Source organism: Coenobita brevimanus, chromosome 1 (assembly GCF_032717465.1).
Source record: "Coenobita brevimanus isolate Jiangsu-jjx chromosome 1, ASM3271746v2, whole genome shotgun sequence".
NCBI classification, from domain to species: Eukaryota; Metazoa; Arthropoda; class Malacostraca; order Decapoda; family Coenobitidae; genus Coenobita; species Coenobita brevimanus.
The window spans coordinates 60,002,660-60,132,462 of NC_136954.1; the positions used below are offsets into that span (position 1 = coordinate 60,002,660).

The 129,803-nt window shown below is 41.1% G+C and overlaps 3 protein-coding genes and 1 non-coding gene across 6 annotated transcripts; 2 read left to right on the top strand and 2 right to left on the bottom strand.

The window, feature by feature from the left end:
- Positions 1–6,027: 6,027 nt before the first annotated feature.
- On the top strand, positions 6,028–13,750 carry SNRPG (small nuclear ribonucleoprotein G). 2 transcript variants are annotated; one of them, XR_013897987.1, is made up of 4 exons: positions 6,028–6,176; positions 8,094–8,241; positions 10,677–13,434; positions 13,469–13,750. XR_013897987.1 is itself a non-coding variant. In XM_080274694.1 (3 exons), exons 1-3 carry the CDS (start codon positions 6,145–6,147, stop codon positions 10,728–10,730), a joined length of 234 nt encoding a protein of 77 aa, XP_080130820.1. In that variant the 5' UTR covers positions 6,028–6,144; the 3' UTR covers positions 10,731–13,750. The 2 variants fall into 2 exon arrangements, 1 of the variants encoding a protein (XP_080130820.1); XM_080274694.1 differs by having other exon boundaries at positions 10,677–13,750.
- A 102-nt stretch (positions 13,751–13,852) lies between these two features.
- On the bottom strand, positions 13,853–32,234 carry LOC145401370 (failed axon connections homolog). The gene is made up of 7 exons (XM_080273910.1): positions 32,219–32,234; positions 31,013–31,168; positions 29,914–30,046; positions 28,451–28,647; positions 23,649–23,854; positions 17,062–17,178; positions 13,853–15,770 (listed from the first exon to the last, which is right to left on the bottom strand). The coding sequence occupies exons 2-7, from the start codon at positions 31,165–31,167 to the stop codon at positions 15,682–15,684; spliced, it is 897 nt and encodes a 298-aa protein (XP_080130036.1). The 5' UTR covers position 31,168; positions 32,219–32,234; the 3' UTR covers positions 13,853–15,681.
- LOC145390378 (5S ribosomal RNA) lies at positions 25,702–25,820 on the bottom strand. The gene has a single exon (XR_013895616.1). It is a non-coding gene; the product is annotated as a 5S ribosomal RNA (ribosomal RNA).
- A 2,788-nt stretch (positions 32,235–35,022) lies between the features above and the next one.
- Positions 35,023–71,427, top strand: pths (probable ATP-dependent RNA helicase DDX47). Of its 2 annotated transcripts, XM_080276889.1 has the most exons (11): positions 35,030–35,115; positions 35,291–35,357; positions 40,011–40,104; positions 42,870–43,034; positions 46,352–46,518; positions 52,329–52,448; positions 57,949–58,065; positions 58,458–58,681; positions 59,467–59,599; positions 64,804–64,932; positions 70,006–71,427. In XM_080276889.1, the coding sequence occupies exons 2-11, from the start codon at positions 35,319–35,321 to the stop codon at positions 70,144–70,146; spliced, it is 1,329 nt and encodes a 442-aa protein (XP_080133015.1). In that variant the 5' UTR covers positions 35,030–35,115; positions 35,291–35,318; the 3' UTR covers positions 70,147–71,427. The 2 variants fall into 2 exon arrangements, with proteins under 2 accessions (XP_080133049.1, XP_080133015.1); XM_080276923.1 differs by lacking the exon at positions 42,870–43,034 and having other exon boundaries at positions 35,023–35,115.
- Positions 71,428–129,803: the final 58,376 nt, after the last annotated feature.

Here is a 129,803-nt window from a genome sequence, read left to right on the forward strand (position 1 = left end):
TTACCTAATTGTTCTTACCTAATTGTATCTTTACAGGAATGAGTCAAGCTCGTATTGTCCCGTGTCTTAGACCATATTTATCGTACATATCCTTAAATTTGTGAATTGTTTTGGCACACACTATTTCATTCGGTAGTGCATTCCATTGATCAATTGCTCTGTTTGGGAAACTGAATTTCCTTACGTCTTTATCACCTCTCTTCTTATGCAGTTTTTTGCAGTGTCCTCTTGCTGATGCTTCTCCATATGTTAAGTAATCATTTATGTCTATTTTCTCCTTTCCTGATATGCACTTATATAGCATTATCATGTCACCTCTTTTCCTTCTCTCCTGTAGTGTTGGTAGATTCAGTTTATTTAGTCTTTCTTCATAGCTTAGGTCCCTTAAGCTTGGTATCCATCTTGTAGCGGCCCTTTGAACTTTTTCAATCTTGTCTATATGCTTTTTGAGATGAGGACTCCAGACTACTGATGCATATTCCAGGGTTGGTCTGATGAATGATGTTATTATCCTTTTTAGCATGTCTTCATTTATGTATGTGAATGCTATTCTCATATTTGCAAGCAGTGTATACATGTTCCGTACCTTCTCGCTGATGTGGTCAGCCGGAGATAGTCTGTTATTGATAATCACACCTAGGTCTTTCTCTCTTTCTGATGTGTATAGGGTTTTATTTCCTAACTTATAATCCCAATCAGGTCTTTTTCCACTTTTACCAAACTTGATTACATGACACTTGTCCACATTGAATTCCATTTGCCATGTACTACTCCATTCATGAAGTTTATTTAATTCTTCTTGTAGCTCCCTACAAGAGTCTGTGCTAGTAATTCTCCTTTGTATTTTTGCATCATCTGCAAACATATTCAGATAGCTCTCATTTCCAGTGTTACTGTTTATATCATTTATGTACACTAAAAACATGATTGGTGCCAGCACCGAACCCTGTGGTACTCCACTAGTCACTTCTTTCCATGATGAGTAGTTTCCTCTTAGTACTGTCCTCATTTCTCTTTTTATGAGAAAGTCTTGCATCCAACAAAACAGTTTGCCTCGAATTCCTCCTTGATGGTACAGCTTCCATAAAAGTCTTTGGTGTGGTACTGTGTCAAAAGCTTTCTTGAAATCTAAATATATACTGTCCACCCATCCTTCCCTTTCCTGTATTGTGTTTGTTACTCTGTCATAGTAGCTCAACAGATTAGTAACACATGATTTTCCTTTTCTGAAACCAAACTGTCTTTCTGTTATCATACTGTGTTTTTCTAGATGATTTACCCAAGCTTTTCTTATAAGTTTTTCTAATACCTTGCTTACAACACTAGTCAGTGATACTGGTCGGTAGTTGAGAGGATTTTGTCTATTTCCTTTCTTGAAGAAAGAGAATTGAAATATTAATTGCTGTAAAAAGGTACAGAGTGCTAATACAACAAAAGAAGGTGGTGGGTTGGTTTGATTCTTGACATTTCACTCTTCTGTCACAACTTCACGACTGTATAGCACAAAAAATTGGTCAAAATGTGTCATATTTTATTTATGGAATTATATCAGTATTTGTCTGTCTGTTTATGTATATCTATCTGGTTATATATGAATCTAACTGTCTATCTATCTGCCTCTGTATCTACCTGTCTGTATTTAGCTACCTGTCTATCTTTCTACCTACCTTCTTATCTATCTATATTTGTCTGTCTATCAGTGTCTGTCTATCTATCTACCTCTCTGTCTGTCTATCAACTTACCTACCTACATAACTTTCTATCAAGGAAGTTAGACCGTCCCCAGTAACCCCCCTCCTCCTCCTCCTCCTCCTACCCACGTAAATAGGCTCCTGATGGTGTGAGGGCAGACTCAGCCAAGCAACTGATACGACGTGCTGAGTGAGAGGAACTGCGGTGATGGGGAGGGGGGAGTTCTCAGCAGTCACACGCTAGGAGAGGTGAAGCAAAGGAGGGAAGACGAGAAAAAAGAGAAAATATAGGTGCAAAAGTAAGGAGGATAGAAAGTGAGATGTGAGAGGATGGAAAAAGAGAGAAGTGAGGAGGACAGAAAGGAAGAGAAGCGAAAAAGGAGAGGAGTGAGGAGAAGGATAGGAAATGAGAGAAGTGGACAAGAGAAGACAGAAGTGAGAAAAGAGACGGAAAGGGAGAGAAGAGACAAGGAGAGAAAATGTGGGTACAGAAGTAAGGAGGATAGAAAGGGAGAAGTGAGTGGATGGAAAAAGAGAGAAGTGAGGAGGACACAAAGCAAGAGAAGCGAAAAAGAGAGGAGTGAGGAGAAGGATAGAAAATGAGAGAAGTGGAGAAGAGAAGAGAGAAGTGAAGAAAAGGGAGAGAAGTGGGGAGAAAAATAAGGGAAAGGAAGAACAGAAAGGGTGAGAAGTGAGTAGGAAAGAAAATGAGAAAAGCGAGGAGAAAAAAGACTACAAGAAAGGTCATAAAGGAGCGACGAATGTTAAAGAAAATAAGAAGTGAGAAAAGAAAATATGGAGAAAAATGAAGGGAAGAGTAGAAAAACAGGAGAGAAGTGAGGGGAAGGATAAGAAAGCAAGGAGGGAAGTGAAAAGAAGATAATAGAAAAAAAAAAAAAACTAAGGCTGAAGGGGGTAAGAGAAGGAAAGACAAAAAAAAGTGAACAGAAGGAAACAAAGAAAGTGAGAACTAGGCTACCTGCGAGATCAGAGGGTGAAAGGTGAAAAAAAAAAAAAAAAAGTAATCGAATAAGATAAACTGATGCTAAAAAAAAAAAAAATAAATAAATAAAACAGAATATGAAGATGTTTGAAGAAGTGTTCAAATCCTATCAAAGATAGAAAAAAATAATTTGTGGCAAATTACTTTACCCTTTCAACCCAAGGATCTCGTCTAAGCTTAATTAAATCATTTGGCGTTAACTAGAACAAAACAGAAAGCGATACCTGTGGGCCGTTTTTCGATTTCGGTTCTTTACATGATCTTCATGCAATTAGAGAGTTCTGCCACAGAGAGCAAATTACCTAAGTTTTTCGAACTTATTAACAGTAGACCTATGTATGCCGCTGGTCCTGTAATCCTAGGCTGGCAGAGGACATTGGTGATTTACAGAGGTGCTGGCAAATCAATCCTTGTGATAAAGAACTTCGTGATAGCATGGTGGCTGTTGCACATTACCTGACTGAAATCCACCAGATCAAAAAACGACGGTGGGATAACGTCTTCACGTCCATTGGGAGGACGAAGTCCCTTCAAGGAGTGTAGTTCCGTGTAAACAGGATCAGAAGAAAAAGAAATAAACGTATAGACTGTACCAAACATAGTTGCTTACTCAGTGTGTCAACACACCTCCGTTCAGTCATGTTTAATTGCCAGCAACAGAACTGATCACTAGAGATCTTTTAGGAATTTTCTCGCTGATGTAAATACAGCATTAACATGAGAGATGAGACCTGTCTTCCCATATGATGAATTAGTTTGTTCTGTAAAGAATGGAGAGTCGACTATACTGATCTAGATGGTTTAACTTATATTATGGATATCCTCCATGCCACTAATGAAACTCCCCTTTTGGCCCTGTTAATTTTGTCTTTTGCGAAATTACGCTCTGGGTGAATGGGTTACTGGCTTGTTTCTAGCTACCTGCAGTCAACGGGTCTCTCCTGACCTAAATTTTGCATAGTGATAACCATGCAGACCAATAGCGGAAGACAACCTCAGACTGAAGAGGTTAGTCTACAGAGCAACGTACTTTCCAAGCGGTGACTGTTGACCGAAAATATTTTCACTGGAAAACACCCGAAATATTAACGCAACCGGTATCTTCACGAGTACATGTTTCGTACAGTGCGTGGAGTGTAGTTCCGTGCAAGGCCCATAAAACCTTGGTTCCGTGTTCCGTGTAAACAGGATCAGAAGAAATATATATGCAGTTTTAGAAAGTTTGCAGAAAAGTACAACTTAAAAAAAAAAAAAAAAAAAAGCGGAGGACTACAAGTGTAAAATGGAGTCGCATGTAAACAAACAGTTAGCCCAGAAATTTAACAAATGTGTAAATGTATCCGACATGGAAGACGATGGTGACTGTGGTGGAAGTGGTGGTGGTGCTGATGCTGAGGGAAGGGCTGGTCGTGGTGATGGTGAAGGGAGGGATGACGGTAGGAATGGCGCTGGCAATGATTGTGGTAGTGGTAATGTTGGCAGAAGGAATGGCGGTAGCATCTCTTTAGCAGAGGAGACATCAGTTAGTGTGAAGGGGATGTGTCAGCAAGTTCCCCTCCCTCGTCCCTCCACTTCCCTCCCTCATCCTTCCCCTTCCTCCCAGGTTGCATCTCCTCCTACCTCCCTCCCTCCATCCTCGTCTCTCTCTCCCTCCCTCCCTCCAACATTTTCTCTTCCTTCCGTTCTCTACTCATCCTCTTCTCCCCCTTCCTTCCCATCATCCTCTCTTTCTCTTCCATCTGCTGTCTCTCTATCTTCTCTCGCTTCCTCCCTCCCTTCATCCTCTTCTTCTCTCGCGTCCTCCCTTCCTTCACGCAAACGTCCATGCCCACACCCTCACAATGCACGCTCCACCCGCCCTCCGCCCACCTTCTTCACTGGCACTGCATACCACACCCACAAACGCCTACGCCGCCTAACAACCCGCTTCCCCGTTTACTTCAAAGAGTGAGTGGATGGATAGCTTGTGTTTTTCTCTTTCATGTTGCTTTGATTGCTGCCTCTTTTCCCGATTCTGATTCTGTTTCTGTCTCTGTCTGTCTGTTAGAATCTCTCTCTCTCTCTCTCTCTCTCTCTCTGTCAACGATAGTTCATCACTAGAAGATGGTGTTAGTCATGCAGAAGTAATACAAAAAAGTTGTTGAGCCGTTGCATTAGCTTTTTCTGCAGATTGCCACTAGAATATGATGCTAGTCATGAAGAAGTGATATGGAAAAGACGCTGAGCCTTAGCAGTGCCTTTTTCTGCCTGTGAACTACGTGAAATAAGCTGAAAAGGACGAATATCTGGACCAAGTTAAGATTAAACAACTATAGAGGTTCTTCCTAAGCTGAATCAAAATCTTCTAACGGTATCCTGATTCATTCCGACGACGATTTTTTCACTTTATTTCTGCCTGCCATCTCCGGACGATTTTCTGGGTGTGGGGAACTATATACTGGAGGGGTGGGGTACCGTATAGCCTCCACTCTAGGTCTGGCGGTCATTTTGGTCCTTGTTTAGCCTTTCTTGTAGCTCAGTGCCAGAAAAAAAAAAAAATACCGTTCTATAGTGGGTGTTGGAAGTACGTTATTTTGATTTATTCTGTTATATTCGAGCTCTGTCTGTTCATACCGATAGTATATGCGAATTCTTGATGCGTAGATTCATAATAATTACAACACTTACTTTCACGTGTAAGTTATTGTTCTCACCACAAAGAAACACTCCTTTGATTCAGAACTGCGTTTCATTATAATGCAGGAACTTTGTTTCCGACTCTCATTGTCCTTGGACATGTGGACTGAAGCAGACAGCCCACCAATAGGTTTTCAAAGGCAATGATTGGGTGTACTTCAGACCTGAATATTCCAACCCCTAATACCAATACACATTCTGAAATAATATAATTCTGGGCTATCCTTTTACTACCCTTGACAAAAGAAGTAATCATAGCACTAGTCACAGTCCTATATGCATATGGTAATCATGGTAATGTAGTGGCGGAGTGGTGCCTCAGTTTGTAAAATCAAAAGTCCCGCGGCGACAACCATATTGGCTCGTGTCGGAACACTTTCGAACTCGTATATTTATATGTATATTGTAATTTGTTAGATTATCGTTTTTCAAATAAAATAAAATCAACGATAAATGTAGGTCTTCATTACTAAATAATTAGCTTGAGGTAGTATACGAAATTAACGCATGATCGGGACGCATGTTTAGGAAGTTCCATCTTGAGAAAAGGGATTTTAACCCGTTCAATGGGATTTGCTTTCTTAATCAAACTGTCCACACACACATACTTTAGAGTTACTAAATACATATATATTTTTAAAATTTCACCTATAAAAAATGGTAAAGAAGGGTGCACCACGTGAATCTCCCTTGAGGGAGTCTGTCGGTAAGTGAAGCACGCCGCTGCGGAACGTTTGAGAGTTTCACTAGTCCAACTTTTTATTTACTTTCACAATGAGCAAGGCACATCCTCCCGAGTTGAAAAAGTGAGTGAACATGTTCTTGTACATCTTGGAAAGTGATACTGCTACCTGTTAGCTGTAAAAGAAAAAAAAAAGTCATGACTAAATTTTTGTTTTCATTTGTTGGTGGACCTTTGGGATATGCTGTAATAAAGTGTGTAAACAACGTCATAGATTAGTGACTTCTGGTTGAATTTAGGGTAAATTTTTACGAGTTGCCAATACACTTCCCAGGTTGTGCAGTATATTTTTCTGGTAGTTTTTGATGAGATTTGAGTGATTGCCTTCATTTTTGTCGGAAATGCTTCATTTTGCCTCTTTTCCAATCCTGAACTTTGACTGGATGAGGAGGTGAAATGAAGCTTTTTCGACAGAAAACGAAGGCAAAAATCACTCAGATCGCAACAAAAACCACCAGAAAAATATACTGCAAAAACCAGTTAACGAAACCAAATAGACCTAAACTAACCTAACCAAACCAAACCTACCTAACCTAACCAAACCAAACAGACCTAACCTAACCGACAGAAAATGAAGGCAAGTCACTCAAATTGCATCAAAAACCACCAGAAAAATATACTGCATAGCAAGTTAACGAAGCCAAACAGACCTAAACTAACCTAACCAAACCAAACCTTCCTAACCTAACCTAACCAAACAGACCTAACCTAACTGACAGAAAACGAAGGCAAAAATCACTCAAATCACATCAAAAACCACCAGAAAAATATACTGCACAACCGGTTAAGCTAACCAAAAAGACCTAAACTAACCAAACCTAACCTAACTGACAACACGAAGGCAAAAGTCAATGAAATTGCATTTAAAAAAAGCATCTGAAAAATATACTGCACAATCAGTTAATCAAATCGAACAGACCTAAACTAACGAAACCTAATCTAACCTAACCTAACGTGCTGCAGAGGAATGCTTACCTTAGAGATATGATTGTCCAGGTTGTGCAGTATATTTTTCTGGTGGTTTTTGATGCAATTTGAGTGATTTTTGCCTTCGTTTTCTATCGAGAATGCTTCATTTCACCTCCATCCAAAGTTCATGATTGGAAAAAAGAAGCAAAATGAAGCATTTCCAACAGAAATGAAGGTTGAAATCACTCAAATGTCATCAAAAACTATCAGAAAAAATACACCGTGTTTTCTCAATAACTCAAAGGCTTCCTCCGGTTCCGAGTGGAAACGCTTAATAACACGTGAATAATCAATATTACACCCGGTGCTCAGATTACGTTCTACCTCATCGGATTTGAACTTTCCACCCAGAAAGAATCAAAGACCGTGCTTCAAATTGCTTTCGTTTTCGTTTTTGTTTTTGAAGGTTCCAACATGCTTGCATGCGTTGGTCTTGGACACCTAATGGCGGCTCTCCATGCTGCATGGTCTATTGCAGCCCCTCTTTCTCCTTTCCTCTAGGGAAGTCAAATCCAGCTTTTCCAGCCTCTCTCTGTACGACATATGCCAGACTGGGGACAATCTTAGTTGCTGTTCTTTGTATTCTTTCGATCTTGTTTATATCTTTCTTTTTGTGTGGGGACCACAGTACTGCTGCATATTTTAACCTGGGGTGGATCATGGCCACTATTAATTTTGTCATCATCTCCTCATCCATGTAATGAAATGCTACTCTTATGTTAGTCAGAAGTGTGTGTGTGTGTGTGTGTGTACTGCAGGTTGCTGGAAATATATTTTTAGTTATTTCTGTAAACTAACCTCATTTACCACACCAAATGAAAGTGTACAGTATTTCAGATTTCTTGTGTGGTATTTATATCCATTTATTTGCACATTGGGTACATAAATAATGTACAAAAATGTACTGTATTAACTTACAAGATACAGAAATAAACTAGTAAGGAAGAGGCCTTAGAGACTTTAGCCAGTAAGAATATGGTCCTAAATTACTTACATTTCTTGATGCTGGCAGGTACATGGACAAGCGTGTGCAGACCAAGCTGAATGGTGGCCGTGTGGTGGAGGGGACATTGCGAGGCTTTGATCCCTTCATGAACCTGGTGGTGGATGATGGAGTGGAGATACGCAAGACTGGTGAGCGTGTCAGAATTGGAGTCTCGGTATGTTTTTCATGAGTTTCATTTTTGTGAGTTTGCATTGTGACTATGTTTAGATATATGCTGTAAACAGTTACACCAGTACTCATGAATGTTAGAGTTGCAGTCTTATGGTATGAACTTTTTATATACTGTACATATTTATTTATTTAAAACCATAAATTATTGGTATTTTGTTAAAATAATGTAAGGTACTGTTGTAAAGTACATTACTAGAGATTTTAAATTTATTGTAATGATTTGCTTGAAGCATTTGCTACCACATTGGTATTTCAGTTTGTACTAGATTTTGAAATGTTCACCCATGTTATGTGCATATTTGGCATATATTGTTAGTGAATTTTGACATGAACTTTTCAAGTTCTGAACCAGTAAGTTTGTAGGGGAGCAGCTGTACTGTATACAGTAGAGTCTTCATACAACACGAGATAGGTTATTCAGAACCTCGTGCAAAATCAAATGCACGCCAAAACGTGACATATATTTACATGTAAAATAGGGGGTTAGGTTCTAGGAGCCTTATATTTTTCGTTAAAAATATAGATAGATTATTACAGATGGGTCTGCCTTAAGCCACCCAAGACAGTGTGTTTAGATACGATCTCACCAGCTGGACACATCAGTGCATACTGCATTATTACCTAACCTAACCGATTAGTTTTGCCCCCAATACTCCCCATAAAAATTTCAGTCACCAAGGATTGCCACTAAGCCTCTTGAAAGTCCTCATTACCAATCAAGCAAAAAATTTTCGACAAAAACAACACGTGAATAATGGCCACCCAGCATCAGGCATATTTCACCAGAAAATCACTTTTGGCACTCATTTAAAAAAAAAAAAAAAAAAAAAAAAAAAAAAGTCAGTGTGACACTATTTTTGAAAGCCATTAGTTATCAACAGTAAAAAAAAAAATGCTATAAAGAAGTCATCAGCATGGAATGATTGCTTATATCTCACTTCTCAGATACACACGAATGCAGTAATCATGAATAATAAGCAAGTCAGCCAGGCAGTATAATTTATATGACGGTATAATTCAGAAGAACTGAACTCACATCATTATCTAACCTAACTATGCATGTCAGCACGTAGTGTCTTTACATATCATAAGATCCAAATTTTCTCGACCAAAGACCGTCATTTCATAACAAACATCGGGCACAAAGCCCCCCCCCCCCCCTTTTTTTTTCCCCCCATACTTGTTGCACTAAAGGCAAAAACATTAATTTTACTGCCTCTTCATCATTAACTATTTTTTCAACAAAGAAAACTATCCACATCATAAACACATCTGACTCACATCAGTCTGATCATATGTATATGAGTCCCACACCACACTTCGTCCAGCAGTTTTACATTTTCATTTAGAATAAATGCTTTTCTTGTGTTCATAGCACTTTCAGGATGTTTAGGCATAACTACAGTTACTTTGGAACCACAAGGTCAGAGTTCTGAGAGGAAATGAGGAGCAAGGCAATGAGCAAATAAACTCATCACAGCGACCATCTACACAACACTGAAGGAGGGTGTGTCAGGTGGTATGGGGCATGGGTCACGTGGGTTGGGTCGGGTCGAGGAAGCCAATCAGTGACCGACAAAAGCATAACATACGAGTTACATCTGGAAATCGAATACCTAAACACACCCATTTCCAACAGTTTCTCTTGCGCATTTGAGTGGTATTACCATGCTATTAAATAATTATGGGAGAAATTAAATGCCCATGTTATTGTAAGATCATTATTCCATTTTGTCTTAAATTGCAACTCTGCTGTATTATTCGTCTTTCCTCCTCAAGTGGCTGCACATTGAGTGACAAGCCTAATGGTTTCCTGTAAGTGAGGAAACCACTTACAACACTTGGTAGTAACCATATAATCAACTCATACATGTTCCCTACATGTTAGCGTGGGTTGGCGGAGGGTTAGTGCCCCTCCCCGTAAAACCACTAACGCAAAAACAAACAACCACCCCCTTACGGGATTATGGCAACTGGCTGTAGACAGATAGATAAATTAGGTGAGTTGAAAACTTTTTAGAATTATTTTTGGTGGGGAGTGCAAGTGCAGTCAAATAAAATAACTACCAGCTTAGGTGAGTCAGAAGCTTGTTTTTAGACTTGGGCAAGTTACCTGTGTCTAAGAATGTCCCCATTGAATCCTTGTTAAAATTTACTCAGTATATGGTATATCATTATGCAGTGGATTTTTCAAACTTATCATCATAAAACCAGGGCTTGCTGTACTGAATGGAGGTTCAGTAAGGTGATTAAGTAATTGTGTAAAAACTGTGATACCAAACAGCAGTTATTGTGTTGGTTATGACTCAGAAACTTTCTTTGTAGAACTCCATTTCCAAAATTAGGTTTTTTCATGATGCAGCATCTTTCAAGATACGAAATGTGGCACATGGATCTAACATTTACTTCTTCCCACAGGTGATCCGAGGTAGCAGTATCATTATGTTGGAAGCTCTCGACCGAATATCTTAACGCCCCTCTCATACATGTCCCGTAACCCAACAGTCTAGACTTTTAGGCTAACTTCTTTAACCTTCAGCTTATGCAGCACCTAAGTTGAAGTGAGTGAATGTTCACATTTCATTGAGACAAAATATTTGCTGCTGTTTATGTCCATTGCTTGTTTGCAATCATGTATGTGCTTGGTTGCTCATGAACCATTAATGATTGATGCAGTAATTTTGTATGTCTGTCAAGTTATGAATATGTAAGACTACTTTGTTTTGTGGGTAAAGTCAGTATACCTTACCAGTGGTGTTCAGAATGTGATGAATAATGCAGAAGTGTTACTTATGCTCCTCATTTTTAAAATCAATTTTAGTATCCTTATCTCAGTGAGTTTACTATTCTGTAATAAATGACCAGTGTCTGAGGGCGTTTATCTCAGCCACCACACTATAGGTTAATTTGGTACCAAGTGACAGTATGTATCTGAATAATATGGCTTGCAAAAATACCTCAGAGGAATACATTGGTTTTCTGAGATTATAAAACAGGATCTCTGTACCATTGTGAGTGAGTAAGAATACTGTAGAGGGTGGGGAATACTGAAATTTGGCACTGTTCCATTTTACCATCAGGTATACAATATGGGGAGTACTATTCTTTCTTCCATACCTGAGGACCTGAGGGATTGGTTATAAGATTGCTGCCCAACGTAGTGAATGATTTCCCAGGTTTCAAAACCATTTGGAATATCACTCACTCAGTATGGGATGCCCATAGGTAGCACTACATTGAGTGACTGGTGGGAGGTGCATCTGTGAGGTACAGTCAGAATTCCAGGGGCTTGACTAGTGAGTGAATGTATGTAGATTATTTTGGTGGGTGTGCTGTTGATTAGACTTCATCATCATCATCCGAACCTCCTTTCCCACCCTAGGGCAGCCCAAGTTTGCCCACTCCATTGGGCCATGCTTTCATTCACTCGTCATTCAAGCCTCACTGTAATGTTTTTTTTTTACCCTGCTTTCTAACCCAAGCCACCCCACGTGTGAGTGGGAAAAAAATACATTGATGATGATATAGTAAAACAGGCCGAGATATTAATTTTAGTTACATTAGGTCCCATGTCTTAACATATAGTAATTCTTGTTACAAGAAATTGTAACTGCACTACATGGCTGCAAGGACTTAAAACATACAAATGATTAAATGTATACTGTACTTTTATTTGGAAAGAAAACTACAAAATATTACAGGACAGTACTTCATAATAATCCAGATTTTTTTTTTGTACAATCATAGAACCCGTACCAACAATTAACCCTTTGGGATTCCGATGACAATTTTGACAGTCATTTCAAATCCAATCTCTGAAATTCCAATGATGCTTTTAATTTTCATTTTAAGAAACTTTAGTAAAATATTCATCATAAATTGAATTTACACGTCATAACAAAAAGGCTCGAGCGTGATGTCACAGAACGGTTGTTCTATGCATGGCGGGTACTGCACAGTTGGTTAGACTCATGGCTTTGTTTCTTTATCACTTTATTCTTGGTGAATATTATTCTACAGCAAGGTATAAAATTTTTGGTTTTTGCCTGACTTCAACTCATTGCTTTGACTTCATTTTCTTTCCTTTCCTTTTTTGAACTCACTGCAATGAAGTACAACTATTCAGCTTCAAAATAACGCCACAACCAGCATCCTATCATAAAAAGTGTATTTACACTGACCGATCAAAGAAAAAGAGTGTGAAACAAATATACGGCTGAGACTAAAATAAAATTGTGCATCTCTTTCCTTTCTTTCTACTGCACAATAAAATGCAAAAATTACCATAATCTATATATTACTGGAAAGGCAATTTATTGTAGTTTTGCATGGTTTAAACTAGATTTACATATCTTTATTATTATTATTTTTTTTTTTTCTGAATATTTTTCTACAGCAAGGTATAAAATTTATTTTTGCCTAACTTCAACTCGTCATTTGACATTTTATTTTCTTTGTTCTCCATTTTTTAACATACTGTGATAAAGTACAACTATTCAGCTTTAAAATGACACCACAACCAACATTCTGTCATGAAAAGTTTATTTACACAGAGGGATCAAGGAAAAATATCATGCCGCAAAGATGTGGGCCAGCGTGAGAGTGGCAGACTCTAACACAGACATAATGTGCCCAGCCCAGAAACCTGACATGGTTAAAGTGAATTTACCAAATATATATAGTTATACAATCATACAATCTCAATACAGTCACTACTTGTTATACGTTGATTCTGTATACAATATTTCGCTACAACGATAACAGAAAAATTCCACCCCAAAATCCGATTTGTGATGAATATGCTATAGCGATATTGCCCTTGGAAAATTTCGTGCAAAACGCCAGGCACACGCAAGGTGACAGTGGCTCGTCTCAGGCAAGATGGCGGCCCCAGCGTGCAGAGCATTGTTTTGGTTCAGTTGCGGTCCAGCCACCCCTTCAAAGCCCTGTCTTTTCCACTTGTTCATGTGTGTGCCTCCCTGCTATTGTCACCCCTCAGCCAAGCATCGTGCTACAGTAGGCCTATACATCGTGTAGGACCAGGCCAATGTTACGCAAGAGTGATTGTTGTGTTGTTGCAACAATTTACTGTACGTGAGTAACGCCGCCTGTATTGGTGTGATGGTGTTTGTTTTGGTCTTAGAGACGACTTGAACCGACACAGGAAGTGATTAAGGTGGGTTTTCATTTTTGTTTCAGTCTTAAGTAAGGTGGGTTTTCATTTTTGTTTCAGTCTTAAGTAGGTGACTTTGGGAAGTTGAGTTGACATAACCCCCCTTTTATACTGTGTTTCAATCTCCCGATTTACGATAAAATCGTTATATGTTAAGGTATGACCTGACGTAACCCCAGCGTATAACAAGTAGTGACTACCAGTCCCATCAACTGGGGTGAATTCAGACACTTTTCATTTATTTACTTGTTTACTCCCTGCTCTTGTTATATGGTTCAAGGGATTTGTTAAGTATCCTATGGAAACTTAATAAGATACTACCATGGTGGTATGAAAAAATCATCAGAAATTAACCTTTGCAAACAAATTTCTGCTTGGTTATATTGTATGAGATATTCAGTAGTATATATTTTTATATAACTATAGAATGTTCAAACTTGCACTGCATCTGAATTCACCCAAGTTTACAGTAGCTACCTTTCCTGTTATGTAATTATTAATAGTACTCTATATGCAGGTATGTTCAGCTTTAAAAAGCCAAGTTTTAAGTCACAGCTTAATATCACACCTGGCTGTCCTTCCTCCAGTAAAGCTGGCAGAGAAAATCATCCAAACAACTACATACAAAGGGTATAAGAATCCGCATTATGAAACCTTGCTATGCATGGTTGAGGACATGTAAAAAAAAAAAAAAAAAAAAAAAAAAAAAAAAAAAAAGACTTCCTATACGATTTAGTTACTGGCAAATATTTACATTACTCTCTCTCTCTCTTCCTCTACTTGATTTCTGTAGGTTTTCATAATGGAACTCTCCATCTTACAATATTCATTTTCTCCTAAGACCTCTCTCTCTTTTCTTTACTCTGCTAAAGTCTAAAATAACCATAGTGATGTCCTTAATTTATTTTAGCTTAACTTTTGAACATTCATAATCATAGCTCAGGGCCATCCCTGAAATTTCTTTTTAATATTATCTTATTTGTGGTAGGTGGGGGCACTCATCATCCACTCACTTGATGTAGTGCTGCCCTCAGGTGACTGCCCTTTCCTCTCTTCCTTCCAGGGTTGGGTCCAAGTACAGTACTTGTACTTGGTACTTGGACTTAAGTACAGTACAGTTTTTCATGTACAGTACTTGTAATTGGAGTTTTAAATTTTGGTTGTACTTGTATTTAGACCCTAAGTACTTGAAAAAATACCAAGTACAATCAAGTACATTATATTTAACAAAAATTTATATATTCAATTGGACTTATAAAGGTATTATTAAGCAGACTTAATATTCTGTCATACAAGAAATGGTTTGATTAATAAAGTGTACGTATATTCTAATACGCTACTTTCTACCATTAAAAACTTAACCTTTAGAATGTGACGATCATATAATTTCCATCTTCAGAATAGGAGCACTTTTGTATGGTATAAAGTACTTGTACTTAAGTACAATGACATGGACTTAAGTAAATTGAAAAAAGGCTGTACTTGTTCTTGAAAAATATCCAGGTATTTGGACTTGGACTTAAGTACAGTAGCCTGTACTTGGACCCAACCCTGCTTCCTTCCTCTTCTGTCTTTACTTCCTTCATTCCTTCCTCTTCCGTCTGCCTATGGGTGACTTTACACTCTCTTTTCTGTCTTTCTTTCCTTCATTATTTCATCTTCTGCCTATGGGTGACTCTACACTAAGTGACAAGCCAAATGGTTTCCTGTACACCGTGAAACCATTTACTATGCTGAGTGGTAACCATATAACCAAATTATGGTGCCTGGTGGCTTAGTGGGCAATTAAAGAGTTCCAATTGGATTGAGCCTGTGCAGGTTTATATCCAAAGGGTGGCTGGGGTTTATTGTTCACGTAATGCCACTCAGGGATGAGTGAAGGTGGTCACTCTCATCTTGAACGTCAGGACCAACTTGCCTAGCCCTGGGCTCCTACACTCCTCATGGGGCAACACAGGATTAGATGATGATGATAATCATAAATTGGTTGTAACAACTGTTTCTGTCAATCTGTATCACTATTCACCTGACGATCATATCCAGATGAGCCTGAGACTTCAGTATGATGTGATAATTCTTATCAAGTTTCCTTTATTCTCTATTTTTTCTTCTTAATTTCAGCTTTAGCACATTATCTTTACCTTATTTGGATCTCATACCTTTTCTTAGCTTTCCTTCCTCCATTTTTGCACTGCTTCTTTGGCATCATTTTTCTTCCCTTTTCCCTCCATTCTTGCTCCCCCCACACCTTCACTGGGGTGGGTTGAGGCACTTGTTCCAGTCTGGCCAGAACCTCTCCTTCACACGCTGGCAGTACTTGTGCAGATTCGGGAATTCTGCTGTTGAAGGATGTTTGCTTTAAGTACAGTACAGTATAAGTGAAAAATGAGGAAAAAAGAATGTGAATGAGGTATAATGCAATTACAGTATCGGTAGAAATGTCATATGCAGTAAAATGATTTTTTCATTGTACCGTACTGTTTATCATGGGTTCATAAGATCTTAAATTTATGTGGCATTTACAATTCTTCTAATACACAGAATATGCATGGCTTTTTCAGAGATAATACAATTATCATGCACATTACTGTCTAATCACCAGAATGATTATGTAGACTATGGAAAAATGTTATACAGTACTTGAAATCAACTGGCTCACTGCATAAAACACTAACTGAAAGTACTATATCGTAAGAAGGGCATCTACAATGCGTGTAATGACACTGTCTAACTATGTCATCTGCTATTTGCATCACTACCCCCACCTCCTGGGGTGCAGTGTTGCCAGAGTGCATGGGAGCCCGGCACCACCTTCAGTACAAGAAGTTAACCCTCATGATGGTGAAGTAAAAAAGACATACACGAATGATGCTTATTCATAATCAGCAACATTTGTTAAAGTTTCCGTAAATGAGGTGCATCAACGAAAATCTACCCTCGAAGACAACATATTTCATCATATACAGTGTGAGGTTATTCAAAAATTATTTGTGTGCAATCACAGAATTTTCACCTTTGTCTTGCCATTAGGTACAGTACAATAACTTTCAGATGTGGTGGCTCCATTCATGAGACAATCACTGTGCCTTCTGAGTGTACCTCATTTGCCACTCACTGTCTGGGGCACAGTATGGCAGTGAAACAAGATGATAAGTAATTTGGGTCATCATTTTTCTCAAGAGCTCCTGCACCTCAAATTTGCCACCCTGCACCCCTGCCAATTCAGTATCATTGGGTACAAACCAGCACAACCTGCATTTGTGAAAACTACTGTAGTTCTGTACACTGTATGTTCTTAAGCCATCTCAGGAAGTTGTATACTGATAACTTTGCCAAAAAATACTTAGTGCTGGTAGGATGCTTAAACCTTGTCAAAAGAATGGAAATGGGGAGGTGGGGGGGACTGTAGGCCTGCAAACACTACCCACTTTGCCAACAAGTAAACTTCTGTTTCTGTGAAATCAGGGACAGTGACATCTTTCACAGCCCTTACTGTTACAAATTGGGGATTCTTATTGTACATACCCAGTTCCTTCCTGGTAATTTTGCTTTTCCACCATGTGAATTATCTTGATCAAAGTGGCTGATGATGATGATGATGATACTAAAAATAATAAAAAAATTACTTACTGTCCAGCATCTTGAGGTAGGGGGAATTAGGCGAATTCCAAACAATCTGTGACAGCATTCCAAACACAGTGCAGTCAACCTCTGTGGTCTTGTCACCCATCAGATATGGCTTCTTCCCTGGAAATATGGGATGATAAGCAATGGATGAAAATGGGATACATCATTTCATCATTTCGTTTAATTTATAAAGGCTCCAATGTGCTTGCATGCATCGGCCTTGGTCACCTAATGGCAGCTCTTCATCCTGCTCGATTTTTGGTAGCCTCCCTATTCAGTCCCTTGTCCCGTAGGTCACACACGATGACCTCATTCCAGGTCTTTTTCAGTCTGCCTCTTGCAACCCTACCCCCGACAGTAACACTTCTCACCCTCCTCACCCAACAATCTGTTCCAGTTTGGGACAAAATCAATGACCATGCCAGCAATAACAATACAGTAATGTACAGTACACTGAACATGCACTGTGATCAAACATCACCTGATGAAGTTTACAACTGTGCCATAAACAACAACAACTGTAATAATACCCAACACATTCTGAAGCCTTATAAAATCAAGGTTTACAACCAAAGTAAAAGGAAATACCTACATGAAAAGAACCAATCAGTAATAATTTACAAACAAAACTGAACTACACAGCACCTGCAACACCACATTATCCTAAATCCACTCAGACACGAGAAACTACAGGTATTGTACAGCATGTGATCTAACTACACTAAACAATGTCTAATGAAATAAAAGGCAATAACTGAATTACTGAAGCTAGGATTACCTCTTTACTACAATAAACTGCTCACTATGCACTGCAGTTCTCAACACAACCTTTCTGGTGTTTGACTAATGACCATACTGTTCTTTTTAATTCTGGATACATAACCACTTTTTAGCACCCAGAGATACAAGGACAGCTATAACACATCATATTACACAAGAGTTATTGGTACTGTAGGATTAACATCATTTTACCATTACCATTCTCAACTTGAGTAAAACCCACAACCTTAACAGGTACTGCAATTAAATTAATAAAGCAAATCTTCAACACCAAAAAGGTATAAATGTTCAGCTACAACATAGTCAAACCACAACCTTATCTGCTCCCACCAAGAAAGTCCGATAATGCCTTGAGGTCCTGCCACCCCATTGTCAGTACTTCCGTCTGCGTGTGCCGCCCGACGCCTTGCATGTATGCCTGCCAGCTCAGGAGGCGTGACACAAGTGGTCGGTAGAAATAATGGAATGGCAGGACTGTCCCCCAGTTGGTTAGTTGTGACACTCCGTGGTTGTGGTCGTACACCCAACGCCACATTATGTTGCACCTGACGCATAGGATGACTGATTACACTATCTTGTTCAGTCTGTCTACCAAAGACAAGATTCCTAATCCCAAAGTTCAATCAAGGCAGCTACCACAATAATGCTTCCAAGCTTCTCTAATATCACCCTAGACATAATTCCCCATCATTTTAAGCCTCTCTACATAAGGTGCAGGTGTGGGGAAATAATATGATTCCACATTTTAGACAAACAGTTACAGGACTCTCTGCCCCTTTTCTACCACGGTGTATCATGACATCATTGTATACTTCCACAGCATTGGTGCAGATGCCAACATGAGGGTATCATATAGGTTCAATACCGCACTCCGAGTCACCTCCAACACATCACCTTAATAGTGTGGTACAGTACTGTTCCACGCTCAGTTTCTGTGGCATGCCACGGACATTATTTTTTGCGCAGTACACAGGTACCCTAATACAGTAATGTGGTATAGAAGGGATTAAGCAAAACAGTCATACTCAAGTTATGTGGTTAATGTGTTAACTTACGGTACTTTTTAATTAAAATCTGTTTAATTCCAGTAACTGAAACCCATACTTAGACTTAAAGTTTTAATCTCATCCCAAACCTAACCTCCACTTCCCCCCTAAGAACTGTTACAACCAAACATGCTGACCGATAAGATTTTTAAAGACACCCTACTAATCAAGCCATGAAATTTGGCATAAAACAACAAGCTGTGGCAATCCGATGGCTGGCTTGGTGCTGGGGGTGGGAGAGATCCCAAACTGAGTTGAGGTTGGGACTGGCCTCCAACTCCTCTCCACCTCCATTACGTAGTGATGGTATCAGGAAACCCTTGGTCACTTGTTGTTTTATGCTTTTCTAATGTCACTTTTATATAATATGCCAGTATATACCGTATTTCGTGGCATATTAGATGCTACGGTGTGAAAGACGCACCCTAATTCTGGAAGAACAGTTCTGAGAAAAAAAGTATGTCTCAACCAAGACTGCAGTAAAGTTGCTCGATATGAGTAGTTTTCACTCAAATACACACTCACCTTTCAGAATCTCTTTTCAGTACTGTATACTGTACCTGTATTTGGCATCTCTATTTTTATGTAAACGAGGGGTACATGACAAGAAAACTAACAAACAACCCCTTCCTTACGAAAGTTACCTGTTCCACAATACCATCTTAACACTGTTTATGTTTATGAAGTCCACTTTCAGAATCTCTATTCAGTACTGTATATGTCTTTGGTTTCTTAAATATTTTTATGTAAAAGAAGGGTACGAGACAAGATAACAAACAAACAACCCATTCCTTACAAAAAGTTACTTCCTATCACAATGCCATCTTAACACTATGTTTATGAAGTCCAATCAGTGTTGCCAAGTGGAAATTCTATCAATCCACTGGACCGTATATACAGCGAGCGCTCACATAACATGCGAATTTTGTACCCGGAAGGTCTCACTTTATGAGAATTCCACATTATAGGGCCTTATGTTTACATGTTAAAGCCTACCCCAAGTTCGCCTTTTGGGGCAATTTTTTTTTTTTTTTTTTCCAGAATATAACAATAGTCTCCTCTGTAACAAGCAGCCTCGAAAGAACCATTAGGTCTATTGCTGTTTGCATTCCTTTGTACCCCTTTGTTCCTAATAAAGACTTCATTACATACAAACACTGGAGGATCCCTCACCTCGATTGGATGAGGTTGTGGCCTTGCTGGGGGGAGGTGGAGTGGGGCTCCATGGCCAAAAAAAAGACAAAAGATCACACTGAGCACATGTGGAGCCAGAGCGCGGGGAGAGGGTAGGTTCAACTGGGACAGGAATGCTCAGTGGACCGTGAGGACATGCCACGAAGGCACATGACAACCATACGTCATAGGTTGATAAAACCTGCGCTATGACTATCACAGGCTGCATTATGTCTGTTCTCACCGCATTATGACTGAACCATAATTTGGGGTTTCTGGCTGCATTATGTCTATCATCGCTATGATTCTCAAAAAAATGGGCTGTTACCTCCGCCCACATAATGTATCATTTTCACTGCGAATAAATTTGGCCACCCTTTGCGGGATTAGGGCGTCAGGCTATAGATAGATAGAATAAATTTGGGCATCAAATTTTGCCTTCTGTAGTACCGTATGTGAGTTTTGCACTGTAGGATCACACATTATATGAGCGCTGACTGTGTGTGTATAAAATATATATATATATATTATATATCGGTAGGGATAGGCCAGTCCTGCAGTGGATACTCAAACGGCTGATGATGATGATGATGATGATATATATATTATATATATATATATATATATACAAACACACACACATACATACACACACACACACTTGTGTGTGTATATATATATATATATATATATATATATATATATATACTGTATGTGTGTGTGGGGGGGTAGGTGGGGCACTTACCATCCACTCACTCGCTGTAGTGCTGCTTTGGGTGTCTGCCCTTTCCTCTGCCTATGGGAGACTTTACACTTTTTCTTTCCTTCATTCTTTCCTCATCCTTCTGCCTACAGGTGGCTCTGCACTGAGTGACAAGCCAAATTGTTTCCTGTACACCAGGAAATCATTTACTACGCTGGATGGTATTCATATAACCAAATTATGGCGCCTGGTGCTCCAATCAGATTGAGCCTGTGTAGGTTTATATCCAAGGGGTAGTTGGGGTTTACTGCTCATGTAATGCCACTCAGGGATGTGTGAAGCTGGTCACTCTCATCTTAAATGTCAGGATCAACTTGCTTGTCCCTGGGTTCCTACGCTCCTCATGGGACGACATAGGATTGAATGACCATTTTGAATGCCTGATGAATGGGAATTGAGACTTTAGGGTGTGTGCAGAGAAGGAATGCAGTACCAGGAAATGTGACCCTTGCACAGGTGAAGAACACCAAGAAGTTGCTGAAAAATGGGAAAGCAGCTGGGGATGATGAGGTGTCTGCAGAGAAGATTAAGTGTAGTGGGGAGAGCAGATTGAAGTGCTTGTTGGATATATGTAAGAAGGCAATGGATGAGTGAAACTGCCAGCAGAGTGGTAAAATGCTGTGACTGTACTCCTGTACATAGAAGAAGGTGAGCGAAGCGAGTGCAAGAATTATCATGGCATAAGTTTGCTGAGTGTTGTAAGAAAGGTATATGTAACAATTATTATAAAGTAAGAGAGATATCAGAAGTCCTAGTGAGTGATGAACAGGGTGGCCTTAGGGGTGGCAGAGGCTGTGTGGATCAAATACTGTACTTACACTGAGACATAGTGGAGATGGCTTGTGAGGACTATAAGGTGTTCATAGCATTTATGGTTCTGGAAAAAGCATACAACAGAGTAGACAACGAAAGATTGTGGAAGGTTTTCCGTATGTACAGTGTAAATGGTAAGTTGCCAGGTGCCATCAAGAGTTTTTATGATAGTAGTGAGGCATGTGTAAGGGTAAATGGGCATCTAAGTGAAAGGTTAACGATCAGTGTAGGCGTGCGACATGGTTGTGTGATGTGCCCATGGTGGTTCAATATATATAGGATAGGGTAATGAGAGATGTAAAAACACGAGTAATGGACAGAGGGAAGGCATTGGTAATGAATGGTGGTGGATGGAATATCTCAAATTTGTTGTTGGCTGATGATGCAGTGCTACTTGCAAATACCGGACAAGAGCTTTTTTTTTTTTTTTTTTTTTTTTTTTTTTTTAAATGCTACTCTGGGCAAAGGCTGAGGGCCTATTTCTTGGGGGCAGTTGCCTATCCCAAGGCCCAGTAGTCCTCCTACACCTCCACATGTCACCACTTGGGCGCTAACACCCACCGTCCATATTGAATACAGTGTACATGCTAGGGCTGTCTCATACAGGACTGGTGTATTGGTATTAGCGGGGGTACTTTTATGACATGTCGGCGGGTCATCTGGTAGATCAGGAAAGTCTGCTTTTAGGAAATTCAAATCCTTAAACTGTTCCCTGCCCCAGCCGAGATTCGATCCTGGGTCCATTAGGACTGCAAGCCGCCTCTCTACCGATTCAGCCAGAGTTTTGCTGATGTCTGTGAGTGTCACGCCCTGAGAGTAAATGTTGAAAAGAATAAAATGATGGTAATCGACAGAGAGAAGGTGACTCCCACTGTGATGTTACTGTGAATGGAAAGAGACTGGAGCTGGTGAAAGTGTTCAAATACCTGAGTACAGTGATAGTGACGAGAGGAAAATGTGCAAATGAAGTGGAAAGCAGAGTGACAAGGGAGGAAGGTAGCTGGTGCTATGACGGCCTTGATAAGAAACAGAGGCATGAGTGTTGCAGCTGTGCGAGGCTTACGTGCAGGAATGTTAGTGCCAACTTCAACGTATGCATGTGAGACTATGGTGTCACATGAAAATGAAAAGTCAAGAGTGACAGCAGTGGAGATGGGACTACTGAGGAATGTAGATGGAGTACAGAGAGTGGATAGAATATGAAATAATGTAGTTCATGAAAGATGCAGAGTGAGTAGTCTGTGGACACCAGCACCGAATAGAGTGTACTGACATGGTATGGTCATGCGGAGAGAATGGATAACAACAGAGTGGTGAAAAAGGTATATCTGAGCGAATCTGAAGGAGGGAGGAGGCAAGGTAGCCAAGGAGAAGGTGGAGGGATATGGTGGATGAGTGTGTGAGGAAGAGAGGTAAGGAAGTCAGTGAGGCTAGAGGCTGACAAGAGATCAAGCTGACTGGATGAATGTCGTGAGAAGAGCATGATCAGGGATTTGGCACCCCTCTTTTAAGTGACAGCGTCAGGACTGACTCTATTGGATACGTTTATGTGAAGCTACACAATGTGATGGAAGTTTTGGGTGCATCAAATAGAGCCAGGATTCCAGGGGCTTGAATGATGAGTGAATGGAAGTGTGGCCCACTGGACTGGGCTGTCTGGATGTTGGTACTCCTCACCCTGCCCCAGGGTGGGAAGGGATGTCCAGATAACAATGATGTTATATATGCAGTATATATACATATATAGAGATATATAAAAGCTTTACCTTATGTCTTTTTATGGGATGAGGCTCAAGTGTCATAACACTGCACCTCTTCTCACTGTTTATCAGAGATCTGTGCAACTGGGAGCCTAACTATATTCCTAGATATGAGTTATGTTGGGCTCCACACTTTGCATCATTGGGTTTTTGAAAATTACTACTTCCTCTCATTTTTTAATTATAATGAAGTGGATCAATATGTATGTCCACAACTGTAATTGTGCACTCAATAGCAGACACTGCCACACTTACCTAAATAATGGGACAGAGCCATGAGGTCCTTCCTACCCATCTCCTCGATATCAACAGTCTGGTGCCTCCCCATGCCTTGGAACCACAACACTTGTTTGACTTTCTTGACGTAATGTCCCATAATGAATCTGGACCAGTAGGGAAACTCCATGCAGTTGAGAAGAGGCATACCACGCTCTATGACATACCTCCAGTGAGCTATGGCCCTGCAGGGTGGGAAGGGAAAAGCGAGCTTTATACTTCAAGCTAGCGCTAGTTATACAGGTACTCCTCAGCCTTGTCTTGCTTAAAGATGTTTCGTATCTCTGTTCATTAAAGTCATTCACAGCTCATAAATAGTTGATTAAAAGTCAAAAATTTTATTTTCTTAAAGTTAAGCTTATCATTCATTAACCTAGTGCCAGAAATGTGGGCATAACAAAGGTTCATAAATAGTTGCTTAAAAGTCAAAAATTTTAATTTTTTAAAGTTTAAGCTTACAGCCCATTAACCTACGGCCAGAATGCGGGCATCACAAAGTTATCCTTCACATTCCTTTGTGTTTGCAAGTCTCTTAATGATATGTGAGGAGTAACTGTACTTGACCAACATGTATCATGTAATTGGGAAGGCAGCACAATCTAATACAGTGCAATGTAAGGTACTATTTTTTCAGAAGCAGTGCATACAAGAAAGCTTTTACATACCTGTTCATTCTGAGGACTAACAAAATCATTTACTTTTGATACACATCTGCTTGCTTTATGATGCAGTTGATGTTGCTCTCTGATTATACTGCACATTCCAAGGGACATTCACATGGGTCAAAAGTGGCTGGTTATAGTAAAAGGGTCTACCTAAATCTCTCTCTCTCTCTGTTTCTCAACATACCATGCTTTAAAGATTTAAAAATGAGTGACAATAACAAGTGAAATATGAAAAAGCAGAGGATGAGGGTTGAGGGGAATGCCCCCGCCCAGCCAGTGCACCAATGATGTTACATCAATGTTTGTGCAGGACATGGCTGGGTGGGTCCTCCCGACTGCAATCACTATTTTCTTGTTTTTTACCTCCTGTCGGTTACTGTATTGTTGCAGGGGCACCTCACATGTATGACTCCATCTTGCAGTCCCCATTCTTGTATACTCTACAGTGCCAACTATCAACATCAAACAAAAGCTACTGCTTTTATGCTACAGTAATCCCTCATTTATCCGGACATGCAGTATCCGGACCTGTTCATTACCTGGATACTGGACCTTGGCTCTATTAAACCATCCGAATTTACTTGCCATTATCCGGATGTAAAAGTCCCCAGAAACTTCAGCTGGCCAGCCGACATGTTGGGCTCTAGCCGTGCGCAGGAAATAGGCTGTAACCCACAACCTGAGCTAAGATGTCCATCTGCCCCTGTACTGTGGTCAGAGTTGCACCCTGGTCTGATCACTCCCTACAAACCTCCAGCACCCAAGTAATACCGACTGTAATCCACAAGTGGTGTCAAAATATCCGTACGCATCCCCACTGGATGTCCAAATTCATGAGGCCACCGGTATTAGTCTTTCCCAACTGCCACTGCACATCTAACAGAGACCGCAAGTCAAAAGTCAGGTGAGAGCGCCTGACTGCCTCTACACCAAACGTCCAAAGTCGCCCGAATACTGGGAGTTGTGTTTCCCATTAGCCAATGTGCATGTAAGACAGACCACAAGCCACAAGTCAGGTGAAAACGTCCATCCGCCTAGTGACAAAAGGGTGAAAATCCTGCCCACAGCCTCACTTCTCCCCCTCTCCCATCCCTCCTCCATACCCTCCCATGCTTCCCGCCTTGCTAGCCAGGTCTCCCAGCTCCCCTCTCACTTCCTCAGTCCCTCCCCTCCTTCACGCTGAATGCACAGACCTATGACTTTTTAAAGTTTTTGGCAAGTTATTCAAATACTACTGGTCGTATCATCCATCCATCCATCCATTGCCAGACGCCATGTATCCCAAATGGGGTGGTCAAGGGCTTAGAGTTAATTGTTTTACAGGGAGGGGCACTAATCCTCCACCAACCCCACTTGACACGTAGGGATGCCAACAGCATCTGGTGTTCCCAGGCGGTCACCCATCCAAGTACTAACCAGACCCAACGTTGCTTAACTTCGCTGATCGGACGGGAAACGGTGTACTCAATGTGGCATGGCCGTTGGCTGGTCGTATCATAATTCCATGAAATCCACGAGAAAGCTCATGAAATTCTGCAACTAGACTCTTGCAAGGTGCAGGCAAAATGTTGCACTATGATGGTGGGAATTTATATGAAGCTAAGTTTTACTCTTAAACACTGTTTATTCTCACTGCAGTTTTGTTATTTTACTCATCAGTTTTCTGTATTTTAACTGGCATATCTTATCGTACAAAAACCAGTGAAGATGATGGCATACCATTTCTACCAATAACACCAATTTCCGGTAGCATATTTGGCCGTGGAATTTTTTCCTTATTTTGTGCTCAGGGAGTAGCTATCACTCATGTTGCAAAGATAACTGATTTTCCAACTGTCTTCAGGTTTTTTGTTGATTTTTGTTATTTATGCATTGTTTTCTTGGTGTTTAGCATTAATATGGCTATTCCTATGTGTGTTTTGATGTCTCAATATGGCAAAATGACTCGAAAACTGCCAAAATTTGGAGGGGTACTGCATATTTTTTTTTTTTAATAGTTTTCTTGGTGTTTAGCATTACACTGGATATTTCTGTTTGTCTTTTGATGTCTGCATATGGTAGACTGACCTGAAAACAGGGCAAAAATTGGGAGGAGTACTGTACATACAGCAGTGTATAGCTAGGGTGTTTTTTGGTTTTCAGTGTGATATTTGCGTGGTTTTCTTGGTGTTATAAATTACTTTCGATATTTCTGTGTGTGTTTTGACCTCTAAATATGCCTTAATAACTGGAAAACACTGCCAAAGTAAGCAAAGGTACTTTACAAGTAGGTTAGGTATACAGTACATTGGAGATTGGGTATAGGTAGGGTCCGGGTATAGTACGGGGGGGGGATATTGTTCATTATCCAGAAATTGCCACTACCCGGACATGCCTTTGGCTCTTATTACATCAGATAACTGAGGGACTACTGCATACTGTGCTTTGATAACTATGCACCAGGGGTAAATGCTGATCACCTACCCTGAACCCCATGGATATGACATGCCTTTCAGAGAACATTTTCAGTTGTCTGAAGCAGCGCTCCAAACCTTGTATAATTTTTCAAAATTTCCATATTTCCCTACAACCCAAAGCACGCATCTTGACAAGTGGCCACATATGGGGTGAATCAACCTTTGTCTGCTAACTTGAGCACTTCTTGGCCAAAACATGTTCCTGCAATTAAATGAACGGTGTCTTTAACCCATCACTACACGTGAATGAGTGCACCTTGAGTTTTCCAGTGTTTCACTGAAAGTTGAAAGGGTGATTTGTGAATGGATTTTTATTAACCCTAAAGTCCGTTCATCATTGATCGATGTGTTTTCAATAAGGTACATTCTGTTAGATCCACATCGATTTAGTAGAAGCCACAAAAAACTGGGGAGAGGTTGCCATGCCTATTTGATGACGTATATGGAAGTTAGCAAATGGGAACAACAATATCTGGTGGTGTCTGGCATGACTAGTCCCCCTCGATGTGGTGGGAGGCCCCCCCCCCTTTGGCCATCTCTCTCCACCTCCCTCTGCCCCACTGGATCCTCCTCTCACTGTCTCCTCCCACCCTCTCCATACCATTGTGGGGGTGTGTAGCAGGCATATTCCCTCCCTATTGAGGCCCCCCACCCCCCGTCCACCTCCCTGGGCCCCCCCTACACGCACTCCACTTCCCTCTGCCCAACAGGTTCATCATCTGTCATCTCCCACCCAAATAATGCAAGCCAAACACCACATCATTGCGTCACTTACAGGCTATTACCCTCAACCTGTTTTATGCAATGGAATGTACATTATATCTGTTATTAACTATTTAAGTAAGGTTATTAGCCACAGAATATTAGTTTCTTTGTATACTTAACCCATTTTCCATCATTTTTGATGCACACTCATACAGCTTGTTTCATGCCTAGGCATATGTTGCATATTGATTTTGGTGATTTTTGAAAGGTTATGTGGCAAACAATAGGTATATGCCAAAATTTTCCTATTTTCGTCCAGACACAAGGGGTAACTATTATAATATTTGACGGTTGATTGTGCAGTAACCATTAGGTCTATGGGACTGAGATTGGCATTTCAGGTGTGTAAATTCAAGCTCTTCAAATTGTTATGAGAAAATTTTACCTCAGCGAAAGTTTAAAAACCAATGCTTTTTTGCGGCTGGGGTGACAGTCGGTCCTGAAGATTTGCGGACTCTAGGGGTTAATGTATGGTAAATATATCTATAAAATTCTTTAAGTGAAACAGGTACACTTTCCCCACACTTCCTGCACCAATGATATCCTGTCTGACAGGCATGCCATATCCTAGAGTATAAAATGTACTACATACAGTAGCTAAGCTTTATGTCTACATCACTCAAAGGGTGTTGCAGAAGTGGGTGTTATTGCTTACCTTTTGGCTTGAGGACATTAATTATGTTTGATGCTTGCCCTCTCTACACTTTTATTCAACTGTGCAGAGATTATCTGAACTGGAGGAGGGGTTATATTTAGCTATTAAAAAAAAAAAAAAAAAAAAAAAAAAAAGTGGTAGCAAGAACAGTACTCTATAAAATTCTAGAGGGATGTCTAAGGTTGAAGGGTTTATTTTTATCTGACTACTAAAGTAGGAGGTACTCAATCACTGCCTTACCACAACAAATGCTCATCCACCATGACTCTCATAGCGGTGGCCACAGCTCGTTGCTCGGCAGTGAGGTGACCGCTGAAGTCCTTGCCAAACTGTTGCCCTAGCCTCTCTATGATCAATTGGGAGTCCGCTATGTCCTCACCATTCAGGGTGATCCATGGGGCCTTTCCTTTAGGGCCCATAGGTTCATCATAGTCAATCTGTGACAACCATGGGAAATAAAAGGCAGGTGTGAATACCGTACAATAAGCCCACTATGTATGTTGCCTTTTCTGATATTCTTTTTGTATCAACTCCTTTAGCAGAAATATTTCACAGTTTACTCTTGCAACCTCCAGATGACTATACAGTATTCAGCTTAGACTTTTCAAACTGGTGAGGTACATGTAACTTTAAAATCTTTTCACTAGAGGAGATTCCTCTGAAGTTGCATAAAATCTTCTGGTGGTGGCTTGATAATAACTAAAGATGACAATGTAGCAAGGTCATATGCACAGTAAAGCACAAAAATATTGTTTATGGAATATTGCTGAAGGTCCACTGACACCTATACAGCTAATTTTCCTATTCCTGCAGTTTCACTGCTAGTTTTAAAAGAAAATGTAATTTCACACATAAAGATGGTAAATATTTAAGCTACTGAAGATATAAAGTTTACCATTTAAAAAAGTATTTGTAAACCTATTTTTATTGATATAATACTAAATAAACCTTGAAGATAAAGAAAATACTAAATAAACCTTGAAGATAAAGAAAATACTAAATAAACCTTGAAGATAAAGAAAATACTAAATAAACCTTGAAGATAAAGAAAAGGCTTATCCATCCATCCATCATCTAATCCTATGTTGCCCCATGAGAAGCGCAGGAGCCCAGGGCTAAGAAAGTTGGACCAGGCATTTAAGATGAGAGTGACCTGCCTCACTCATCCCTTGGTGGCATTATGTGAGCAATAAACCCCATCCACCCCTTGGATATAAACCTTCACTGGCTCAATTCGATTGGAGCACCTTTATTTCCCACTAAACCACCAAGAGCCAAAATTTGGTTATATGGTTACAACCCAACGTAGTAAATGGTTTCCTGGTGTACAGGAAACCATTTGGCTTGTCACTCAATGCAGAGTCACCCACAGGCAGAAGGAAGAGGAAAGAATGAAGGAAAGAAAGCCACCAAAGGGAGTGTAAAGTCACCTGCAGCAGAAGAAAGAGGAAAGAATGAAGGAATTACTCATGTAATTCCCCAGCACTCAGTGTCCGCAACCTCAAGGCTCCTATGGCAGCTAAGTAAGAGGGATGGTGAGAGACTATGACCGAGATTTCATTTTTTCCGACTGATGTCTCAAAGATATCAGAGAGCTGTAGTCTTATCTTTAAACCTTTATGAACACATCAAACAGGGTCAGCTTGATGATGAATAGAAAATAAATGTAAAACAAATAAATGATTAGTAAGCAAAAGTCATACCTGGTATGGAATGTCTGCCATTCGTAGGTACATCTCCAGCTTGACAACGAACGGTGACAGGTTGGGACAGAACTTGCCTCGTTTGAACATATGAAGAACCACCACATCCTTCCCAGCACTGTCCCATTTCTTCCTGTAACCACCAGAACATTTTTTCTTTTTTTTTTTACTCCTGTTAGAGTAATAAAATACAGTACACAAAACATCTGTAATATGACTGTAAACTTAAAAACATTTTGTAACACTGGAAACAACACTTCAAAATAACCTAACAATTGCAAATTCTGATATTAAGAAGAGAAAGTGGATTGAGTTGCAGCATAAAAGGAAAATATTTCATGCAGACAAGTACACAATCAATGGATAAGACAATATATTTAATTAGATAACAATTTACTAATTAATTTTCTTGGGTTTGAAGGATGAATGATGGATGTATCATACGTACCATTTACCTGTGTAAATTTTGCTGATAACTCCTGTCTTAAGTTTTCCCTTTATTTCTGGTATTTAACTATTTGCAGTAAGAATCAGCGCTTAGTGAAAATCATTATTTTATTGTTAAATTTCCTTTCTTCAACGCCTAACCACACAGAATACACAAATATGCCACTGGGTTGGTATAACAGACAGAAGCAACATTTTACCATAAACTAAGATGTATGTACTAAAAAATCATTTTATACTAAATCACCTTAGAACACCACAGAAAGACTGAAAATGCTCACAAAACTACGGTAAAATATCTTCTGGTGCTTTGAGGGAAAAATACCGGCCATGCACTTCTTGCCTATCATAAAGTAGATTAGCACATGATTCTCCAAAATTATTGAGTACTGGCAGCATAGTGTCTAGTATGACATAAATAAAAATACTGTACAGTACTGTATTCAGATTTGATCTCAGAGTCTTTGACTGTGTAGTTACAATTCAGGTACAGTACTGTATTTATAATGTATCCTTAAGGAACAATGCAGCTTTCATAGATAATTATTAGCATAATTCACCGGCAATTTAGCATAAGGGCTCAGCTTGGTGGAAAGGATGCTTAAAAAGGAATAACTGTATACACACACCCCAACCACTTATACTGCTGTACCTCAGCTTCTGCCTCCTGATGTAACTGTTGACCTTGATGGCTCCAATGATAACCACAGCAGTGACAGCCAGTGGCTTGTTCTTGCTCCACAGCCACTTGACCCCACGCACCACCAGGCTGCCTGGACCACATTCAGTCAGTGCCACCAGTGCCATTCTGTGTCAACCAAAAGGCACATTTGTATTAATACGGACAAATGTTTGTTGACAATCTCCTGCCACCGCTGTGTCCTTCCCTCCATACTGTACTTATTCTTTTCTGAACATTACAATGTCCTTCCTTCTCATACTCTTCTGTGATGTGCTTTGCATTGCTATTACGAATTTATTTTAGGTAACATCTTCCACTGCCACAGTTGGCTGGCAAATGCCATCGAACTTTTGATTGTGATAGTACATTTGAAAATAAAATGGGCGTAAACTAATCTAAGCTGGTGTAACCAAAGACAAGTGAGGAATAGCATAACTGCTTGGAGCTGGATTGCAGGCTTTTACACTGGTGCCTCTGCTATGCCCAACCTACCCAAAGTCACCTAACTTCTGTCCACTACTTCTACTCCCTAACTGAACTCCAGTCCCTGAGCTGTCCGTTATTGAAAAAATCCTCTCTCGTCCACAGTGTGCAGTTTCACAACACCCTCTCTATTCACTCTCCCAAGCCTGCCCCAGTACCTCTTTTTTTTTTTTCTATCACCTTGTAGTTTTTCCTTCTCACAGCTTCTGTCTTCCTTGTTCCAGACAAGACACGGTCTTTGTCCATTTTCTCTTTCCTGACATGGATACCTTCTGCTAATTTTTCTTTTTTTTAAAGATGATACTGTATTGACAATTCATACATCCTGTGATGCTCCTCTACATCAGTGACCTATATTCAGGATTTCTCCTTCAAAGCTGGACATGTCACAACTTCATAATGTCCTTGGTGCAGAGCTCTGACGTGTCCTAGCTTCTGGCACTGAACTTGTCAGGGTTTCTTAACCTCTTGCTAGTGATCTTTAACAGTACATGGCTTTCCTGTTCCCAAAACACTTTACCTGCCTGGCTGCCCTTTCAAGTATGAGTATGGTACAGTACTGTACAACTGATAATAGATATAAATTCACTCCCACCTTTTATTTTCCTTTATTTTCTCTCCCTCTTTAGCCCCCCCCCCCCCTGGCTCATGCACCTCCAGTGTTGGCATGACATGGCAACAAGTCAAACTCACTCTGTGAACACTGTTGTTTATCTGCAACATGACTCTTCTGGTGCTGAAGGACACTTTCACGTAGTGGAGCCTGAATGACTGGGCGGTGGAGCTGCCCAGTTAGTTACACAAATGTACCCTCAAACCCCCCCCCCCTTCCCCTGAGGTGTGAATGGTGGACTGTGGAAGAAGGACAACGTCTGCCTTCAGTCCACTGGGTTCAATCTCAGATGAGCCTGGGGTCGCAACTACTATTAGTACAGTACTACTACTACTACTACTATTATTATATTTATTATTAATATTACTGAGTCCTCTTCTCCACTCACTAGGCCAAAGGGCCTGCTGATCATCTTGGGAGGCATATACATATACTGTACCTCACTTATTCCAGCTGTCGTACACCTGGCCTTCTTTCAGCCTAATGTTGCTACTCATCCCTGTGCCCCTCATCCCATCAGTTGACATAGTGTGGCTGTTATCAGAATGCACACTAGCCACACAGGCCCAGCAAGCCACCTATACTGTGTGGACTTGTTGCCAATGGTGTGCCAGTACTGAGAAAATCACCAACCACTTACCTAAGGTCCCCATCTCTACTGTGACCTTTTATATTCTTCAGCAGAAAATATAAAACCAGACATAACCTTCCCATTCAAAGTATTACCATTGCCAGTTAGCTGATCTTTCATTTCAGAACAGCCACAGTATTATTCTTGATTAGTCACAACTAGCGATCTAATATTTAAGGGCTTGAGGGATGCAGCACATACAATGACCCTGTGCCCTAGTGATGTAAACTAGAGCTGGCTACATTTCTGGACAAGTCATATATGTATCTCACAACATATTGCTGTAACTGAGGGTCATCATCACTTCCCCCCAACTCCCAAGAAGGTGTGAAGAGACAGACTGAAAACTTCCACAGATGTCAGGCAGTTATGCATGAATGGGTGGTGGAAGTGGAATCTCAAGCACCACAGCACTAAGTGTTTTATGGTATCTTCAACCCAGGGACCCCAATAGCACCAAGGATGTGCTGTCATATCCATCTGGTACAAGTGACTTGCAAAGGCTGTGTGACTCAATCACAACCTTGTGATGGCATCATCAGCATCCCAGCAGGGGTGATGAGTGTGTCTGGGAGGTCAGATACAGTTTGCATTCGAGTACAAGATGCAGGGCACTATGTGCGAAACCAGGAATGCAGGTGGGTCAGGAACCACTGAGGCTGCCATGCCAGAGGTCAATGCCTGTCTTGCTGCTGCATCATCAATCTCAGTACAATGTATGGTATGATAAAGGCTGTGAAGCGCAATCCACTGAAGGTGAAAGTGTCAGAGGAGAGGGAAAGGTAAAGAAATTTACCAAAATGGTGTGGACTAGAATGACATGAGACCCTGGACAGTAGTGAGGTCTGGGAGTCTGTGAGACCACCAGTTGGGCAGAAGAGAATTCTCTTACAAACTTCTGGATGGCAAGAAGTTCTGCAATCAGGACATCAAGCCACTCACAAAATGTCCAGGTCTGGCAGAGGGAGAGGTCCTCAAAGTAGGCTGCCAAGGGGGAATGGAATCCACCAGTATAAATTCAAATAGAGTCCCTATGGAATGAGGAATTTGTGTTGACTAAGAGCTGCCACCCCAAGATCTCATCAGCGAACTTCTGGTCTGGCACCGGGAAGGAGGGGGAGACAGACAGAGACAAATCCAACCTGAGAGGACAGGCAGGATAGGGGTCACTTGGGCAAGCTGGGGAAAGTAGACACAGTATAGCAAGCCTGGATGCTAGATATAATGAGAAGTAACTGCACTCATGGACAGTCTGGGAGCTGGTGAAGTACTGTAACATTAGGAGGGGGGGCATTACTGGGACAAGACTATAATTATATAGGTGACTGGAGAGAAGGGCAGAAGTGCAATGGAGTATCAGAGTCCAAATCAATGTGACTGCTACAGAGGGTCATCTACTTCAACAGACTCCAAAAGAAGGGTTAAAACAAGGGTCAACCTAATTGCACCACGGGCACAACTAGTTTAATGCAGGCTTACAGCATAGGCGCACCCACCCTCTCCCCAAACAATATTACAGAGTTTAGTTACTGTAAATTTACGATACAGTAATAAATAGTTCGACACAATAATATCAGGAAGATACGCATACGTTAATGATATTCCCAAGTGTTAACTGTGACGCATTGTAAAAAAAAAAAAAAAAAATCTATTTCACACCTCGGTTAAATGATCCATCTTGATTTTAATGATGAGCATAGTCATAATGGTATTTCGATCTTACAATATATTAAAGGCGTTCGCACATTATACATGAGTCCAATTGTGTGAAAACAGTGTCAATGGAGAGGTGTTTAAAGCCATATAACTTCAGCCTCGCAACTGCAACCTACCTCTTCCTAGCGACTTGCGAGGGTTAATGTGCCCACCTAGCAAGTTAGCAACTCTTGATTATTGCATCATGTCTGTTTGTAACTTTGGCGTATAGTCAAAGGTAAAATACTAAGTCAGTAACAAATAACATATTACAATCATTTACAAGTGTGAAATCGTTTTTTCTTTTTTTTTTTAATAAGAAAATGAAGCAACCTTGAGGAAAATTATCGCTGATTCATGATGATTCACAGTAAATCCGTGGAACTCACATGCTTCATTTAGGAAAAATTTTACCTTTAAGAAAATGTGGAAATAAAGAACAACCATTAGAGTAAAACATAATATGCATTACTCTGGCTAGATATAGGAAAGATTAACCGAACTGAAGTACTGAAAAAAAAAAAAAAAATAGGTGGCAACCATAACAGACATATATCTGATTGATAATAGTTATGCAAACACAAAATATTTATCGTTGTAAAAGGTACAGAGTGCTAATACAACAGCAAAAGTCAAGAACAAAATTCAGCGGTCAGTCTGCATGGAAAATTATTAAATGCTCCTGCTCATATCAAAAGATTTATTTAAAAAATGGTTAGCTAAATTTGTCCTTCATTTTCAGCATAACGGTTGTTAATATTCATCCATTTCAGTGTAATACGAGCATAGAAAACCACTCCCGAATCTCCGATTTGTTCTTCCGCAGAAAAACCCCGTGTCCGAGGTAAACAAACATGGAAGGGACGGCGGAGGAAATATCGTTTAAGGATTTGGTATGTGTCCCGTGGATATTTAAAGTACTGTTGATTAGCTCAAGTAATAATCAGAGTTCTCAAACAGTGATTTATCACAAAAGGCACCTGGAAGAGGGCAGTTTATATTAAAACGATGTCTGCTCTTACGTGTTTACGTGTTAAATTGGTTTTCCGTATGGTTTAATTGATTTTGTTATTCAGTTCGATAAATCATTTGTTTAAGAAGCAGAGATACGTTACTGATTCACTTCCACTTCACTCTGGATATTTTCTACATTTTCTACGCCGGTAAATGGTTGGGTAAACAACGCTTTATTTTTAGCAGCAGAAGCACCTCACCAAATCACTTCGCCTTGATATATTTTTCTGATTATTTTTTGGGTGGTGAACGTTTCATGTTATTCTTTTCCACTTGTTTTTAGAAAGTTTCTTCCACTGTATCAACTGTTTCTCAAAAGACATTTTTAAAATATGTCGTGGTTACTTTTTAGTATCTCTTAAGTGTACTGGTACATTTCAACCTAACCCAGTAGTTTATCCTAACCTAATCCAGCAGTTTAATCTAACCTAACTTAACCAAGATTCAAGTAAGTTCTAGCAAGTCTACTATTACAGACGTTGGTAAGCGATAAGGAACGTGATGATAACAATGAGAGAAAAAAGTCAACAAAAAACAATTGGTTACCACCATGAAAACAGAAAAATGCAGAAAAGAAACTGGAATAGCAGCAGTTGAGTTGTTAAGATTCTTCTGCCACTTATAATACCAGTGATTGTATTCTGCTGCACTGAGATGGAGGGATGGAGTGAAAGGGTATATGAGGGAGGGGGGTTTGAGCTGGGAGCAGGACAGTAAAATGGCGGTGGACAGAGCGACATGGAGGCGATTTGTTTGTGGCCACCCCTTATGGGATTAAGGCATCTGGCAATAGATAAAAAAATGTTAATTTTGATTTGTGTGTTTTTCTTAAGCATAATATAACATTTTCTAAAACCTACCAATACTCAAATCGGTATTATAGTTTCAGTCAAGAACACAGTTACAAGATTTTGATCTGTTTGGGGAGATTTTAGACTATTCTAAAACACTTTTCTTCTATGGCATTTTCATCGCAAATTATTTTTACTCTAAGGTTAGGTTGGTTATCTTCAAGAGTAAAATAGAAATAATTTGCAATGAAAATCCCGTAGAAGGAAAGTGGGTCAGTTTTTGGTAAATCACATCAGCCATATGAGAGAGGGGGTGTGTGAGTTGGGAGCGTGGCAGTGAAATGGCGGGGGACAGGGCGACGTGGAGGCGATTTGTTTGTGGCCACCCCGAACGAGATTGAGGCGTCTGGCAATACAGTAGATAGATAGATAGACATCAGCGGATCCAGGAAATCTGACACAACCACAATGTAGATCACCTTTTGAATCTATTCCACTATAATTTTGTTTTCTGAAATGTATAACGTGAAAATCCTATAATTCATTATTTTGGATCTCCCATCAATTTTAAACTTGCATGGAGCACTTTCCCCCCTGCCATGAGCCGCTCTCGGGTGTGACATTATGTGACCACTGCACATGCTCTGACCTTATGGCCAGTGAGATTAAAATCGGCCAAAATGGGAACCAGTCAAATAGCTGACATTAATTGCACATTTTCAAATTTCAAATATCCCTTACTTCAGTCAGTTGCATGACAACTTCCTCTTGTAGTTGGTGTACTGAGACGGAATATGAGGATTTCACTCTTTGTTTTTAGAAGTAACATTTCGGTAGTTCATATCACTCGATATCGAAAGAAAAAATATTTTTTTCTGGTCGATTTTCGTGTGATTTGAATGAATTTCAGCTTCATTTTTTGTCAAATCACTCATTTTGAAGATAGGCCTCCCCAAGGCTATCTCTAAAACAAGTGAATTCCAACAGAAGTTGAAGAAAACCACATTTCTAACCTAATCTTATCTTACCTTAAATGTCATCAGAGGATTCAGTATCCCCATTAGTGACATTTAAGGTACCGGTAAGTTTAGTTTAGGTTAGGTTAGGTTAGTTTAAGTTAGAAATGTGATTTTCTCATTTTTAGTGTGATTTGAGTTTTTTTCCCTTAATTTTTTTATTCACTTGTTTTGGAGATAGCCTTGGGTATGCCTGTCTCCGAAACTAATGATTTCTGAGAAAAATGAAGCTCAAATTCATTCATATAACATTAAAATTTACCAGATAAAATGCTTATTGTTTTGAAATTGAGTAATGTGATTTGCAGAAAGTCGACTGGAAAGTGTCATAGAACTGTATAAAATACTGAAAAAACAGATCAGAATTTTACACTTGTGTTTTTGCCAGGAACTATAATTTTACCCTCAAATCTACCAAAATTTATTATTACTAGCCTAGTCTTACATATTCTTAGCCAATTCTTACCCTGCCTAAATTAGATTATCTAACCTGATGAGACATATAAGCTAACCTAACCAGAAATAAGCTATCCTAACCTAACCTAACCCAGTCTAAACTAACTTAACTATAACCTAACCTAATCAAACAAATGTTAACTTAACCAAACATGCTGAAATAGAAACCCAAAAGAGTTTTGGTGTGGTTGAGTAGCTTTTATTAAGTGTCCTCCATTATGCTAAAGAAGCAATATGCATCAGGAAGAAGACAAAACATAGATAAAAACAATAGGGGATAAAAATCACCAATAAGCAATTGTTTACCATTATAAAAATAATAAGAAAAAAAAAAAACTGTAAGAATAAGAAGTGAGCTGGTAAGGTCTTTCTGCTGCTTTAACTCATATATTTACCTTCAATTCTGTTGCAGATTACCTGCTTTTGCATTATTACCAGTACCTAAGTTTATTTATCAGTAGGTCCATACTGGACTTGAATTAGTTTGCCTCTCTCTTTAGATTGATGTCCCTGGGCTGTCTCCATTGAGTAACCACTGCTGCTTTGTAAGGTAGTTGTGCTGCACAGGCTAATTTCTGCAGTGTCAGGTGCCTTGGCAGTATGTGTTGTCCATCCTTGCCAGGAGGAGTACTGTATTTACCTTCTCTCCTGACCCTACCACTTTATCGTTGGGGAGGAGGACCTTTCCAGAAAAGGGTTTGTAGGGTGGGGAGTCAATTTTTTTTTTTTTTTTTTTTTTTTTTTTTTCCCCCAGAGAGAAAGAGAGAGAGAAGATCAATCAAATTACACAGGTTAGCCGTTGAGGAAAAGTAAATTTGAATGTCAGCATAAAGATTTCCTAAGTGAACCTTACCAAACCTAAATGTACAAGTAAATTTTTTACCTGTATAGTGGAAAAGTTTCTAGAGAAGGAAAAGAAGTTGTATGCAGCCTTCATGGATTTGAAGAAAGCATATGACAGGGTGGATAGACAAGGATTGTGGAAAGTATTAAGAATATAATATTATGGAGTGGATGGGAAGTTGTTGAATGCTGTGAAGAGTATGTATGATGGTGCTTGGGCTGCAGTGCGTGTGGATGGTGAACTGAGTGAATTTTTTCTTTGAAGGTTGGGTTGAAACAGGGATGTGTCATGTCTCCATGGTTGTTCAATCTGTACATGGATGGGGTAATAAGAGAGATACAAGGTAGGGCAGTGGATGTTGGAGTGGCCGTGGTGAGAGACGGTAGTGTTTGGAAACTCCCTGTACTGTTGTTTGCAGATGATACTGTGTTGTTAAGTGAAGACGAAGGGGAGCTGCAAAGCTTGGTGGATGAGTTTGGGAGAGTGTGTAAGAAACGGAATCTAAAGGTGAATGTAGGGAAGAGTAAAGTGATGGTCTTTGAGAGAGGTGATCAGTGAATGTACAATGAGGTTGGATGGTGAGGAATTGGAAAATGTGAGTACGCTTAAGTACTTGGGTAGTGTGATGAGAAAGGATGAAGGTTTGGAGGGTGAAGTGCTTGAAAGGGTACAGCAGGGAAGAAAGGTTGCTGGTTCTTTGAAAGCAATGATAAGAAACAGGGAAGTGAGCATGGAAGTGAAAAAGTTACCTACAAGACAGTATTGTGATACCAACTCTAACGTACGGAAGTGAAGTTTGGATGTTGCTGGAAGGACACAAGTCAAGAGTGAGAGCAGTGGAAATGAGTTACTTAAGAGGAGCCTGTGGAGTCACATGGAGAGACAGGCTGATGAATGAGGATATAAAGGAGCATTGTGGTGTGGATGTGGATGTGATAGGAAGCGTTATGAGGAACACACTGAGGTGGTTTGGCCACGTGGAGAGGATGGAGGGTGAAAGACTGACGAAGAGAGTGTATGTGAGTGAGGTGGAGGGGGGAAGAGGGAGGGGGAGGCTGAGGATGAAATGGAGGGATGGGGTGGAGAGGTATATGAGGGAGGGGGGTGTGCGTTGGGAGCAGGGCAGTGAAATGGCGGAGGACAGGGCGACTTGGAGGCGATTTGTTTGTGGCCACCCCAAACGGGATTGAGGCGTCTGGCAATAGATAGATAGAAGAATAAACATGCCCATGAATAGTGAAAATCTGTGATGGTGAAAACCCATCTAAAAGAGCCATACTGTCATAATTTAGTATGTTCATGGGGTTTGATTGATGAACTGTATGAGGCATGTGAGTAGCTGGGATGGGACTGTATAATAGAATATGTTGTCAGGCAGTAATTTCCCGTGATAAATTGCACTGATGATATGTAATTGACCTGCAGGGTGTGATTGATGAACTGTGTGAAGCATGCGAGCGGTTGGGATGGAAGAGCCCGACAGCCATCCAGAGGGAGGCTATACCATTGGCACTGAAAGGTAAGCTTATTGAATATTTTTATGCTAACACTTTTTACTACTTACAGTGGATATATATATATATATATATATATATATATATATATATATATATATATATATATATATATACAGTATATATATGTAGGTGGTGGCAACCATCATCCACCCTTTTGATGTAATGCTTCCTACTTCTTTCACTTTTATCATTCTTTTTGTGTGTCTGCCCTCTCTTCCTGTTTCCCCCATCTTTCCTGTCATTTTCCATTACTCTTCTTTCCTTCTCAGGTGGCTTTACATTGAGTGACATGCCTAATGGTTTCCATTAAGCCAGGAAACCATTTATAATGCTCGGTGGTAACCATATAACCAACCCATATGTGTTCCCTGTGTGTCAACAAGTGGGTTGGCAGAGGGTTAGTGCCTCTCCCTGTAAAATAACTAACTTGAAGACAAATAGCCACCCTTTATGGGATCAGGGCATTTGAATATATACTTAAATGTCAGGACCAACTGCCTAGCCCCGGGCTCCTACACTCCTCATGGGGCAGTGTAGGATTGAATGATAGATGGAGATATATATATATATATATATATATATATATATATATATATATATATATATATATATATATATATATATATATATATATATATATATATATATATATATAATGTATATATATATATATATATATATATATATATATATATATGTATATATATATATATATATATATATATATATATATATATATATATATATATGTATGTATATATATATATATATATATATATATATATATATATATATATATATATACTGTATATTTATATATATATATATATATATATATATATATATATATATATATATATATATATATATATATATATATATATATATATATATATATATATATATATATATATGTACTGTATCAGGGCCCAAAAAGTTTAAGAACCACTGCTCTGTTATATATGTGTACTCCCTCACACTGTTATGCCTACCTCCTTTCAACTCCTCTTCTCTCACAAACCCTAAAGCAACCAACACTATATATATATATATATATATACACATACACAGTACCCTCGCGTCCAGCACGGTAATATTGTCATGCATGGGTCACGTGTTGGACCAAAAACCTGTTGGACTAACAACAGAGCTTATGGGGAAAAATGAATTATGTCAGCAACCTTCGGAAAAGTCACCCTAAATACCTACCATATACCTATACGTATATTGGTACTATTGTAATTATAATAAATGGTGCTGTGCTATGAATGAAAACTAACCTTTTAGGATAATGTTGGTGGGCTTGCTGGGAATGGAAGGTGGTATCCAAGGCTGTAGGTAGTCCTACTGTGTCCCCAGAGGGTGGCTGCTGGCGTCACTAGCGGGTAATGGCTGTTGCTTCTCCTCAACCTCCCTCATAAATCCTTCAAAATCACACTCAGAATCACTATCTTCGTCCACAGCCATGGAAAGTCCTGCTTCTGCCTGTCCTAGCACTCTGTAATCCTTGGCAAACATGCTTCTCACACTGTTGCCAGAGCCCCGTCTCGTGACTGTGGAAAGTGATCGCTGTCGCTGACTTGGTACAGAATAAGGAGAAGCAACTTTGTTTATAAACTGGTACGCACGCCGATGAGAAGGGTTTCAAAACGGTTGATATTTATTCTAAAATATTAATATGTATTCAGTGTCAGGCTAAATGTTCAATGCTGTAGTACGATACATTCTCTGTCGAGTCGCCTGGGTTTTGGTCACACTGTTTTCTCGGCAGGAATCCATCCAGATGAATTCCAAATGCCCGTGGTATCGTAGGCAATTTTACCACGTTACCGTTCCGATTTACCATCGTATCCTCGGCAAACCTGGTATGAAGTGCCATGTGATAGCCTTCGGCTGCCAGGATCTTGTCTTAAGTTTTTTATTATGATCATGTTGGCTTCATTCATGTCGTAGGCCTTGGCAATGTCAACTTTCCTCTCCCCTTTCTTCTTCCTCTCGATGCTTTCTAGCTTGGTGGCCTGAGGGAGGTGCCGACGCTTCTTGGGGTTCTCAGAAGGCTTCCTAGGCATCGTGAGCAGGGTAAAATGCAGTAACAAGGGCAGAAAATGTAGAAAGAAAAAAGCACCTTCCAATGCAATTATGCGACTGAGTGGCGCTGTGGCGGGAGAAATTTAAACAAAACATCACGTGACACCAGAAGCGTTTTTAATTGGGCGGGATCATGATCACGTCACGATAGCGGGCGGGGAAGGCTACTTGATCAGAAGTTTTCATTGGCTATCATCATCATGGGAATGTCCAGTATGACCGTGTTGGACCGGGGGTGATCGTGCTAGAGTGAACTCTGCGGATTTCACCCACTTCTCGGAGTTATGCTAACACACTCGTGTTGCAGTAATTAAATCGTATTAAATAATACTAATTAATTGCTCTCCGTGCTGGACCCGAATCGTGCTGGACTAACACGTGTTGGACGCGAGGGTACTGTATATATATATATATATATATATATATATATATATATAGCTACATATATATATATATATATATATATATATATATATATATATACTGTACTGTATATATATATATAGATTTATAGAGAGAGAGAGAGAGAGAGAGAGAGATTTAGATATAGATATATATATATAGATAGATAGATAGATAGATATATTGATATAGATATAGATATATTGGAGATATATATACTGTATATATATATATATATATATATATGTATGTATGTATGTATGTGATTATTTCCCAGACAAGGATGTGATAGGCCTGGCTGAGACTGGGTCAGGGAAAACTGGTGCATTTGGCCTACCTGTTCTACAGGCTCTCATATCCCGACCACAAAGGCTGTTCGCTCTTGTCCTCACCCCTACACGAGAGTTGGCCTTCCAGATTAAAGAGCAGTTTGAGGCTTTGGGTAAGTTTTGTTACATGGTACATCTCCGGTTGAGTCAAAATATTAGATGCTGTACTGTATTTTATATTTGCAGTTGTTAATGTGTTCCTTGTATTGTTTGGTCTGATGTACGGTGCCGTCTCCTATAACACGGGAGTATTGTACCCAGAAAGCACCATTCAGTAGGATCGCGTGTAGTTCGATCCATATGTTTACATGTTGAAGGGTTTCATGGGACCTAAGCCAGCCCCAGATTCACCATTTTGAGTCATTTTCATGGTTTTTTCAGGACATTTACCTACCTAATAAAGACTTTATAACATACAAACTCTGCAATATTCCTTACATTGAATGCTTCAGCGGCATGGTGGGGGCAGTTTAGGTGGCAAAAAAAAACAAAAAAACAGAAGTCACAACAGAGGACGAGTACAGTCACAGCGTGGGGAGAGGGTGGGCTCAAGTGGAGAAGAAATGCTTAGTGAACTGTAGTGACCACCACCATCATCCACTACAACATTCTCTCCTGCAACCACTTCCCTTAACGGGCTCGGAGACAACACAGGTGCACTCCGGGCAACAACGACACAGGGACCCCTGGCTACTGTGTCTTTTTTGCCTGCAGGAGCAGAGCAAGCCACGGCTCCTGGCAACAACGGTACAGGGGACCCCTGGCCTCTGTGCCCTTTTTGCCCTCAGGAGCAGAGCGAGCCTTGCCAGGGAATTCAGACCAGGTGCTTCTGAGGGCAAAAAGGGCACAGCGGCCAGGGGTCGCCCTTGCCGTTGTTGCCAGGAGTGCATGTGTGTTGTCTCTGAGTCTGCCAAGGGAAATGGTTGCAGGGGAGACCGTAGTAGAGGACACTGATGGTGATCACTATAGGACTGTGACGACATATCGCGCAGACACGTCATGGCAATATGTTATTGCGTGACAATCCGTGTTATATACCTCTTTTTCCATGTAGTAAGAGTTTGAAACAAACGGGTGCCTCCCAAGTTCTATGATTTCCGTGTCGTAGGATTGTGCGTTGAAGGAGAGCTGGCTGTACTCATACCTGTTTTCTGGTTGTTTCAGTCCATATTTTATGGTAAGGGAGAACCAACAGTAAGTTTTTTTTTTTTTCCCCGGCCTGATCATTGAATACCAGATAACTAGATACTTTCAACCATTTTATGAATATGTTTCCTATTCTACAGTACTTCTTAGTGGTTCAGTCCATAACTAGGAGAATGAATATGATTATGGGTGTGGGCGCTCACCATCCATTCACTCGATGTAGTGCTGCTCTCGGGCGACCGCCCTTTCCTTGCTTTCATCCTTCTTTCCTCTTCTGTCGTTCTTTCATTCTTTCTTCTTCCTTCTCTCTGTGGGTTACTTTACACTGAGTGCCAAGCCAAATGGTTTTAGTGGGTTATTAAGGCACTCCAGTTGGTTTGAGCCAGTGCAGGTTTATATCCAAGGGGTAGTTGGGGTTTATTGCTCATGTAATACCACTAATGCCACTCAGGGATGAGTGAGGCTGGTCACTCTCATCTTCAGTGTCAAGACCAACTTGCCTAGCCTCAGGCTCTTAAGCTTATCATGGGGCAACCCAGGATTAGATGATGAATGAATGATATATCAGAGTTTGACGATGGGGTTGGAGATAGTAAGTGGTGCCTGGTGAGCCTTGGGTATTGGCAATATCTCATGTAAGGGGATATCACACTAGTACCTGAAATCAGATTTGTCTGGAAAACGAGAGTACTTTCACCGATGATCATGTCTCAAGTACATGTTCAGGTAGGATAAAGTGCAGGAGACTCGGCCCAGGACTGTTTGGATTCCCACCTATGAAAGCTGGTAAATCAGGTACATTGTTTACATCGGAACATGATATGCTTCTTTTTCTATAGAGTTTGACCAAGTGTCGTCACTCATCTGCTGGTCGGTCGTTGCAGGCCAAATTCACAGCGGAAAACAGTATGGCGAATGATCTCAACAGAGAAGCTTGAGCCTATGCTTTATGTTGTTTTACAGTATTTCAGGCTTTGGTATGGTAGTTCCATCCTGGATTACCTAATAATGTGGTATTAATATTATTAATTATGAATGCTTAAACAAATATATGTTTCATGCACTGTGATGAAATACCGAAAACTGTGATGTTCACTTGTCTGTTGGTTGGCTACAAGTTTGGGGAACTGGGCCGCTCACACAAGTGCATATGGGGAAGCGAAACGATGGACAATCTCAGCAGAGAAAACTTGATACGGTTGTCCCATTTGGGAGTACTTTCCTAAGTTAACCTTTTATGTGGTGCCATCTGAATTGGAGTGGAACTTCATCATGATGTATAGGAACTGCTCAAATTTTTCTTAAATTCAGCCACAGTGAAAAGTGTACAGTTGTCACAGATTTCTTAGATTAAGGAATCTTTATGAGTGTCTGTCTGTGTGTCATGGTGGCCTGTTGTTTTCTGAAAATTCTTCCATAGGGAAAGAGATGATGTTAGTTTCCACATTGCACTGTCGTTCCTTTTGTGTTTTATTCTCCCAGCTGATATACATCTAGTGGTAAATCTTGTCAGTAATATACTTATTGTATCTTACTTAGCTGGCAGTGTTCCTGTCATTCTTCACGTGACCAAGTGTATACCACAAACATTCCCAGTTGACATACAGTAGGCTGTACCGGTATATTGGCTTTATCAGCCTGTCTGTAATACTGTATTATTTCCCTTCATCTTTCTGTTCCATAACACCATACTGCATATTCTTCATTATCATCATCTCTGACATATTGCTTCCTCCATGGAGCCCACCAGCAGGAGATGACCATCACAGAACTGCCTTAAGAAATTCAGACAAAGTTCATTTTGCTTTGGCTGTCAGAAAGTTTTCCATTACTTGTTCATCTTTGTTTTATCATATCAGTGCTTATTCTCTGTCAGTCACTGCCCTTTCTGGTATCATGTTATTGCTTAATTCATATTGTGTTATTGTCATCCCAAGTGCTGATCAAAATACAGTAATCTGTAATATTGTTGAATATGCAGCCAACTAACACTTTGTAAATAATGCTCCCCAGTACTGTAACTTATGCGCTATTAATACCTACCATTTTGATCTTATGTAGTTCCAACATCTTTCATAGAAAAGTTATTGATTAGAGTATATATATTTTGAAGCATAAACAGCAAAATGGAAATAGAAAACCTGACACTTCATTGTACTCCAAAAGTAAAACAGTACAGATTTTTCTTCATTGATTTGACATTCAAATACTTTTTTTGGTTTTATATCCTCTGCTATGAAATCACAGTGAAGTACCTCTAGGTGTAATAATTTCTGCACTTCAGGCAAAGCTGTTGGTGTGATGTGTGTGGTGATAGTAGGAGGGATGGACATGACTCAGCAAGCACTGGAGCTGGGCAAGAGACCACACATCATTGTAGCAACACCTGGACGACTCGTAGACCATCTTGAGAAGACTAAGGGATTTAATCTCAAGGCGCTTAAATATTTGGTGAGATATTGAGAGAGAGAGAGAGTATGTGTGTGTGTGTGTGTGTGTGTGAGAGAGAGAGAGAGAGAGAGAGAGACAGAGGCATCCATGCATGAGAGAGAGAGAGAGAGAGAGAGAGAGATGTATGCTTGTGTGCATGAGCGAGAGAGAGTTGTATGCGTGTGTGCACAAGAGAGAGAGAGAGAGAGTGAGGTTGTTTTTTAAAGGAAGAAGGAAAGGGAGAATAATAATCTTCCACCACTGTCACACTGCTGAATGCAGTCAAATACAGTGTTTTATTGCGACTAACACCAGACTTTTTTTTTTTTTTAATGCAGAGAGTGATTATGCATAGTTATAGGAATAGTAATATAATCTTTTAGTCATGGGCAGAATATAAGAACTGACAGTGTGGTGTACCTTGTGAGGAAGTACATGATAAGTGGTATTAAAGGATTGGATATCAGGCAGTTGATAAATAGCAGCTGTATAACTTACAGTATGAATGATATGTTTTTGTTTTATTCTGGCTACCTCTGGGTAGATTTATTCACCTCATGAAGAACCTATCAGAATATAGATATTAAAAATAGTCTCAGTTTTTGCCATTATTCCAGTGACAATATTTGTGTTTTATTCTTGTCATCCTAGATGATTTTGTGCAGCGTGGGAGTGTCTCTTGGTAGTGGAAAGGCCAAAAGGAAGTGAATATAGACTCTTGTATTACCATATCAGGATTGAATGTATGGCTGTAGAGAATTCAGGTTAAGGAAACACATGTAAATAATGAGCATGATAGGCAGATAGGAATGGCAAGGTTAGAAGTTGTTGGTGTTATGAGAAAGGCAGAAACATTGAGAATAGAATAATTAGGGAATGGAGGAGGGGTTGTGTTTGTTGTTGTTGCTGTCAGTAAGAAATGCAGGTACAGTAATATGAGAAGGGAACAATAATGATATGTAAGAGGGAGTTGTTATCAGTCATGTGAAGAAGAATGGTACAGTTTTTTACAACTTGCTCTATACCGTCATGCAAGATTCAGCCTGTGTGTGTGTGTGTGTGTGTGTGTGTGTGTGTGTGTGTGCGCGCGCGCGCGCCTTAACTGCTCATAGTCTATTTGATGGCTTTGAATGAAATTTCCTGGATGAGGTGAGATTTGTTACTCTGAAGATCTTCCACTATGTACAATTTTCCAACCATGATTTTTAGGGGGGTCAGCCCCTCCCCTTACCTAGTTAAAAATCTCAGAAAGGAGGGCAGATATGGCTTGGATATCTTAGCACATGTTCTACTTTGTGATTTTGGGGGAGCATGAGCCCCCCCAGTGAATGTACAGCGAGGTTGGATGGTGAGGAATTGGAAAATGTGAGTACGTTTAAGTATTTGGGTAGTGTGATGAGTAAGGATGGAGGTTTGGAGGGTGAAGTGCTTGAAAGGGTACAGCAGGGAAGAAAGGTTGCTGGTTCCTTAAAAGCAGTGATAAGAAACAGGGAAGTGAGCATGGAAGTAAAAAAGTTACTACATGACAGTATTGTGATACCAACTCTAACGTACGGAAGTGAAGCTTGGACATTGTTGGAAGGACACAAGTCAAGAGTGAGAGCAGTGGAAATGAGTTATTTAAGAGGAGCCTGTGGAGTCACGTGGAGAGACAGGCTGACGAATGAGGATATAAAGGAGCGTTGTGGTGTGGATGTGGATGTGATAGGAAGCGTTGTGAGGAACACACTGAGGTGGTTTGGCCATGTGGAGAGGATGGAGGGTGAAAGATTGACGAAGAGAGTGTATGTGAGTGAGGTGGAGGGTGGAAGAGGGAGGGGGAGACCGAGGATGAGATGGAGGGATGGGGTGGAGAGGTATATGAGAGAGGGGGGTGTGAGTTGGGAGCAGGGCAGTGAAATGGCGGGGGACAGGGCGACTTGGAGGCGATTTGTTTGTGGCCACCCCAAACGGGATTGAGGCGTCTGGCAATAGATAGATAGATAGATGAGCCCCGTAATGAATCATGGGGGGGTCAGTCCCCCTCCCAAAAATAAAAAATTATCAAAAATTGGGAAAAGTTAGCACTGACAAAGAGAGTGTATGTGAGTGAGGTGGAGGGGGGAAGAGAGAGGGGGAGCTTGATAATATGTTTTACTAAATAGATTTTCCCTCCATTATTTTTAGGGGGATCAGCCTCCCCTCGAAAGCTTGTAAAGGATACAAAATAGATGAAGAAGGGCATATATCACTTTGATATCTTAATACACGTATGATGAGTTCTCATCCACTAACTGCTACAGCTGCAACTGATCACTGAGTGTACCGTTTCACATATGTTACCACCGTGACCATGTGGCTTTTACATCGGGATACAAGCTTCTTTTACGATTCAGTAATGTTATTTTGTATCATTCTTTCAAATTCCTATGCATATCACAGGATTGGGTATGCAGTTTCCATGTTTTCTCGTGATGCACAGGAAGAAACTGCTCGTCTACTTTATTTTGTATTATTTTTTTATTTTTTTATTTTTTTATATGTAGCTGTTAATGTTCTGTGACCTCCAGTCTTGGACAGGGTTAACTGCATATTGATCCTGGACTTTGAAAATGAAGAATACGTAGTGGATCATTATTGTTGTTGTTTGTTAAGGCCCATGACTAATGTAGGGGTAGCCAAAAAGATTCCAGACTTATGGATTATGGAAAGAGCCAACCATGTTGTGAACCTGAACCTTGATGAGGGAATAGAGGGGTGATTGTTCTTGCTTTTGTTTATGTTAATGGCTTTTGGTTCATATAGTGATAGCGAAGAATATTCTTGCCAATTAATATATATACAGTAAAACCTCGATATGACGGACTTCAATAGACCAGAATTCACTTTTATCGGAATTCAGGAGCTACTGGACTATATTCCTGTATATTGGAAAAAGTCCGATAAAGCCAGAAGCAGTCCGGACTGCCTGATCACTTCAGCTAGGTTCACCACAATGAGGTAAATAAAAGACATGTTCATCAGTGTACAGTACAGTTTTATTATATATATTATACTGTTTGATTATTATAGTTAATAAATAATACAATCAGTACTGCAGTGGTAGAGAAAACAGTTTAAAAACCATTGGTGCAATCTGGACTAATGTCTGATATATCGGAAAAAATTCAAGTTAGCAGGGGGAAGTCTGGATGTTGCTTTTATTGGAATTTCACTTTTTTCAGAATGGTTTGGTCCCCAATTAGTTTGTTATAGTGAGGTCTTACTGTATGTCTTTATATATATATATATATATATATATATATATATATATGTGTGTGTGTGTGTGTGTGTGTGTGTGTGTGTGTGTGTGTATGTATGTATGTATATAGTTCACCATCCATTCACTCGATGTAATGCTGCTGTGGGTGTCTGCCCTTGCCTCTTTTCCTTCCTTCCACTTCTGTCTTTTTTTCCTTCATTCTTTCCTCTTCTGCCCATGGATGACTTTACGTTCCCTAGTCTGTCTTTCTTTCCTTCACTCTTTCCTCTTCCTTCTGCCTATGGGTGACTCTACACTGAATGACAAGCCAAACAGTTTCCTGTCCACCAGGAAACTATTAACTACGTTGGGTGATAACCTTATAATCAAATTATGGTGCCTGGTGGTTTAGTAGGTAATTAAGGCGCTCCAATTGGATTGAGCCTGTGTAGGTTTAGATCCGAGGGGGGTAGTTGGGGTATATTGCTCATGTAATGCCACTCAGGGATGAGTGAGGCTGGTCAGTCTCATCTTAAATGTCAGGACCAACTTGCCCAGCCTAGGCCTGCTGTGCTTCTCATGGGGCAGTGCAGGATTAGATGATGGATGGATGGAGTATAAGTGGCTGGGGAGTGGCTGGGAGAAGGAGGGAGGTGAGAAGACAGGAAGAAATCAGTAGGATAGAAGTTGTGGAAGCAATGAAGAAAGTCAAATTGGGGAAACCCCAGGAATTGATGGAGTGTGTGGTGAAATGTTGAAGCATGGGGGAGAGATAGTAGTAGGATGGATGTGGAAGATGTGCAGATTGGCCAGGGAGGAAGGTAGAGTCCCGGAGGATTGGAAGTCAGGTATAATTATTCCCTTGTACAAAGGAAAAGGGGAAAAAGAAGTGTGTGGTAATCATAGGGGCATTTGTCTTCTTAGTATAATAGGAAAGGTGTATGGTAGGATACTTATTGACAGAGTTAGGGAAAGAACAGAGGAATTAGTTGGAGAAGAACAGAGAGGCTTTAGGAAGGGAAGAGGTTGTGTAGATCAGATATTCATTCTTAGATCTTTAGTGGAAAAGTTTCTAGCAAAGGGAAAGAAGTTATATGCAGCTTTCATGGATATGGAGAAAGCATATGACAGGGTGGATGGACAAGGATTGTGGAAAGTATTAAGAATATATGGAGTAGATGGGAAGTTGTTGAATGCTGTGAAGAGTATGTATGGTGGTGCTAAGGCTGCAGTGTGTGTGGATGGTGAACTGAGTGAATTTTTCTCTTTGAAAGTTGGGTTGAAACAGGGATGTGTCATGTCTACATGGTTGTTCAATCTGTATATGGATGGGGTAATAAAAGAAGTACAAGGTAGGGCAGTGGATGTTGGAGTGGCCCTGGTGAGAGAGGGTAGTGTTTGGAAACTCCCTGTACTGTTGTTTGCAGATGATACTATGTTGTTAAGTGAAGATGAAGGGGAGCTGCAAGGCTTGGTGGATGAGTTTGGGAGAGTGTGTAAGAAACGAAAGGTGTATGTAGGGAAGAGTAAAGTGATGGTCTTTGAGAGAGGTGGTCAGTGAATGTACAATGAGGTTGGATGGTGAGGAATTGGAAAATGTGAGTACGTTTAAGTACTTGGGTAGTGTGATGAGTAAGGATGGAGGTTTGGAGGGTGAAGTGCTTGAAAGGGTACAGCAGGGAAGAAAGGTTGCTGGTTCTTTGAAAGCAGGGAAGTGAGCATGGAAGTGAAAAAGTTACTACATGACAGTATTGTGATACCAACTCTAACATACGGAAGTGAAGCTTGGACGTTGTTGGAAGGACACGAGTCAAGAGTGAGAGCATTGGAAATGAGTTATTTAAGAGGAGCCTGTGGAGTCACATGGAGAGACAGGCTGATGAATGAGGATATAAAGGAGCGTTGTGGTGTGGGTGTGGATGTGATAGGAAGCGTTATGAGGAACTCACTGAGGTGGTTTGGCCGTGTGGAGAGGATGGAGGGTGAAAGACTGACGAAGAGAGTATGTGAGTGAGGTGGAGGGGGGAAGAGGGAGGGGGAGACCAAGGATGACATGGAGGGATGGGATGGAGAGGTATATGAGAGAGGGGGGTGTGAATTGGAAGCAGGGCAGTGAAATGGCGGGGGACAGGACGACGTGGAGGCGATTTGTTTGTGGCCACCCCAAACGGGATTGAGGCGTCCGGCAATAGATAGATAGATAGATAGTTATAATAAGCAATTAAAAAGTAATTTAGAGTGAAACAGAAGGTTTTAAGTGTTATCTGAACAGCAGACACTTGTTTAAGACATGTTGTTTTTGTCACAAGGTGGTCCAGTTGGACAAAGCCTCTGTTAACTTGTAGTGTACAGGAAATGGACGGCATGAGGCAGGCTTGACTACTCCTGACTCAATACTTAGTGTCTCAGTTTCTCCATGAGAGGATGTGTATGTATGTAGACCTCATTTATCAGTATGATGTAAACCTACATTTCTGTATGTAAAATTTAACTGTATTAAATTTTAATTTTATTTTTATTTTTATTTTTTTATTTTTTTTATTTATTTATTTTTTATTTTTTTTAATGCCAACTCTGCATACAGGTAGCTAACAATATTCCACACCCGTAGATCATGGACGAGGCTGACCGAATTCTGAACCTAGACTTTGAAGAGGAGGTGGACAGGATCTTGAAAGAGCTTCCAAGGGACCGCCGCACCATGCTCTTTTCTGCCACAATGACCAGCAAGGTGTGGTGCCTAGACAACCATCATCATTATCATTGTCATCATTATAACCCTGTTTCCTGTTGAAAAAAGTAGTGTTGTACTGAGATAAAGCAGTGTTGTGATATTGTCTTTGACCTGGTTGAATGTTGATGCTTGCTTCATTACTTACTTGTTAATACACTACTTACATATCTCTTATGTCTCACTTTTCTCTACTGGCATAATAATTGCTTTTGTAGCTAGGAAGTAATGTTTTACTGTTTTTTATCATGTCTTTATCTGTCTGTCATTCTATCTGTTTAGGCTTTAACCATTGAAAGCCATAACTCCTTCAGTTCCTTTTTTTTTTTTTTTTTTTTTTTTTTTTTTAAGAGGGTAGGAAAGCTGGTGATAGGGAGAGCTAGAGCTTCTGTTTTCTCAGCATTCAGGCCTATCCTGATTATCCCCTTTATTGATCATTTTCCAGTGTGTCACTGACAGGTGGAGTAGGCCAGCCTATTCTCCCATACACCTTTCTCCGATTGTCATGTGTATTATGCTACATGAACTTTACAGAAAGACACATTGTACCCTACTGCACCACAGGGGTTGGTGCCAGCAAGGGTATGTGGCCAGAAAACCATGCCCCCACTACCTAGTGGCAGACTTGGAAGGCATGACACGCACTCCTTCATTGTGGTTTTGGGACTGGAATGGGATGGGATTTAGATCTGTGCCAAAGGGTACAGGGCATCGCATTTCCCAGGCTGCTGCTTCCTTTTAGAGACGGGCCCGAACCCGGGAATAGCACCCCAGAAGGCTGCCCTGTCATTGAGTGTATAATGGCCGGGCAGTTACAGTGCTGAGTCATGCTTGGAGGATATTCCTATAGTAGTTCTAACAGTGTTCTCCAAGGCCACTGCCATAGCCATTGGCCATGGCTGGTCATTATGGGTCCCTGATCCCCTGCCTGGGGGCTGCATGTGGTCCGTCTCTTCCTCTGCTTCTTTGGCATAACTAAATTGAAACCAAGCATTATAAGCAAGCCTGAGGAGACCAAATTGCCCAAGCGGTTCAGAATGGCATCATGGAATGTGGGTAGGTTGAAGAGTAGAAGGGGGGGGAGGGAGTGGTGGAGACCTTGAACAGGTGGGGGGTTGATATCTGCTGCTTGGAGTAAGTTAGGTGTAGAGGAGAGTCAGCAAGGATGATTACTGGGAAGGACTGTAGGTAGCGGTTATTGTGGAAGGGAGGTGTGGATGGATATGGTGATGTGAGCATGCTTATTGAAAAGTGGATGGAGTGTGTAATGAATGTATTGAGAATGAATAATAGGATTGTTGCTCTGAAATTGTTGCATGAAAAATTCCTGGTTACAGTAATATCAGCATATGCTCCACAGGTTGACTGGGATGATAAAGAAAAGGACAGATTTTGGGATAATTTGGTTGGTGGTATGGGGGATGATGACATTGTAATTTTGGGTGGGCATTTAAATGATCATGTGCATCAGCAGCTCAGAGATACTGAAGGGGTGCACGGGGGGATGCGTGTATGGTATGAGGAATGTGGAAGGGGAAAGATGCTGGAGTTCCAGGAAGCAATGAATATAATTGTGTGCATTACACTTTTCAAGAAAAGAGAGAGTAGGCTGATTACATATGAGTCGGAGCAATAGTCAGACTTACCTTCCTGGTCAGGAAGACTGATAGGAGGTTAGTGAAGGATGTTAAAGTTATAAGGGGTGAAGGGTGTGTGCAGCAGCACAGATTACTGATATGTGACATAGTAGTAAGGAGTGGATTGTGAAGAAAAGGACTTATGCATTCTGGATGAAAATGAGGAGCCAAAAGGTTTCCTGCACACCAGGATAACCATATAAAAATTATGGCACCTGGCACCTGATGGTTTACTGGGTAATTAAGGTGCTCCAGTCGGACTGAGCCAGTGCAGGTTTATATCCAAGGGATGATTGGGGGTGGGGTTTATTGCTCACGTAATGCCACTCGGATGAGTGAGGCTGGTCACTCATCTTAAATGTCAGGACCATCTTGCCTAGCCCTGGGCTCTTATGCTCCTCATAGGACAACACTGGTTTAGATGATGAATGAATGAAAAATGAAAAACCTAGCAATTAGAGATGCTGTCAATTGTGAGATGAGTAGAGTGGTGGCTGAGCAGGGAGCTGTAGACAGATGCGTTAATGAGCAGTACAGAAGTCTCGGGAAGAATTACTGATTCTGTGTGTGGATGGACAAGGGGCCTACCAAGGCATAATGTAACTTGGTGGTGGGATGAGGGTGTAGAAGCCGCAGTTAAGGAGAAAAGAAGACTTTTCCAGGAATGGAAAAATGGTTGGTAACGGAGAGGAACATTTGGCTGCCAAGCATAGGGCCAGAAAGGAAGTGTACAGGGCAAAATCTGACTCCAAGAGATTTTTACTGGATAGCTTTAATTGTGCCAAAAGGAAGAATGTGGCATTTAACCCGCCCCATCCCGACCCTTTTTTTTTGTGTGTGTGTGTGTGTGTGTGTGTGTGTGTGTGTGTGTGTGTGTGTGTGGCTCAAACATCCGCTTTTGGTGAGAAACATCGAAAATTTATAGAGAAATCGCTCACCTGAGGTTTAAAATACCGGATTTAGGTGCGAGAACTTCCTTACCTGACTGGGTTTTCTAACAGGCTGGCACCAAAGAAAATGAGTTCTATGGGAGGGTAACTATTTTATCCACTCATAAACAGTATTTATTTATTTACTTGGTACGAATTTATATGTAGTACAAGAGTATATTGGTTTTCAAATAGTAATATAGGCATTATAAGCATTGTTTCACTCACTAACTCATCACCATTCATGACCTTTTTTTTTTCCCACATTACATGATCATCATTTCTGACTGTTTCTTCCTCTAAACTTTGTCCTCCACATTGTCATCGATTGGGGAATCACTCTGGCCCTGAATGTCTTTATTGGCCAGGTCACTGGTAACAGATGAATTGTCGAGACAATGGCGTGCAGGGGGGGGGGGAGAGGTTATGCGGTGTAAGGCATTGTTCCTGCATGGCATCTTGTAGAGGAATAGAGGAAGGTGTCCCGTGTATACGTGCCAAAAATCACTCGCGAAATCACTCACGAAATTGAAAATTGTGCAAATTAGGGACCTTGCAATGTTGCCGCGTTAATTCACGTCGCCGGAACGGTGCGGGTTAAGGTGGCAAAACAGATATCATGGGTGAGCAGTGTGTGAAGACTGATGAAGGAGAGGTAGTGGTGAACTATAAATACTGTATATTAAAGATGCCTGGCGAGAGCATTATAACCAGTTGCTGAATGAGGAGTTTGACTGGAACAGGGGAGGTTTGGAGTCATCATATCTAGTGTTTGGCCCTTAGCCCATGGCATTTAATTGATGCTGTTACTGTGAACAGGGCAGTCATCAGGATGCAGTTGAGGAAGGTGATCATCAGAATGCAGTTGGGAAATGCTCTGGGTTGACTGCTGAAGTGTTGAAGGACTTAGGAGATATAGGGGTTGGATTAGTTACTGATTTGATGAAGTCAGTTATATAGTGAGTGTGCTGTTCCAAATGTTTGGCTGAAGAATGAATTGTATAATGAAATGAACAGTCTTCAAACAGTTTTTTTCAGCTTTGGAAAGATCTTACATAGTGAACAGGCTAATAAGGCTGTATCCAGCCCGTATAGTATGAAGAGCTTCTCTTGAGCTGTTTGGTCTCCCATTTCATCAAACTATATTTATGGCTTCCCATTGCAGTAAGTTTTATATTTTGGCTTCCCACAAAAGTAAACTCCAAATTTTGCCCTTCCATTACAGTGAACTATATATTTTGGCCGTCCATTGCTATAAGTTCTGTTTTGTCATCCCCTTGCAGCAGACTGCTGTATTATGGCCTACCATAACAGAAAATTCATGTTTTCTGGACCTGCATTACAGAAAACACTAATATTTTGACATTGCATTAAACTAGAGTGAACTCCCGGTAGTCATTCTGGCCTTCCATTATAGTAAAATGTTTATTATGGGTGCTGATAACATACTTTGTTATACACTTGTATATGTTTACACCCTATCAGTTGTGCTGATGGCATATACACACTCATACACACACAAACATAGCCATGACCTGACAGTGCTTTGGCTTTAAAATGCATCTCTCAGACAGACACCCCTTCCATCCATCCATCCATCATCCAATCCTACGTTGCCCCATGAGGAGCGTAAGAGCCCGGGGCTAGGCAAGTTGGTCCTGACATTTAAGATGAGAGTGACCAGCCTAACTCATTCCTGAATGGCATTATGTGAGCAATAACCCCAACCACCCCTTGGATATAAACCTTCACCGGCTAAATCTGATTGGAGTGCAGCAATTACCCACTAAACCACCAGTTGCCATAATTTGGTTATATGGTTACCACCCAGTGTAGTAAATGGTTTCCTGGTGAACAGGAAACCATTTGGCTTGTCACTCAGTGTAGAGTCACCCATAGGCAGAAGGAACAGGAAAGAATGAAGGAAAGAAAGACAAAAGAGGGATTGTAAAGTCACCTGTAGGCAGAAGGATGAGGAAAGCATGAAGAAAAGAAAGACAGAAGAGGAAGGAAGAAAAAGAGGGAGGAGAGGAAAGGGCAGACACCTGAGAGCAGCACTACATCGAAGGAGTGGATTGTGAGCGCCCCCACCTCATTCATAATTTGCCAGCATGGTCAAGGGTTAATGCTAGTACTGTTCTCCTTTTGAGAAGGTCTGGCCATGCAGTGGACCTAATGTGGATGGATACAGATACTGTACTGTCAGGCAGGTTTATTCAGCTTATGGTAGACCTTGGTAGTGAAGGGGCTAATTGTTGTATTTTACCATCCACTCACTCAGTGTAGTGCTGCTCTCGGATGTCTTCCCTTTCATCTCCTCCATCCTTCTTTTCTTCCATCCTCTTCTGTCTGTCTTTCCTTCATTCTTTCCTCGGGCTTCTGCCTACGGATGACTTTACGCTTCCTCTTCTGTCTTTCTTTCCTTCATTCTTTCTTCTTCCTTCTGTGTTTGGGTGACTCTACACTGAGTGACAAGCCAAATGGTTTCCTGTACACCAGGAAACTTACTATGCCGGGTGGTAACCATATAACCAAATTTTGGCGCCTGGTGGTTTAGTGGGTAATTATTGTGCTCCAGTCGGATTGAGCCAGTGAAGGTTTATGTCCAAGGGATGGTTGGGGTTGATTGCTCATGTAATTCCACTCAGTAATGAGTGAGGCTGGTCACTCTCATTTTAAATGTCTTGACCAACTGCCTAGCCCTGGGCTCCTACGCTCCTCATGGGGCAATGTAGGATTGGATGATGGATGGATATATTTTCTTGAGTGTAGTCATCCCACCATGGGATGGGAAAGGGAGTATGATGGTGATAGTCAGAAATTTTGATAAAAGGAGATATATAATGGACTTTCTTTAAGGGCATTGTTGGATAGCTACAGTATGTAAATAACTGAATATTAGTACCATTAGTTAACTGTGTCACAATCCCATAGGTAAACAAACTACAGCGAGCACATCTGAAGGATCCAGTTAAGGTGGAAGTGTCATCAAAGTACCAGACTGTCAGTAAACTACAACAGTACATGCTCTTCATCCCCTGTAAACATAAGGTATGGAAAAAAACACTATTTTTCAGCAAACTAGATTAGGTTTAGTCCATCTTTATTCGATTTTCTGTTTCACTAGAAGGAAAAGTAGTTCATTCCAGTATTGGCAATAGATGAAATGCTTACTTGACAGATTAATGGATTTCTTTAAGCTGTGTTGGTGTACTTAGTGTTCAGTGCTGATTCCTTAGCAGTTCAGTTTGGCACTTGAAGCAGTGTTGAGAAAGTGTAGGAATAGACTACCCTGAAGGCTGTATTTTACCCCTCAGTTCAAAAGTCTCTCCTAAATTGAACAGTAGCCCAAACAAAGAAAGCATGTCATCACATGGATGTGGTAATTGTGAAACTACTAAACAAAATACTGTGGTACTAATTTTCTTATTTTTTATTTCCAGCACATTTACCTAGCATATGTCTTAAATGAAATTGGCAACCAATCTGTAATCATCTTCTGTGCCACTCAACTGTCCACCCTGAAGACAGCTCTGATGCTACGTAACCTGGGCTTCACTGCCATCCCATTGTACGGCAAGATGTCTCAGAACAAGCGCTTAGGGGCCCTCAATAAGTTCAAGGGAAAAGAACGTTCCATCCTTCTCGCTACAGATGTTGCTTCTAGGTAAGAAGAAAAAGGTGGTGGACTGTGATTGTAAAAATATAGTAAACTCTCCTTAATTTTGCTATGTCCTCTTTGTTGAGTACATGCATGGATGAGGTTATGGAAGATCAATTGGAGTTGTGGAGATGGGAGGGGAGCTGATATTGAATGGTGGACTGTCTTATTTATACAGATAATGCTGTGCTGTTTACCTAGAGTGAACAGGCTGTTGGCAGAATTGTTTAGAGTTTTATGAATGTGAGTGTCGTAGTTAGAGTAATGTAGATGAGAGTACTGTAAAGTGATGGTTGTTGCATGAGAAGTTAACATGTCATGCTTGTGAATGGAGAGAGATTTGAATTGGTGGAGAAATTTAAATACCTTGGTGTAGTAATTTAAATGAGTGGTATATGTGCAAAGTAAATGAAGAGTAGAATGGCTTGTGGAAGAAAAATGGCTGATGCTGTACAGACCGTGATATGAAACAGTAGATTAAAATATGAAGGCTGCAAGAAGATAACACAAAGGTGTGCTAGCATCCACACTGATGTATGGGTATGAGACTTTGATATGGCATCAGTGTTAAAAGCAGAGTGAGAGTTGTGGAAATGGAACTTTTAAGGACAGTGTTTGGGTTTTAAAGGGTGGAGAAGATATAAAACACAAATTCCTGATCACTGTGGAGTAAAGAAATATGTTAATAAAAAGTTTAGAAGAGAGTGGACAAGCATGAATATAAAATTAAATAAGGTTGATGGTCATTGTCAGTGTGGTATATTTGAGTGAGAGTATATATTTTTTTTCAGAGGTCTAGACATTCCATGTGTGGATTATGTGATCAACTTTGATGTACCTATGCACAGCAAAGACTACATCCATCGTGTTGGGAGGACAGCACGTGCAGGGAAGGCTGGAGTTGCTATCACCTTTGTTTCGCAGGTGAGTTCACTTGATTTGTGTGCTGTTATGTAGCTCTCGATGAGTGCAACTGGAGTGAGTTTGATATTGTGGTTGTTAACCCTTCAACTGATAAAATAATCCCATACCTGATAAAAATTGTGTGGAGATGCTATAATGCAGTGTTGTAAAGTTCAGACAGAGTAACAAAAGTGACACTAGATATAGAAGTAGAGGAGTGTGTGTGTGTGTAGGAAAGTGATTTAGAATGAAAGACTTCAGTTAGATGAAAATAAGGTTATGTTAATGTCTCTTTTGTAGCCTTCTTGAATGAGTATTAGGCTCTGGCATCTGGCAGTTAATTGGCAGGTGAAATGAGGCTATATATAGGTAGGTGGGGGTGGCCACTATCCACTTGCTTGATATGGTGCCACCTCCAGGTAGTTGTACGCTGAGTGACAAGCCAAAAAGTTTTGTGTGACCCAGGAAATCATGTAACCAAATACATATGTGGTCATCTAGTGGGTTTAGGCACTCCAGCCAGATGTAGTCTTTAAGTATTTACATCATGGGGGATGATTGGGTTTTATTGCTCACATAATGCCATTCAGAGAAGAGTGACTGGTCACTTACCTTAAATTTTTTAACCATGTAGCCCAGCCCTGGGTCCCCATGCTCCTGATGGGGCAGTGAAAGAGTAGGTTATGTATGGTTGAATAAGAGAGGGGTATAGAAGAGCAAGAGTGCTATAGTCGTGGTGCACGACTCTGAGGTTGTCATTATCGTACCCTGGCAACCTATCTTTCAACAGTGTGTACGATTTCGTATCGTATTATACACAAATCACATTATTCTACATGAATATATTATACATGAGTATTATAATACACGAACATAATATCCACAGATCACAGGCATATGATATACACAAAATCAGATGCCTTTTGACAAGTAGGTTGCCAGAGCACGTTAATGACAACTTCAGAGTCATGCGCCGCGACTATAGTAACTGATTCCCTAAGTTACAAAATGTGATTTTTAAATAAGGGCAGCAGTGATGAGTTGAAAGTACCACCTTGAAACTACTGATTTAGGGATGGAATAGTCACAGTGATGGTGTTAAGCAGCCTGGTAGCTCCATGCTGTAGGTAGGGAGATGGTACACTGGATTTTTCCATTCTGATTCATGTACTGAAAAATTAAATCTGAATAGAAATACGGTGTATGATTATCATAATCCTGCTTCTTCCCTTCAGTACGACCTTTAGAAAACAATAATACAGTAGACTCTCTCTATAACAGACTAATTGTGGAAAGCCAGATCTGTTTAATCCAATAGTCCGTTATATCTAAAGGGTCCCTTCGGAGGTAGGATTTCAAGTGCATATAGTACAGTAGTTGAAAATAAATGAATACAATAGCATATTCTAGTACTATCTGTCCATAGCCAGGTGCCATAATCCCGTAACGGGTAGCCATTTGTCTTTGAGTTGGTAGTTTTACAGGAAAGGGCACTAACCCTCCACCAACCCACATGTTGCCATGTAGGGAACGTTTGAGTTGGTTATATGGTTCTAGTTCTAAAAATGTAAACTACACCCATTTTACACAAACTTGACCCATGCCCTTTTGTAGCTAATTCCACATTCATGTCATAACACTGCTATATGACTGGTACAGCATTACCATTGTCTGTTATTACAACTCAGCATTCACAATGGGGAGAGGGCAGTTTCAGGCCAGGTTGGAGTAAAAAGGGTAGGAAACACATGTATTGTGCCCCATTTAAGTCATTGCTTGTTATAGCCAATAAAAGTTCAGGTGGCATTGTGGCATCCGTTAAATCTGATATCTGCTATATTGGGGTACATTACAGCAAGCCTACTGTAATAAATCATATAATTTATAAAAATATTAAAGGCTGTTATTACAATGAGGTTAGTGGTAGGTGGGGTCGCTCATCAACCACTCACTCGATGTAGTGCTGCTGTTGGTTGACTGCCCTTTCCTCTCTTCCTTCCTTCTTTCCTTCCCCCCTCTTCTTTCTTTTTTCCTTCATTCTTTCCTCTTCCTTGTGCCTATGGGTGACTCGACACTCCCTCTTGTGTCTTTTTTTTCCTTCACTCTTTCCTCTTCTTTCTGCCTGTGGGTGACTACAGTGAGTGACAACCAAATGGTTTCCTGTACACCAGGAAACCATGTACTATGCTGGGTGGTAACCATATAACCAAATTATGGCAGTCGGTGGTTTAGTGGGTAACTACGGTTCTCCAATTGGATTTAGCCAGTGCAGATTTATATCCAAGGGATGATTGGGGTTTTTATTGTTTATGTAAGGCCACCCAGGAATGAGTGACGCTGGTCACACTCATCTTAACTGTCAGAACCAACTTGCCTAGCTCCGGGCTCCTATGCTCCTCATGGGACAACACAGGATTAGATGATGGTGATGATGATGATGTTACAATGAGCAGTGGTGGGCAGCGCAAATGAAGAGAGACCTTTCACAAGCGCACTGCGCAATCCACAGTTCAATGCGCAAGCCACAGTTCAGTGCGCAAGCGCAAGTGCACAATCTGACAAATATTTAGCTTGCGCAATGTTGCAAAGCGCAAGCGCAAACCACTTGCATATATTTGTGAGAATTACTGTTAAATATTGAGATATTTAAATAAAATAGCATACTTACTTTTATTTATTATTATTATTTTCTATTATTTGTAATTTGTGCAAGTGCGCAATCTAATATTTAGCTTGCGCAATGTCGCTAAGTGCTAGCGCAAACCATTTGCATATACTTGTGGGAAATACTGTAAAAAATGGAGATATTTAAATGAATTAGCATACTTACTTTTATTTATTATTATTCTATCAATCTATCTATTGCCAGACGCCTTAATCCCCTAAGGTGTGGCCATTGGCCACAAACAAGCAACAAATCACCTCCATGCCGCCGTGTCCCCTGACAATTCACTGCCCTGCTCCCAGCTCACACCCCCTGCTCTCATATACTTTACTCCATCCCTCCATCTCATCCTTGACCTCCCCCTCCCTCTTCCCCCTCCACCTCACTCACATACACTCTCCTCATTAGTCTCTCACTCTCCATCCTCTCCATATGACCAAACCACCTCAGTGTGTTTCTCCTAACGCTTCCTATCACATCCATATCCACACCAGAACGATCCTTCACTTCCTCATTTGCCAGTCTGTCTCTCCATGTAACTCCACATGCTCCTCTCAAATAACTCATTTATTTCCAGAGCTCTTACTCTTGACTTCTGTCCCTCCAACAAGGTCAAAGCTTCGCTTCCATACATTAGAGCTGGTATCACAGTACTGTCACGTACTGTAGTAACTTTATCATTCGTGAAGTTCAAACAGAGGAGTGAGCGGGCTGCGAAGTGGAGGGACAGGGAAATGTGATGTTGCCAGTTTTACTTTTATCTGCATTTTCGCAAGACGTTTTATTTAATAATTCAGTATAGATATACAATAGCATGTGTAATTCCTTACAAAATCATTAAAACATATTATTTAAGCCAAATATCCACAGCCTAAGAAATTATTAGGTTGTGGATATTTGATATGGAAGCGAGGCATGAACCTTGCAAGAGGGGAACAAATCAAGAGTGAGAGCAGTGGAAATGAGCTACTTGAGAGGAGTATGTGGAGTGACATGGAGGGACAGGTTGACGAATGAAGAAGTGAAAGAATGTTGTGGGGTGGATGTGGATGTGGTTGAGAAGATTAGAAGTACACTGAGGTGGTTTGGACATGTGGAGAGAATGGAGAATGAAAGACTGACTAAGAGGGTGTATGTAGGTGAGGTGGCGGGAGGGGAAGACCGAGGATGAGGTGGAGAGATGGAGCTGAGAGGTATATGAGGGAGGGGGGAGTGAGTTGGGGGGAGGGTAGTCAAATGGTGGGTGACAGAGCGACTTGGAGGCGATTTGTCTGCGGCCACCCTTTGCTGGATCAGGGCATCAGGCTATACAGTAGATAGATAGATAGTATATATGATTTAAATAATGTTTTAATGATTTTTGTAAGGAATTGCATATGCTACCTTTAATAAATAATGTATTTTTAATTTATTATTATTTACTGCTAATAATAATAATTTAAAAAATATTAAAATACATTGTCCCTGTTGAAGCATTTTAAGAAACGCTACTACCCTCTGTCCCTCCCGCCTCCCACCAGAACCCTCGTGACCTGCCCGAGCCTCCCCCATCCCTTGTCCAGACATACGGGAGGCTCCCAAGACCACATGTCCCTTGGATTGCACAGTGCGCAATCCACAGGGCAGGTGTGCAAGGCAGGTGTGTGAGTGCAAATTTAGTTGTGTAAGCACAACTAAATTTGCACTTGCACACCTGTCTTTTCATGTGCGAAAGTGCAATATTGCGCATGGTCTCATGCGGTGCGCAATGCGCAAACGATATTCACCGGAGCGCAACGGTGCGCAGTTGCGCTTTGCACAAGTGTTTGCGCACCTGCCCAGCACTGACAATGAGGTCACTTTGTGAAGGTGGAAATTGGAGTAGAGCCTGTTTGCTTTATAGAGTGGGGCAAGCCATATTAGTTGCTGGTTGAAAATTTGTATTTTTACAGTTTTTCCAGAGTCAAGTCATGTATCTACTTGATGATACGACATGATCGCAGTGGTTATGATACTTTGTCTTTATTAGTATTGGTACTGCATATGTAAAGTGCATCTGTAAAGAAAATTTTCCCCAGAATAGTGCAGATGATTAGACCTGTGAGGTGAGGCCAGTATTTGTAGGGGTTTGATTTATATGCAAATGGTTGTGTAGCCCATTTCACTGAACATGCTGCTGATAGTTCTTCCACTCTTGCACTTCATCTTTCATTGTTTCTGGATCCTACCGCACTCCATCTGTTGGTGGGAAAAATGGTTAGGATGATGATGATTTGCTATTTCTACGCTTCATGTCTGAGGTGGGAATTAAAGAATTGGAATGATGATGATCATGATCGTCATCATCATCCGGACCTCCTTTCTCATCCTAGGGCAGGGTGAGGTATAGCAATGTCCAGACAGCCCATGTTTGCCCACTCCAATGGGCCATGCTACCATTCACTCATCATTCAAGCCCCTGGAATCCTGGCTGTATCTGATATGTCAAAAACTTTCACCACATTCTGTAACTTGACATAAACATATCCGACAGAGTTAATCAATTGGAAAGATGATGTTTTATTTTCCATTCTCTTTTCAGTATGAGGTTGAGGTGTATCAGAGGATTGAGCAGCTTCTGAACATGAAGTTGGAAGTTTACCCAACTGTGAAGGAGGAGGCCTTGGTTCTAGAGGAAAGAATTGCAGAAGCCGAGAGGTTTGCCAAAATGGTCAGTTTAGTTAGTTCTTTCGTGGTTACCATGTATGGACTAACATAAAACTTAGTGTGCAGAGGTAGTAAGCCCTTAATTTTTGACAGTCATTAATGAAACACATGTTATTGTTACTGTGATCAGCCTGCATCCCACATTGTAAAGTGACCAGCCGTTGGCAGTGATACAGAAATGTCAAATATGTTCTGTTATCAGCACATGCTCCATAAATTATTGTAAAAAATACCAGGGGCTTGTCCACACCTTTCTACATACACTCATCACCCTTACATTGGCCCAGCTCTAGTGTTTCTGCATACACTCATCACCCATGTCCCGTTTCAGCTTCAGTCCACCTTATCTCCCTGCTGTAAACTGCACTTTTCTGTTTATCAAATGTGTGATATTTTATCCTATTACAGTATTATGTCTGAGGTGACCGTGACAAACAGACGTCCACCCAGCTGTTGGCCTGCATTTATGTCAAGCTACCTTCCAAACTATGTGTCTTAACACCTTTAGTCCAGTGACTTACTTTCTTTAGCATTTTACTTATGCTATCCCCAGATTATTATATTTAGCTGTGGGTAGAAGTTTAAAATTTTACTTTTTCTTTTCTAGAGATCTCTCCTAAGCAGAAACCATTTACTACACTGGGTGATACCCATATAACCGGGGGTTTTGGCTGGGTTAAGTGTCCTCATGATTCCCCTATCTAAAAATCATGAAAGTATGCTAGACGTTTTCAGAGAGCCTTGGAGGGCCCAATACCTGCCCAGGGCCCCAGCCAAATGGGCAGGTTTGCATGGCCATGTGGAATGTGAGAGGTTTGAATGAGAAAAGCAAGAGAGTGTAAGTAGTGAATGTGTTCAAGATTGCGAGATATGATGTGATGGCATTGTGTGAAGCAAAGATGAAGGGGTATGAAGCTGAGGAGTGGGAGGGTGTGAAATGTGTAAGGTCAGGCATGAATAGGCGAGGAAGATGCAGGGAAGGAGTTGCTTTTTTGATGAATGAAGTGTGGCAGAGTGGAGTGAGAGATTACAAATGTGTCAGTATGAGATGTATGTATGTCAAGTTCAAGTTTGAGAAGGTGAAAGTGGTGGTGATTGTACTGTATGCACCGTGTGATGACAGGAATGAGACAGAGAAAGACAGGTTTTGAGATGAGTTGAATGTAGTAGTAGGAGACTTGCCCAGGAGTTGTAAAGTGTTTGTAATCGGGCATATGAATGGGAGAGTAGGCACTGGTCCTGTGAATGATATAATGGGTAGTAATAGAGTACCAGGAGAGAATGATAATGGGAAGTGATTGAAGGACTTGTGTCAGGAAAGGAGATTGTGCATTTGTAATTCTTACTTCAAGCATAAAGACGCACATAAATATACATGGTACAGAAGGAATTGAGATTGTGCTGAAAGGAGCCTGATTGATTACGTGCTTGTTGAGAAATCGGTGCCGGGAAGTGTTGCTGATACGAGGACAGTGAGAGGATGATGTGAGGTGTGTCAGATCATATGATTGTGGTATGCAAGATTAAGCTGAGAGGAGTGAGGTGGACCAGGAGAGAGAGGAGCAGTCAGGGAGAAAGACTGAAAATTGAGAAGCTGAGGAACAAAGAAATGGCAGATGAGTACAGAACCTAAGTAGGGGAGGAGTTAGAATCAGTGAATTGGAATGAAATGGATCTGGACAGCCTTTGGAATACATATAGGGATTGCATAGTTAGGAATGCTAAAGCAGTGTGTGATGTGGCAAGAGTAGCAACAAAGAAGAAATGTACGGCATGGTGGGATGAAGAAGTTAAGAGTGCAATGGAGGAAAAGAGGAAGTGGCTAGAGTGGATACAGAACAGGGGTTCTGTTGAAATAAGAAATGAATATATTGAGAGCAAGAAGCATGTAAAGAGACTATTTATCTATTGCCAGACACCATAATCCCGTAAGGCGTGGCCATTTGACTTTGAGTTATATGTTTTTCAGGGAGGGGCACTAACCCTCCACCAACCCACTTGTTGACACGTAGGGAGCACGTATGGTTTGGTTACAAGGTTACCACCCATCGTTGTAAATGGTTTCTTGGCCTACAGGAAACCATTTGGCTTGTCACTCAATGTAAAGCCACCTGTAAAGAAAAGAAAAGCAATAAGAAGTGACAGGAAAGATGGGAGAAATAGGAAGAGAGGAGGGCAGGCACAGAAAAAGAATGATAAAGGCTTAGAAAGAAGTAGGCAGCAGTACATCGTGACTAGTGAGAGGAAAAAGGAGGAGGTAAATGATGATCTGTCTGTCTGTCTATTGCCAGACACCTTAATCCCGTAAGGGGTGGCCACAAACAAATCGCCTCCATGTCGCCCTGTCCCCCGCCATTTCACTGTCCTGCTACCAGCTCACAACCCCCTCTCTCATATCCCTCTTCACTCCATCTCTCCATCTCATCCTTGGCCTCCCCCTCCCTCTCCCCCCCTCCACCTCACTCACATACACTCTTCTCATCAGTCTCTCACTCTCCATCCTCTCCACATGGCCAAACCACCTCAGTGTGTTTCTCCTAACCCTTCCTATCCCATCCACCTCCACACCACGATGTTCCTGCACATCCTCATTTGTCAGTCTGTCTCTTCATGTGACCCCACAGGCACCTCTCAGCTCATTTCCACTGCTCCCACTCTTGACTTCTGTCTCTCCAGCAAGGTCCAAGCTTCACTTCCATGCATTAAAGTTGGTATCACAGTACTGTCATGAAGTAACTTTTTCACTTCCATGCTCACCTTCTTGTTTCTTATCAATGCTCTCAAGGAACCAGCAACCTTTCTTCCTTGTTGTACCCTTTCAAGCACTTCACCCTCTAAACTTTCATCCTTACTCATCACACTACCCAAGTACTTAAACGCACTCACATTTTACATTTCCTCCTCATCCAACCTCACTGTACATTCACTGACTTTACTTCTTTCGAAGACCATAACTTTTCTGTTCCCTACCTTCACCTTTATATTCCTTTTCATACACACTCTCCCAAACTCAAAATGATGATCTAAGAAGAAAAATGAATGCAAATTACTCTGAAAATAGGAAGTTAGTCTGGAAAGAGGTGCAGAAATGTAGAAGTGACAGTGGAAAGAAATGTGAAAGTGTGAAGCATGTAAGTGGTAGATTATTAACCCATGGGGATGAAGTAAGGACCAGATGGAAAGAATATTTTGAAAGTCTGATGAATGGGAATGGAGAGAGCAAAGCGATATTTAACATGATTGGTTTGAGGGGCGTAGAGTGCAAGAAAATTGTGGCATAAGTCTGTTGAGTGTTGTAGGGAAGGTATATGGAAGAATTATCATAGAGAAAGTAAGACAGCTGTCAGAAGTCCCAGTGATTGACAAACAGGGTGTCTTTAGGAGTGGCAGAGGCTGTGTGGATCAAATATTGCAGTGAGACAGATAGTGGAGAAGGCTTATGAGAAGGACTATATGTTTACAGCATTTATGGATCTGGAAAAAGCATACGACAAAGCAGACAGAGAAAGATTTTGGAAGGATATGCACATGTACAGTATAGATGGTAAGCTGCTAGGTGCTGTCAAGAGTTTTTATGATGGTTATGTGGCATGTTTAAGAGTAAATGGGCATCTGAGTGAATGGTTCACAATCATTGTGGGTGTGTGACAAGGTTGTGCGACGTCCCCATGGTTGTTCAGTATATATATGTATGGATGAGATGATGCGAGAAGTAAAAACATGGGTAACTGATAAAGAGATGGCATTGGTAATGAATAGTGATGGATGGATTATCTCAAATTTGATGTATGCTGATGATGCAGTGCCACTTACAAATACCGAACAAGTGCTTGGTAGATAAGTGCAGAAATTTGTGGATGTCTCTGAGCATCATGCTATGAGAACAAATGTAGAAAAGACTAAAGTGATGGTTATTGAGAGAAGGTAAATCCCAGTGTGATGTTACAGTGAATGGAGAGAAAGACTTGAATTGGTGAGAGAGTTCAAATACCTGTGTACAGTGATAGAAAAGAGAGGAAAATGTGCTGAAGTAGTGAAAAGTAGAGTGACAGTAGGAAGGAAAGTAGCTGGTGCTGTGAAGGCCTGGATAAGAAACAGAGGCTTGAGTGCTGCAGCAGCGCAAGGCTTAATTGAAGGAGTGTTAGTCTCAACTTTAACATGCAGGTGTGAGACTATGATGTGACATGAAAATGAAAAGTCAAGAGTAAGAGCAGTGGAGATGGGACTGTTGAGGAATGTACTGTATGTGGAGTACAAAGAGTGGATAGGATATTGAGTAATGTGATTCGTGAAAGCTGCGGAGTGAGGAATTCTGTGGACACCGGAATCAAAGAGAGTCCACTGAGATGGTATGCTCATGTGGAGAAAATGGATGACAATAGAGTGGTGAAAAAGGGATATCCAAGTCAGTTTGAAGGAGGGAGGAGGCAAGTTAGACCAAGAAGAAGGTGGGGAGATCTGATGGATGAGTGTGTGAGGAAAAGAGATATGGAAGTTGGTGAGGTGAAAGGACTGACAAGAGATCAAGCTGGCTGGATGAATTTTGTGCGAAGTGCATTACCAAGGATATGGCACCCCATTTTAACGTGACGGTGTTAGGATTGAATATTGGATAGGTATATATGAAGCTACAGTACTGTACATGGTGAAACATTGTGGCCTATCAGATGGGGCCAGGATTCTGTGGGCTTGAATGATGAGTAAATGGAAGATGGCCCATTGAATTGGGCAAACTTTGGCTGTCTAGATGCTGCTACTCCTCACTCTGCCCTGGGGTGGGAAAGGAGGTCCAGATGATGATGATGATGATGTAATCAGACTGATGGGTTAATGCATGCCCCTCTGTTTTGTTCTTAATCTTCCTCTCATCATCATCATTGAGCACCATATTCATCAAGTTACCCCTTTCTTTAATGTTTGTGTTGCTGTTCCTTACCAGATGTCGGAGCATCAATTAGTTGCAGAGTGGCTGCAGTGAAAACACCTTACAAGCCCTGCTGTCACTGCTCCCTCCTGCCAGTCTAACCCTGCCTCCCTCATTTATATTTGTCCCTAACATCCATGTGTACCCTTGCAGGAGATGGCCAGGCTGGATGAAAGGTCTGGGAAACGTGGAAAGAAGAGAGAAGTGGAAGAAGACGGGGAGGAGAGCATGGGGGTCCGGAACCGCATTAAGAACAAGAATAACAGTAAAAAGAAATTCAAAAAACATAAATAAACTTAAAGGAGAGCATTTCTATTTCTGTATACCAGTATACAAGTACTGCCTAGTTAAAACAGTCACATGCAAGTGTTAACTCAGTTGAATTTCATTTGTGTTTTGTTCATGCTCAGACAAGTACACTGTATCATCATCATCACCATCATCATCATCATTACAGTCTCTTTTGTCAGGAAGTATGTACTGTAGTGCCTTTATTGTATTAGCTACTACCAGACCTGCCGATGGTAAAATTTTCTCACCATCCCTCAGCTACATCATCCTCTTTCTAACACTGCAGTACAACTGTTCAAGCTCCAAGTACAGTGAACTCTCAATTATCCATTGTAATTCAGCCAAGCCCTATGCCAGTTAAAGTAAAATGCCAGATATAGCATATCCTGTGCAGCATTCGGCTTTGGGCTGGATATTATGATTCTGTCCGTCTCGACCCTCAATCCTAAAAACTTTACCATGAGTAAAAGATGAAAACTAAGCATGTAAAAGCAACACAGTAATGATACAATACAGTAATACAGTAATGTATATAGTGTATGTACTCACCAAATGTTGGCATCAGTGGTGAGAAACAGCATGGGGGGATTTGCACTTGCTAACAGTCCTGTCTCAAAAATGCGATTTTTGAGACCGGACGCACAGACCTATTTGCAACCTGAAGGGGTTGAAAGTTTGGTGAATGGGAATGGAGAGAGCAGAGCAGCTGTAAGCATGATTGGTTTGGGGAGTGTGCAGAGAAGGAATGCAGTGCCAGGAAATGTGACTCTCGCAGAAGTGAAGCATGTTGTGAAACGGTTTAAAAAAAATGGGAAGGCAGCCGGTGTTGATGAGGTGTATGCAGAGATGATTAAGTGTAGTGGAGAAAGTGGAATAAAGTGCTTGCTGGAGATATGTAAGAAGGCATGGATGAGTGAAACTGTGCCACTAGAGTGGAAAAAGGCTGTAATTGTACCCCTGTACAAAAATAAAGGTGAGTGAAGTGAGTGCAAGAATTATTGTGGCATAAGTCTATTGAGTGTTGTAGGGAAGGTATATGGAAAAATTATCATAGAAAAAGTAAGAGGAATATCGGAAGACCCAGTGAGTGACGAACAGGGAGGCTTTAGGAGTGCAAGAGAATTTATGGACCAAATATTTGCAGAGAGACAGATAGTAGAGAAGGCTTATGAGAAGGACTGTGTGTTTACGACATTGATGAATCTGGAAAAAGCATACAACAGATTAGACAGAGAAGGATTGTGGAAGGCTTTGCATATGTATGGTGTAGATGGTAAGCTGCTAGGTGCCGTTAAGAGTTTTTATGATGATAGGCATTTGTAAGGGTGAATGGACATCTAAGTGAGCGGTTCACAATCAGTTTGGGCGTGCGACAAGGTTGGGCAATGTTCCCATGGTTGTTCAGCATATATATGGATGGGGTGATGAATGAAGTAAAAACAAGAGCTATGGAGAGAGGGATGCCGTTAGTAATGAATGGTGATGGATGAAAAATCTCAAATTTTATGTATGCTGATGATGCAGTACTACATACTTGCAAGTACCGGACGAGACCTTGGTAGACTAGTGCAGGATGTTGTGGATGTCTGTGAGCACTGTGCCTTGAGAGTAAATGTAGAAATGAGTAAAGTGATGTTATTGAGAGAGAAGGTGACTCCCAGTGTGATGTTACAGTGATTGGAGTGAGACTGAAATTGATGAGTGTTGAAATACCTGGGTACAGTGGAAAAAAAAAAAAAAAGAGGAAGATGTGCAAAAGAAGTGAGACTAGGGAGGAAAGTAGCTGGTGCTATGATGGCCTTGTTAAAGAAACAGAGGATTGAGTGTTGCAGCTGCACGAGGCTTGCATGAAGGAGTGTTAGTGCCAATTTTAACATATGGGTGTGAGACTATGGTATGGCATGAAAATGAAAAGTCAAGAGTAAGATCAGTGGAGATGAGACTGTTGAGGAATGTATGTAGAGTACAGAGAGTGGGTAGGATACAGAGTAATGTGATGCATGACAGATGCGGAGTGAGGAAGTCTGTGGACACCAGAATCAAAGAGAGTGTACTGAGATGGTATTGTCATGTGGAGAGAATGGACGACAGTAGCGTGGTGATAAAGGTATATGTGAGCGAATTTGAAGGTTGGAGGTGAGGTAAGCCGAGAAAGTGGAGAGATATGGTGGATGAGTGTGCGGAGTGACAAGAGATCGAGCTGGCTATTTATTCAGTGCATCACACTTCATTATCCTTTCACATGCAATTGATGTAAGCTGAGTCGATGGTAAAACGATACGGATACATACAGGAGGACATTAAGGTGTAATGTACAAAATAAATCATCAGGGATGAGGTGCTACGAATCAGTTTGTGCCACCTACAAGATGGCCCTTGATGTGACCATTACCTGTATTCTTGTCGATTAAGGAAGTTCCCTAACTCCTTTTCTTCAGCGATTTGTTTGTTACACATTTCTGTCTTCTTCTGTGTTGCACAAATACTTTCAATATTGTCATACTTTGCATAAAATGTGTACAAAAGGATATATACCAGCCACATCCAAAAAAATATCGTAGTGGAAGAGGTGTTAGGGAGTAGCTTCCCGACAAGAATATGAGCCCATATGTGTAAGGAGAATACATATACCACATAGCGAATTAATCTTTATGACTTTTATTTTTTTGTTTTTTTAAAGACAAGTTTATTCATTTTATATTTATTTGCCTACATGCATGCAAGAAGCTGCTATAATTTATCTGTCATTCATCAGAATATAGTTGTTTAACCTTAACTTGACCCAGATTATTTTTTTTCTTTTTGCTGTTGATTTCACTCAGCTTAGTGACAAAGACAGTACTACGGCTGTACATCCTATATAGCACTTCGTGACAAACATGAAATTCTGGTGCTAATGTACTGCGACAAACCAGCATTTAGTCAGAAGAGGTGGTAATTATAGGCCAAGCTAGAATAAAAGGAGTATAACATATTTACGCTGCCATATCGGTGAGTTATTGGTTTCCTTTGTAATTACCCTGCTTCCTTTTTTCCTTAGAGAAATTATCGTAGGCTGTATTTCTTCTGCAGGAAGAACTCCTATAAGGGCATGCACAGTCCTCTCAAGATTCTAGTTCTTCCTGCTAAACCAAAGTCTAAGTTATGTCACATAAGTAATATGTGGTCCGTAAATAGCACTCCAGTGGAAACACGGGGGTAGGCGTTGTGGGGACAGCTCAGTCTGCTGGTGTGGGTGTGGAAGTGGCAGTATGAATAGGGAATTAATATTCTATCTATCTATCTATTGCCAGACGCCTCAATCCCATTTGGGGTGGCCACAAACAAATCGCCTCCAAGTCGCCCTGTCCCCCGCCATTTCACTACCCTGCTCCCAACTCACACCCCCCTCTCTCATATACCTCTCCACCCCATCCCTCCATCTCATCCTCGGTCTCCCCCTCCCTCTTCCACCCTCCACCTCACTCACATACACTCTCTTCGTCAGTCTTTCACCCTCCATCCTCTCCACATGGCCAAACCACCTCAGTGTGTTCCTCACAACGCTTCCTATCACCTGTAAATGCTGCAAGGAGAGGGTTACAGCCCAAAGTTCTTTTAAATCCCATCAGTACAACACAGTGTGAATACGTGGGCAGCTTTCTTTCTCCCACTACCTAACGAAAAGGAGGAAGGCTGACTGAGCCATCCAAGAATAAATGAAAAATTGTCCCCGTGGAGTAAAAGAGCATTATATATGGACCACCCTCAATAGTGAGTGCGTTTGATTCCTTTCCACCTGTAATTCCAAGTCATTTTCGTAAATTCAGAATAAGCTTTGCGAGTTACTGATTCGAGCTGCCAGACAGGTGTAAGTGCTGATGATCTGAATGGGGAAGTGGTTTGTGGGACAGTTTGCTGTTGGCCTGTGGTACAAAATGGGACAGAAGGTGTGGGACAGGTGAAAGACGGTCCCGTCTCGACTTTTTTCCCTCAATCTTGTCCATCAGCTGTTCTAGAACCGAGGTGTGAGCGTCAATCTGGATCCCTGAGGCCATGCGTCTGTACCTGAGAAAAAAAATTTAAGATTAGTAGTCCAATCTTAAGGGTCCTTCTATCACCATGCTTATCTATACAATTTAATACAAATTTAAGTAAGTACAGTTGTGCACTGAAGTGGAGTGTTTACTTTGTGTGTGTACATAGGAAGGTCCACAATATACTTTCCTTACCTCTACTTGGCCTATATTTGCGCCCTCTTTGCAGCTACATATTCAAGTAGCTCAGTGGCAAATGAAAGAATGCTACAGCTCTACATTTTTTTTCATACTTATTTTACCAAACGGACGCAGCCTTTCCATATTTTCTGTTGAAATGAGTCTTTCACAGGCTACTTGTTGTTATTCCTGGATCACTGTAACTGAAATGCGCGCTCCCGCCGCCAAACCCCCCACCCCACTACCGAGCCACAGCCCCACTCCCACCCCAGGAAGACACCAGTGGGCCAGGTGGACATGATGCCGGCCCAAAACGAGACGTGCTCAGGTGCACCCCGACCTTTTGTCCCTTTTCCCCTCAGCCCGCCCAGCCACGACGTCGCAGTGATGGGAGACTACATCTCGACTGGACCAGCCTTCGCCAGGATCGGGGTGGGACTGCTCCAGATACAGTCCCAGGCATCACCACGGTAATGGCCACTGTACTTACTGGGGAGGGAACGGCCACTGTATGTCCCTCAGCTGTTTCCCCCTGCAGCACCGCGGTAATGGCCACTGTACGTACCGGGGAAGGGACGGCCACTGTACGCCTTTCTGCTGCAGCCACACCTGGAGCCCGCCTCAGTGTGACGGCCACTGTACGCCTTATGCTGCAGCCACACCTGGAGCCCGCCTCAGTGTGACGGCCACTGTATGCACACCAACAGGCAAAGGCGGGAGAGGTGGAACCACGACAACAGCCACTGTACGCATCAGGGAGGGAACGGTAACTGTATGTCCCTCATTCACCTCCTCCTTCTTCTACGGGAGTAGCATCGTGGTAACGGCCACTGTACGTCCCTCAGCTTCTTCCCGTCGGGCAGGCAGACCCGCGGCGACGGCCACTGTACGCGCTAGGGAGGGAACGGTCACTGTACGTCTCTCATCTGCCTCTTCCTCCCGAAGCAGCACTGCAGTAACGGCCACTGTACATCCTGCTGCTCTCCCAAGGGCCTGTGGAACCGCAGCAATGGGCACTGTATGTGTCGGGGAAGGGACGGCCACTGTACGCCCCTCGTCCACAGTCCCGAGGGTTCTGAGGAGAAGGTCCCTTGAGCGGCCCACTCTTCACCTGGCGGCCGTGCGGGACGCCTTTCTGTCTCTCCCTCCTGGTGTGGTTCCCTGGAGATGCTGCCGTTCCAGGAGTGGTGGCGAGGTCCGATAGCTGAAAGCAGAATCCATGCCCTCCAGCCTGCCCCTGAACGACGCCTGGTCCTGACGGACGCCCTACGGACGAGGTGCCGCAACCAGCCCCTGGCAGTGCCCCAGCCTAGAGGCAACCGCAGTCCCAGGACTCCCAGGGACACCCCTCGGACCCCAGGGCGGGACCGCCCTGGCCCCACTCACCATCGGCCCTCCGCCCGGAGTAAGAAGCGGCAGGCCCGGCTCCTGACGCTGTTTGGCCCCAGCCCCGAGGGCCCCTCACCAGGTCAAGGCCCTGACAAGAGAGAGCCTCTCTGCACCCCAGACCAGAAACGCGCCCGGGCTGTGACTCCCCCAGCAGCAGTCCCGTGCCTACCGCGGGAGAGCTCACCTGTAGGGCTCCCTCCGACTCCCGGACGCTAAGCCCAGACATCGGCAGCCCAGTGACGACACAGTGAGATCCCACTGTTGTATCAAAGACTTGAAAGTGACAGTGCCCGTGTATTTGAAATACAATGAGACAGGGATATCACCAGTGAAAGTGTCTCTAACTTAACGTAGCCATATACTGTGTCAGTGCCTAAGTTCCCGGGACTAGAATGATATACCAGTGTCGTGGCGATATCCAAGTTCAACAGACCAGTACACTATATTATATAAAGACTGAGGAGATAGGATTATGAACTGTCACCATCACTCTGTATTATTCTGCTGTACAATACTCAGGTGTTATCACAGTGTATGTGTGACGTGATGTCCTATTGTTAACTAGCCTGTCACTATTCCTGTTCCACATCATGTATATCATTGTATGTATATTGTAAGGGAAATTGGATTAAGGCAGTATATGTGTTGAGGTGTCCTGCCGAGTTTTTATGCCCTATTCCTTTGTAAGTGTTCTAGTTCTAGAAAGAGGACCCCGCTCAGTCGATGGTACGAGAAGTCGCCCTAAAAACATTCAGCATAACATTACCACAGCTACTGTATGGGGAATTTTATAAACTTACCTCTGAAACGTCTCCCAGTTGCTGGCCATGTATTTTGATGTTCCTAATGCGCATTTTTAAATTTGAATGCTGGCTGTCAAACAAGTGAGGTTAGGTTGGAATAGGTTTTGTTTGGTTAGGTTAGGTTTGGTTTAATTATTACGTTTCCCATTGCATTGACACGGAAAATCACTAACGCGTCCAGTCGGAGTGGTGGTTGGTAAACAACGGGGCCAAAGTCAACTGAACGCGGCCAGTCGGAGAGAATGGTAGGCAAACATTGAGCGTCCGCTTTTTTACATACCCCAAAGTAGGTATATTTGTCTTTTTCCAACCACTTCTTGCACTCACAGTGGAACAGCTAACTATCTGTGTTGCTTATGTACCACAATTGAGATCCTGAGTTTATTATAGGTGGGCGCCTTCGTGACTACCGTCATATCTTGACAATCCATTGCTAGCTGTAGGCAAGTTGGAGAGATGACAGTTTTACACCATGTTAGAGTGAAAAGAATGTAGTGTTAGCAGGTATTATATAGGTTGGTGGTGGTGAAGCTGTCCGAAACGACGGGGGGTCGGTACCAGACTATGACGGGAAATACTTTGTGGAATCAGACATCGTTAAAGCAAACTCTACTGCTCTGCCACAGGGCCCACCAACAGGTCATTAAAAAAAAATCAGGGTAAATTTTTACAAGTAACCAACGTTTTCTTTTATTATTATTTTTATGGTTTCCAATGCAAAATACCGTGTTTTAATTAGTTTTGACCTTCATTTTTGGGGGAAAATCCCCCTTTTGTAATTTTGAGTAATTTCCAAAAGTGGGTTTATCCCCTCAAATCAAGATCAAAATTAATTGAAAACATACTAATCTGCATTAAACTAACGCAATCTAACCTAACCTAGGGCCTCACATAAACCGAGTGCACACGCCTGCACCAGCCAATGTGGCACAACATTCATCCGCTACTGAGAGAGAGCCTAAGCCACTACATGACAACCCCTATAAAATTAGCTCCCCCAACTCAAACTAGGCTTAAAAGGTAAGTCTTGGTTAGAATAGTTCAGGGACGTAATATAATGAAAATCGGTAACGTTGGTTACTTCTAAAGTTATACCAAAACCAGTCCTCGATAGGACAAACTTAATATGTATTCAGTATCTAATATGTATTCAGCAGGTACAGTACTGACGCCGAAGTGATGACATGTAAAGGTGTGGGATGCGTACGAGTATTGCAAAGCTTATAAGGGCTGCAGGAAATTGATTCTCTACTAGCCAATTTCACCGAGTCTGGCACTATCCGTGATGTCCTTAACACCTGTAGCACTGATAAAGGTCCTCAGTACTGGATATACCTTTTTGTATTGCCTTTTTATATTGGTTCTCATGGTAATAAATAGAGGTTAACCCAGTGCAGAGCATTTACATGAACACTACAGGCGATGAGGACGTCACTGATGATGCCAGACTTGGTGAAATGGGATACAGTCTGTGTCCTGAGTCGGGAACAAACAAAAGTTCATGTAATTGAAGAAATGTGAAGGGAGAATGAACATATAAGCAAAATGTATATATAGCTAAAGATTTGTATTTTGAGAAGCAAACGATTTTTTTCTTTTTTTTTTTAATAGTGGATATAGTTGAAGAAATGTCAAGGGAGAAGTACAGTACCTGAGATGAGACGTTCTGACACAATCGTCATAAGCGTGGACCAGCGCCAGGAACTCGCCCCAGGTGTCAGGGTCAGCCTCCAGCATGGCCAACACCTCCACTGCCTCTAACTCTCCTGCAGCACATTATTTCATCTCATCTTAGGTTAGTATTACATCATAACTTATTTTAGGTCAGTATTGTATCTCAGATTAGTCAGGGTCAACTTTTAACATGGCTAAAACTTCCACTGCCATTAACTAATAGCTTGGCATATTGTTTTAGTGAAGCGTGAATAAATATGTCTTGAATTAATATAACTTCGTGTTGACCTGAGGGTGAAAATTCCTTGAGAGCATGCACAGGAAATCAAGAAGCTAATTTCAAGAAACTTTAGCCAAAAATCAAGGTACCTCTGCATATATTTTAACGTTCGTTTAACTTCCGTTTCGCTTTCTTGGCTTCCAGTCTGCAAATATATTCTGCCGTCTTTTTGATAATTTATATTTAATTATTATGTGCATATTCTTTCTACTCCCGCGACTGAAACAAAACGATAAACACTGATATTTCCGTTTTAGAGTGACCACCTGACTCAAAAGTGAAAGTTAGGATTGGATTTTATTGAGAGAGAGAGAGAGAGAGAGAGAGAATATAAAAAAAAAAACATGATATGCTTACCTAGATTAATCCCTGCAGCCACTACCACCGTCAGAGGGTTGGGGCCACACTCTTCCGACCCCCTCACGCCCATCGTCATCATCACGCCCAAACCCGCCCACAACGCCGCCCACACGCCAAAGAGCGCCTGAAGGATGAGGAAACATATGAGGAAATCGGTGAGTTCTGATCGTAACGTTTATCTCTTTATTTCCTAACAGTTTTATGTATTTGTCTGTTTATTTGCTAACATTTATTTATTATTCATTTATTTATTGTATCGTTAAATGTAAGGAATTGTGGGTAATGGTGCATCAGACTGATTATTAGTATCATGGTTTATAGAATTCATCTTCTGTTCCAGTATGCATGAAATATTTAGTACAGGAAAACAAAAAAAAACTATCACTGTATATGGCCTCAAAATTTTTGATATTGATCAAGAGCATAAAATTTTCACGGGGGGGGGGTGAGGGGGGCTTAAAAACACCAACCCCCATCCAAAACCCCACCAGCTATATGGATTTTCTTTCTCTCTCTCTCTCTCTCTCTCTCTCTCTCTCTCTCTCTCTCTCTCTCTCTCTCCATTTTTGTCCCATGCTCCATAAATCGTTTAAAAATGATTGCGTTCTTTCCCTGTCGAGATGTAAGTGTTAAGGTCGTTTTTTGAATGGCTTCAGAAATTCCGTAACACCTATTCCATAGCGATTTATTGTACACATTACACCTCAGTATCCTTTTTGTGTGATGCAAATTATATTCATGTTATAAAGAAAGAAATAACGTACAGGAGAATGTGTCCTGTAGGTGTAATGGGGAAAATAAGTGGCAAAGGAAGAAGTGCTGTGATGCTTCCTGTTACAGTTATAATACGAGCTTTATGTATACAGCTGGAACACACACACACACACACACACACACACACACACACACACACACACACACACACACACACACACCTTGTTCTCAGTATCATGTGGGGAAATCGGCAAGAAAATACTGAGAAAGAGAGAGAGGGGGGGGGTGCGGTTCGTACTCACCATGCCTGTCTTGCGAAAAAGTCCAGTTCAATGCGGTCTTCTCTTCTTTATATACTCCAGAGAGAGAGAGAGAGAGAGAGAGAGAGACTAACAAGCTGAGAGGTACTTCAACTGCCTACGTGAAATCAAAGAAATCCGGGGCCAATAGGACAGGAACAAAAAAATAAAAAGCTTCCTTCTTCTTTTTCCTTTTTGTTTTCTTCTTTTTCATCTTGTTTCTTCTTTTTCGTTTTCGTTTTTCTTTTCCTCTCCTCTCCTCTCTTTTTTTTCCTTTTTCTTTTCCTCTTTTTTGTCTTCTTCTTTACGCATTTGCATCAGCCAGACTTAGGGCACGGGAGGAAGAAGGCCACCCACGTATTCCCAGCGTATCATACTTGAAGGGATTTATGAAAAAAAGAATGAGCTGGAATCCTCTCCCTGCACCGCATACTGGCTTTAATATGCGCCCCCCCCCCACATTGCCACCCCCCACTGCCCCCTCCCCACATTGCCCAATACATATATTACAAACATCCTCGCGACTCCAAAGGCATACAAGGGTGAAATAGAACTTAGAATATCTTAGTTTGACTTAGGGCATCAACTATACTCTTTTCACCGCAGCTTGGTCCAGATTTTCATCCTTTTGCAACGTATTTGATGTAGCTCAGTGGCAGAAGACAATACTATACAGTCTTTCCAAGGCACTTCCTCGTGACTAGTATAATTTTTAGTGCCATCTCTTTCTACAACTCAGTAGTCAAGATGGAAAGATGGCAATTTTTAGGCCAAGTCTGAGTAAAAGCACTATAGATGATTAGATAAAATTTGTGGTCTAGATTAACCCTCCCTAATCTTTACCCTTCATTACGATAACACCTCACGCCTCATCGGGAGCGTAGGGGGCCTCGACTAGGCTTGTCAGTCTGGATATTTAAGGGTTATAAATGGACAGATACAAGAATATAGACAAACACAGACAGAACAACAGAAATACAGGCAGACACAGAGACAGACAGAAAAGTAGGCAGACACAGACAGAAATATAGACAGGTTAAGCAGACTTTTTTTTTTCTTTACTTGGAGGGGAAAATCTTGCGGGATTCTAGTCTTTGGTTCCTTTTTCCAGGCATAAAAAAAGACAGACACAGAAAAACGAATACACACACACACACACACACACACACACACACACACACACACACACACACACACACACAGCACAGAACCTTGAATTTGTATAGATCCTTTTGATGATTTGATCAGGTGAAATAAGATAATATTATTTGCTTTGTTTCTTTTATTTTTGTCAGTACTTTTTTGCGGGCGTAGTTGCATATATTCATTAACCACCCCAATCACCAATTAACATGGCTACAGTGTTCTAATTTCCTAATAAGTTCTCATTTAACTCATTTAGAGGTTATAAAGAGAGTTATATTTTGCTTGACTCTGCAGTATATTAAGTGTTGATTATATATGAAGTTTTATTATTATTATTATTATTATTATTATTATTATTATTAATAGTATTTGTGATAATATATATTTTTGCCATTATGATGTCCTTAAAGTTTAAGAGATTAATGGAGTGAATTATTACTTTTGCGAGTTTAATATATTCAGAAGGCATTTATTTTTGCTGTAGTTAGGGAAGGAAATGGGAGATAGATGCAGAAAACTTGAGTTGTGTAAAGAAAAGGAGAGCTACACGAAGTGGATTAGGATTATATTTTCATTATTTAAAATATGGGGACTGCATACTTATTGCTGGAGATGGAAGAGAGAAGACAAGCTAAAGAAACCGATGAAGGCAAAATACGTTTTAAGCAAGAAGAGGAGGAGGAGGAGGAGAAGGAGGAAGAAGAAGAAGAAGAAGAAGAAAAGGAGGAGGAGGAGGAGGAGGAAGAAGAAGAAGAAGAAGAAGATGCTGATGCCAATGATGACGATGATGAGAAAGAAGGATTAGATTTATGTTTATGAGATAGTGAGAATCAAAGAATCTGTTCTAGACCAAAAGGCATTGAAAAATACATGCAGTCTGAAAGATGATGAAGACATTGTTCAGAAAATGGGTATACACGTATAAACTTAAAGGAAGAACATGGTAGTCCCCGTCCCTTTCCAAGATTGATAGAAAACTCCACACCATATGAAGAATAATTCCAGGTTCATCCAAGTGTATGCTGATGTTGGTCTGTTTTCCAAGGCGGTCAGAACCTGGCGCCCTCCCCAGCGGTGACGCAGGCGTGGTAGCGCCCCATCTGCAGCAGCGAGAGGGAGTCCTGCCATGCACTGGGGTTCTGCTGTATTCGCCACGCCACCTCCTCCACTGTCACGGGCTCTGGAACACAAATATTTTTAAAGTTACACAAAGAGAAGGGCAAGTAGAGTGAAAAACAAGCACCTTTGCTCACTTCCCTTGCTGCCCCTTGCCCTGACAGAAACGTGACAACTTTGCCACCACCTGCGGCACAACTTAAAGTCTATGGGTCGTCCTTGCGTGTGCAAAATATAGTTTCGAGTGCGCTACGTACATACATGAATACATACATGTCAATAGTTTGTAGATGGACAAGAGAATCGAAAAATCTTAGGTAACCATACATCATGCTCCACAAGTTCTCTTTCTGTGGCAGACGGTGGCCCACAGACGACACCAATATGGACCAAACTCATCAAGTCATCTGTCGAGTAAGCCAGTTCCTTTAAAAATGATTGTCAGGGTTTGAAGGTCTGTTACATACTGTACATACTGGACATATACACATCAGTGTCATTAGTATAGATGGCATGGCATTAGACTGGTGAAGATTATTTTTTGTTTAAATGATGGGCTCGAAACTCAGCCACAGAGGACATCAAAATGGGAGCTGGTAGGGCATGTTGTAAATCGGAGCAAGGCAGACATCTGGTGTGAGTGGTGGTAGTATCCGCTGGTAGTGTGGCCTCGCATCCTGTTGGCTGATCTAGTTATATATCTTGCTAGTTATGTATCTAGTTATCTGTCGTCCTAGTTATATGTCTTGTTATCTGTCATCCTTTATTACCCCATCAGCAGTATTGGAGACGGGACCAGGCTGCTTAGTTCACACATTAAAGACGAGAGTAATCCGTCGCTTTCCCTGAGTGTCAGTAATTAACCCCAACCACTGTAAACCATAATGAGCCACGTCTCATTGTAGCGCCTTAACCCACTAGACCAACAGGCGTCCAGTTGGTTACACGGTTCCTGCCCAACGTAATATATGATTTTCTGGGCTACGAGAAACTATTTGGCTTGCCCCTCAGTGTAGAGTCACCTGAAGGCAGCATTACATCGAGTGGATCTCTATTGGTTCTTATCAATTTATATACAGACTGACAACTCATACCGATACAAACACAACCAGTAAAACAAGGCCACTTTTATATACACTACTCTGCCTTTATTTGCACTGCCAGGGGTGGTTTTACGGCTGGGTAAATTGCTCAGGTCCCCCCCACAAACTGGGCCACCAAATTTTGGATAGTACAGTATCATAATATTAATGATAGATGTTTTAATACAATTTTAGTTTTATTCTTTCACTAAACCGCAAGTAAGTACAAATATTTTAGAACCTGGACTATTCTGTGATTAAGCTACTGGTATTTTAAGGTCAGGATATGAAAATCAAAAGTTGTGCTGGAGGACCCCCCTCTCCTGCCCAAGTCCCCCCTCCTCTTCCGAAGTGTAAAGCCATCGCTGTACATTACTATTCTACTCTCATATGCTCTACTTTACTTTCATATGAACTGCTCTACCGTTATATGGACTATACTATCCTTACCGATATATATGCACCTTCCAATTCGCACTTGGCGAGCATTGGGTAGGGTAAATTTAAGCTATCACTCTCCTTCCTGGTGAAAGTTCGGTACCGGAGAACGCCATTATACGAACATTGACCTCAAGAAAAGCGATGAAGCAACAAAGATGAGAAATTGTGAGAGGGAGTGGGTAGGGGTCGATAAAGTTGGTGTGATTGCATTTATTTATTTATTTATTTATTTATTTAACGAGGCATCGACAGAAAAGCAAGTAGAACAAACAGGACTGGCTTACACGTAGCAAATATATTATTATTATTATTATTATTATTATTACCTGTATACAACTGCCTTACCTCCTGTCACCTGAGTTATCACTTGGGCTAGTCTCACAATCGGGTTGGGTCCACAGCCATCACTAGCACTTCTCTCCTGCCTCACTGCTTGCCTTCCTGCCTGAGTCACTGCTGCCTCACCTCCTACAGCAAACACCATCACCACCACAACTACCACCAACGCTCGTGTTACCGCCATAGGGAGGATGAACTGTGTGAGATGTTAGCCAAAAATTTCGCTCCTTTATACACGGGACCCTTCATTAGGCCTGGAGGACTCGGATGTCAACAAAACAAGTCGGCGATTTACTCCTTTACCTATAATTCTCTCATACCGGTGGCTATTTTACTTTCATATGTAATTTATTATTATTTTTGTCACCCTTAGCAATCTGAATTACGTGCCTGTTTCGATTTTACAGGCTAAAAATCATTTGTCGAACTTTTTAACAGACGTTTCCTGAATCCATTCGTCCCATGGGCCTACCTAACACCAATTAACAATCAAGGTAAATTACAAGGACCCTCTCTCTCTCTCTCTCTCTCTCTCTCTCTCTCTCTCTCTCTCTCTCTCAACTGTGTATGACGTAAAAGCTGAGCAGGAATCAAGGAACGCTCTTCTGAAGCAATATGGAGGGTGCTGTTATTTTCTTTGCTTTTGTTGGCACTTTAGTTGATTGCAGCGTAATTTAAGTGAAGAGAGAGAGAGAGAGAGAGAGAGAGAGAGAGAGAGAGAGAGAGAGTGAGTTGTGGGCGACTGTGTACCTAAAGTAGCGTGTGTGTGTGTGTGTGTGTGTGTGTGTGTGTGTGTGTGTACTGCCTGTGATTGCTGATTGGTTGTCTTTCTCCACCCACCACCTCCTACACACACACACACACACACACACACACACACACACACACACACACACACACACACACACACACACACACACACACACACACACACACACACACACACACACACACACACACACACACACACACACACACACACACACACACACACACACACACACACACTCTACACCCACACTTTTACATCCACTCTCATTCTTACCCTCACCCACACATCCGCACCCACTCCCACATACTCCCACCCACACCCTCACTCCACCCACAAACCCACACCCCCATTCCCACCCCCACCCACACTCACCTTTTATAACCACTCACTTCCCGTTTTCGCCGAGACCTGAAAAGAGCATAAACAATTATAAGCAAAACGGGACATTGCAATCTTCACTAAATATTTGAATCATACTAAGGAGGGTCGCTTAATACTGACCCATGTCTCTTCAATTTTCTGTATTGTCGGAGTCTAAATCTGTCTCTAAATTTCTTCGTTATTTATTATTTTTTTTAACCAGATTATTTAACGTATTTTATCAAGTTCTTTAGTTTATTCGTCTGCCGTCTAAATATGTCTCTCCAAATTTATTCGGCTTTTTTATTGTTTATTTTTAACATTATTGAACTCATTTTTGTATTAGCATTTTTATTATATTATTCACTTGTTTAAGACTTGCCTGCTCTATTTTATCCTTATTTATATACCGTATTGTGTTGTCATTAGTTTCCTTACTTCATTAGCAAATCAGTCTAATTATTCGGTTGCCTATATTAACATTTACTTAGAGTATATAGTAAATAATAGAAAAAGACTGTAATGGGTATTAGATCTGGGTGGTTAATATCCTTTTGTGCGTTGCATATATAGATTGTGACTATATTGGATTTTTATAAGCAGAAAAGGACAGTAAGGTGTAATATGCAAAATAAATCGCTTAGGAAGAGGTGCTGGGGAGCATTCTTAACCAACGAGAATACAGCCCTAAGTATCTCTGTTATCTCTCATGTCACAACCCTTCCCGCCGTCAAGCCGCCCTCCCCCCTCCCTCCCATCATGTACTCCTTATCACCTGATCGTACCATCTCGTTCTGGGGAGGTTCGTGGATAACAGGTAGGCTTAGACGCATCTCTCTCTCTCTCTCTCTCTCTCTCTCTCTTTGAAATGCTGATATCCTCATTCAAGAAGGCGCTTCGAGCACGCGCGCACACACACACACACACACACACACACACACACACTAATCATTGTTTAGTGTCAGTGTCTTATTATCTGGAAGTTGAGATTAAAAAATCACACAAACAAACAAACTGATAGCGATGTGTCAGTGTCTGATTATCCTCACCTGGGGAGACCCGGGACGCACACACACACACACACACACACACACACACACACACACACACACACACACACACACACACACACACACACAATCGGTAGAGAGGTGGCCTGCCGTTCTAACAGACCCACGTTCAAATCCCCGCTGGAGCAGGGAATAGTTTAAGGATTTGAATTTCATTAAATCAGGCTTTACTGATCTACCAAAAGACCCACCGACATGTCGTAAAAATACCCCCGCTAATACCAATACATCAGTCCTGTATGAGACAGCCCTAGCATGTATTCAATATGGACGGTGGGTCAACGCCGAAGTGGTGACATGTAGAGGTGTATGGTATGTAGGAGGACTGCTGGGCCTTGATAGTAGGCTGTGAAGCCTATGCCCAGAGTCGGATACATAAAAAAAAAAAAAAAAAAAAACACACACACACACAGATGAAAAAGATTATGAATGTTCAAGACTTTGTCCTTACCCCAGTGACTTCGGCAGGCAATGAAGAGCTAGATTTCTGTTTCTGAAGGACCACCCAATCCTTGCCGAGTGCAGACGCATCCTTCTCCAGCTGCCACACTCTCTCCTGTACCGAGCTCATCTCCGTTACTGACGCGTCTTCCTGGAGTGAATATTTTGAGTATTTTCCAGGCGCCGAATCTTTGCCGATCACCGTTTTCTTTTCTGCCTCCAATTTCTTTTCCAGTCCCGACTTCCCTTCCAGCACCGAATGATCCCTCCCTGGTGCCGAAGTCTTCCCTCGCAGCCGATCCCTCCCGGTTTTTGTTATTATTGTTGTTGTACGTATTTTCTCACCCCAGCCCTCACACACCACGTACACGCACACCACCACCACCATCCAGGTGTACTGAGAAAGGCCAAGGACCCAGTCGAGGAATTTATAAACCAAGATATATTTGAACAGCACCCAGAGGTCAAATTTGGGAAAGTGGAAGTAGATGGACATTTTGGTGGGATTTATAATAGGTGGTTTTAGTGGTCTAGGTGGTTTTAGTGGTTGAACAGAGTGGTTTTAGTGGGTGAATGGAAGGGTATAGGTGGTTTACGTGGGAGAGAGAGTGTGGTTGGTGGGGTTAGTGAGAGGGTACTGAAGACGCAGAAGAGATAAACAGTCTTGGTTATATCATCCGGTAGCTATCTTATCACTGTGTTTCTTCCTCCCTCCCCCCCCACCTCTCTCTCTCTCTCTCTCTCTCTCTCTCTCTCTCTCTCTCTCTCTCTCAACCCTTTCACCACTTTGATGCATCTTTTTCACTTCATCCTTGCCACCCCAACACAATTTCGTTAACCCCTTCACTCCGATGACGCATTTTTAGCTCATTCTTGTTATCCCCAGACGATGTTATTCTCGTACTGAAGGGGTTAAGGAATTTTATATCTAACCCCTCGAGTTCGGAAGATCACCTTCAAGCAGAATAAAATAAATAAAGAAATAAAAAGATAAAGAATAGGACAGGCACTACATCAGTTTCATTCCCTCACTGTAAGATTTATTTCCTGAGCCGAATAAAATCGTCTGGTAGGAGTAAGAATTAAAAAAAAAAAAAAGATACATATGGCGTCTTCGTGGTGAAAGGGTTGGAGGAAATGGTAGTAATATAAGGTGGGGAAATGAAAGTCACTTGTACCATCAATATATTTCATTTTCTTGGGTAAAAAATATCGAATGATCACAGGTGGCCACTGCTGCTAATACTACTACTATTACAAACACTACTACTACTAGTGCTACTACTACTATTACTACTACTACTACTACTACTGTTATTATTATTGTGCCCCTCCCTGTAAAACAATTAACTCTAAGCCGTTGGCCACCCCGTTTGGGATACATGGCGTCTGGCAATGAATGAATGAATGAATTATTATTATTATTATTATTATTTTCATCATCATCATCATCAACCCCTTTAGCCCTAGGACTCCTTCGTTAATCTCAGTACCAAAAATCGTCCCCCAAGCTGAGTAAAATCGTCCTTTGGTAGCAAGACAATAATACATCATCGTGGTGAAGGGGTAATGATCCTCGTGCCCCTAGTAACTAAACTCATCATTAGCCTCTTTATCAATGTAATCACGTTATCATTATCGTTATTATCGGTGTCTTGTGTCGGTCATGTTCTCATTTTTATTTTTTTATTTATTTATTTATTTATTTATTTATTTTATCAACAAGGTGATGGATAATATGTAAGCAACGATCATTTTTCCTTTAACGCATTCATCTCTCTCTCTCTCTCTCTCTCTCTCTCTCTCTCTCTCTTTGTTAATTTCTTCTAGTTAATCCACGAAATACAGATTATCCCCCCTCCACCTTCCTTTCTCTCTCTCAATTAGTTTCTTCCATTTAATCCAAGAAATACAGCTCATCCCCTTCCCCCTTCTTCCCCCCCCCTCTCTCTCTCTCTCTCTCTCTCTCTCTCTCTCTCTCTCTCTCTCTCTCTCTCTCTCTCATCGTCTCCCCGTTTTCTGAAGTAGTGGAAGACGGTAGTAGTTAGGGTGAACCAGGTGCTCCATTAACTGCCTTGTTAGAGTCTTTGTTATCTTCTCCCTGCAAGTAGAAAGAAACGCTTCATTAGGCACTGATCTTATTATTTCTATCTGTCTGTCTATCTTTCGGTCTGTTTATCTGTCCAGCCATCTATCTACCTATATCAGTCTATTTATACATCCATGGATCCATCTACCTGTCTGTGTATTTATCTAATTATATCAGTCTGTCTCCATTTATGATCCTAATGGCTTGCTTATATGTTACTGATGCGGACTATGTTGACATTAAAAAATATAGATAAAAACAGAAGATGATTAAGGTTCAACATGCAAAACAAAACACTAAGGAAGAAGTGTTGCGAAGCTTCCTGTCAGCTGAAGTACGGCCATTAGTTTTTGTCATTATTGAAGCATCTACAGGGGTTTGTGTGTCCCTAACTGTGTCATTCACTCATTCACTTATTTTCTCACATTGACTATTTTGCTTACTGAGTTACTGTACGTTTTTGAAGGATGGGGTCCAGGCTTTAATGAGGGGAGCTAGGAAAACGAAATTAAAACTCAGTGGTAGATCAACGCCCGGACCGGGCTTTAGCGAGGGCCCCGTGGGAGGAGAGGACATCATAGCTTTTCACTTTGGAACACGAAATTTTATATGGTGGTAGACCTTCACGAGGACCAGGTTTTCCCCAGAGTGGTATCATTTGGGGTCTCCAGAGTAAACAATTACTTCTTTCCTAGAATATTGCAGAGGTGGGTACGGCTATCAAAGGTGTGCTTTGTCTTGCTTTGTCTGCCAACTGACTGACGTGACTTATCCCACCAATGATGCTGAGGCGTATTCTCTCTCTCTCTCTCTCTCTCTCTCTCTCTCTCTCTCTCTCTCTCTCTCTCTCACGACTAACCTGACTGAGTCCCAGAATACCCACGTAATGGCGCCCTTTGGAGTGATTTGAAGGGCGGGGAGTGAGGAGAAGCAGACACTGGCTTCTTCCACCAGAGGGGCATGTCTTAATAACGGCCCGAGTTCCAGTGTTAGTTCACCTTGCATCTGAAATGTGTAGGTAGTGTTAGAAAGACAGACAGGTAGATAGGTAGATATATAGATACAAAGGGGGGGATGATGGCTAGGAGCATACCCTGGGGCTTTTCTTACGAACCAAATTCGAGTGTTAGTCCATCTTGCATCTGAAATATATTGGTAGGTACTACTTATTCAGTTTTTTTTAAAGACGAAAATGGAATAATGAAGAATTAGCACTAAGCCATAATATGGCTAAATGGCAGTGTAGAAGAGGGAAAACAAAAACCGGAAGAAACACGGAAATATCAAGAAAAGAGGTTGGGCAGAAGAGGACAGTAAGGAGAAAGACTGGAGATAAAAAGGCCCCATTTAGTCGTCTCTTACGACAAGCAGGGATACCGGGGAAATATTCTTCCCCCCCCCTCCCATTTTTAAAAAAATTTTTTTGAGTGACGAGATGAAGCCTAGCCATCTATCATGATCCAGTCACTGGCCACGCATACTTCAACGGAAGGTTATTGGATATATCTTAGTTTTGGTTGCAAGCGTTGATAACTTCCCTTTTACTCAGTCCTTTACTGAGTATTGTGATTATTTATGTCCACAGTAATAAAACTTGAACTGAAAAAGGATCCGAAGTGTTTATTTAAAGTCCCAGTGAAAAAAGCCTATGCATTATTGTTCAGACATTCTGTACAGTATGAATGACGAAAAGTAAACAAGTGGTGAGAAAACGCACCCTCAAGTCGAATATTTTTACAGCTTTCCGCTCCGTTTTAGAAGCACTCACTGCAAACGTCGCCTCACCGTCGTATCTGGGGGTTAGAAGTGCTGTTAGTGGGCTGGAATGAGGTAGAGTTAGTCAATGTTAGGTGCCGGTAGTGTTAGGTTCGAGTTAGATTTGGTTAGGTTACGTTCAGCTTGGCCATGTTGTCAGCTGGTTCCGGAGATTTCGTCACGCCTGTTCCTGAAAGATTTATTTCACAAACAGTATACCGGTATTTTTACCATCATGTACACCATTGAGGCAACCTGTTTTGATACTAGGAATATACAACATCGCCGGAGAGAATATTGCGGTGAAATAAGTATAATAACCTCTGAGAAAAAAGCACTACGAAATCAAAGCCTTTCCCAAGCGCTAGCTGACAAACCACCCCGCAGTTACCCTACGAAGAAGAAGAACGTTCGGGAAAAATGGCGTGGCCTGCGACGTTGACCGTATTTCTTATTCTTGTGCGGCTTGTGCGACTTGTGCTGGTGGTTCCACAGGGCTGACTTATTGTCCGCCTTTTCAGTTCACTCAGTCCATAAGACTTGATCCAAGAATGAGCCGTCAAGGTGGAAAGAATGGATATGTTGACAGTCCAAGTCAACAAACGTGTTCTTATTGTGGCTTCAGAATCTGGTGCAAGTGTGAACCAATTAAGTAGAACTGTTCCCTGCTAAGAAAATAAGTGAAAAGCACATTGTACGCAAAGATTGAATTGCAGTGACTGCTGGATATTAACACTTTTTTTTTATTAGGCTGGATGGTGACATTCTTCGCCCTGATGTAAACAACTGACCAAATGATTGTCGGAAAGGTGTTCGTGTGAGATCTACTTCAAGATATAAAGACAGCCACAGACAGCACCAGCCACCCTGTAAAAGGAATGGTTTCATCACCGGATAAGGCATCTACTATCATCTGGAGAACCTCACCGAGTGTTTAAGGTAAAGTAACCTAGAGTATGTTTTGGTGAAAATATAACAGGAGGGCTTTCACTCTTGCGCAACAGTACTGTGCTTTTTTTTCCCACATAAAATATTATCTGATTATCAAAGTCATATGTTTAAAAAGTTGCGGAAATACGCTATTTTAAAAGTTATTAAGTACAGAATCTCAACAGTCGTGCACACTGACCTATCCCAATGAAATCTAACCTAACCCTGAAAGCAACACTGAACATTGGTGGGTGTCAACCCTTCTGTTATATTGGTTATTTCAGCAGAATTTAGGTGTCAGATGGAATACACAGCGACGAGACTTAATCCATGTCATAATCTTTTTCATTCTAGGAATGAGAGCTTTCTTAGAGTTTTCTTTGTTTTGTGAACTTTTATTCTTTTGTCAAGAAACAAATTTTTAAAGGTTTTTAGAAAATACTGTACTACCATCTCTTTTCAAATCTTAATTAACTGATCGGTTATTATGTAAAGGCTTTTCATAAACTTCCTTGAGAAAATTAGCTTTGAGAACGGGTACAGTAATTATTTTGTCATTATTTCTCTTAAAACTGCGAAACTGAGCAATAATTTCTTACATTTTTGATGAATACTGGATGATATAAATTAATAGTAGCTGCCGTTATCTGACAGTTTAGTTGAATACAATTTATTTGACACATCTGATGACGGAAATATACCGGTAGCTTGTCGTTTTGATTGTGCATTTTCAAGGAATTTATGCTTTGTTATGTTAGGTCTGGTTAATACCAGTGAACATGGTACATCGTTTCACACATGAGAAGTACTCTTTTTAGCAACAATGTAAGAATTGTCCTTCAGCACTTGTATATATGCATTTTCTGTTTTATTCTTGCTACCCCGAACGATATTTATTCAGCTAAGAAAGGTGTGTGTGTGTGTGTGTGTGTGTGTGTGTGTGTGTGTGTGTGTGTGTGTGTTTCAGTGAAATATCGTTGCCTGTGATTACCTAGCCTATGACTGCCACATAACTGACCTAACCTGGTGAAGTCATGATCTGCTTTGTTTTTAGAGTACCAGATAAAGAGTTCACTCAGTAGTGGGGTCAGCAGGGAATCATGATGAGAGAGAGAGAGAGAGAGAGAGAGAGAGAGAGAGAGAGAGAGAGAGACTCACTCAAATTCCGCCTCCACCACCACACATCCTCCCCTGGTCCTCTGCTCATGAACCCTTATGGCGGAAACCGTAGGCGAGGCTTCCCCCAGGTTGACCCTCTCCAGGAAGAAAGTGACGTACTTGCTGTAGCCACGGTCGTACTTGAGGTGGGGCTGGATGACGTACTGGATGTAGTCGTTGAGGTAGTGACAGGCGTACGGCCACAGGTGATGCAGCAGCTGTTGATAGGTGGACAGAGATAGACAGATTGATAGATAGCCTCGATTGATAGACAAGTAGGTAGATAGACAGAAGCTAACTATCGTATATCTTATTCTCACAAGTCTTCCAGAGGTAATTATATAGAAAATATTAGGGACTGAACTGCATTTCCATTTTTTTCAGAACAGTAAAATGGTGACTGTTACACTTTATTTTTGCTACCGCCAGCGACTTTGTTCGGCTTAGCGGGAGACCTTTCATGCTGAATAGGTTGCTGGAGTCTGCTATAACATTTCCATTTCTGAGGTGTCCCCTAAACTGACGAAAAACATGTGGTAGTAGTCACGGTAAAGCGGAAAGCGGAAAAGTGGTCGTGGTAGTGAAGGGATTGGGGTGCAATATATCTGCTTCTATATCTGTATCTAATATCTGTCTGTATCTATCTGTATGTATGTATGTATGTATGAGAGTAATGGTGCTAAAACGACTTTTTTTTTTTTTTTTAATACTTGCTACTTTAAGGAGACTTTATTCGACTTGAGAGATTTTTCGAACTGGAGGGGTGAGATGTAGCTTTCATTTACCTGTGAACTACTACGGTGCCCCCCTAAGCTGAATAAAATCTTCTGGGGAGAGCAAAAGTAAATTGGGAAACAAGTCACCGGAGGGGAAGGGGTTCAGGCACATATTCTGCACAACACCTACCTGATTCACCCACTTCACTTTCTCGTCATCGCCTGTGTCCTGAAAGAGAGTGGGAGAAGGAATTACTTATTTTGATTACAGTTACTGGTTTGATGATGATGAAATTTGGATCGTCATTGAATTATGGAAGTATCAAGGAGGAAAAAAAATATTCTCACCCCAGCTAAGTTTTGTTACCTCTGCCAGCGAAGTTGGAGGGAGTTACGCATGCACCTGTGTCTGTCTGACTGTCTATTTGTGTACAAAATATCTCAAAAGGTTATTATTGAATTTCAGTTACCCGGTAGATATGTTTAATAGGTGGACAGTGGGTCAAGGAAGAGATGATTAGATTTTGAGGTGGATCGGATCCGGATGCAGAAATGAATGACGACCGTAAAATATTCGTGTTGTAGGAAAGAGAAATTACAGCAGTATATCATAAATTTTATTTGCGTTGGCGAAGGTTTGCATCTCTGAATGCTTCTACAGTAGTTGTTGTCGTTGTTGTTGCTCAAAATAAAATACAAGATGACATTTTTATACCCAGCGGGTAAGGGAGAGGGGGAAAGAAGGGAAAAAAGAAAATAAAACTCACCTCAGCCAGCACCCTTGGCAGTGGCAGGCTGGTTTGTTGATTCGCTTGCACTAGTTTATCAAGCCTCACGGCCACACCCTCTTCCTCGTATCCGTCACTCTTGTATACCGTGTAGAGAGCGGCCGCCAGGATGACACAAATAAACCCATAGTTGCTCTCTATCCATGAGACTGACGTGCACAGGAGAAGGTATTTGGCGAAGAGCAGGTAGTTGAAGTTGGGTAGGTTGCCCTTGAATTGCATATTGTGTTATTGAACCTGAAAGATGAATGAAGCAGAATAGTATTATAGCGTTTTTATTGCTACTGTACACTTGGTAAAAGAATGATCTCTACACGAGGTGTGTGTAGCACAATGAAATGAAGTCAAACCAATATTGGAAAGTAGCCTTCGCCTGAACAGTATGTTGGTAGCCTTGCTCACCACAGGCGTGGATATTTAGCACTTAGCAGGTTCATTTTGAGGTTTCAGATATTCGAACGGTTTCTAAGAAGTGTTGACAAAATTGCATGCAGTTTGAAAACAGCGTAATCAAGTAAGAAGTGGCAAAGAGCGGACCCACCAAAGCCAGATGTAATTACTCCTATGTTAATGATTATGTCACCCTGGCGAGGGGTTCGTAATGGACTTAATTTCGTTTATTTGAGACACCGTGTTTTAAAACGTTATGTATATTGACATAGTTTAATGCTATCTATGAGTTTTACGAGCGAGGTCACATTGTTATTGTTAGTAAAGTTCAGAGTACCGTAGTAAATGGAAATTAGTGAAATGCGCTGGGCATTAGTTACGGTATAAACTAAATAACGGGTTTCAGTCTCACTTACTCGGCGATTTTCATCGTCGATACCAGTGGTATAGAATGGCCGTATATCATGACACGGCCACTCCTTTATGACTCGGTTGTGACTTGAAGCATGGCATGGTTGGTAACCCCTTCTTTATGACTCGGTTTGTGGTTTGAAACACAAAAGAATCACTATGTGTTTGAGAGGTATATCGTATGTCGTAAATACTGCGATCACGTTCTGGGCTAGATAAAGCCCGGCAAGACTGGTGGAATGAATCATGATTCTGTATTAACATTTGTTTATAACACAGTAATACTCTACATTATAATACTGTGCTCACATAGTTTTTCAAAATAGTTTTTACGCAACATGAAGGTAATATTCTGTGGAACTATTACAAAGGCATTGTTAATTATTACTGCCGTGAACAGTTATCAAATATTTTGTCTCTTGTTAAAGAGTCGAAGAAAGTGTATTTAAATGGTACCGTATGGCCATATGGAGTATACATATGTATGTGGATTTGTGAGTAGGTAGGGGGAGATATAGACGACCAAGAAGATGACCACTGTAGCTAGTAGGTGAACGTATTAAAAGGCGATTTGTGGATAATTCTGTCACGAAGAATATGACAAGGGACAGAGGTGTTGGGTAAAGCACAGGTATGTATGGAGATGCACTAGGAAAGGGGTACGTCCTGTTTTTTTTTTTTTTTTTTTTTTTTTTTTTAACAAGAGCGAGGTAACATCTTTGCTATAATGATGCCCCATATAGTTTGTTCTTGCCATGCATGACGATTTTAATGGACGTAGAAAGAAGTTCTTGATAGTGAAGGGGTTAATGAATGTTACTGTCTGAAATGCCTCTCGCAATAGAAATAAAAATGCGTGAAGAAAGAGAATAAAATACGTAAAGGCGTTGCATTACTGAAGGGACTAAAGCGGAAACACGTTGCATGGATGGTTTTGTGGGACGCAGCTGGGTATTTCGAAGGTTGAATAATGAGCGAATGAATATAAGATTCCAGTCGCTAAGCATTAAAGACAGATTTCCAGTTTGCCACTCCATTACAGTATTGGGAATGAGAACTGAGAATATGATTTATGATGATGATGATGATGATTATGATTATGATTGTGGTGATGTTATTGCTGCTGCTGCTGCTGCTGATGTTATGGGTGATGATATTGTTGATGATGATAGGCTAGTTAGTAGCCTAACTGATCTTTTGTTTCACCACACTTACCCCTACCATGGTTCTGTCACACCTTCGCATTGGCTGTCACCACAACTGTCATCACACTGCCCTACCACCACTACCCTTACCATCACCACCAATACTCTCACCATCACCACTACGATCACCACCGTATCACCACAACCCTTATCATCACCACTGCCGCCACCATTACACCACAACCATCACCATTATTTTCTTCCACCAACACTTCGACCTCCACCACCGCTTTATCCGCCCCCACTTCTACCACTACCACCACCACCACCATGACCAGCATTTGTCACTGCTTCATCACTTCTTAAACGCACACTTATATTCACTCTTCTTTCACACAGCACAACTTTACCCTCGATGGCTTGCACTTCCGTCACCTTATCTATCGTTATCACATGGTATCTTTCTTATCATGCTCTCTCTCTCTCTCTCTCTCTCTCTCTCTCTCTCTCTCTCTCTGAATTATGATTTATCCTAAGTAAATCACAGGCCTTCGTTTTGTTTCACCCCACTTTGCAACACACACTCCTCCACCTAATTCGGCTTCATTCCACCACATACTTTTCCACATTATTCTGTCACTTCCAGCACTTACTCTTTCACCCAATCCTGGCTCATTCCACCACATACTTTTCCACCTAATTTTGTCACTTCCAGCACTTACTCTTCCACCTATATCTGGCCCATTCCACCACATACTCCTCCACCAAATTCTGGCTCATTCCACCACATACTCTTCCACCTAATTCTGGCTCAACTCATCGTTCCATTCCGCACACCCATCAGGATGTGTTTTCGTTACCTTAGGCTTAGCAACTTTTCATGAACTACATATTTTAGCATAGCTCACCTTAAATCCCGTTTTACGTTATCGTTGTGAATTATGTCGATTTTAGAAAGATAAACTTAACATACGATAGAGTAGTAACGTGTAATATGCAAAATAAATCGTAGTGGAAGAGGTTGAATAGGGTAGTAAGATGTGTAATATGCAAAATAAATCACTAAGAAAGAGATGCAAAAAAGCAGTAAGGTGTAAAATGCAAAATAAATCGCTAAGGAAGAGGTGCAATACATTAGTAAGGTGTAATATGCAAAATAAATCGCCAAGGAAGAGATGCAGTAAAGTATTAAGGTGTAATATGCAAAATAAATCGCTGTGGAAGAGGTACAGTAAAGTAGTAGGGTGTAATATGCAAGATAAATCGCTAAGGAAGAGGTGCAATACTGTAGTGAGGTAAAATGTGTAAAAATAAATCGCTAAGGAAGAGGTGCTGTCATTCTTCAGTACATCGCATTTCACATTCCATTGTAAACTCATCAGCCCAATTATGCTTCAGCTACAGTTATATCCATCCTGTCTTAGGTTCTCTTCTTAAAAAAAGCAGTTCTGTTGCGTAAACGACAAAGCAAAATTCATACTGTATGCAGTTGTAATATTTTTTTCTGTTTAAAGTTCTGTCTTGTCCTGGTGTATTTGGAAGTTTACATGCTTACTGTGGTGCATGAAGTTTTTGTGGTATACAGAGCAAACTATTATTATCATTATTATTTTTGTAGAACTTTCAAACAAGACGGAGCAATTGTTTTGGCTCTTCTGAATAGAGTATCATTTTTAGTTAAGGTACTGCTTAGAACTACCATTTTCTCTTATCGGTTCTTTAAGAGTAACTACGTTATATAAAGACTTTTAGTAAGGCTGTTTGTAGTAGTCAGAATAAGATATTAAAATGTTTCTTCACTAATGAGTGTAAGTGAAGGGTGATGATAAACATAATTGCCTTTGCCGCATATCTTTGTTGTTTGTGATTTGATGACTTTTTCATGATGCATACTTCAGATAAAGCAAAGTTCGTTTTTTTATTTATTAGTCTATATATTTATGTATATATTTCTTTCTATTCTTCGTTCTCTATAGGCCATCGAGAACGAAACTTTACCAACTCTACTCTCAATCATTACTCCTATGTTTTGTTATTATCCACTGTCTTCACCCCTTGAGTTTTAATTTTTGTCTGAAATTTCGACTTAACGCATTAGCGGCCAGTGTCCGCAATATAGGACGGAACTGGGCTTTTTTCAAAATTTAGTAAAGAAGGGAACCCCTGGTTAGGGACTAATAGCTTGGTGACTATGAGCCGACAGGCGGAGGGTGGAATGCCTAGCACCTTTCCAGCAAAATCCCTCGCACAGGAACTCCGGGAGCAAATTGGTTAATGGCAAATGTGTAGATTGCCAAAACATCTTTGGACTAACTAAACTGCACGATTAAAGGAAATCTGAGATCCATAATAAGCTGATATCATGTAATATAAATCCTCATCACCGAAAAAACGTGAGTACGAGGTTGTCTTTTATGTACATTATTTCTAAGCTTCGAGGCAGTAGTTGCGATGTGAAGAGGAATGGCGTGGAACTTTGTTGAGAAAACCCACTGAAAAGGATAAGGTTAACTGACGCTGTTTTGAGAGGATGACTTTTTGTTATCTTTATTATATATATATATATATATATATATATATATATATATATATATATATATATATATATATATATATATATATATATATATATATATATATACACACACACACACACACACCCACATCTTTCATTCTCCCTATTTCTTAATTCATTTCCTTCCCCCTTTTTCTTTTGCCCCTCCCCCATTGTTTGTTCTTTTCTCTGTCCCCTCTTCTTTTTGTCCCTCTTTTCATTTAATACTGCTCCTCACTTTGCCTTCTATCCCTTACTCTTCCTCTGTGTGCCATTTTATAATCTCCCTCCCTTCTTTCCTTCCTCCTTTCTTACATTGTTATTTTTCTCATCATCATCATCATCATCATTTTTTTTATATTATCTTCCTCCTTCTCTTCCACCTCTTTATTACTATTATTATCATCTTCAGTGTCTGTTCCTCCTCCTCCTCCTCCTCCTCCTCCTCCTCCTCCTCCTCCATATCCTCTGTGTCAGAAAATTAATATCCTAGTCATTTTCCGCCTCACTCCTTCGTAAAGACACACCACCTTCCTTCCCTCCCTTCTTCTTTCATTCCTTCTTTCATTTTCTTACTTCTCTCCATCCTTCAGTCACTGTCGTCATTCATTCTTTCCGTGTGATACTCCTTCCCTCTTTCCTTCCTTTCTTCATTCCGTTCCTCTATTTTTTCCTTCTTTAATTCCTTCCCACTTTCCATCCTTCCTTCCGTCTTACTTTTCTTTTTTCCATCCTACTCCTAAAAGACAGACTTTGCTCCTTATTTCTTCTAGCGTTCCTTCCTTTCTTCCTTCCAACATTTTATTTATCTTTCTCCTCTTTCATCTTTCCTTTTTTTTTCTTTCCATCGTTCTATCCTATATCCTTCTTCTTTTCTTCCTTCTCCTCTCTCTCTCTCTCTTTTGATTTAAATATAGAACTTAATTCTATTTCCTTCCTTCCATCCAATTTCTTCCATATTCCTTCCATCCTTCGTTTTTTCTTCGGTATTACTCTCCTTTCTTCCTTCATTTTTTTTTTTACATCTTTCATCCTGACTTAATGACAGACCTATTTCTGTCTCTTTTTCATTCATTCTTTCTCCTTAATAGCAAACATCCTTCCTTTTTTTTCCCTCTCTGTATACAGAGTTCTTTCCTTCCTTCCTTCTTACTAAAAACATCTTCTTTCATTCCTTCTTTCCACGGTAGGCTCCTTCCTTCCTTCATATTAAAGACTGAACCTCCTTCATGCCATTCTTCTTTCCTTCCTTCATCCTTCCTTCCAACTTATAGACACGGTAGGCTTCTCAGTCCATCCTTCCTTCCATCCTACTGAAGACAGACATCCATCCTTACTTGCGTCCTCCCTTCCTACTAAAGACAGACTTCCTTCCTTCCTTACATCTTCCCTTCCTTCCTTCATACCAAAGGCAGACTTCCTTCTTTACTGACATCCTCCCATCCATCCTTCTTACTAAAGACAGACAGACTTCCTTCCTTACTTACATCTTCCCCTCCTTCCTTCATACCAAAGGCAGACTTCCTTCCTTACTTACATCCTCCCTTCCTTCCTTCCTACTAAAGACAGACAGACTTCCTTCCTTACATCCTTCCTTCCTTCCTGCCAAAGACATCCTTCCTTCCATCCTACTAAAGACAGATTTCCTTCCTTCCTTCCTTCCTTCCTCACATCCTTCCTTCCTTCCTTCCTTCCTTCCTTCCTACTTAAGACAGACTTCCTTACATACATTATCCTTCCTGCTAAAGACAGACATTCTTATTTACATCCTCCCTTCCTTCCCTCATTCCTTTCATTTCTCCTTCCATTCTGTCTCGCGTCCTCCATACTTAAGTACAGACCACCTAACTTCCCTCATTCTTTCCTCTTGCCGAGCATAGACTCCATCCTTCTTTCCTTCCTCTCTCTTTCCCTCCTTTTACACCACTTCTCACGAAAGACTCTCCCTCCCTCCCTCTTTCCTTACTTCCCTCTTTCCTCGTTCCATCATATCTTTTGTGTCTTTTTTACTCCATTTATTCTTAAGTTCCCCGCCTGCATCCTCTCTCTTCCATCTTTCTTTCCCTTCCCATACTCTTTCCCCTTCTCTCTCTCTCTCTCTCTCTCTCTCTCTCTCTCTCTCTCTCTCACCTTTACAAGCGCAAATTGTCTATCACATTCCTCCCACCCTCGCTACATCTCTCATTTCCCTTCCTCTCTCCCTCCTCCTCTCTCACTGTCCCCCCTCTCTCTCCTTCCCTCCTTCCCTCCCTCCCTCCTTTCCTCCCTCCCTCCCTCCCTCCTGTCTCTCTCTCTCTGCTGCGTTTCCCTGCCATGTAAATTATATTTGTTGAGATCAAAGACTGGGAACTCTCTCTCTCTCTCTCTCTCTCTCTCTCTTCTGTTCCTTCCTTAAACTTCTCCGTTCTCTCCCTTTCTTCCTTCTTCTTCACTCTAGTCTCTACCTCCCTCCTACCCTCCCATATATCTTCCTTACTAAGCCTCCTTTCTCTCTTCATCACCGTCTGCCTACCTACCTACCTGCTTATCCAGCTACCTACCTACCTACCTACCTACCTACCTACCTACCTACCCACCCCTTATGTGTCTACTTGCCCATCTGTTTACCTGTCTTCCTACTGTACATATCTACATGGCAGTTTCTCCTGTCCTCCCCCCCCTCTCTCTCTCTCTCTCTCTCATCTTCTTCCTCCGACTCCTCTCTTTCTCTCCCCCAATCCGCTCCCCTCCACCTCCTCCCTCTCGTTCCCTTCTCTCTCTCTCTCTCTCTCTCTCTCTCATCTTCTTCCTCTGACTCCTCTCTTTCTCTCCCCCAATCCGCTCCCCTCCACCTCCTCCCTCTCGTTCCCTTCTCTCTCTCTCTCTCTCTCTCTCTCTGATGTACCCAATCAGAGGTGCCTTTTCCCTTTGACACAATATTCCTCTCTCTCTCTCTCTCTCTCTCTCTCTCTCTCTCTCATGTTGACACCTCCATATTGAGGATAATTGGCCGTATTGATGAACTGGTTGCTATGGTGAGAGAGAGAGAGAGAGAGAGAGAGAGAGAGAGAGAGAGAGCTGTCACCCTCATGAACGAGGATTATCACAAAGTAATTATGTGATTTTCCGCCCTATAGATGCTATGGTGAGAGAGAGAGAGAGAGAGAGAGAGAGAGAGAAGAAAAGCAGGAGGGAGAGATAGAGGGGAGGAAGGGAGGGAGGAATATTGGGTGAGAAATTAGGAGGGAGGGAGGGAGGAAGGAATATTGGGTGAGGAATTTGGAGGGGGAGGGAGGGAAATAGGGAAGGATATTGGGTGAGAAAGAGAGAAGGAAGGGCGGATGGAAGGAAGGAGGCAAAAAGGGAGAAATATTGGGTGAAGAAGAGGGAGGGAGGAAGGTTGGAAGAATATTGAAGAACGGGGAAAGGGAGGTAGGGGAGAGGGAGGGATATTGGGTGATGGAGGGATGGAGGGAAAAAAGGGAGAAATACCGGTATCGGGTGACAAAGGGAGAGGTGGAGGGAGGGAAGAAGGGAGGAAAGGGAGAGGTACATTGGGTGAGAGATGGAGAAGGGAGGATTTTGGTGGTTCTGAAAGGGAGGGAAAGAAAGAAGGGAAGGAAGGAGGAAAAGAAATGTACGACGAAATGGAGGAAAGGAGGGAGCTAGGGAGGAAAGTGAGAAGGAGAGGAGAGAAATTAGTGTTACGATAAATGAAAGGAAATGGTTGCGAATGAGGGAAATAAGTAAGGAAAACAGGTGTAAGTAGAAGAAGAATTGGGAGGAGGAGAAATGAAGAGTGTGACAGAGAAATAAGATGAATAATATTGGAAGTGTTAAAGAGTATGAAACAATCTGAGAGTCTTAAAGAGTATGACACCAAATTTGAAAATGTTAGAGAGTATGACACAATAATTTGAAAGTGTTAGAGAGTATGACACCAAATTTGAAAGTTTTAAAGAGTATGACACCAAATTTGAAAGTTTTAAAGAGTATGACACCAAATTTGAAAGTTTTAAAGAGTATGACACCAAATTTGAAAGTGTTAGAGAGTATGACACCAAATTTGAAAGTTTTAAAGAGTATGACACCAAATTTGAAAGTGTTAGAGAGTATGACACAAAATTTGAAAATGTTAAAGAGTATGACACAAAATTTGAAAATGTTAAAGAGTATGACACAATAATTTGAAAATGTTAAAGAGTATGACACAATAATTTGAAAGTTTTAAAGAGTGTGACACAGAAAATTGGAGTGTTAAGGAGTATGACACGGAAATAAGATGGTAAATACATCGTGAACTAACCCTCTCATGATCGTGTCAACTGTAGTATTAAATATTGACGAACACTAAACGATTATATGCAAGGAAGGGTGAGTTAAACTAGCCTAGAAGTGTTCATACTGTCTTCAATAACCCTCCCATAGTGACGTCAATTATCAACACCGGACGATTTTATTCAGCTGCGGGTGCTGTAGGAGCGTGAGATTATTAAAGGGACGTAAACACTTCATTACTCTTAGATATAAAAATAGTAAACAATTTATATACGGTATATTTTTACATACAGATATACCTGAATAAATTCCTGGTTGTCTTAGTTAGGATATATATTTTTTATGCTTGAAGTATTGATTTTAGATTTTTAATGTGTGTGGAATTCGTGTTTTCATCTGTGATTTCTTCATCCCTCACTGTCTACCAGTCAATCTGTGCTCACCGCTTTCTGTTTCATCTGTTTATCTACTGTATCTGTCTATTTAAAGTATATAGTACATCATATCTGTGCACCGATCTGCTTATCAATACGTGTCTGTATGTCTGTCTGTCTGTTTGTCTATATTTATCCATCAGTATCTATTCATTTATTTATCCATCTGTTTATCAGTGTTTCAGTACACATGTTATCCAACTATTCACTGTTTGCCTGTTCTGCCTGTCTATCCACCTATCCCTCTGTCTCCCAGGTCAAATTTAGGTGTAATATGAGTCGTGAAGAGGTATGTAGTGAGGCCTGGGGTGGCGTGAAGGTATTGTAGGGAAGAAGAATTAAGATATTAACGTGTTACTACTGTGAAAAACTCTACGGACATTGCTACCCACGTTTAACTTACTGATACCTAATTGTACATATACTGTACTGTACAGTACGAGTACAATTAATTTATTCTCTGTCTCTGTTTCTATCAGTCGCTATGTTGTTTACCTGTCTGCTTGTTTTCTGTCTATATGTCTATTTGTTTTTCTGCGTGTATCTATTTATAAACCAGTCTATCAGTGCCCATCAGTCTTTCTAAATCTGTCTATATTTTTCTGTCTATCTGTTCGTCTGTCTGTCCATCGTAGTTCAGAATAGATGCAGTAAGAGTAATGAAGAGGATTACAGTGTGGGTTAAGGTAGCGGGAGGGCGTGGTGGTGGTGGTGAAGGATCAGAAGAAAACATAAGGGTGTTGAAAAATGACAAAAATGTACGGTTATCATTACCCACGTTTCACTTACTTTTTCACTCTTACTTTCTCTGTATATTTGCCTCCCTCCATCTCTGTCCATCTATTTGTCTGCCTACTGTCTGTCTATCTGTTTATCTTTCTATCTATCTGCCTCTCTGCCCCTCATATCCAGTCGAATATTGAAGATGATTGTTGTACGATGTGATGGTCATCCATTCTTTCTCTCCATTAGTTTATTTGTCTGTCTGTCTGTCTATCTGTCTATCTATCTATTTTTTCTCCCGTCCTTCGCTGCATCAACTTTTTATCTTTCTCCCTCATTTCCTCCCACTCACCCTGTCTATCCCCTCGCTCTCCCCCTCCTTCCCTCCCTCCCTCATTCTCTCCCAGCGTGACTAGCCCACATTAAGCCCCTCCCGCCCTCTCTCCATCCATCCCCCTCCCTCCCTCCCTCCCTCTTTCTCTCCCTTCCTCCCTCTTCACATTTTCTCCCTTGAGTTAGCGCCCTGAGGTAATGGAGGGAAGGAGGGAGGGAGGGAGGGAAGGAAGGGAAAAGAGGGGAGAAGAAAATGAAGAGAAGGACGAAAATAAGGTGGGAAACAATATAGATAGATAGATAGGTATATAGATAGATAGATAGATAGATAGATAGATAGAGAGAGAGAGAGAGAGAGAGAGAGAGAGAGAGAGAGAGAGAGAGAACAGTGGAGGAATGGAAGGAAGGAGAGGGGGAAGGAAGGTAAAGATACTGTGAAGAAACGAGGGGAGGTCGGAAGAGAATGTAAAGGAAGGAAGGAAGGAAAATTGTGTGAAGGAAGAGGATGGAGAGGAGGTGAAGGAAAAGGAAATATGAAGGAAGGAAGAGAAAAGAGTGTGAATGAAAAATGAAGGGAAGAACAAAGAAAGCAAGTGAAGGAAGTAAGGAATGTGTTGTAATAGGAAGGAAACAAAGGAAGATGGTGAAGGAAAGAAGGAAGGAAGGTAAGGAGCGAAGAAAGAGAGGAAGGAAGGGCAGTAGGACGTGAAGAAGGGAAGGAAGGAAAGAATGGAAAAAGTGATGGAAGGAAAGAACACAGAGAGTGAAGGAAGGGAGAGGGAAGAAGTGTATGAAGGAAAGAAGAAAGGAAGGAAGGCATGAAGGAGGGGAGAAGGACATAGAGAGTGTAAAAGAGGAAAGTTGATGAGGATAAAAATAAGAGAAAAGGAAAAAGGAGGAAAAGAAAAGGTTGGGAAATATGGAGAGAGAGAGAGAGAGAGAGAGAGAGAGAGAGAGAGAGAGAGAGAGAGAGAGAGAAGCAGGCAGTCAGGGGTTGTAGTATTATGTACACAATATGAAGGCGTTTTGTACGTACCTCAGAGTCTTTACAGTACACACACACACACACACACACACACACACACACACACACACACACACACACACACACACACACACACACACACACACACAGAGTCATGCTGACAGTATGAATTGTAATGATGACAGACACACACATAGCATGATCTTCCTGTTGTTGCTGCTTGAATATTTGTATGCTCTCTCTCTCTCTCTCTCTCTCTGTACTATATATATATATATATATATATATATATATATATATATATATATATATATATATATATATATATATATATATATTGAATAGTATAATACTCTCATTATTATATTGAGAACAGGATTAGGTTACTGGGTGTGGGAGTAGGTGAATGTAAGTGTTAGTGTCGATGGGTGAAGAGTAGTTGATCATATGAGTGTGTACACATAGGTGGATGTAGGTGTAGGTGGGTGTAGTATAATTGATTGCAGATGGATTGTATGTGCAGGTGGGTGTAGTGTACAGTAGTTGCTTATAGGTAGGTGTGAGCCCACGTGAGTGTAGGTGTAGGTGGGTTTGAGCATGGGTGGGTGTTGGTGCAAGTGCTTGTAGTGTAGTTGATTATAGGTGGGTGTGAGCATAGGTGGGTGTACGTGTAGGTGGGTATAGTGTAGTTGATTATAGGTGGGTGTACGTGTAGGTGGGTATAGTGTAGTTGATTATAGGTGGGTGTGAGCATAGGTGGATGTAGTGTAGTTGATTATAGGTGGGTGTAAGCATAGGTGGGTGTAGGTGGGTGAGGGTCGGTATGGACTTAGTGGCCTAACACGCACATAACCCATTACTCATCCTCTCTCTCTCTCTCTCTCTCTCTCTCTCTCTCTCTCTCTCTCTCTCTCTCTCTCTCTCTCTCTCATTCCCTTTTCGTTCATTTTTGTCTTTCTGTTTCCTTCCTCATTTTCCCTTCTCTCTCTCTCTCTCTCTCTCTCTCTCTCTCTCTCTCTCTCTCTCTCTCTCTCTCTCTCTCTCTCTCTCTCTCTCTCTCTCTCTCTCTCTCTCTCTCTCTCTCATTCCCTTTTCGTTCATTTTTGTCTTTCTGTTTCCTTCCTCATTTTCCCTTCTCTCTCTCTGTCTCTCTCTCTCTCTCTCTCTCTCTCTCTCTCTCTCTCTCTCTCTCTCAGCTAAAACACACAAAACGTACATTTTTCATACGCACACCATTACCCAAAATTGATACATATACACACACACACAAATACACACACAGATACGTACACAAACGAACATTCACCACGAGATATACACAGCCATAACCATAAATTCAAATGTGTACACTAGTGAAGACAGACGCACACGCTACACTTATATTCACACATACACACTCATACATACAGCATACGTTCATGTGTAAGTAGGGCATCGATACGTCTGGAATACATACACAACCAGGCCCATTCCGACACTTGAATTCCTTGACATAAAACCTTCTCCCATAATGGCTGTTCAAGCGCCTCCCTCAAACAATTTATTTTGATATTTCCCGCACTTTTCTGGCTCCTGCGATGGAATTTTGAATAAAAAATGGTTCGCGGAAGCAGTGGTGACGGGAGGAGCGGTGCAGCACTACCGGGGAATGGTTTTAAGAGAGAGAAATTCACCAATACGTGAGACGGACATAACCACGGAAGGTAGAAAAACATTGCCTTCGATTCCACGGACGCATCTCCTAAATCGCACGTTTTTAAAGATACCCAGGCTATTTATGCACTCAGGCACTTCAGTATAACACATAGAAAAGAATAAATTTGTCATATTATGGTAAGGTAAAAATAAGGAATAAAAGTAAAAGAGTAATAACTATCGAAGCCAAGGCCGGGAGCAAGGTGTCGGACGCAGCATTATTGACACGTTAGAGTACAGAGTTACGGAGCTCTCTTGTGTAATTTATCTACCGCCTATTCTTCAACCACATCGATTGGGTGGCATAAAAGGAGGCAACCGGCCCCCCGTGGTGCGGCAGTCAGGCACGGGAACGAGAGAAAACCACGAGAAAATGGGATAATAAAGGTAAGGAATAAGCGATTATGCGTTGGGTATTTTTGGCTGGAAATGTCGAAGAGCAGGAAGGCTTAGCTCAACCCCACCACCCTTCTTCCTCGCCTGTTACTTCCATTTTCTGTCATTTCTAGTAATGATGAGTTAAGGAGAATATTAAAGAAAGATTTAAAAAACATTTTGGAAGCTTGTTTGTTTTCTGGATGGGAGAATTGGCTGAACTAAATGAAATCTTCCGTTTACGAGATTTGTATTTTGTAGTGCCACATGCAGTAATTCCTATACCTTGCTGTGGCGGAGAAGGAACTGAGAAGATTTACGAAAACTGAATTACAAAGGAAACAAAAAAGGGCACTTGGTGTGTAACAATATTTGACCCCTCCCAGTGACCTTGACCTTCGATGGACGACTCTCAAAATCGAGTGTTTTCATTCTTGGTGAAGCATTAACCGTTCCACCAACTTTGGTTCAAATCAAATAAGATTTGTTTGAGTTAACCATTTCCTTTGATCGTTTCTTCACAAAAACAATTGGTTAGCCTTTTAGGTGATCGTCATCTCATCCTCCATGTTCGATCCAGTGAGATCAGAGCTGTTTTTTTTTTTTTTTTTTTTTTTTCCACCTAGACAAGCAGGTTGAACTTTAACATTCCTTTGTGACCTTGACTTCGGACTGATTGTTCTCAGAACTGAATCACATTGTTCTTGAATGACTCTTAATCTTTCCACCGAGTTGGGTTCAGATCAGGTCAGAATTGTTTGACTGACCTTGTGTAACCTTGGCATTATTTCTTTCCCTGTTACCTTGACCTTTGACTGATTGTTCTAATTGAACTCTTTTATTCTTGCCTCATCCCCAGCCTTTCCACAAAGTTTGGTTTAAATCGAATTAAAACTGTTTACGCTGCCCTTCCCTTGAGGCATTGTAACTATAAATTTTTTAAAGGAGAAAGGCGGTCTTACATCAATGCGCCCTTGCCCTAACCTTCACCACGACTGCTCCACCTTCTCACAGAGTTCATCCTACCTTTATATCGTAATGTACGTCCATTTCCAACCGTCTACAGCAGTAACTAAGGAGCAGAGAAGAACATTTTTGAGAACCAGGTGAAAAAACAATAAATATGGCTGAACAACTATTATTATGGTAAAAAAAAAAAAAATGGCTGAACTCACATACACGTTCCCTCATTCTAACTTTCGCTCCTGCTCCCACTTCTCTTCCCTCCTTCCCTCCATTTTCCCCCATTTCCTGTCCGGACGAGGGAGCCAGGAAAGCAAGGAAATTAGGGCGGAAAACTGAAGCCGTAAATTGGCCGGAGCAAGGCAAAAGAAATATCCCGATGATTTAGGAAGGTAATTTGTGGCGGAATGGGGAGGAAGGGCGGCCCGCTGCTGAGGCCATATGTTGGGCCTTTATTATTATTATTTTTTTGTATATAATTTTTTTTTTTTTACTTGATGCCTTTTGGTGATACTTTCTTCCTCTTTCTTCACCTTTCTTCTTGTTCGTGTTCCTTTCTTCTTAGCCTTTTTTTGTCTTTTCTTCTATTTCCTCTTCTTTTCCTTTTCTAGTTTCCTTATTAACTTCGTGGTCTTCTTCTGCTTCTTACCTTCATTTTCTTCTTTTCTTCTTCTGGTAATAGGGTTTTGTGGTTTATTTTATCGTTCGGAATTAGAGTAAGGCTTTTAACACCCCCAGCTCTGTGGCGTCTCATTTTACTCTCTCTCTCTCTCTCTCTCTCTCTCTCTCTCATCAACCCAGGAGAAACCATTACAGCTGGAGGTGTTAAATATGTCCTTCATTAATACAAGTAAAGTGTTCACCGATGCTCAATAAAACCGCCTGATAGCTGCAAGGGGTTAAGTATTATTTTTGCGTTCGGTAATATCCTAGGACTTTATTGAACAGTAAATCGGTAAAGACGGTGCCATAATGAAAATAAATAAACTGTAATAAGGATGTTGATAAATGAATATCTTAACTAGGCCTTCAGGGTAATTTACTGTTCCTGTCACGAGAAATGCTAATGTAATATTTTAATAATGATGATGATGATGATGATGATACTGCTACTACTAATGATGATAATAATAATCATCATCCTCATAATAATCATAATAATATTATTATTATTGTCGGTACTACTATTACTCTTACTACTACCACCACCACCTATAACACAAATGAACACAATAACAAATTCACATCCATACCTAAGTTACCCCCCTCCCCCGCAAAAAAAAAAAAAAAAAAGTACACGTAGGGTTGCCAGATGCCTCCATCCACCATAACCCCCTCTACACATTTCCCACTATCTGAGCGTTAATAAATGGGTGGAGAGGCGAAGATTTATGGCACCTAGGGATATTTATACCGGCTGCTGACGGGGGGAGGGGAAATTTGAATAAAAGAAAGACGAAATGGTATCAACTGGAGGGAAAAACCAGGGAGAAGGAAACTGAGAAGACGAAATACTAGCAGCCGAGGAAAGAAAATGAAAAGTGGCTTTGTAGTCAAATTTGAAGGAAATAGAACTTGAAAAAATGTTTACCATACTTAGAGTTGCCTTAAATTTCCGTGCGTTCTCTTGTCTTTTAATAATCCATAACAGTAGGTTAGTTTGAATGGTTTAAATGATAGTCTGGTAAAGCTAACTGTTTAACTAACCAAGGAAATTATAATGACTACGTGAAGCTTACTTAAACAAATATATTTTAAATTCAGGAGGAGGAAAGAAACTTAAACTGTACCAATATCCTTTGCTTTATCTTATTATTATTTTTTAAAAATAAAGGATAGTGTTGGGCGTTTTCGAAAGTACACGAGAAGCCCTGAAGTGTGGAAGTATGAGCTTGGCAACTATAAGCCAGTAGGCGAAGGGTAGCATAATACCTACCTCCACCACAAAACCCCACACGCATCAACCCTATGCAGTAATGGATGAACAGGGCCATATATCGCAGAGAAATTACCTGATTAGTGTATCCCCGGGGGTGCGATACGGGATTTTATTTATTTACCTGTATATTTATCTATTTTATTTATTTATTTATTTATTTATTTTCCGATTCCTGTATTACTTAGCACTTCAGTTAGGCGGAGATTTCAGTCCTTATTCTTCTTTATTCCCGTAATGTGGCCTTTCACCTTTTCCATAGCACTTCTTCGTGATTGGCATAATATTTCAGCTTAGAATTGAAGATGGTAAGATGTCAGTTTTACGCCAAGTTAAAGTGGACAGAGCATTGTTTTATCGTTCTTTCTTAAATTCTAGGACATAGAGTGAATACGTGTGTGTGGTTTCAGCCCCATACTCTCTTCCTCTGTACTCAAATTTAATCGCACGTAGAATTTATATTTTTTTTTTTATGCTATCGTTGTGTGTGTGTGTGTGTGTGTGTGTGTGTGTGTGTGTGTGTGTGTGTGGTGTGTGTGTGTGTGTGTGTGTGTGTGTGTGTGTGTGTGTGTGTGTGTGTGTGTGTGTGTGTGTGTGTGTGTGTGTGTGTGTGTGTGTGTATTGCTGTTAATGTATGAAGTTGAATATGCTCTTTTTACGAGTATATTTTCATGATGACATTGTTATGGTGATGGGGATATTATTATTATTATTATTATTATTATTATTATTATTATTATCATTATTATCATTATTATTTTTACTACTACTACTGCTACTACTACTACTATCATCATCATCATCATATCGTATAGAAATGTGTCAGTGTAGTGTTTGTAAGGCGAGGAGGTGTGAGTGACCACCCACACAGGTCATGAAAGGTCAGGTCAGGTCACTTGAAACATTTAGACCCGGAAGTTGGACAGGCTAGGGAGTACAGGTCGAACTGATGTCATATTAAGTAGGGTCAGATGAAGGTGAATTATGGTAGAGTAGTCTGGGTTATGGTGGATTAGGGTAGCTGAGAGGAAGGAAGGTAGGTTGGATTAGGGTAGATTATTAAAGGAAGTTAGGTTGAATTAGGGTAGATTATTTTAGGTTGAGTTAGATTAGGTGTTCAGGATGTCAGGTGGAATTAGGGTATGTTAGAATAGTTAGGTTAAAGTTAAATTAAGGCAGATTAATTCACTTTAGGTTTGGTTAGGCTAGTTCGTGTTAGGTTGTTAGGTGTGGTAAGGTTAAGAGTATAGATTGTTAGGTTGAATTAGGTCATGTTTGGTTATCAGTTGAGGTTAGATGAAGAGTGTAGATGAAGGTAGGTGAGGTTAAATTAGGACAGTTGGTTTAATTAAGACTAGGTATGGTTAGGTTGTTTCACGTGCTGAATATTCTTCTCTCTCTCTCTCTCTCTCTCTCTCTCTCTCTCTCTCTCTCCCCCCTCGTATTCCTTCCTTTTCTACCTCGCCTTTCACCCTCCCTCCCTTTCTCCCTCCCTGGATCAATATTGGAATAAATTGGGATTCGTAAGAAAGTTCCAAAAGGGAGGGAGATAAATCAGGGGGAGGGAGGGAGGGAGGGAGGGAGGGAGGGAAAGAGGGTGAGGAGGGAGAGAGTGAGAAGAAAAGAAAGGAAAGAGGAAGGAGACAGCATGAAGAAAAAATGAGTCAGGGAGGGGGTGAAAGAGAAGGGAGAGTAAGAATAGGAATGAGAGAGAGAGAGAGAGAGAGGAACAGGTAGGAAAAGAATGTAAGGCATGTATACGTGTTGTGTTCATGTGTGTGTGTGTGTGTGTGTGTGTGTGTGAGAGAGAGAGAGAGAGAGGGGAGGGGGGAACGGTGGGGGGGAGAAAAGAAGAACGTGTCTCTACCGGAGTGAAAGTGTGAGAGGAAAGGAAAGTTATGAGGGAGGGAAGGAGGATTTTATTGGGTTAGAGAGAGAGAGAGAGAGAGAGAGAGAGAGAGAGAGAGAGAGAGAGAGAGAGAGAGGGTCGAAAAAGTAGAGGGGATGGAGGGAAAAAAATGACATCGAGGGAAAAAAGGAAGGGAAGGGGGAAAATAAGGTGAAAAAAAGAAGGAATCAGAAAATAAAAGAGGAATAGGAGATAGGAAGATTAAAGGCAGGAAAGGAAGGTAATGGAGAGGAAAAAGAATGAAAATTAGGGGTAAAAAATGCCCAAATGAAGGAAAAGAGGAAAGAAGAGGAAAGAGGAAATACGAATAATATAGGAAGGAAAATAAGATAATAAGGAAATGGAGGGACGGAAGGAATGAGAAGGAAAAGGAGAGAGAAAAGGACGTGAGGGATGGAAAAAATGGAAATGAAAAATAATCGGTAGGATAATGAGAAAATGAAAGAAAGGAAGAGAAAAGGAGAGGAGTAGGAAGAGTAAGAGAGGTAAGAGAACGATTGGAAATAGATAAAGAAGAAGGGAAAAGGAAAATTTGTGCCTTGTCAGCTGAGAGACAGAGGCAGGGGGTGAAGAAAGGTGTGGTAGAAAGAGAAATAAACAGTGAAAAGACGAGAGATAGATAGATAGATAGATAGAGAGAGAGAGAGAGAGAGAGAGAGAGAGAGAGGAGGTGGAGAGCTAAAAGAAGAAGAGCAACAGGAAAGAGGAAGGAGAAAGAGAAGAAGAGGAGGAGGAGAAGCGGAGTAGAAGAAAAATGAGGAAGACAAGAACAAGAAGAGAAAAAAGGAGGAGGAGGAGGAGGAACACGAGAAGAAGAAAAGACGACAAGCAGAAGAAAAAGAAGGAACACAAGAAAATCAAAATATGGATAGAAAGAAAGAATACAATAAAGAAAAGGGAGTAAACAGTGTAAAAGCGTGATGGAAGAAACGAACGGTGCCAACAAGACGAAGATAATCGATATGGGGGAAAAACACCCTCTCCGGCAGGGAAATTATCGCTTGGCAGGGTATTATCGTGCGGGGGAAAATTATTGTCTAGGGAAATTATCACCCGGGGGAAATTAATGTCTTCTAGGGAAATTATCGTCTGGTGGGGAATTTATCGTCCGAGGAGATTATCGTGTATGGGAAAATTATTGCCTAGGGAATTATCGCTTAGGGGACTTTAATGTATGTTTAAGGAAATTATATCCTGGTGGGGAATGTATTGTTGTAAACGCCAGACGATTTTATTCAGCTTAGGGGAGACTTTGGGTGATGCTGCCCCCTCCTTGTCCGGATTCGGAACGCGGTAGACTGTAGGCTGAAACTGGCATTTTATTTGCAGTCCACCCTCCGTCTCTCGGTTGACGGGGAGGAAGCTGTGGAAGGTTTGCATAATTGATCGTTGGTTATATTGGTGCCACCGCGTGAAGGCATCCCTCTGTAGCACCATCCTCTCATATAATGGAGCTAGATATTTCCCGCCAAACCGAATTAAACTAAGATTCATTCTTTTTTTTTTTTTTTTTTTATGATAGTCCTTTGTGATATTGGACCTAAGTTATATTCACAGAGATTTTGAAGCTGACATCATTATCATCATCATCATCGTCATAACTATGTCACACCAGAAATACTTGCTGTTTCTTCTTCAGTTATTTGTCCTCCTCCTCCTCCATATCATCATCATCATCATTATCATCATCATCATCATCATCATCAACAGCAGCAGCAGCAGCAGCATCTTACCTCTTTTCCACCATAACTACTCACGCGCTGTCTCGTCTCCACTAATACATTCATGATTTATATTATGAATGTATTACTATCGACATCTTCGTTGGGTGAGGAGATACATAACATACTATTTTGCTTTTATTACATCTTCTGAGACGTGAATCAGAGGATAGAGTCCCCATCTCCCCTTGCCTTTTAAGATACACGGGAAAAACCTCTCCAGGGAGTTTTACACATTTACACATTTTGCTCCATCCTTGGCTGTAATGTCTCTCTCTCTCTCTCTCTCTCTCTCTCTCTCTCTCTCTCCTATACACATTCTTACATAAATCCATACATATACTTTTACATACATTCATACATACACTCCCCTCCCCCTCTCTCTCTCTCTCTCTCTCTCTCTCTCTCTCCACTAAGGAGCAGTAAAAATGGTAAACAAACAAATGGACGAGGAAGGCGAGAGTGGAATTGTCTCTCGGGTGGAGAGAGAGAGAGAGAGAGAGAGAGAGAGAGAAGGCATTGTGGTAAAGGCTGAAAGGAGAGAAAGATTGAGGAAAGTGGGAGGGAAAGAGGGAAGAAAACGTGAGAAAAAGAAAGAAATAAGAGAAAGATTTTAAAATGAAGGAAATATAAAGCGAAAGAGAGAGAGAGAGAGAGAGAGAGAGAGAGAGAGAGAGAGAGAGAGAGGATTACGGAAAAAAACATAAAACTAGAATAAAACTAGAAAGTGAGTTACAAAAATTAAGAAATCAGAGAGGAAGAGAAGGAGGAAAGAGCGGAGAGTGAGAAAGAGGGAGTGAGAGGAAAGGAAAAGAGGAAAAGGGAGGAAGTGAGAAGAGGAAGAGAGAGGAAAGGAAAAGAAGGAGATGGAGGAGAATAAAAGAGAGAGAGGAGGAAAGGCAGAGAGGGAGAAGAATAAAAGAGGGATGGGAGGAAAGGAAGAAAAGGAGGAAAAAAAAAAAAAGGAAAAGAGGGGAGGAAGAGGGAGGAAAGAAAAATAGGAAGAGGAAGAAGGAGAGGCTAGAGGAAAAGAAGAAAGAGGGGAGGGGGGGAAGGGAGGGAAGAAGGAAGGGACAGGAAGGGAGGGCAGAAGGGAGGGGTAGGTGAGGGAAAAAGGAAGAGAGGGAGGGAGGGAGGTAGGAAGGGAGTTTGAGAGGTAGGCTTTGAAGAAGGAAAAACTTAGGAGAGAAGAAAAAGTGGAGGTATGTAGGGAATGAGGAGGAAAGGTGGAAGGAATGGGAGAAAGAGAGAATGAGGGAAGGAGAGTAAGAGGGGAAGGGAAGAAAAGAAATGGAGCAAAGTAGAGAACGGAGGAGGGAAAGAGAGAAAGAAAGAAGAGGAATGCAGAATAATAAGAGGAAAGAGAGGAAGGAGGACGAAGGATAGGGAGGAAGGAAAAAGCAATAAAGTTAAGGAGGAAAAGAGAAATTCTGTAATCGAGAGAGAGAGAGAGAGAGAGAGAGAGAGAGAGAGAGAGAGAGAGAGAGAGGTGGGGTGACATTAAGAGGAAGGAAAAAACTGAGGAAAAGTTTACTTATTAGAGTCAGAGGGAGGGGGAGAGGGGGAAAAATCGGAGAGGGAGAGAAAGGGGAGAAAGGGAGGAAGGAGGAGGAGGAGGAAGGACAGAAGGAAGAGACAAACAGAAGAAAAAAAGTTGGTATAAAGATATAGGTAGAATAATATAGAGGATTAGATTAGATTGGTAGGATATATATATGTTTATTTATTTATAGTATAAAGTAAATAGGAAGACAGAAAATACGGAACATGACAGAAAGATGATTTGGCAGATATAGGAAACAGACAGGAACGTAGATAGATAGATAGACAGATTGATTGATAAATAGGTAGATATAGATAGATAGACAGATTGATTGATAAATAGGTAGATAGAGACAGATAAGCACAGATAGATATATAGTTTGATAGACAGTGGGTCAGTGATAAATTGATTGGCAGGTAGTTCGGTAAAGCAATAAATAGACAGACATAAGACAACAGAAATACAGATGAACCGGGATGGACAGACAGACAGGCATATCAAGAAGGTGGACCCCCCGACGTTTAAAGAGAGCGAGGTGGACGTTTTTTGCACCTTCAGGCGTAAGTGGCTCTAATAAACGTTTTCTCCACGATGGTCTTTAAGATTTGGGGCTTTTTTAAACGTTTCGGAAGCACTTTAAGCGTTTATGGTCTCCTGTCAGTAATGGGGTGGCTTATTTAAAACGTTTTTCTGGCTCAGTGTACGTTTTCTCCAAGGTGATGTTCAATATAAAATGTCAAAATGTTTCGGTGGTATTTTAAAGGCTGTGGTGATAAACGTTCGTGCTAGCCGGATAGCAATTGAGGTCGATTTTGTAGACGTTTTTCTGAGTTCGTAAGATGTTTCTGTTATTATTTTTCTTATGTTATTATTTCTCTTTGCATAACAGAAGTTGGACATTTCAAAATCTGATGGCTCTTTAATTGTCTTGCAAGTGATTTAAATATTATGCTGTCTTGTTCGTAGGATTTTTTTTTTTTTTTTTGCGTTTATCTGGCATAATGAACGTATTTTTTGCGCTGGTAGTTAAGAGTTGAATATTTTCAACGATTTGTTAGTTGTAAACTTTTATAGGTAGGTAATTGTAAGCTGTGTAGTCGGTCGTAGAGTTAATTTTTAAACGCGTTCTTGACTTATTAAAGGGTTTCTCCTTTTGCCTGGCAGTCAAGAGCAGGGGGAGGGTGGTGGTCGAGTGGGTAGGGATGTTGCCTGCTGTTTGAAAGGTTGTGAGTTCGATCCCAGACTGGAGTAGGTTACAGTGTGATTATCTAAGTTTCGTTAAAATAGACTCTGCAGATCTTTCACAACAGCCACCGATTTGCCATAAAAATACCATCACCAGTACCGCAACACCAGCCCTGAATGAGGGAGCCCTAGCATGTATTAGCGCCGAAATGGTGACATGTGAAGGAGTGTGGCACGCAGGAGGACTGGTGAGCCATAGGGAACGGACTGTTATGTCTGTGCTCAGAGTCGGACACTTCAAAATAGTGGTAAACGATTTTGTGGCAGTGCAAACGTTTTAGGGAGACTTAAACGTTTATGCTACCTTATTAATAGAGCGGCATTTTAAACGTTCCTGCTACCTAATTGATGGCTTGGTATTTTAAACAATATTTTTAATCTTACTAAACGTTTCTGCTGTCTGTTTAGGGATTCATGCCTGATTTTAAGCGTTTAATTGTTATTCTTTTACTTAGCTTGTTATTTTAGCTCCAAAAATATTTTTTGCCACCCGAAGAGCTTCACTAAAAACGTTTCTTTGATCCTTTGAATAGTTTCTCTCATTCCTTTAAAATTTTCCTTTTACGCAGACGGTTCTCCGGCTCCTACAATGCCCATAAAACATTTCTCTCTCGCCAATCGTTTCTCGACCTTATAACGTTGCGGGGGTTCTGAAAACGTTTAATATACCCCTTGGAAAGCATGTCACATGAAACCTACCTTTAACCCAAACAATATTCTTCAATTTCCAGCAGCGTTTCTCTGATCCTTAAACGTTTCTGGATCTCTCTTGGTCCCTTGAGTGTGTTTGCTTTATTCTTTCACGTTTCTGTAGTCCCCCAAAGTTTTTCTTCTCGCTAAAACTATTCCTTATCTTCCCGAAGCATTTCTTTTATCCTTAAGACGTTTCATTATCCTTCTAAAACTTTCCTCTAGCCTCTGAAATGTTTATATATATGACTGCATAAACGTTGCCTTTACTCCTCGAACGTTCATCATATATCTAAAAGGTTTCCTTATCCCTAAAAAGTTAACTGGCCTCTGAAACGTTTCCCTTACCTCTTAAACACCTGTCCTGCCAATAAAGCCTTTTTTCTCGTGTACCAAAAATGTTTCTTTTACCCCGAAAACGTTTGTGACCTCTAAGTGTCGGGTAAAAAAATCATGAACGTTTTTTAAGCCATTATGCAAACGTTTCCGCCCGTAAAACGTTTGCTGGCTTTTATATGAAAACTTTGGATGAAAGAGAGAGAGAGAGAGAGAGAGAGAGAGAGACTAAATGGTGTAATATGGAGGAAGAAGGGACTAGGAGGGGAGGAAGACTGAAAGTGAGAGGAGCATAAAAGAGGAAAGATAGAAAGAAGAGGGTAACACTAAAAAGAGCATTCTCTCTCTCTCTCTCTCTCTCTCTCTCTCTCTCTCTCTCTTTCTCTCCCCACCCGGAGACAACGCATTCCCTCCCTTCTCTCTCATCCTCTTTAACCCTCGCTCCCTCCCCCTCTCCTTGACTCCCCTCTCCCTCCCTCTCTCCCCTCCTTTCCCCTCCCCTTCCTTCCTCTTTAAGTCTGTCTGTCTGTGTCTGTTTCTCTCTCTCTCTCTCTCTCTCTCTCTCTCTCTCTCTCTCTCTCAGTCTTTGTTTAACTTTCTTCCTTTCCTTATTTCTCAGTCATCACTCTCTCTCCCCGTCTGTCATTTTGCTCGTCCGTCTGTTTATCTACCTATTATCTATCATACTTACATACCCTCCAATTCACCCACGTTCCCACATATCTATCTACCCATCTTTCCACTTCACAAACCTTCATATCTACCTACTTGTCTTTCTACTTACCTACGTGCCTACCTACCCCCTGCCGGCACTCTGTTTTACCCACCTACCTACGCACTCATCTAACCTGCCTACTTACCCAAATACCTGTCTGTTTATCTATGTCTGTCTGTCTGTGTATCTGTCAATGTCTGTCTGTTTGTCTGTCTGTCTGTCTGTCTCTGTGTGTCTGTCTGCCTGTCTGTCTGTCCGTCTGTCTTATATCCATACATAATATTCATTCATGCATATATACACACAAACAAGATATAAAGCATTTATTATCTATGGTACTTGTGTACGGTAAATAAATAAATAAATTGTGTGTGTGTGTGTGTGTGTGTGTGTGTGTGTGTGTGTGTGTGTGTGTGTGTGTGTGTGTGTGTGTGTGTGTGTTCTTTATGTACTCATCCTTTCTGTTATCACATCCATATTTTCCGCATTTCATCTTAAAGCACTCAATCCCAGAATAACCCAGGCAAACATAGATTCAAGTCCTTTTAAAACATCAAAGTCTCGCTCAGGTAAATTCTCCATACAGTCCATTTCTTAAAGGCTTTGATCCCTTATGTAAACTGGTGACACGCGCAGGATCCCATATAACAGCATTCGGTCCTTTATAACGGCATTTGGGTCTAATTTGATGATACTAAATAACAGTGGATCCTACATAGTGCCATTGGAGCTTATGTAATGGCACTGAATCCTATATAATGGTGATGGAGTCTTTAAAATGGTAATGAATGCAATATATCATGGCATCAGATCATATACAATTTCGTGGGATCCGATATAATGGCATTGGATCCTATATAAGGGTGTTGAATTCTCTATAATGACATTTTATTTTACGTAATAATATGGGACCGATAATAATGCCATTAGATAATATATGATTGCACTGGATCGTATTAAACAGCATCGGATCCAGTTCAGTGGAATCCGATCCAATATTTTGGTGTGGAGCCAATATAATATCGTTGGATCCCATGTAGTGGCGTCGGATCCTATTCACAAGCCCCAGCCAAGCCCATTAGCATACCCCTTGATCTTCTCCCTCGCTCTCCCACGTCGGAATCCTTTATGGGGGAAGAGATAAGGGTTTTGAATCCTCTATAAGCGAATCCTATCCACTATTTTCTTTTACCTGCTGAACAAGGAGTATCGGAGCATCGGGTGTTTATTTTCCTTATTTTTATATGCCTTCAGACGACTTTATTCAGCTTACGAGAGACTTTTTGAACTGTGTGTGTGTGTGTGTGTGTGTGTGTGTGTGTGTGTGTGTGTGTGTGTGTGTGTGTGTGTGTGTGTGTGTGTGTGTGTGTGTGTGTGTGTGTGTGTGCTTTCCCTTCAGTCACAGTCCTTGTTTTTTTTAATCCTTTATGTGACGAGAAATGTTTTAAATTTTGCGCAGGTGCATCGAATACCACACCATTGTTTCCTGTTTGTGTGTGTGTGTGTGTGTGTGAGAGAGAGAGAGAGAGAGAGAGAGAGAGAAGAGGGGCGGAGGCAGTTGCTGTTCCCATTTTTTTCTGCAGTGCACCTAGGCAGCAATGCACCCTCACATACCACCACGTGGATACCAATACCCACCGTCTAAACTATTCTGAGATATGCTAGGGATATCTCACTCATTTTCAGTGGCAGTAGCGGGGCCGTTGCAAACCATTTCACCATAATAACGTCCATTTATTTATTTATTTGTATTCTTGCAATCCCCCGGCGATTTTATTAAGACTGGAATATAATTTTTTTTTTTTTAACTGGGGATGAGGTTAAATAAATCCTCCATTAGCTAATTCTCTTCAAGTATGAGGTGTCTTTCCCAAATCGTGTAATTATTTGCAGGTGTACATTGGTAAAAATGTCACCGTATTGGAGGAGTTATTGACGTATCGGTGCGACCTTAAGGTGACATCAGCGGAACTTACGTGCTTCCCTCCTTCCTCCCTCCCTTCCTTCCTTTCTTTCTTCCTTCCTTCCTTCCTGCCTTACTTGCCTACCTACTTAAATTCTAAAAATCAAGCTGTTCCCTGCTACGAACGGGATTTGAACTCGTGGTTGTACGATCCACAGTCATCTTGATCCACCTGTTTTTGCTCACAAGACACACACACACACACACACACACACACACACACACACACACACACACACACACACACACACACACACACACACACACACACACACACGCCACTAGCCTTATCTGTTATAACCTCTCAGAACATCTACTTTGGTTTGGCATTTTTTTTTTATTATGTTCTTTGTATTGCCAGTCGATTTTTTTAAAGCCCGAGATAGACGTTTCGAATGAATAAAAACAGTAGCACACAAAAAATTCCTCTAAAATTTTGATTCCCATTTTTAATATAGTTCTCGCTGCCTCCAGACGATATTAATCTCTCTCTCTCTCTCTCTCTCTCTCTCTCTCTCTCTCTCTCTCTCTCTCTCTCTCTCTCTCCGATTCTTTATTTTGGGACACCAGAACTGGAAAAGACAGAAGAGGATCCAAAGAAATGCTAATGGGATTGGTTCGGGGGCTGGTAATGAGATTCGATTCTTTTTATTTAGGATTCAGTTTACGTTTCCTTGTGTTTTATAGGGGATCAGGGGGATATAAAAAGCAGGGTTGAAATAAGCTTAAGTGAGAATAATGATAGGACTGAGTGTGAGAATTTAACAGGCCTGGATTCCCCTATATAGGATTTGGTTTCTCCACACACACACACACACACACACACACACACACACACACACTGTGTGTGTGTGTGTGTGTGTGTGTGTGTGTGTGTGTGTGTGTGTGTGTGTGTGTGTGTGTGTGTGTGTGTTTTGTTGTTGTTGTTGTTGTTGTTGTTATTGTTCTACAGTAAATTAAAGGTAGAACTTAAGTAAACCTATTTAGACGGAATCCTAGATAAAGAGAACCGTATCCCATTCCTTTGTCTCCTGCTCATAATCCCATTTTTCCATCCTTTCGATCCCAGAGCCTGAATTGCAAATAAGAACGTTCCTATCCCACTGTTTTATCCCTTATTTCCAAACATCGGATCCCATTTAAAGAGTACCCTAAGTATGAAGAATCGCTTACCACTGTTTTATCCTTTGCTGTCAGAATCCCAAGTAAAAGGAATTCTACCCTACTTAGATCTGTTACTGTGACTCTATTCCCAGCACGGAAAAACTATCGCATCCTATGTCTTATCTCCAACTATCATTCTTTCCCCAACCCTTAGATCCCTTATAGAGGCAGAATCCTAAATAAAAAGAATCGCATCCCATTAAGTGCGTGTGGGGGGCGGGCAGACAAAAGTATAGACGCCGGTATATAAGACACCATTAATCTCCCGCTGGATGTAATCTACTCCCCGGCACATTTTTATTCCTGTTGGTGTTGGATCCTCCTCCTTCTGCCTCGCTGGGGGGCTGAGGAATAAGGTCTGGGAGTCTACAAACGCTTGTGTGTGTGTGTGTGTGTGTGTGTGTGTGTGTGTGTGTGTGTGTGTGTGTCATTTCTAAAATATTTGTTACTTTTTTTAAACAGAAAATCCAAATAGAACTGCAGACTTCGGATATTAACTTATGTCAATAATAATAATAATAATAATAATAAAATTGTCATCCATTCAAGCCTCATATCAGCTTCTAAAAGCAGATGTAAATGCTAAGAACTTTTGAAGGGGGACTGGGTAAAGGCCGAAAATGTAGGGTATTCGTGTGGTGAGAGGCGAAGTATATGGTAATGGAGGGAAATGCCGGTGTAATGAATGTATGTGAGGAAGTAAAAATGCCAGGATGCCCTATGTTATTGGGTTTACAGCTGATGCCTCGCTATAAATGCTAATGTACGCCAGGCTGCTTGTGGTGTGTGTGTGTGTGTGTGTGTGTATGTGAGAGAGAGAGAGAGAGAGAGAGAGAGAGAGAGAGAGAGAGAGAGAGAGAGAGAGGAATCCGTGTGTAAGTGTGAGTGTGGGTTAGGTTGAGGGTGTGGATGTGGGTATGGACGTGGGTGTGAGTATGAAGTTGGAAGTGTGTAGTTGTGAGTGTGGATGACAGTATGGGTAAGAGTGTGGATATGAATGACGGTGTGGGTGTGGATGTGACTGTCGGTATAAGTTAGAGTGCTGGTGTGGGTGTTGGTGTGGGCGTGGGTGTGGCTGTGGGTGTGGGCTTCGTTAGGGTGAGGAGGATGTAGGTTTGAGAGGGTAAGAAGGTGGGTAAGATCTTGGGTGAAGGTGAATGTGGGTGTGGGTGTGGGTGTGGATTTAGGTGTGGGAGTATGTGTGGTTGTGGGAGTGGGCGTGGGTGTAGGCGGGGCAGGATAGAGGTATTGACCGAATCCAATATTGCAATGTTGCGTGGTCTCTCTCTCTCTCTCTCTCTCTCTCTCTCTCTCGCTGTGGAGGGCAGGTGATGGCAAGGTAAATTGGTGGCAGAACAGGTGGAGGTAGGGCATTTGGTGGCAGGACAGGACAGGGCAGGTGGTGGCAGGCAGGGCACGGCAGGTGGTGGCGGGGCAGGACAGGACAGGTGGTGGCAAGGCAGAGCAGCTGGTGGCAGGGCAGAACAGTTGGTGGCAAGGCAGGGCAGATGGTGGCAGGGCAGGACAGGTGGTGGCAGGTCAGGGCAGGTGGTGGCAAGGCAGGGCAGGTGGTGGCAGGGCAGGACAAACACGTTAATATGATTTACGTCCTTCATGGATTATTGGTCTTCCTCTCCTCCTTCACTCCCTCCTCTCTCTCTCTCTCTCTCTCTCTCTCTCTCTCTCTTCCTTATTCTTTTTCTTCATTTCGCCTTTCTTTATATTGAGGAAAGACAGAGATTAATGATGAAAGGAAAAATAGAATTCGTGAAGGAGAACGACTTGGATTAGTGAGAGAGAGAGAGAGAGAGAGAGAGAGAGAGAGGGGGATGGGGGGGGAGAGAGTCGATGTGAGCGAGTGTGAGAAAATGAGAAAATATGAAATGTCTTTATATTAGCTAACTTCATTTTCTTCCCCTATTCCCTGTACTGCAACCACCATCATTACCACAACTACCACCATTACCACCACAGCTGCCACCATTACCATTACATCTACCACCATCACTACCACAGCCATCTCCATCGCTACTGCAGTTGCACCATCGCTACCACAACTACCACCATCACTACCACAACTACCACCATCACTGCCACAGCTACCAGCATCACTACCACAACTGCTACCATCACTACCACAACTACCACCATCACAACCACAGCTACCACCATCTCTACCACAACTACCACAATTTCTCTCCAGTAATTTCAGATCTAGTGAGATACTGGAGGGAGGAGGAAACTTTCTCTTATTTATGGAGAGTGAGAGAGAGAGAGAGAGAGAGAGAGAGAGGTGATTAAGGAAATGGGAAAAGAAAGGGAGTCACTCTGGTAATGTTGGTAGTTTTGATAGTTGCAGTAGCAGTGGTGAGAGCGATGGTGGTAGTTGTGGTAGTAGTGGTAGTGTATGTATGGTAGTTGTAAGAGTGCGGAAAGTGTGGTAATTGTGGTAGTGATCGTGGTGGTGGTAGTTGTGGTAGTGATGGTGTAGGTAGGTAGGTAGGTAGTTGTGAATGTAGTTGTGGTAGTTGTGATGGTGATAATGGCGATGGTGGTAGTGGTAATAACGGTGGTTGTGTTGTTGGTAGTTAAGTAGCGGTGGTGGTAGCATTTGCAGCCATCCATCCTTCCATCCATTCTTCTTTCCATCACCCATCCATCCATCCATCTCTCCCTCTGTTCATTCAGTTTTGGTCCTTCCTTCCTTCCTTCCACCCATCCGTCCATCCATGCATCCATCCATCCATCCGTCCATCCATCCATCCATCCATCCATCCATCCTTTCTTTTTCTCTTTCTCTCTTTCTTTCTCTCATCCATCTATCCATCCATCCGTCCATCCATCCTTATCAGTCAGCTGGTAGGCAAGACCATTGAGATAGTGAGCTATCTTTGAAGTCCTGTTTCTTTGGAGAGAGAGAGAGAGAGAGAGAGAGAGAGAGAGAGAGGAAATGGCAAGATAATGACGTAGGAAATATGAGAAGGGAGAAGATGGGGTCAGGAAGGAAGGGCGGGAGGGAGAGGAGGAAGAGAAAGGGAGGGATGAGAGACGAAAGGAAGGAAGAGGGAAACGAGGGAGAGAAAGATGGCATTAGTAGATAGACAGGAAGATAGATAGATAGATAGAGAGAGAGATAATGAAAGAACGCAGTTAATTACAGATCTGTCTATCTACCTACCAACCCACCCTCCACCTGCCTACCTACCGACCTACCTACCTACCTTTCTACCTACCTACCTACCTACCTACCCATCCACTCACTAACCCGCCCGTCGACCCACCCGCCCAGTCACCTACCTGCCTACCTACCTACTTTTCAACCTACCTACCGGTTCTCTCTCTCTCTCATTTATCTTTTTTTTCTCCTTTTCCTTTTATATTCTCTCTTCCATCTTTCTCCTCTTTCTTTCACTTCTCCCTCTTCCTGTCTTGCCTCCTTCCTTGTCTTCCCTGATCCTCGTCTTCCTCTCTTCCCTCTCTTCTTTTCCTTCCTTCCCCCTTCCTCATTCTTTCCTCCGTCTTTCTCTTTTCTCCCCCTGTTTCTGTCATTCATTTTCCCTCATTTTTTATATCTTTTCTATCACTTTCTTTCTCTTTCCCTTTTTTTTCTTTCTTTTTATTTACATCCCTTTCCTCCCCAGCTTTTTTTTTTTTTCCTTCACTCTCCCACTTTCCTTCCTTCCTTTACCTACTCCTTTCATTTCCTTCCTTCCTTATTTCCTTCCTGCTGCTTTCCCTCCATCGTTCTACATTTCCTCTCTACCTTTCCCTCTTTCCATTTATCCTTCTTTCACTCCCTTCCTCCCTCCCTCCCTCCCTCCCAGCATTTTTCCTTTCTTCTATCTCTCCACCTCTACTTTCTTTCCTTCTCTCGCTCTCTCTCCTTCCTTCTCTCCTTTCCTTTCTTCCCTTCCTCTCTACGCCTCCCTCCTTCCATCCCTCCTTCTTTCCTTCCTTCTCTCCCTAAGTCAACATTAATCTTCCCCTAGGCAGCAATCACAGTCTCTCTCTCTCTCTCTCTCTCTCTCTCTGTATGTTCGTATGTCTGTGTATCTGTCTGTGTCCGTCTGTCCACCTGTCTGTCTGTCTGTATATTTATGTGTCTCCATCCGCCTTTCTGTCTGTCTGTCTATCTGTCTGTCTACCTACCTACCTACCTACCTTTCTGTCTCCCTATATCCGTATCTAATCAGTACTTTCCATTTGTGTATGTATGTATGTTTGTACAAATAGATGTCTACATTTATCTGTGTCTGTCTATTTCTCTGTCATTCTGTCTGTTTGCCTATATAATTATATCTGTCTATCTATCTAAGGAGTTCTCTCTCTCTCTCTCTCTCTCTCTCTCTCTCTCTCTCTCTCTCTCTCTCTCTCTCTCTCTCTCTCTCTCTCTCTCTCTCTCTCTCTCTCTCTCTCTCTCTCTCTCTCTCTCTCTCATTTGCATGCCCTGGATTTAATGACTCCTATTACTTCTCTTTCCTTCCTTCCTTCACTTGACTGATGACTTTACCCTCACTGTCTTCTTCCTTCGTCCTTTCCTCTTTTCCTTCCTTCCTTCATTCATTCATTCTGTCTTTCTTATTTTATACATTTTTTTCTTTCCTGTTCATCCTCTGTCTTCATTTTGATCCTCTTTCCTTCTTTTCTCTCTTTTCTTCCCTCCTACCTTCCTTCCTTTCATTCTCTTTTCTTCCTTTCCCCCGCTCTCCTTCCACATGCATCCTTTCTTCCTTCTTTCCATTTTCTTTTCTTCTTCCCTTTTCCCCCGTCTTCCCCTCCTCTTTCCCTGCCTCCTTCACTGCACTCTTTCTTCCTTCCTCCCTCCTTCTTCTCTTCATTCCTTACATTCCTGCATTTCTCTATCAATATAGTCTTCTTTCATTTTTCCTTCACCCTTTATATTTCCTTCTTCACCCTTCCCTTCATCCTTCCTTCCTTTCTTTCTTTCATTCTTTTTTCTTTTCTTTCTTCCTTCCTTCCATCCTTCCTTCCTTCCTTCCTTCCTTCCTTCCTTCTCTGCCTCCTTGCCTGCTTACCTCCTTCACCATAAGCCAAGCGTGAGAGTCATGCTAATGTCTCTTCACAGTGCGTAGCTTGCCGAGGAAGTTGGCTGCAGGGGTGGATGGATGGATGGAAGGAGGGAAGAAAGGAAGGAAGGAAGGAAGGAAGGATGGGTAGATGGATGGATGGAAGAATGGATGGAAGGAAGGAAGAAAGGAGGGAAGGAAAGATGGATGGATGAATGGATGGATGGGGACAGAACAAAGGGAGGAAAGTAAAAAGAGTTTTGAGAAGATATGCTTTGCTAGAGGGACGCATGGAGGATAGACGGATGGATGGATGGTTGGATGGATGGAAGGAAGGGAGGCAGGAGTAAGACAAAACAAAGGGAGGGAAGGAAGGAAGGTTGAGAAGATAAGCTTAGATGGAAGGATGGATGGTGGATGGATGGAAGGAAGGAGAGAGAAAAAAGAGAAGGGGGGAAGGAGAGAGGATTGAAAAGATATGGACAGATGGATGGACGGTGGATGGAAGAGTGGATGGGTGGATGGAAGGAAGGAAATAAAAAGAGAGAAGTAAAGAGAGAGAGAGTGGAGAAATATAAACTGATGTGTTTGTGGGATAGATGGATAGATAGGTGTAAGGAGAGGTGTCGTAGAGAAAAAAGGAAAAGGACTTGATAAGATAGATGAACTAGGTGATGTGTGTGTGGATAAGTGGAAGGATTTAATGGTTGAAGGTGGATGGATTGATGGATGGGTAGAAGAATATTGTAGGTGGTGGATGGATAGGGGAAAGTCTGGATAGGAGGATGGTTAAATGAAACAACTAGATGGATAGTGAAGGTGGATTGAAGGATAGAAGGAAGAAAAGACAGAAAATGGATTGGCTATTATTTTTCATTTTCTCAGATGGACTCTTCTCTAATTACGTGTGTCACCCTAAGCACAATGAATATTTCGTGATAATTGACCAAATAGTTATGATAATAATGATAATAATAGTAGTAGTAGTAGTAGTAATAGTATAAATGACAGTGATAGTGAATATTTCGTGATAATTGACCAAATAGTTATGATAATAATGATAATAATAGTAGTAGTAGTAGTAGTAATAGTATAAATGACAGTGATAGTGAATATTTCGTGATAATTGACCAAATAGTTATGATAATAATGATAATAATAGTAGTAGTAGTAGTAATAGTAGTATAAATGACAGTGATAGTGAATATTTCGTGATAATTGACCAAATAGTGATGATAATAATGATAATAGTAGTAGTAGTAATAGTAGTATAAATGACAGTGATAGTGAATATTTCGTGATAATTGACCAAATAGTGATGATAATAATGATAATAATAGTAGTAGTAGTAGTAGTAGTAGTAATAGTAGTATAAATGACAGTGATAGTGAATATTTCGTGATAATTGACTAAATAGTGATGATAATAATAATAATAATAGTAGTAGTAGTAGTAGTAGTAGTAGTAATAGTAGTATAAATGACAGTGATAGTGAATATTTCGTGATAATTGACTAAATAGTGATGATAATAATAATAATAATAGTAGTAGTAGTAGTAGTAGTAGTAGTAATAGTAGTATAAATGACAGTGATAGTGAATATTTCGTGATAATTGACCAAATAGTGATGATAATAATGATAATAGTAGTAGTAGTAGTAGTAATAGTAGTATAAATGACAGTGATAGTGAATATTTCGTGATAATTGACCAAATAGTGATGATAATAATGATAATAGTAGTAGTAGTAGTAGTAGTAGTAGTAATAGTAGTATAAATGACAGTGATAGTAAATATTTCGTGATAATTGACCAAATAGTGATGATAATAATGATAATAATAGTAGTAGTAGTAGTAGTAGTAGTAATAGTAGTATAAATGACAGTGATAGTGAATATTTCGTGATAATTGACCAAATAGTGATGATAATAATGATAATAATAGTAGTAGTAGTAGTTGTTGTAATAGTAGTAGTATAAATGACAGTGATAGTAAAAATCAACAGAAACAATAACACCAAGAGCAAAATTATAAAAAGTGTAGAGTCATGACCGGCAACAAAACAATGATGAACAAATAACACATGAAAATACACACCAGTGATTTGGAAAACAACAGTAAAAAAAAAAAAAAAAACGGCAAAATAACATAATTAACAAATCCTCCCATTCTCTCTCTCTCTCTCTCTCTCTCTCTCTCTCTCTCTCTCTCTCTCTCGGCCATAGCCATAAGAAAAACCGAGATGCGTGGAAGATACCAGCCCTTAAAATTGTTATGGGGAGACGGGAGGGGCGTAAAGGACAGTGTGGGCGTGGAGGGAATGTGTGTGTGTGTGTGTGAGAGAGAGAGAGAGAGAGAGAGAGAGAGAGAGAGAGAGAGAGAGAGAGAGAGAGAGAGAGAGAGAGAGATTGAGGTGGGATGGGGAGAGGGATGGTCAAAGTCTGCCAGGGCTGTAAAAAAAAAGAAATACAGACGAGTTACATAATTATATACAAAATTAAGATCGATAGGAAGGAAGGGAAACTAAAACGGTAGAATTACTGTACAGAAATATAAGAAAACTCACATAAGGAAAAGGAGGGGGGGAATATGAAGACATGATATGATAAAAGAAGATGGGTAAATGAAGAGTACGAAAGGAAATATGAGGATACTGTAAATATAACCCAAATAAAAGAAAATTATCAAGCAGAAAGAATAAAGGGAAAATTCTAAAGGATAGGGTGATTGCGCCAGAAACGAGCGAGTAAATAAAAAAAGAATGAGTGGAGAAAATTTTGGGCAGCTATAACCAAACAACAAAACACTCGAACAATGCAAAAAATAAATACAAGAAATAAAAAAGAAGAAAAATAGAACTGTTAGATTAGAAATTCGAGAAGATACGTTAATAGGAACCGCAAAGAGAAAGTACAATAGAGCGATATATATAAAAAGAAAATGCGAAAGAAAATGGGATGCTGAGTTGAGAGCAAGGTAAATAGTACTTTATTTACATTATTAGAGTCCAACTAAGTAAACTATGCAAAATAAAGTGTGCATCAGTAACAATAATAAAAATAAATAATAATAATCGCCAGTACAGGTAATATAAAAATTTAATACGAGGGGTAAAAGTGGGATATTAAGGGAAGACGTGGCATCTCAGCGATTGTTTATAGTGGGGCATTTGGCAGTAGCGCACGGTCAGCTGTTGCTACGGGTGCCGCCATTTTAATACTTTGCCTCT

Bases quoted from the DNA above. Each gene is read 5' to 3' on its own strand.
- SNRPG (XM_080274694.1), top strand. From the start codon at position 6,145: ATGAGCAAGGCACATCCTCCCGAGTTGAAAAA. The intron at 6,177-8,093 runs GTGAGTGAACAT...TGATGCTGGCAG, and splicing joins CATCCTCCCGAGTTGAAAAA to GTACATGGACAAGCGTGTGC. The intron at 8,242-10,676 runs GTATGTTTTTCA...TTCTTCCCACAG, and splicing joins GTGTCAGAATTGGAGTCTCG to GTGATCCGAGGTAGCAGTAT.
- LOC145401370 (XM_080273910.1), bottom strand. From the start codon at position 31,167: ATGGCACTGGTGGCACTGACTGAATGTGGTCCAGGCAGCCTGGTGGTG. The intron at 28,648-29,913 runs GTATGACTTTTG...TGGTTGTCACAG, and splicing joins TGGCAGACATTCCATACCAG to ATTGACTATGATGAACCTAT. The intron at 23,855-28,450 runs GTAAGGCAGTGA...CCCACCCTGCAG, and splicing joins GTGGATGAGCATTTGTTGTG to GGCCATAGCTCACTGGAGGT.
- pths (XM_080276889.1), top strand. From the start codon at position 35,319: ATGGAAGGGACGGCGGAGGAAATATCGTTTAAGGATTTG. The intron at 40,105-42,869 runs GTAAGCTTATTG...ATTATTTCCCAG, and splicing joins TATACCATTGGCACTGAAAG to ACAAGGATGTGATAGGCCTG. The intron at 43,035-46,351 runs GTAAGTTTTGTT...TCTGCACTTCAG, and splicing joins AGAGCAGTTTGAGGCTTTGG to GCAAAGCTGTTGGTGTGATG.